The 144179-nt window shown below is 35.4% G+C and overlaps 1 protein-coding gene across 1 annotated transcript; it reads left to right on the forward strand.

The window, feature by feature from the left end:
• Positions 1-23837: 23837 nt before the first annotated feature.
• On the forward strand, positions 23838-84955 carry LOC138705721 (kinesin-like protein KIF23; the record flags this gene model as incomplete). Its single annotated transcript, XM_069834292.1, has 13 exons — positions 23838-24082; positions 25337-25522; positions 26088-26286; positions 29583-29721; positions 31693-31892; positions 39226-39333; positions 52229-52296; positions 52691-52821; positions 64126-64229; positions 66508-66612; positions 68321-68467; positions 72595-72801; positions 82635-84955. Coding segments are annotated over 13 exons (1932 nt in total), but the record flags the coding sequence as incomplete, so codon positions are not given.
• Between the last annotated feature and the right edge of the window lie 59224 nt (positions 84956-144179).

The following is a 144179-nucleotide window of genomic DNA, read 5'->3' on the forward strand; positions in this document are numbered from 1 at the left end:
ACGTGCTACATGCCCTGCCCATCTCAAAGTCTGGATTTAATATAAAATACATAGCAAATATGAATAACAACAATATGGAAAACAATGAAATAATAATAATAATAATAATAATAATAATAATAATAATAATGATGATGATGATGATGATGATGATGACAATAAGAACAAAATGTAGATGTGTTTTGTTACAAGTAATTCTAAGAGTTAAACAGTTACAATTTAGAGTTAAATAATACAATTTGGACCAAAGGAATGATTAACATAATGAAGAAAAATTGTTAGGCTATATTAAAAATAAAAATCATATTCTATAAAAGTAATATTTCAAGACAGATCATATTCTAGAAACGAAAGCACTCTTTTTGACAATCAGCTTTTAATGTAGTCATGTCTGACGGCTTCTTTACACTTTATAAACTAGAATAAGCTATTTTTATATTTACATTATCATAAAGAATGTAGGCTTACATCAATTGAATATATTTACATTATTATATACTATTTACAAAATAAGTAGGCTATAGTATTATGAAATAAAATACCTTGCATTAAAATAAGCAACACTGCACATGAGCGTAATACTGTAAATCATGTTGATCAATGTCGATCTACAATCTTCATTACAGTATAAATAGTAAAAATAGCGTATTTTAGTGTACATAGTGTAAATATTAGTGTAACTATTAAAATGGTCCACGTTTTGTTCTGCCCAACTTCACCAAACAGAAATGCGATAAGCAATCAGTCAAACACTTCGCTTGCGAGATTCACTCTCGTCGTCGACTTAAGGTATCTGCACACCTTCACATACAAACAATTTTGTTTTGCATAATTTTGCTCGGTAAAATTTTTATGCAATTGAGAATGGTACCAGAAAGAGAATGAAGTGAACAGATCCCTTGAAATTGTATCTAAATTGTTTATAAAAATTATTTTGTTCATAATTTTGATATGCAACTTGAAACATGATAGCTCATGCAGTTTTTCAGATAGAGACATTTTTTCACTGTTTTATAGCTAAAACTATTCTTTAGTGCCTGACATAGAGCTATTTTTTATTTTCATTTACATTAATTAAATATTACCATATATGTAACTTATACTAATATATTATTTTATGTTGCATAAATCATGTAAAAAATCCATAGATAATTATTAACTAATATTAACGTTATTTTACTCATTGTCAGGCACTAGGGGACATTTCAAGCTTCAAAATGACACCAATATCTTCTTGGTATCACCATATTTGGCTGAGATATCATGTTTGAAAGAATTAAATATTCTAAAATTACTATTTACAGGAAATGAGCCACAAACTTTCAGAGCCTAGAAGACTCCATTATCATAAATGTCACCCCTTAAGCAGCTTCATGTCGGTCCAGTTTCAGCTTCTTTCTGCCTCTCAAATACCTCCGCCTTGTTTTACCTTCAGGTGATAAATGTTTTTTTGGCATTTTTGTCCTTATTTTTCATTGATACAACAAATCCTGCGATGGTGCTTGTCCCAGGGTTTATGTCCATCCTCCTCAGAATTTTAATTTCTACTTTTGGACTCTTATTAAAATGACGTACAACATCACTGACACACACATTTACAGTTTTGTGACTAACAGTGAAAGATTATAAATTACTTCATTATGTAAAAACGTGTTTTCAATCTAATGATCATGCCCTGATATCTAATGCATCTATTTTGGGACTAGAAAGAAGTTTATTTTACAAGCAATGCTGGACGAGGGGATTGACAGTTACGAGGATCACTCCAAAAGTAATCCACAATATTTATTTAAAAATTACATTTTTATCCTATAGATTTGCTATTTTCATAGAATGTAGATACATCCTTCAGGAAGAATACGTCACTTTTCCACATAATCCCGGCACCACTCATCTGCCTTACGCCACCTTGGAATGAGGTCCTGTATACCTGCACGATAAAAGTCTGGACCAACACATCTGAGCCACTCTTTAGTAGCGTGCACGAGGGAACGACTTAAATTTGAATACAAGGGGGAAGAATGTATCTATGACCTCCATAAATTGCAAAGATTTAGAATAAAAAATTAAATTTAAAAAAATGTTGTACATTACTTTTGGAGTGATCTTCGTGTAAGTGACCGTGGCTGATGACGCAGAATTTTTGAAAATGGGACTTATATGAAAAACCATAAGGCATAAATCGAAAATTCTTATGTCAAATTAAAGAGGAGAAAATTCTCTATCAAAATAGTTATATTTTGAAAATTCTAATTTTTCACCATTTTTTGCGTTTTGTGGGTGTACTTCAGTAATACTTAATCTTGTAGCTCTGTGGAAAAAAGTACAGTCCCTAGTAATAACTATGAATTAGCTTATTTTATCGTCCTATTGTGCCCCCTCCAAGGAAATCGTTCCATCTCCGCCTATGGCAGCGGTGACCAAAACCCGAGCTGCAGTGATTACATGCGACAGACAACCTATTAAGTAAGGAGACGAAGCTAAGGTACTTGGCATGAAAACTACAATCAGTGGTGGTTCCTTTACTAACATTTTGATCAATCCCGCGGATAAAAATCTCAAGCTTTGCTGTATCAGTAATGTCACTGCTGTCATCAAGAGCCAGTGAATAATATACGATTTTTCTTGCTCCTCTTGAATATAATCAGGAATTTTCTAAATTCTTCTCTCGATACTTGGTCGAGAAATTCGTAGTTTTTCAAAATTAAAAGCTTCCTATGGTCAGGTCATTTAAGCTATTGTAATCATTACTCTTTTGAGAAATTCTGTTCTATTAAAAGCCTTTAGTGCACGAGATATTTCAAACCCCGTTAGGTAGCTGATTTCCTCACATTTATTTATCTCATCTTTCTCTTCCTGGCTATGATTTAAGACGTGTCAATTCCTGGCGTTTAACAGTTCGTTGGCACATAATACTGAATCAGTTTTTCTACAATATTATTATTAAATGAACAACTAATAAATAGTTACCCTCATCTAAAGATTAAGAAGATTAAAATTGATATAAAACTTAATAATTTTATCCTTCTAGGGAAAAGATCTAAGTACACCCGCTTTGGTCACCGCTAGCCTACGGCGAGTGATTTCTACAGCTGCGACGTACACTCTCTGTGTAACCTACCAGAGACCTTGCAGCGTCGCCTCGGACCGATTCGTCCTGACAGATTTGTGCGAGGCTTCTTTAAATAGTTTTTTATCTCAAAGATAAAGAAACAATGATGCATTGTAAAGAAGAGGTGTAGATTAGACTTTTTTTCCATTGTTCCATTTTAAATGAATTCACAACGTTTCGAAGATTTGGTTCTATCTCCGTCTTCAGGTGAGAAAAAGACGGGGTGACAAGTACAGCCTACTCGTTGGGGTCGTTACAAACAGCTATTCTACTTGACTGTTCAACGATAGATTGCGGAGAACGGAATATAATATACGCAAAGTATTGGAGGTCAATATAAGGGTTCACAAGAACAGATTATGAAGAAAATAATAAAGTATTCAGGATAATAAAAAAAAACAGAATTTAAATACGTGGAGTAGCAAAGACGATCTACTGGTCGTAAATAACCTTGCATCTAGCAGTAAAACAGTAACCATACATTCATTATTTTCTGTCCAAGAGCAGGCCTTTCACTGCAAACATAGCATTCTCCAATTTTGTCTAATTTCTTCTTCATCATTAGCTTCCTCTTCCAAAAGTAGCAAACAGACGGCGAGATCCATTGGTCACAACATGCGTTCAGCTACTGATGCACAAGAATTCGCAGCGTGTGAACCCATAAGCCTCTTCTCCCACTGCGGTGGATGAGTAGTCAGATCTTCAGCCTGTTACGCAGGCGGTCCGGGTTCGAGTCCCAGTCAGATCTGGAATGACCTGCTCGAAACCTGGATACGCAGCGAACCTTAGTGTAGTCAGCCGGTGTGGGTTTGAGAGTGCACCAAAGCGTGAGGGTTAGCACAATAGATCGTGAAAGGTAGCAGTGCTGGATCATAGTGCCCCCCTCTCGAAAATTTCATTCCCTATCATAAGCCTCGCTACGTCATTGCGAAGCTGGTACGCAGCCTAGGCCGGTTTACATTATGATAGTAAGTGGTAGATTACACTAGCCTACTTTTTCTCCAGACAACTCTACTCTACCACTTTTGTTAGTGGTTTGGGAGGGAGATTAACAATGAACGTTGCACGCTGTCGAACAGTCCAAGCAGCTAGCCGGCCAAAATCATATTTCACAATCCTGTCTTTAATGCTCAGTTCTTGGATAGGCGTGTTTATAACACTCTACAAAATATAATATCGAAGTGGTAAATTACTTTTTCGGAGAAATGCAACCTTCGTTCTCTTGTGAGGGTCCTATATCAAATGTAAACATATGTCTACACTTGTACAGGGACATCATTTTATTTTTACTAACATTTCTAATATTAACCTGGCTATACCTTTGGATCAACGATTAAGAACCGGAAACACCGTTTGCTACCCCCTTCCACGACTGGAGTTCGATGATACTGGCGTAATATACAAACAAAGTAGTTCATCCATTTACGTAAACTAGGAAATATCGCGATTTTGAGTTTGATAATTTTTATTAGGTTTTGTTTAATCAAAATACAGTGCAGTATTAACAATGTGTTTTTACTCACGAACTGAGCTTTTCATGTGGACGTATTCATTATGCAGTGTATATTATACTGTCTACAGCACATTAGCGTACACTATAGAGAATGAAGTTAAATTGAAAAATAATCATAATATGGATATTTAAACACAATTTTGAAAATGGTGGCCCTTCATTTCGATACAGACTTTAGTTCTAATGTGCATATTATCGCGCTATAGACTATTGTACCTAATTCCAATTACCAGGTTCGTACTTCGTATCAGTAACTCATGTTGAAATAATTCTGTACCTACTCTATAAAAGAGTACCTTACGTACTGTAAATTCAATCTTCACTTCTGCTCGATCCGAAAAGATAAAATTACTCAGACATGCTATCTACTGTCCGTCCAAGTAGTTACGTCGCAGCATCGTAGAAAGGGAGGAAATCACGTGACAGTTAATTACTTAACGAGGCCCTTTTATGTAAGTTATTTTAAACAATTGTATGGATATAATATTACGTAGACGTCCAATTCCTAACAGAAATTAATGTTCTCAGTAAAGAGCTAAGACAGCCCAGCCACTATCATTTACAGAGAGGCGAATAGAAGCAGGTGGGGGAAACCGGGATGCGACGTAGGCAAATGGAGAGTGATGCAATATTGAAAGCTCTTTCGTCACAGGAAAACGCGAATATATTTTTGGAACGTACTGTTTACTATGACCGTAAGGCTACTATGACTGTTTATGCGGTCTTGGATCTGTGTGGAGGACGGTTAAACTTCTTTAGTAGAAGGGGTGGGAGTGAAGTACAGGGACATCATTTTATTTTTACTTGAATTTTTATTGTACCTGCATTTCTGAATGTACTTCACTCTCACCCCTTCACTAATGTCCTTGCTCCCGTCAGACACACAAACTTACGGCCGCTGTTGCAGTCGAAGTCTTCAAGCAGTGGAGTAAACACTGCAGTGTATAGTGTGTTTCAGAAATATGGTTGCGTTTTCTATAGAAGAAAGAACCTATATTAATAATATCGTACTAAAAAATTATATTCAAGAAACGATAAATTCAATTTCAGAGAATATGCTTCAAAATGTTTTTAATAATATGCGTACTGAATTGAAGCCTGCATTGTAATGAACGGCAACCATTTTCAGCAACTTGTTCAAAAATTCAGATTAGCCTTTTTTGAATTGAGGTGGCTAGAAGCAAAGGAATGCTAGTGACATTTGTAATAACATGAGTTAAGTGCATCCAGTGTAAGCTAAAGTATCTAAAATTTTATTGGCAAAGGGATATTTTAATCGCATCACACATTAAAATTTAAATAAAAAATTTCACCGATTATACGAAAGCTTAAATATTTAAACCCCATTTTCTCAAAAGTAACTTAAGTGCACTTACAGCCCTTTACTTATGACCCCCTCAATTTAAATGCACTCTCTATATTGTATGATAACATCAATAATTAATATGCTAAATAAAGTAGATATTACACAACGAACATAGCAGCCTGAAAAGTTGAGTTTTTGAAAAAAAAAATGTTACTACTCTACTGTATTTTGATAAATTCCGTAAAAGTGATGATCAAACTGAAAATCGTAATATCGTATTTCCCTACAACATAAATGGATACACTACTTTTCTCTCCTCCTATACCTAGTAAAATTATTTGTTTACATATTGCACTAGTAACATCAAAATTCCTGTAATGGAAGGGGGTAACAGTGTTTCCGAGTATAGCCAGGTTAATGTTAAAAATGTTGGTAAACATAAAGTGATGTCCCTGTACATTAAAAAACTCAAGTACAATAAAAATTGAAGTAAAAATAAAATGATGTCCCTGTACAAATGCTATCATATTCATGCAACCCTTCACAAACTCTTGCCTTATGGAGAGAAGATCATAGGACACTCTATTATACCTATTGGTCAACTACATATTATCTGAGGAAGCCCAGAAGACGAGAAAGAATAATAATACACGTTTCAGAGAAGTCTTCACGAGAAAACATCAAGAAAGACACAAATACCGATATTTTCCATAGGCTACTTATTTCTTCGGACCCTTATATCACACTTATGGAAATTAAGGAGAGAAAATCGCGGTCGATTTCAAGAGGAGCAACACTCTCCGAGCCTACATTACCCGGTGTTGTCGAACGAGAAACTGACAGCGAGGATTCAGATTCAGATTGTGATGGCGACGCATGTTACTTCTGAACGAGTATGGTAGCCTAGATAGGAAGATTCCTTCCTCTTACTCTTTCAATTTTAGGTGCATATCACATTATGAATATTAATTTACTTTTTCATTCAAATCGAAAAAAAAAATATTCTTTTACAATAATTGCTATTTTTTATAGAATTAATTGTTATTTTGTTTAAAAACTTTACTCACTGTCATTAATTGAAGCTGCATACCAAATTTTATGAAAATTGAGCAGTTAGTTTTCGAGAAATGACTTTTGGCCAGCTAGACTATCTAAATACACTGTACATAGTCGTATTGCTGTATTGTCCTGACTATTAACCGGCGATTATACTTTTTTCCCCATAAAACGAGTCCCTCGGTGCAAACCACTATATGCTGGGAGCGTACACAATAGCCGAATCACTCCCAGACTTATTGGATGCCCCCCCCCCATTTTTAAAACCTCTTGGTTATAAGTGCACCTCATTTTTTTATTTATATTTCAGTTCAACAACACTAAAGTCTTTTTTGTCATCTTTTAACGTGAAACGTTTTATGTACTTGACATTCGAGAAATCTGGTCACACCACAGTATAATTTCTTTCTTTGAAGTTATTTAAAGTCCAGAGTGTATCAGAATAAACCATAGGCGGAGTTATGGGGGGCATAGGGGGGTACTGCCGCCCAAAACTTGTCTGAACTCTTTTGTTTTCTATAAAATATTGAATGCAAAAGATTTTTCTTGCTTTTCTTTATAATTATGTTTCTGTTGTTTTCAGATCATGTGTCTGGACTGTAATAGGCCTACTGTATTTAGTTTAAATTTCTGAATGTGTAAGAATTTCTATACTCATTTGAGAAATGGAAGCATTGCAATTTTTTTTTTGTAACAGCCTATAATCAAATGTTAGAAGTCTGCAGATGTTCAGGCCGCCACTTGGAGAAATATGAATGACATACTGCAGAACAATGCAGAAAAAAGAAAAGTAATCCTGGTATAATGTGTAAACTTAAAAACGAGAGATTAAGTAAAATAATTAGAGATTACAATAAGCTTCAGATAAAAAAGTTTCTGTTAGCACCGTTACGTAGTGTTATTGATGTAGCTATACATGTGTTTGTGTATGAGAGAGAAAAATAGGGAGATTGTTTTAAATGATACTCTATTAAAATTTGTAGTAGATCTATAGTTCAAGCCCTATACAACTCGGTCCAAAACATCGCGGATATGGATGTAACACTGTAAGAGATATGCCCCTCGAAATAGTACATTATGCAACGAGGCTATAATGGTAGTAATTAAGACGCGAGTATGTTTGTTTATGAAACGAGCGCAAGCGAGTTTCATAATTTTTATACGAGCGTCTTAATTATCATTATAGGCAAGTTTCATACGACATTTTATGCTCGACCATATTTCTAACTTGAAATTATTCATAAGTATTCATGTTATGGTTATCGAAGTGAGGAGCGTAACTGACCTTCTAAATTGTGAGATGTTCGCAGACGCGAAAGTATTGATTTTTTCCGAGGAACGAATGTCATTGACCTTGATATAAACTAGAGAATAACATGAACATTAATCTTGATATAACCTGGAAATTGATTTAGAATTGAAAAACGAGATGACAAATTAAATTTATTTGAATATTATTTACAATTAACGCTAATTATTATAGTAACAGAACATAACCTTCTGCGACAGTATTGGATTTCCAGCCTCCGTGACGTTTCGCTAGTTGTCTTTCGTTTGCATATCCGAGAATAATCGATACTTGCGGTTTTATAATGCTACAATGATGATTTCTCATTGGCTGAACAACTGAACTATAATGAATAGGTGTACTTTAATAAGGTGCATTAAAGGGCTACTTCCAGGTGTATAATTACTACATTTCGGCATGATCGAGCATACATACCTTTATTAAATGATTATATTCCGATATATTCTACCACGGCCAAGGTATAACGGGGAGAGAAGGTAAATAATGTCCCCCATAACCTTGTTATATCGGGATTCTATGGTTTTGGTTCTCCCCCCCCCCCCAAGGAAACTATTCTCTCTTCGCCTATGGCAGGGGTCGTCAGCACAGAGCACGCTGGGGCTAGCCTCTCTTACCCGCGGAAAACAAGGTGCACTATAGTGCTCTCGTAGCTGCTAGCGGGTATGCTCTCTATCCCTCCCGTTGCACACAGGACGGCACCGCGTACCCATTGCACATTCCAGCGAGTGCTGACGACCACTGGCCTATGGGATAAACCGAAAAATACTGAAGACCTAAAGGAATAATTATAATATGAGATGGAACAGGTCAGTCATGTAACTGTGAGGAAGACAACGGACTGTTTTCGTGATAGACATTGTTTGGCTGTGAATGATTCTCATTTTCAGTATCTCTTGCAAAGTTTGGTTAATGATAGTGTTTTGTTTTTATGGTCTACTCAACATGATTTTGCATACTCAAATTTGTCTCAAGTTTGATGACCATGAAACAAGTAAATGAGTAAAATTTATACATATTCATACATAAAATTTAATGGAGATTCGTAATATGTAAATCTTAAAATAGAATACCATTTAAAAAAATAAAGTTTACTGTCACATTCTGTATGCCTGAATAACTTTTCTCGAACAGTAGTATCATATTGTATGGTTTATCTTCAACAGCTTTTGTATAACAAATAAAATTTAAAAAGTTATGAGTGATATTCCATACTTAATGAACACGCTGTATAAAAATGATATTCTTTATGAAATTCATTAATACGAGTAGCCATTCTCCTCTTTGTATAGCGAAAAAAATATAAACTATTCTTTCTTTCTGCAAACATAATATCTATGTCAGGTTCTAAATATTAAAGTCAGTATAAATTTTGTTCTTGACCGGCGCGACAGCAGATATTTCATATCAATAAATGCAACAGACGATAATTATATCAAATTAATCCTCATGCAGTCGACTCAAACTCGACACCGCTATAATGTCGGCGCGTTGTAAAAGACTTCCATTGTTGAACATACTTTGATGTAACCGCGGTGTACATAAAACCTATAGCTCAAGATGATAAATTATGACTTACATGGTAAGTGTACTCACGATATAGATTTTCAAAGCATCTTTTTCCCCTTTAAAAATATGTTTCTTTCATATTGTAAGCCAACGACATGAACGAAAAATAAACCTAGCCTAAATGGAACGAATTAACCGTTAATTTTATTTTAATTTTAGACCAACATTATTCTTTCTTTCTTTCTTTCCCTTAGTTTAACCTCTCCCTTTTATAGTCGCGACGCTGTTATTCCCGTCGTGACTCCTCCTCTTTGCTTACGTCTTAGGAAGTGAAGGCTCTATAAAGTCTAGGTAGGTAGTATCGTTCGCCATTTTTGTTCTTTCGTTGCTGAGCTACCATACGACGAATCTATTTGCCACACCGTTAAACATTATCATGTCGTAGCTCCTATGATAATAAATCAAATGCACTGTAATTGAGCAAATAAATTGAGCGGCAAATAACGTCCTCGTGTGCTTTCTGCGAACGCCAAAGAAAGAGCCAAAATGTCGGGCGATTATATTAAGTATTTATCGAGCCTTAACCCATTTGATCCCAAGACACTTTCAATGATTGGAATATAAATATTTCAGAATTGCCCAAATTATTTATGCCCAAATTATTTTTTATTAAAAATGTTGGTGTTTCTTATATATTCCTACTTATTGACACATAAGAAACAAAATAAGATGATTATTGGTCCTCTCAAATCATTTACGCCGTAAATAATGCATGTTCCCATTTGGGAACAGTGGGAGTAAAGGGGTTAAGAAATGAATAACGTCTTCATAAGCGAATCACAAGACGCACACGTTTAAATGTAGCCGACCTGCAACGCGATTGGCTGCCGGAAATTAGAGCGACGGGACTATAGGTTCATTTACACGACCCACGCCACACGGGCCTTACAGGGCCGCGACCTACCGGGAGAGGAATTAATCTATTGGATCACATACATACTTTTTTGACCACACAAGGACATGGAGGGCCTCCCTGGATGAGGGATCAGTTCAATGCCAGGGCCACCTCCGATACAACACAAACATTTAAGACATAACACATCATTCACTCATACATATGAAAGGATTAAGGGAAGGATCGGCGTCCATGGCCGGACTTTCAAGAGGTACAATCCCGGCATTTGTCTGGAAATAACTGAGGAAACCATGAAAAACCTCAGGATTATCGGCCACTGGGATCGAACTCCGGACCTCCCGAATGCAAGGCCAGCCCTCTACCACACCGCTAGCCCGCTCGGTGACCAACATTATAAGTTCCAAAATAATATCTTCCATAGGCGCTGATTTGAGAGGACAAGGCACTTTCTGTCCCCTCAACTTTCATAAAACCAGGGGCGTTGCCCCCATTGACATTAATAGTGGGGTCTCGCCCCTCAAAATAATAATTGGAAGAGAGAGATTCTTCATTTAAAAAATAATTAACTTGTTTGAAAGATAAACTAATACATAAGCCAAAAATGGTTATTTAAAATCCATAGAGAGGGCCAGCCATCGCTGCGAACATGTTAGTGACGAAACTCACATTGCTCCTTCCTTTCTTTCTTCTTGCATTTGGATAAGCTAAATGCTAAATGCTATGTTTTATTTAACGACGCTCGCAACTGCAGAGGTTATATCAGCGTCGCAGGATGTATCGGAATTTTGTCCCTCAGGAGTTATTTTACATGCCAGTAAATCTACTGACATGAGCCTGTCGCATTTAAGCACATTTAAATACCGTCGACCTAGCCCGGGATCGAACCCGCAACCTTGGGCATAGAAGGCCAGCGCTATACCAACTCGCCAACCAGGTCGATTGCATTTGGATAAGCGAATCCCCACACGATGCAATGGTGCCTTCATTTCTTTTTCTATGATTATCATTTTTTCAGTTCAATTAAAGTTTATCAACTATTGCGTACCTCTGATTGAGGTTCTGGCTGATATGTAGGCCTACCTACTATCAGGCAATACATCTCACTTGACGATAGGCTATGTGTTAGATGAAGAACAATAATTGTTTGTACACATCTGAAGTCTGATTACTGGAATAATGTTACTAGTCAGCGATGTATGCAATGGAAAGGAAAGGAACTGGCCACCATACTTCATTATCTCCTGGTTTAGTTGCCTCATTAGTAAAGCCCAATATTTGGTCACATTAAACAAAACTTAGGTATGCAGTGACTATACCTATGCTCAAGACTACGGAAAGAAGTGCTAGGTACTTCCGTTTCTCTGGTGTATCTTATATGGAGGTACAATAAATAAAATTGTGTACAACTGCAAACAATTCTTTCAGTAAATGTTTGACATACGAAATAATTCTACATAATATAGTCTAGGCCTATACAACAGAGTATTATTGTAACAAAAGAGCTCCAAAAATTATATGACAACAAAAACTTAAAAACAGAATTTAAAACAAACACAAAATTCTATGGAATTACAGTAGACCTTTATATTTTGGTTTTTATGTAATATACATTTGATGATCACGTTGTAGTGTTTCCAATTAAACATTTCTCCCCTTCATTAGAAAATGCTTGTATATAGAAAAACTCCTATCAACCTCAAAAATTAGCTAGTACAAACTGAAAATGTGACATATCAGGTATGTCTACATCCTTATACTATTATATGGCAATGTTCCGCGGTAACATGACCTACGAATCTCCCAGTTACATCTGTTGTTTCGTATGGCGAAACGAACCTTAGTTATCACTTGACGATATGTGTCAGAGGAAGAACAATAGTTGTTTGTATACATCTGAAGTCTGATTAGTGTAATATGTAGCTAGTCGGCGATGTATGCAATGAAGGGGAACGAAACTGACCACCCTACCCCATTATCTCCTGGCCTAGTTGCCTCATAAGTGGTCTCTTCTTGGTATCACTTGTGAGATTCAGACCTGTCTTCGGACAGTTCACTAAACAACTATAGTTCAATAATATTAACAAATTATTTGACTGTAATAACAAATTATTATTGTTGTTTAGTCAACTGTCTGAAGACAGGTTTGAACCTCATAAGTGACACCAAAAGGTCTGCACGCACACGCACACACACACACACACACACACACACACACGCACACACACGCACGCACGCACACACAGTATGATCAGTAGGGCTATGAAAAGGGAGCAGTTAAAGCTAGTGATGGTACCGAGTATAGTTGCGGCTGGTGGAATGGGGTCACCCGCCGCAGCTATACTCGGTATCATCATTAGCTTTAACTGTAACCTTTTCATTGCCCTAATGATCAGGCAGCTCATGTTCATCATCGCTGCAAGGATCAACGAAGGATAAAAGTGAAAGGGAAAAAGTGTCGTAGTTTTCAACTAGTTATCTTGGGTTAAGCAATTTCCACGGATATTACATAAAAAATCATACGATGTTATTTTCTGTAAAATATATAAGGACATTTTTTTTGTGGCGCGTCCGTTCGGCTACCCAATAATTCACAGAATAGGAGTGGTAAACACAATAAGCCTCAGGCTACAGTGTAAGCCTTCGGGCCCCTTCGGACCACTGTTGATCTGATCCGATCTCAAATCAGATGTCGAGGAGTCTCTTCAATGGTCTTCCTTGGTATCTTTGTGCCTGATGGGGTGTAGTGTTTAAGTAATCTAGGCAGTCTATTGCGTGGCATGTCAATAATAATTGAATGTGATTGCATTCAATTATTATTGAAGAACTCTTGTTATATTTTTTTCTACTGGTTTAACTATTTGTTATTCATTTCGTTTATTTTATTATACTTTATGTGGCGAGTTTATTGCGTTTTTTTATAATTTTAATTACTTTTTCTGTATTTAATTATAAATGGATTTCTTTCAGTAAATAGTTGTATAAAATTGCGTGGAGTTCGGTCGAACCTCATACGATCATGTACGTGTGGCAAGCCTGATTTTGCTACAATGTAAAAAACTCTCTCACTCCTGGTCTGCTGTAAGCTGCTCTGCCGACAACAAATTCGGCCCCCTATTGGATGTTAGGAGAGCTTAATTATTGAATACTTCTTAGTCCATTTTGAAACGGATACTTTAGATGCGCAATGGCGATAGCGGGAATTATTCTGCTTCTCAGTCGTTGTGTGGAATACATCGGGTAATAAGCCAGTAATGACAGCAATGATGCAAGTAAGAACAATAGTGCAACATATTATTTTGACTGTACAGTTTTCAGATATAAATCTTATGGACATAATTTCTGTTGGCTAATTCTGAACATCTTCCTGAGTTTCGGAAGGTTATTAAATAAAGAGTAAAACTTTTACGTCTAAATGTTTACATTAGTAGGCCTACTTGTCCATAGTGAATTTCAAAATCCTAATACAGTAATAACCATCCTATTGATGTGTTATTAGTAAGCTTATTTTTTCAATACATTTATAAAATGATTCAAATAAATTTAACAAATTCTTATTTAATAAACATTGCAATAAAACAATATTAATACGAACATTATTAAAAAAAAAACCTCGAACGCATGCATTGGATTGAAAGAAACTGAAGCAAGTCTATAATAAAATGGACGTTTTAAAAGTGGCTTAGTTTCGTTTTGAATAAGTATTTATTGTATTTAATGTGTGTTATATACATCAATAGGTCTGTTGTGGAAAGTTTCGCAATGCTAATTTTATAAATGTACTATGTTTAATTTTCTCTCATCTTCTTTGATATCCTGCATCTGCTCGCAGAATTTTTAAGAGTAGGCTAGGCCTACATTTACTCACATGCGTCCGGATTTTTAGACATTAAGATTTACTACGTTTTCATGCAGTATTCAGTTCGATCTAAATACGATCCCTGTTTTCATGCAATTTTCGATACGTATTAAAAACGATCTGAATACGGAAGCTGAAGTTTCGAAAGTAGTTATGTTGGTTAACTTATCGACATATTAGCGTGTTGGTCACCCTGTAGACATTAGCTATAAACAATGTTGTGTTTTCCAAATGAGGCGCATGAAAACTTAATAATCTGGCTGTTGATGAATAATGATAATATTGACTTTTAGGAAAACACGAAATATTATGTTTTACAACACTCTTTTTCAACATACATAATGTCCCTCGCTGTTGGTTAAACAGCTGACACATCAAACAAATGACGATCGATCACGCGCTTAGCGTATTGAATACGATCCGATCCCACTTTTTAGGTGTCTCGACCTTGAGACTCAGATCGAACTGAATCTCCGTTTTCATGAAGATTTCAATACGGTAAAGTGATTAAATGTGAAGCACAGGAACGCCATTTCATAATTTCAATTAAGAAACATGCCCAATGAATTATCTTTGCACCAAAAAGCGGATGCTCCCTGGACCAAAAATACACAAATTCAATCTTCTAACACGATTTTTTTGTTTGAATACTTTCGTTTTATAGTTTATTTCAGTGATTTTGAAAAGGTAAGAAGTGGCGTTCTTGTAATTCACAATTACCAAATGAAATACAGCTACACTAAAAATGCGTATGCTGGCCTCACGCCCACATGCCGAAGCAGAGGTGGACGATCATCCAACCAGAATGGAGGTATCGTGATGTTAGCACGATGATCCCCCCCCCCCAGCCGTTATAGCTGGTATTCGCAACCGGATTTCGCTACCTATCGTAGCTCCCCAAGTGCATCACGATGCTGGGTGGGCACCGGTCCCATACACTGGCCGAAATTTCATGAAAAAATTTCTTCCCCCATGAGGACTCGAACCAGCGCGCATTCCGTAGGCCTAACGCGAGTCCTAGGCGGGATGCCTTAGACCGCGACGCCACGGTACTTACTACAACAATTTATGAAACCCTGGGTTGAAAAGCGAAGGCATGTATGTGAGAATATTGCGTGCACGTGTCCTATGTGGTAGGTGTAATTTTTTAAAATGAAGTAAGACTGTGTTCAGTTTTAAAAAATAGGGTAATTCGGTAGAAAACTTAGGGTGAATGTTACTTATGTCCCGCCCACTATAGGAGACATAGCCCAGTTTTACACTAATCCTAAACATTTAGTAAGTTATAAATTGTTGCTTGTGCAGGCAGTCTTTTACATTAGATTTGCGAAAATTGGTTTATAGCGCAACATTGGCAGTGATAAAAGTGTGAAATATTCGTTCAGTGGGCGGTGGATACTCTACATTGACCAAACTTAGTCAATATGACATCAATGGCATCGAGGATCAGTGACAGGTTAGGTCAGGTTAGGTTGGTTTGTTGAGGTTTTTTTTGTTTGCATTGCATATTATGCCTATTACGTTTTTTGGTAGGCGTGCCAAAAACCTGAACAAACCAAATCTAACATATCACGGATTCTCGATGTCCGTCATACATATAGGCGGAGTTATGGGGACACTGCCTCCCCAAACGTGGCCGAATTCTCTTTTTTTTTTTCTATTAACGTTACAAAATATTGAATTCAAAAGATTTTTCTTGCTTTTGTTTATGATTAAGTTTCTGTGCTCAAATTGATGATCATATGCCTGGACTATAATATTTATTTTAAATTTCTGAAAGTATAAGAATTTCTATACCTCATCTGAGGAATGGAATCACTATAATGTTTCTTTTGTAACAGCCTGTACTGATGTGTTAGAACTCTGCAGGTGTTCAGGCCGTCTCTTGGAGAATATGAATAACATACTCCACAACAATGCAGAAAAAAGAAAAGCAATCCCGGTATAATGTGTAAACTTAAAGACGAGATTAAATAAAATAATTAGAATTTACATTTCGTAGGAAATCTTGCTAATAAATAAATAAATAAATAAATAAATAAATAACTTATTGGCCCACCGCTGTGGAGTATTGGTTAGCACGTCTGGTCATGAAAAGAGTGGGCTCATGTTCAAATCCTGGTTGGGACAAGTTACTCGGTTGGGGTTTTCCTCAACCAATTGCAGCAGGATTGCTGGGTAATTTTCGGTGTTGGACCTCATTTCGCCATCATTAATTCACATCCATACAAAAGCCTGGGTTAAGTTCACGATGCGGCGTACTGTACTTGTACAAGAGCACGGCCGTTCGGCTACCCAATCATTCACAGAATAGCAGTAGTAAGCACAATAAGCCTCAGTGCAAGCCTTCAAGGGGGGGGGGAAGTAAAATGGTCTAGGTATATTTTGTTACAATTTTACTTTATTTTACAATATCTTTATTAAATGATCATATTCCGATATACTGTACCAAGGTCAAGGTATAACGGGGGGAGAAGATAAATGATGTCCCACATAATCTCGTTATATCGGAATTCTATAGATTTGCTTTGCCCCCCCCCCTCCCCAAGGAAACGGTTCTCTCTCCGCCAATGCCGCCATATTAACCAACGTTTTCTACCGAATTTCCAAAAATAGCTCTCAAAATGTGAAACAAAACCGTACGTCAGAATCAATGATTTGAGTTACTTAGAAATAACTGTTTGACATTTTAGATAAATATTCTAATGTTTTGATCCACCGTCAATTTAGGTCACTAGTTCCCAAGCTAACAACTCTGTTAAAAATATAAAATCGATGTGTTGGACTTCAGTAAAAATGTGTAACAATTTCGTAGCTATTTACCTGAGCACATTTTTAAAGAAAATGTGGGGTAGTTCTTAAGTGAAAAGAAGGTAAAATGTAAATGATTCAGTTACAAAGAGACAAACTTAATTTTATTAACTTCTATTACAAACTAACAAAATGTGGCTTGTCCAGCACTCACACCATCTAAATGTGAAGGGAGAAATTATAATATCTCTTTTTGTCCCGAACAATCACTTTCGTCGTATTCAGTTCAGTTTGTCTCCAATCTGGATCAACGTCGAATCAATTCCTTCATATAAATAATTTTAAGAATATTAATATATTCACAAGATATTTTGGAATAGATGTATGATAAGAGTTTCTTGTGTTAATTCTAACGTACCTTGTTTACATGTTTCGATCTATTTATGGGTCATCTTCAGAACTGGTCGTTGTTCGTCTTGGCGCCTCTTGTTCCCTCTGTGAGGGTGCGTTCGTGTGGTATAGTGTAGATTCAAAGAGTGTGTGTGTTTTGAAATTGAGTTATGTGTTGAGAATTTCGTTGAATGTGTTTTCGTGTGTCTCTACATTTCATTTCACAGGATACAGAACAAGAGGCGCCAAGATCAACAACGACCAGTTCTGAAGATGATCCATAAATACGTCGAAACATGTAAACAATGTACGTTAGAATTTAACACAAGAAAGTCTTATCACACATATTCCGAAGTCATACAGTGTTAAAAGTTGTGTAATCAAGAAGTCACAAGGTATGTTAAATAACAGGACCCTACAGGTTTCAAGACTTTTACACAAAATGTCATTCAGGAAAAACTTTAATTCAAAATTAGTCTAGTGTACAGTACATTATTTTTAAAATGTTTTATTCCTCACTACGTTCATTTATGGCTAAATAGGTTAACTTTTCAACTTTCCTGTTAGTCCATGATAGAATGAGCATTGATATTGCGAATAAAGCCAGCTCGTTAAACGGGGGTTTTCCTCATGTGTTTACTTCTATGTTAGTTATTGTTCCATTTAGTGACAATATTTATTGCATTGCAGTTGAATGGAATCTGTCGAAGTACCCATAATCCAACAATGGTATCAGATGTTCTTTCATTCGGTTCAGATTGTGTTTCACAGACATAAGAAAAAATAACTTATTTCTACAGTGTCTGGTCTGACGCGTGGCAGTGGTTGTTTCAATAAATTTCATTATCGGTAATGCTGTTATGAAATTAACATTGGGTTTCCTGATCAGCTGATCTTTGTTGTCTTTTCCTGATTATGTTTAACATGCAGCCGTAATTGTTCAACAATTTTTCGAAGATGTGTGGGTTTAGAATCTAAATTGTGTTTATAATCTATTAGCCTACATTATCTTTAAATCTGTATCTACGGAATAGGCCTACCAATAATAAAACTGTAACCAAAATTTTTCTGATAATTTTCGCTCTTTTAAAAGTAATTGATGTTAACATGTATAATATATTGACTATCCTGAGACCGAAAATAATTGTTGAAATCTTTGTTTGTTTGTCTGTCAGTCTATGTTTATTACCTTTTCACGCGATAATGGCTGAACAGATTTCTGTGAAATTGGTATGTAAATTAAGTTAGGTCCCACTTAGAATTTAGGCTATATGGCATTTAAAATACTTACTTTAAAGGGAGGTTATCAGGGGGCCTGAATCGAGCGAGATGGTTCATACGTTCCGCATGGGACTCGCATTCGGCAAGTTCGTGGTTCGATTCCCAGACCGACCAATTTGATTGTGATTTTTTCGTGGTTTTGACAGTTGCTTAGGCAAATGCCGGGTTGGAATTTTCATTGTCATGGTCCATTTCCCTTCCCCTCCCGTTTAGGAAAAGAATTTAGATTTCATATCATTTGTCTCTTCATCTCATTCCATAGACATATTCAGGTAAAGACGCATGTCTTCGTCTGCTTACGGGGAGGGCGTACTGTCCGCAACCGTCCCTGGGTTCCTAGCCTTCAGCAATATCTCTGCCAGGATTCATTCCTCAAGAGCACTTCCAAGAGCGCTTCGACACCTTGGAAGGGCCGTTGGAATGGATTCCTGTGCTGTTTGGTCACTTTGGCGGTATGAACACAGTACGGGGGGAAGGTAGGGGGCCCTCATTGGGTGAGGGGTCACATGCGGCCGATTTGCTGGTACAACTCATCCTCATTCAGTCCATAAATTCGGGGTGCACATTCCGGCACACCGGCGACGGTGATATAGCCTCGGCAGTTGCGAACGTCGTTAAATAAACCATAATTTAATTTTTAATAGGCCTCAGTATGGCGGACGTGTAAAGGGTCGTCCCTAACGCGCCCCTAGCCACCGTTACCTAACCTAACCTAACCTAACGGGTCTGAATTAAATAAATCGAAATTTATCAATATTTTATTGTATTACAAATGTAAGTCAGAATTAAAAACTGGAACTGTACTGAATGGAAATCAGCTGTATACTAATGCTCTAAGCTTGACGTTTCTTCAGCTTATTTCTACACTGCGCAACACTTTCTATGCTCGATGCAGGAGAAATGTACAAATTACCGATATTTCTTCAGCAGTATAACGGTAAAAGACCGATGGAATTTACCAGAAAGGAAACCTATTTCCTGGTAAAAGTTCTATTATATAAATCTGACCTTAAATTGGTTTTCAGCACCAACAGTTATGAATGTAACTGTTTAAACTTTTTAGTTTACTATAAAAACTTTTCAAAAGTCTGTTACGAAATGCACAGGGTGTTCTACTTAAGCCGTTCATTTTTGCTTGGGCATCCCAAATCACAGTCGAGACATGTGGGAGGTATTTAATGATTTCGTGGGCGGAATCAGGGGTGGGTATAACGTTTACCGACATCACCACGTGAATGTTACGAATATTAGTCTTTGTATGATAATTTTATGTTAAACACGTGCTATCAATCTGTTATGTTAATTTTATTTTTCCTTTCCAACGTTTATTCCTGTCTTGGATAATGTTTTATCGAGTCATTTGCTCTCCTATGGTTCCAATATTATTATTTTCTTATACTCTAGTTATATCCAATCCTTCAAATTAATTTTTGTTTCATTCGGAATAAGCAACGTATCTTTAATGAATAGCAGCGCAGAATTTTAACATGATTTATTAATTTATTTGAATATATATTGAATGTCACGGCTAGTGGCACTACCATGAGAACGTCGAAACCTGGGTAAAAAACCTGCGGGAAAAAGTTTCAGATTGGTCTAAGACATACGAGATCGATAACAACCGCATTTAGATGGACGTTGTCGACGTAATTTGCTTGCTGGAACATCTTATAATTTTTAATTATTTTTTCGCTTCTTTCACTTTTGCTGTTACGAGCTTTAGATATTCAAACCGTGAATGATTACCGACGGTAGAATTCGAGCTTTTATAGCTACTGCTGTTGAACATTCTGGTTCATATAATATTGCGATGGATTGCATATTTCCATTTTGAAGTAGTATTAATTAGAATATTATAGAACCACTTGGGATCGAAGTTCGAAATTAAAAAGTACAAAAGGAAGAACCGGATATCGAACCCTCTCAAGCAGAAGAAACATTCATACGAACATATCACTCTAGCTAAGGGCCATCAACTACCCTCGAGAGATCCGCGTGTTATAAATCTTTGTTTCTTTACTCAGACACATCGTATGAATTAATGTATTAGCCCACCGAACCTATGTCTGTTTATTATTTTACCTATTCTCAATCGTTACTTAAACTTAAATACAAGCGCTGCGAGTTACAGAATTTCAACGACGAAAAGTATAGTGCCCAACCCTAGTCGTGTTGTGCATGATGCCTAAAACATTATTTATGAACGGCTTGAGTCAGACACACTGTATGTACTGTACGAACAAAATACTTAATATGATCAATAGGCTCCGTATTCCAGCTACGTATAAACTGGAATGAAGTTGCCTGATTCAAAGTATATGTGACGTCACAGCGCAGATACAAGTACGTTCGTATACAAAATAGTTACGTATCCTCTGCCCTTTTCCTCTAGAAAGTCGAAATCGGGACGCAGTTATAGTGAGTAGTCTTATCGATCACTGCCCTTACTAATCGTATTAGGGCTATTTAAGTAACTACACCTTTGTGGCTGATTGAAGGTTCATTGCAGAGCGTGTAATATTGCGGGGCATAGTTGAGGATATTTGAACTAATATTTTTACTGTCAATATAGAGAATAAAGGCTCCCCCAAACAGACGCGATATGGAATGCGTTACGATTTCGTTATAACGCAATATCGCACTATCGCGAAGAGGTGCCCAAACTGGCGCGTCCGCAATATACGATATCGTAACGTCCCCAGCCAATCAGATTGCCATAGAGGGTGACACATCCGCGGATTGTTGTTTTCCAACCACAGCCGCAGAGAACAGTTATCTTTAGCAGGCGTACATCACTTGTGCTTACAGATTGATTTCTTTTGCTTGAAAATGAACGTGGAACTTCTGATTGATTTCATAAAGGAAAATCCGTGCCTTTATGATTATCGGTATGCTGCTTCGTTATGTCTCCCCTTACTTTACCCAGAATCTCGTCAAAGCACTGAATTGTCATCCGAAAGTATATATAAAACGTTTTTCATCTCTAATTAATTGTGGTACTAAGGTATAAAATTCGCCTTGTTCTTCCCTTTTGGTATTTATGTTGTGAATCCACAACCTCCTGCAATAAAATGAGCAAATTAAAAACAAAAATTATAATGGACTAATTTTTTTCAAGTTCTTGGCAAAAAAAGCTCAAATCATAACTTTATACTTTTTATATCGTTTATCTTAACCATACATGACTACCATGGACTTACCTGCGTCTGCGACGATTTTCTTCCTCATCCTCAGCTAGCGCGACTAGAAGCAGAAGCTCCTCCTCCCCTGAAGATGAATCCATGACAGACACACTTCAACCCAGCATCAAAATAAACGCGTGGCGTTCGCGCGATCTACATCCCCGAGAGAATAGATCGCAAAATCGTCGCGTTCTACTTGCTGCGATAATAACGCATATTGCGATAATCGCGCGTGTGTGAACACAAACATTGAACGCAATGAAAACGTTTATCGCAAAATCGTAACGCTATCGTAACGCATTCCGTATCGCGTCTGTTTGGGGAGGCCTTAATTGTCCACACCTGTGGAGTAACGGTCAGCGCGTCTGGCTGCGAAACCAGATGGCCCGGGTTCGAATCCGGTCGGGGAAAGTTACCCGGTCAAGGTTTTTTCCGGGGTTTTCCCTCAACCAAATACGAGCAAATGCTGGGTAACTTTCGGTACTGGGCCCCGGACTCATTTCACCGGCATTATCACCTTCATATCATTCAGACGCTAAATAACCTAGATGTTGATACAGCGTCGTAAATAACCCAATAAAATAAAAATAAATAATGGGGAATAATTGTGTAAAATAAACGTAAAAGTGACAAAAAACAGTGCATTGAAAGACACTGAAATACCAGAAGTGTTAGAAAGTGTGTTGAACGTAATAAAAAAGAACCAGCACCATAAAAATCTAAAAAATTATGAAGATATTAACTCGACGTTTAGCATGGATTTGTGTAGCCTACCACGATGTTCAATGAAAACATCTCAATTAATAAATTAAATAATCTCCATTTTAGGGAATTTCTAGAAAAGTACATAGAAAATTCAGCGATGAGCGAGATGCAATATCCTAATGAAACACGGAAAAATATCATACAATAGGAATATCTTGTACTACATCATGCACCAATAACGTCAGGTGCTATCGAAAGAATTTCTTGCGATACAAAATTATTTCAAGTAACATCCGCATATGTTCAAGTTCCGTAACTTACGAATGCACGTTATTAGGCCTATTCACTGTAAAGATCACGACGAAAATGAACATCACAGCTCAAGCATGTATTTACTAGTATAGCTTCAGAATGTCGGGAGTTGACTGTACCTCACGAACACGCAGCGACGACCTGTTTGTTTATATCCTTATTCGTTGGATCATCTGTGTCCCGCGTACTATATACCCAATGTGTCTTCAACTTCAGTCTTTAGGTAGCTGGCATACGAAGCCTAATGATCAAGTTAGGGTACTGCATTACTCGGTATTACTCATGGGAATATACAATATCCATCACAAATACTTTTGCTTAAGCAATATTCTAAGCTCTAGCTTCTAACTTAGAGCAACCTTATTTCATGCCTGCATGCAATAAAACAGAATATAATGAATTGTAGATTATGAACTATGTGTTAGCAGTACAATACACATGATCATAGACAAACTTTAAAGGTTAGTAAAAAAAATGCTTCATGCAAGCAATAGAACAAACCTAATACACATTTCAATTTATTCCAGTAGAAAGACTCCTGACATGAAAAATGTTGAACATCTCAGACAAGCAGAAGAGAAAGATGTGGTGAAAGTGTTTTGTCGAATTACATCACCACAAGATGAAAATTAAACTTCTTGTCTAAGAATTTTATCTGACAAAGAAGTTTCTCTTACATCACATAATGCTGCTAGTTCCCGAGCAGGACCCAAGGAATTACACTGTACTTTTCAACAAGTGTTCAAAGGAGATGACAGCCAGCAGACTGTTTTCAAACAAGTGGCTCTACCTCTCATCAAGAATCTCTTCAGCGGTAGGAATGGTCTTCTGTTTGCATACGGAATTACTGGAAGTGGGAAGACCTACACTATGACAGGGGATTCCAGGCAGATAAATATGTTTTCAAGCCTGACAAAATGAATGGATTTGAGATACAGAGTGATAGAGACGCCTCGAAGGACCGTCACCGTGAGTTACAAACATATTTGAAATCTGCCAGACCACAAAAAACTCCGAAGAAGTGAGTATTAGAAGATCATATTAGTTTCTTGTTAAATTTTCAGTTTGGGTAATAAAAAAATTATAGGACAGAATACATTTTGCCATCTGTTTTAGTAAATCTCACCACTGTGCGCGCGCACACAGGTTTTGTGTGTGTTTGTGTATGTGTGTGTTTGTGTATGTGTGTGTTTGTGTATATAATAATAATAATGATTTATTTAACCTGGCAGAGTTAAGGCCATACGGCCTTCTCTAACACTCAACCAGGAGTAAAAACTGCGTTATAGAAACACTACAAATTTACAAAGTACACACAAAACTGAATAAGATAATAATAATAATAATAATAATAAAATGTAAACAACAAGTAAGAAGAAATCAGACATAATATATAACATACAGAAAGAAAGAAAAAAGCATAATAAAATGTGAACAGCAGGTCAAAAATAAATGAGGCCTACAAAGTATAAAAAAATAAGAATTATTGATAATAATAATAATAATAATAATAATAATAATAATAATAATAATAATAAATAAGAATAGTAATGATAATAATAATGATAATAATAATATTAATAATAATAATAAATAAAATATTAATAATAACAGGCCTAATAGCAATAATAATACTAATAGTAGTAATACAATAGTGCAGTACAAAGCATACAATGAATACAATATGTTTAAGTATACACAGTAAGGAAAATTACGTTTATATGTAGCTCAACTTATCACATTAGAGATATACCATTATCGGAAAATATGAAAACAAAAATATAAAATAAGTTAAATATCACTAGAACATAAAAAAAAAATGTGAATACGTGGAAACATGCAATACAACACTTGTCATAATAGTAAGTTAGTTTGGCAACTCGTCATAAGATAATTTTCTAACTTGGATTTGAAAAATTTCAATGTTCGGCAGCCCTTGACTTCAGGCGGCAGAGAGTTCCAGTGACGAGAGGTAGCAACAGTGAAAGATGAGGAATACAGAGATGATGTGTGAAGTGGAATTTCAAGCGTGTTATCGCGTTGTGATCGAGTATTAATATTATGATAGCGAGAGAGAGTATGAAAACGAGCGAATAAATAATGTAATATATGTGTGTGTATATGTGTGTGTGTGTGTGTGCGTACGCATATTGTTTTTGTTTCAGGAAGGATGATATAGATGAATTCAAGAATATTCCAGAATACATACAGCTCGAAGATGTGGATGAAGACAACAGTTACGCAGTTTTTGTCAGTTACATAGAAATTTACAAGAATACCGTCTATGACTTGTTGGATAGTAACATAGATGATGCAGGCAGATCTAGGTGAGGGAGCAATATTTACATCGTAGGACAGTAGCCCGTAACATTTCTCCCTGTACTCTAATAATGAAGTTCAGTTATGAACTGGACGAAGTTTGCACAAAACTATTTTTGTATGAAATTAATCCATGGTTTGTTGGCGATGTGTAGGGAACAGGTGTTGATCAAATGTCATTATTTTTCTTTTAACTTTTCAACGGTGCCCTTGAATGCAGTACCAGTAATTCATTTTATAATATTACAAAACAAATACATTATTGTATAGCCTAATGAGCGACTGATATAGCTCATGCGGTAGTGTGTTTTCTCACTAACGTGGCACTGCACATTGACATGGGTTCGAATCCCGCTTGGACTGATTACCTTATTGGCTATTTTCCGAGGTTTTTCCCAATTGTAAGACAAATTTCAGGTAATCCCATGGTGATTTCTTCAATCATCTCGCAAAATATAATTTTGATATCAACTCCAAACAACTACGCAGCTGATACAGTGTAGTTAAAGAACATTAGAAATTGAAAAAAAAATCCCCTTTTTTAATTGGTACATAAGTAATTTTTGCTTACAGAAACCTACAGGCAAAAATAGTTCGGGAGGATAGCGCTCACAACATGTACGTCCACGGAGTGGTGGAGGTTGAGGTGAAGTCTAGTAAGGAAGCATGTGAGGTGTTATGCAGTGGCATGCGCAGGAAGCGCGTTCCAGTTACCTTGCTCAATTCTGGCTCCAGTCGCGGACATGCAGTCTTTACCATTCGTCTCGTTCAGGTTGGTGAGGAATTTCATTCCCCTTAAAATTACTTTTTTTAAGTGTAAATGAAGTTTGTTGACTTATCTTTATACTTGTAGATTTTTTAAAGATATATGTGCAAAGGGATGGACAAATCCTGGCCGCCAGGTTGCCATGGCGCCCAAGTTTTTTACAGAGTCAGAATTGTTTAAGTCTTTAAGACTTCGATTCCTTTTATGTTGCTGCGACTGATGTCATATGTTTACAAAAGTGATCGCAGGAAGAAGTTCGAGTGTGCTTTTTAGATTAATAAGTTGTTATATTTTCTTGCGCATCTCAAGATAATTGTCACTATATACCTTCAGTGAAGAGCACAGAGTGTCTCTGAGAGCGTGGTTTGCATTACATAACAATATATTTAATATTGTTTAATATACAGTATTTCAGTAAATAGAATGATAAAGTCCTAAACCACACAGACAAAATTTCACAGGAGAGCATATTAAAGGTGTGGGGTCGTATTCATAGACATTTTTAGCGCGGGTTTCCGGTGGATGATCAGCGTTTTTCGTATTCATAAACCAGTGTTAGCGATAGGATGTGATTTGAATTCTGTACAAGTAACCAGTCGATAGCCGGGGCTAGCTTAGTACGCTCGTAGCGCGTGCTGCGAAATGTCTATGAATAGCACCCTTAGAGTCCAATGCTATTAGGTGCAGTATTATTAATTTCTTTGGCGTATACTTACGTCATTGAGTAATTTTTATAATATTTTATTAATAGTTTCCCATATGTGTAAGAAATTAACTCTCACAAAAAACCATTTTTGTTGAAATTGGGGCTTTGGACTATCTCATTCTTATCCCTTTTTATATTTATCTTAGGTCAAATATTTTCTCATTGCATGTGTGGGTAAAATATGCTGACTCCTGAATATTTTGGAGTTTCGTCTGTCCCTGTCTCTAATCCCTTTATTTATTATTTATTTTAGGTCGAATATATTCTCATTGCATGCGTTGGTAAAATTTGCTGACTCCTGAATATTTTGGAGTTTCGTCTATCCCTGTCGTCTTTGTAGTGTACAATCGTCTTATGAATATAAATATCATGAACTATATCGTTTTCATGAAAATAGTTCCTTATTTTATGGACACCCTGTATAAAATTGTGTTGTGAAGGCGGTGATGACGTCAATTGCTAGATACCTAACCTTTTCTGGCACCAGTGCCAGAATTGGGCCAATTTTGCACGATTTATATTGTCATAACAAGCGGTTTTTAATGCTAGGATTGTATAAAATGTATTTTCAAATACAATGTGTGTCTTGTATTTGAAATTACCGTACTATTAATTGTGTAGATATTAAAATGATGTATTATTAGGTGTGCAGCTTCTGAAACATTTAAAATAATTGTTTTAATAAATAAAGCCTCCTGAAAGAAACAAAGTTTTCGAAACATAATAGCACAACATGCTATTATAAGTAAGAATAACAATTATAATGAACTATGTACAGGATGACCAACTTTTTATTACACTGTAGTAGCGAAACCGATCAGGTTAAGTGACCCATTCCACCGCTTAAATGTACCGTGTTCCATACCATTAAAAGCACAAAAGAAGCTGTCATTTGATTTTACTTTATTGTGTTCTTGGTATGATCCAAAACGTTTAATGTAATCAGAAAAAGTAGTGTAAATGTTAAAATATTAACCATGGCCATAAGACTGTGTACGATCGAATAGGAATTGCTGCTCGAATGGAGGTGTGGCAGTCCCCAATTATGGTGCAGAGATGGTGGAGAATGGTGAAAAGAAGAAATGCGACATTGGACTACAAGACCATCAAGAGACTTCACGCCAACTTGATTCGCACTGGCTCAATTACGCAATAGAAGGGTGCTGGACGACCAAAAACAGTGATCACAGAGGGGGTCAAAGCAGCCGCTACTAAGACCTTTCAGAGAAGTCCTAAGAAATCCATTCGACAGTATCAGCGGGAATCTGGTGTATCCCATGGGTCCGTGCTGAAGGAAATGAATTGGCCATGGTTTATGCAAGCTCTGTCATATGAGGACTGTGACATCAGAATGGAGTTTGTGGAGTCTCTACTAGCATGGATTCAAGAGTAACCTAACCTTTTGCAACACATTCTATGGTCAGGTGACCGGATGCCAAATGAAATGCTTGAGAGCAGTACAGAACATTCAGCCATGTCTGGAAAAATGTGCAGCAAATGCTGATGCTTACATCGAATTTTAATATTGGTGAAATTTTAAGCAATCCTAATGACTGGACTATTAGTTCATGCTACTTTGATCCTGTTATGTTAATTCAATTACTTGTGATAAACGAATAAAAAGTTGGACATAAATATGGGTAAGTTATATACAGGATGTTTCCGAGGTGTTACAAACTTTCAGGGATGATGGCGAAGGGCACATGGAACCATGATCCAGAAATGACTGAGTCGAAAGTTATAAGCAAAAATAGTTGTGTGGAAATGGAATTGTAATTTGGCACCACGTGCCCTTCTTCCCTTAACTTTTGGAACAGTCGTGGGAAAATGGTACGGGCCGGATGTCTCCTACGTGGGTACTTAGCCTAATATAATCTGTGAGCTTGTCTACTGTTCCCATTGGCTCATCCGGATTCGAAAATCAGGTCTGCTTGTTCAGCTCTCATGTACCCCTCCATTTCACAAGGACTGATCGACTGGACACTGCAACTTGTACACATACACTGCTGTCTACAGACGTGCATATCAGGACCGACCATGTCTGTTACACATTACACTATCTGCATTGCTTTAGTGTAGTTTCCTGTCCCCATCCGTCAGACAGCGCACTGAATGGAATACTGTAGGTAGACAACGTAAACAACGTCAAATGAATACAGTATATGCAAGATGTACAGACAAATACACATAAACAAGATGTACAGAGGAATAAAATTATTTCATTTCCACAGAACTATTTTTGCTTGTAACTTTAGACTCTTTCATTTCCAGACCAGGGTTCCTTATCTCAAATTGATACATGTGCCCTTCGCCATCATCCCTGAAAGTTTGTAACACAAACTCGGAAACACTCTGTATAGATTGAAATTATATAACTAATTGGAAATAAGAGATTACAGTGTGAGTGAAGTATAGCTAGATTGAAATTATACAAAAAAAAATTGGTAACAACAAAGATTGTAAACAAGAAATTACTCGTGGAATGAAATTATACAAAAAATTGATAACAGAGATTACAGTAACCATTAAAATTCACCTACTAAATATATCAAATTGTAAGAAATAATCCAATTAAATTAAACATATTCAATTGCAGGCCCCATTGGATCGATATGGAGAGTTTCCGTTTCAAGATAAACAAATTATTCACGTAAGTCAGCTTTGCTTGGTTGACTTGGCAGGCAGTGAGAGATCTAACCGCACTAAGAATTGTGGGCAGAGACTAATGGAGTCAGGTAATTTTGTGTAAGAAAAGTGAAAATGTTTGGATGTTGGCTGCTATCTTCACATATTGCAAAGATCAAACTAGTATGGAATACCGATATATTTACTTTAAATTATCTTACTATCATCTCACAGTAATAAATTCTATTTAGGTTCCTAAATATTCTCTCACACCTTTCCTATTGCAAATATCCAAATATATTGTTCTTTACTTTATCAATTATAAATAAGATTTTTTTTCCTTTGATATATATATATGTATATATTTTTCTTTATTTAGTAGCAAGGTTCATTTCATAACTCGGTAACATCTCGCACACTAAATCAATTTTTCACTTTTCATTTCTTATTGCTATTTATTGTTACAACTACTATTAAAATCCACCTACTATAGAGCTATCTATTCGTACATCAAATTGTAAGAAATAATTCAATTAGATTAAACAAATACAAGTAGTGATAAAATTTAATTTCATCTTTTTTTTAAGTAGGTAGGTTAGTTTATGGTTTCTCGCCAATAGGACTGTCACTTGAGCGTCTATACATGAGACTTGTTACTGAACAAAAGTGATTGCAAGCAAGATTTTTTTTCTAATAATTCGCCTTCCATTGCTACTTTTATTCTGTCATAGCACTATAAACCTCACATTACCTTAAAGGGTTATTAAAAATAGATATACTTGATAGCCGTCCCAACCAGGGTTTATAATAGGCCTTCTAATCAATTCTCAATGAATATTTTACATTTGAGTTCTTTTTTGTGCTTTTTTTGTTTTGAAAACAATAGAAACCCTAGTCAGGTAGGCTATCATTGAAAAAATTATTAAAAATGCAACAGACAGTTTACGATACAAGTTATATTTTATAATGAACATAAATGATGGTTAATTATGGAAATTTGAATACTATCTATAAAAAAATAGTTTTCAGCTTTTTCTATTAAAAACGATAAAATTCTTCTATCAGAAAATGGTATCAATTTACCTGACCTATTTTTTTAAGTGCCTTGACGGACATTTTTAAAATATATGCGCATTGTATTTAAAGATTTGTCTCCTTCACTATTTTCTCTATTTCGAAATGTTTCAGAATTTCAATGTGTTTTAAATGCTCTTTACAACAGTTATTATCCAGGTCAGGTGAAAATGTCTAAGAATGTTTCACTAGAAATATAAGTATTAAAACTTTCTACAGATTCTCATGTCCATTGAGTTTTATTATAAATTTTCGTAGGTTGAATTACAGTAAATAATGTAATATCAAAATAATAAAAAGAAAAGTTTACAAATTTGTGGACAATAAAATATACATAAGATATTAAAAGTCGAATACTTTATTTACATAAGTGTAAGGTATATTTTAGCTGACCTAGGACTGAGGTATTTCTCTTCTTACTCCGCTAATACACCTTGCATTATATGAATCTGTAACAAGTTAGGTTTGGTTAGTTTAGAAATTTTTGTTATGCCTTGCATATACGATCAACTGCATCTCCACAAAAAATTCCTTAAAAATTCAACGATTTTATTTCTGAAATCACCGGAAGTAACTCAGCGCTAGTTTGTTTCTTAAAGATTTTAGCTCAGTCCTATTAAAACTGTTACAAAGGGAATTTTTGTATCAACACATACGGTAATTAAAAGTAATAAATGCTAATAACTTCAGAACTAATGAATCCACATAATCCAAATTCCGTACAACATATAGGCCCTATTGATAAATACATGAACTTGTAGTAGATATCATAATAACTTCAAAGCAGTAAAAGTTTAAACATTCAGTTATGAGTCATGCTCTCCAATGAACCAGTAACTCTGTGATATATCTATTTATTTAGCTATTTGGGGAGAAAAGCAACTTTATTTTTCAGTTGTAAAGGGAGTTACGAATAAATTTTTAGCTACCATAATGCTAAATTGTTTGCTTGCATTTTAAAATTATGTGGTTAGCAGTAATTGTAACAATTTCTTTTTTTCCTCCAGGAAATATCAACAACTCTCTAATGACACTGAAATCCTGTCTAGAAATACTACGGGAAAACCAGTTACAAGGAACAAGGAAATTAGTACCTTACCGTGACTCAAAACTTACTTATCTTCTGAAAAACTACTTCGAAGGAAAGAGTCAAATTCATGCTCTTATTTGCGTGAATCCTACTGCTGATGATTTTGATGAGACAATAGTAAGTACTGTACATATTCTTATCATTTTTTTAATGGAGGAGGACCTGAGGCTTGTTTATCACTCCGATTTGTGAGAATGATTGTTTAAGTCTGAATAGTCACTTTCCTGCAGGTATCGTGAATCAGTTATGTGATGCCATGGGTTAAGTTTAGCCATGTAGACTCAGGGTCGAGTGAAGTCCCTCTAAGCGTCCCAAGTAGAGTACTATGCCTCGTCAGTCGACGGCATCTGTATACTAACGACAATACTAGATGCTATTGAAAGGATTATTTATTTTTTTTATTTATTTAGTTAGTTATTTATTTAGTTATTTAGTTATTTATTTAGTTATTTAGTTATTTATTTAGTTATTTATTTATTTAGTTATTTATTTATTTAATTATTTATTTATTTAATTATTTATTTATTTATTTGTTTATTTATTTATTTAGTTACTAGCCATACCCGTGCGCTCTGCTGCACCCATTAGAAATAAATATAAAGTAATCACATAATTGAAAAAGGAAGTTTGATCCAGGGAACATTCCTGTTTGATAGAAGGATAATATGTTACTTAATTTAAATTGTATTTAAATAATTAAAATGCGGTCATTTTGGTACAGAGAGCACTCGTTTGGTGCAATGACAATTCCTTGAACATGTTTCTTATTTGTTATTACATGTAACCATAGTTTAATGAAGATTGACATATCATTTAGTTTTAATGTGTAAGCTTTATGTTACTTGCTATATGTTTCCATGGAATTATGGTAATAACTTAATTTTAACCCTTGTTTTCTACGTATTCAGTAAATGGCGCTTGGCCCTCTATGGTTCTGAACCCTTCAAATAACTTAGTGATACAGCATATATAGTGATATGTAATTATATTTCTTTCTTTCGAAAATGTAAGAATTCACGATCTCCTATGTACCATTGCCATGGAATGAATAAATGTGTTTTTTCTTCCTACTCAAAAATTTTATATTTTGCATATAGGAGTTACTGCAGGAACAACAACACTATAATCTGAGGCGGTGGTGAAAATGTATTATATTGTTATTTTAAAAGTTTTGTATATCCTTAAATATCAGTCCAATCAAAATTTTTCATAGAGTAAAACTTATCGGAAATAATTTTTAAAGAAACTTTTGTTATGTAACATTTTTCACAAAAAGCAATAATAAGCGAGATATTTCGATTTATTTAATTCAGGCCCCCTTATAACCCCCCTTTTAAATAAAATATTTTGAATGCCATATAGCCTAAATTCTAAGATACAACGAGCTTAATTTATATTCCAATTTTCATATAAATCGGTTCAGCCATTATCGCGTGAAAAGGTAACAAACATCCAGAGAGACAGACATACAAACAAAAATTTCAAAAAAGCGATTTTCGGTTTCAGGGTGGTTAATTATATATGTTAGGACCAATTATTTTTGGAAAATCGAAAATTACCAGAAAAATTTCGGCTACAGATTTATTATTAGTATAGATTTATTTATGTCTATAACAAGGCAAAGCCCCAATTACAATAGACAGTACAGATATTTGTTTAAAAAACATAGAATTGCATATACATAACATGAAAAAAGAGATAAAACAGATACAAGGTGTAATTACAAATTAAAAATGGAAAAAAAAACAAATAGATACTACCTAAATAAAAGACATAGATATAGATATAAATGAAAAATACCAAATAAAAATAAATGAAAAATAGTTAAGTATAGATGAAGGGTACACGGGAATAACGAACAATGTCCATCAAAAATCGAAATTGAGTTAATAGTGCCATCTGATAGTAGAGGGGGAGTACTTTCATGTGGCTGCATTGGTTTTATGTAAGAACGAGAATTGTCCTCAGTATTCTGCGTTAAAGTTTCTGTATACTTTGGAAGAATGAACAATGTCACATCCATCCCAAGAAAGAACGAACAATGTCCATTTTAAACACAGAAACTAATGCAGACAGCTGTTACAAACTTGATCTTAGAGTCATAGCACATTGCTGGTTAGTTTTTTTTTTTTTTACATATGCCAATACGATCTGTATTATACAATAATAATATTATTAAATGACTGTATGATGTTTAGCTGTTATTCCATGTGACAATAAATTCTATTAATTTTCATTAGAACTACTTGTGAGCATAATACAAACAGCTGTACTATTCCAGTGTTCAGATGTCTGTGGTAGGGTGTTGATTATTTCCTTTATTATACTTTTATGGTACATATTGTAGTGTTTGTGGTTACTGCAATTTATTTTTATAATATCTGACGTTAGAGAAAATGAATTATCCGGATCCATTCCATGTTCTGTAAATTCAAGGAAGAGAAAATTTACAGGACGTGTTACAGATGCATAAAAAATTCGTGCTGTGAGTCATATTATGGGAGAAGACTGTAAATGTTCTCGTTTTCCGTGTTTTCAGAAAATAAGCCAAAGTGAAAGAAGCGATCTTATTAAACATTTCAATGAATTAGCATCGTATGACACTCAAAATGCTCACCTTTCAGGACTAATTTCAGTACTTCGTGTGCAAAGAAGAAGATCCAGAAAAACACAAGCCGAAGCTGATTTTCGTAATTTTTCTTATATATATAAAATGCGAATAAACAAAGATGGGCAAAATACTGATGTTCCCGTTTATAAAGCAATTGTTCTACATGGAGTAACAGGCAGATGTTTAGTCACTTTGAAAACGTCATTGGCTACTACTGGAAAAGCCCATACAGAAACAAGAGTTAAACATGGAAACAGGGCTCACCAAATGAAAGGAGAGATTTTATCTAAAATTTGTCAGCACATTCAGTCACTTAGAGGTCAGAAAGTCCACTAATCTCGTCACGATAGCCGAAGGTAGTATCTTCCAGAGGACTTTAATATTTCTAAGCTGCTTAAGTTACACTTAGAAAATTTTCTTGCGAACTCTGTGTCTTACGAGCAATACAGAGTAATTTTTGTCACTAAATACAACATTAGCTTACATTTCACACATTAAATCAGAAATTTCCAATGAAAAAGATGCAAGTAAATTAGATAATTTTGAGAAGGAGAAACAAAATTTGATTTGAAAGAATGAATTGCACAAGAGAAAAGGATATAAGTTCTATGAAGTAAAACAGGCTGCACGTCTAAAATCCAGGAAGTCAGAGTATAAAGAGGCTATCTGCATGGATTTCCAAAAGAATTATCAGTTCCAAACTTTTCAACTATTGAGGGCTATTATCGTCGACAGCTGCCCTTTTATTCTTGTAACATACATACGCTGTCAACAGGAAGACATGTATGAGCAAAATATTTAAAGTAAAGGCTCTGAGGAAGTTTGCTCTATGTTATAGCACCACTGTATGAATATTGTACCAAGCTGCGTTGGTGAACTCCGTATCTTCTACGATTCTTGTTCCGGACAAAATAGGAACTTTACGGTATTTAGATTTTGTCATTATGTAGTACATATTAAGAAGAGGTTTGATGCTCAGTGGATCACATTTCCCACTCGAGGCCACTCGTACATGGAATGTGACAAAAACATGGGACTTATCAATCAGAGAGCAAGGTGTGAAGTACCCGATGACAGAAGGCAAGAGATTGCGAATTCTAGGAGGAAACCAAACCATTCATCATTGTAAACTGTAAACAGCTACAAGGCAATGTACAAGGAATTACAAATTTTGAAAAATGTTTGTTCTCCAACTGCTAGAGAATATTTCAGTCTTTCTCCCACCAATGACGAGTCACAAGAAGTCAATAACAGTGAATGAGACGATTTTATAGTTCAATCTATTCATTCACAATGGAAAATTCAGTGCAATTAGATTAGTTTGTAGATTTGTTTTTCAATAATTGTTTGGAACAATGAACACTCAAAGATAAAAATATTTATAATGGGTCAACAATATTTATAACCTTTAAAAAGGATACCCTACACGAAAGTAACATGTGCTACATTGTTTGAAAATATTGTGCCTGATTCTATTCCCAACAAATATTCAATTAAATTGTGACATTGTTCGTTCTTCCCGTTTATAAAACGTAGCAAAGTAGACTTTTTGCAGTTTTGCATTGTTGTAATTCATAAAATCAAAACAATACTTTGTCACATATTTGCTTTATAATGGTACATTCTTGTGTGATAAAAAATAACAGTAAGTTAACAATAAACTATACGTTTCAAGTCCTCAAACTTTAAATTTCATTTATCTCAAAATTATTCTGAATGGACATTGTTCGTTATTCCCGTGTACCCTTCAGATATCATAGCCAAAAATGTAAAATGTAGCTATAATTGCCAAATTACAGAGTAAATATAACTCTATGTTAATAAATTCAATATACAGTATTATATAGTAGGCCTAATGGACAGTGACAGTGGAGTTATGGAAATGGGAGAGCCCCGAGAAAAGCACTTAGGAATTTTGGCTTTGTTTATCATAAATACGACTCTGCATATGCCGGGATTTGTACTTGGGTCTGTAGTCATCGTAAGTCAAGGCTCTGCCAATGCTCCATAGATTTAAATGCATTTCACATTTGATCTATCTCCTAAGACAGAGTGTCCATTTAGTGTAGTGGCTAATGGTGACATTTTTCAGGGGGGACCAGCAGTAATGGAACTGTCATGACACTGTTTAACAATAAACAGGAGAAATACAAAAAATATGTTAGCTAGTACGTATTACAATGAAAATAAGGCTTATCAGTTACCACCTTCATCTCTACATCAATGGAATCCACCTCCTTTTCGGGGAGAATTTTTCTATGACAACATTGTAAAAATGTCTTTGGCTTTGAATTTTGTTCAATGGAGCCTTTTCGATTGATAACAGTGAAAGTCACAAAAGCCTGTCTTCACACTGAGTGTTTCGTACATAACTCTTTACGCGTTTTAAACAGGAAAAAGTACTTTCCACTGTGGAGGTGTTCACTGGAATTGTAGCTTTTAGGCAGCATATTTTATAAACTTCTGGAAATGCTTCTTCTGCTAACTCGGTGTCTTTAAAAAACTTTGCTATCTCAGTCACTGTCCTGCCTGAAAAGTCTGACAACCTATAAACAGCCACTAACTCACTTCGCAAATTCTCGAAATGAAACCAATTTTTGTAGCCTGATTTTAGGGACGTAAACAAAATTTCGAGAAATCTGGTTTTGAAAGATTCAAAACTTTTTCGAATCAATTAGTTTGATAAATTTTAGTTCTTCTAAGTCATGAAATCTGTTTTCCATTTAGCTAACTATCGTGTCAATTATCTCGTTGTAAAGACGCAAATATCTCATTCTGGGATCGTCCAATTCACCTTAGCAGAGTAATTAATATTTTTTAAAATAAAGGAAATCTTAGGCCTCATAGAATGCTTTAAAAACTTCAAATTGCAGGTCATTCCACTTTGCAAGTAGTTACAGGGATTCTACGTGTGTTGGACAACCAGGACTTCCAATTTTGGCTACCATTTTTCCATAATTTTACTGTGATGTACCGAAGTACATAAAAATATGATGTTTCCGTGCAGGAATTTTTCATTACCATATGGTAAAGAATAGGTAGAACGGAGAAAAATTCTCCCGGCACTGGGATTCGAACCTGGGTTTTCAGCTCTACGTAGGCCTACTGACGCTTTATCCACTAAGCCACACTGGATTCAAACTCCAATGCCGGATTGAATCCGTCTCAGTTTAAGTTCTACCTCTCTGTTCCCATTTGGTGGCCTACCCTCATGTACTGTGTCACAGAATATCAGATCATGTCTCGTTTGGATATTTTAGACAACCAGCAGCAGCATCGTAATGCCAACTCCACTAGTGTCTACATTTCTTGAGGGAGATCGGGAAAGAATGAAACACTTTCTTTCATCAACCATCAACATGAATTTTCCTCTTGTGAAGAAAATGAAAGGAGACTTGCAGTGTCTTAAATTTACAAAGTAGGAGTGTATATCATTAACAGGCAGAAGTAGCTTTCAGTACACATGTCTGCAGCAGAATTGTTTGTATAGTGTAGCCATTTTCAACCGTGTGCCGCCAATGATCCTCTGGTGTGCTGGCAGAGGATGAAATAGTGATGGTTGTCATAGTAAAAATTAGAAAATAAAAGTGAAAAGAATAGTAAGTAAAAGTGAGCCAACAAGAGTTAGCTTTCTGTGAACGTGACACAGTCAACATTCAGTACACAGAGTAGGTGTGCACGCGGCAAAGATGAGAATGATTGACGTGCAGCCAGGATTGCCAGATCAATAATGTTAGAATATCATACCAACCTTGAATTGAATTTTAATTTAAGGGAGGGGGTACTACGATCCATTGCTGCAATCTGATTAAATCTATTGAGTTGATCCTCAAGCTATGTGTATTTCCAACCCCCACCAGCTGACCACACTAAGGTTTGCTGCTTATCCAGGTTTCGAGCAGGCAACCCCATTCTTCCCTAGGCCACTCCCCTCCTTACGTCACAGCCGGCATTTGGGGAATTATGACAATGGAGAGATGTTGACGGAATGATATAGATGCCTAATATGGGGAAATAGGAGAACCCCGAGAAAAACCCAAACTGCAGCCTTTCCACCGTGAGATCACTATGAACCAACTTAAAAAATATCGTATTTTACATGTTTTTATGAACCATTCATGTTTAGATTTATGGGCTTGCTGCGGAATTTTAAATTACAACTTTAGTGTACCACGTGTTGAAAGAGGTTGAAAAATGCTGGTATAGCGTTTCTTAACTTTAGTATAAAAATATATATAATCTTCAACAGTATCAGCACAAACAAAAACTGCACCAAAGATTCGTTATAGTTTTAACTTCAATAGAGGTAAATTGCTCTGTGATATTTGATAATAATTTTATAGACTGAAATTTCTAGTCCAGCCCTACCAAACAAAAATCTTAAGAGCAGCAGCTACTGATTGGGATTCTGATCCAAAGCTCACATAAGCTAGAAGACTTTATTTTTGGGTTGCCTTCCTGTAGACTAGTTTCTTCATTATCAGTATTACTTCAGTCCAAACTCAAATAAGGATTTTGACGGGTACAGGCAGCCAAGTCTGCTGAGACTGGAATTCTTCATAAAATGAGTTCATCAGCTCATCCTCTTCCTCCCTGGAACCATGTAGACCTGTGATTTATCCTTTCATTTCATATTAATTCAAGTTACTAGCTCGATCTCTTAGTCTCTGTGTTGGCTTTAATAGAAAATGCCTGTAAACATAAGCATTCGGGAATTATTGCTGTAGTTCTATAACTAACTTTTAAATAAATTTTAATTGCATTTTTTATATTTTTATACTGACTCTGATCTACTGGAAATACTTTCATTGTTTTTAAGATATCGGTGGTTGGTTTCAGCATGTCATGAAGTTTGCAGATGTAACCAAAGAAGTGCAAGTTACACAGCAGGTGGACTCTGCAAAGCATAACCTGAATTTGCCAGTGGGCAGAAGGAAAGATAATCAAGTAAGCCATTTTTTTTGTTAATTTCTCATAACAATGTGCTGTCTCTAAAGCAACCATGCGTACAATTTTTCTTGATATTATTCTGTCCTATAATTAAGGAATATACATTTAAATAATTGATTAAATGGCGATCTTACTCGTGTTAATTATGTAAGCATGTGTGACTTACTGCTGTTTTGGTGTTACCTGACACCATCCTCAGAGCTTACTAGATCTCAGTGCTATCTCAACTTCGCTGCCTGTTGTGTGGGTGCGTTCGTGTGATGAAGAGTTGTGTCAAATAGTGTGTGTGTTCTGAAATTGATCTGTGTGTTGAGAATTTGATTAGGATCGCATCTTCATTCAGAAAACAAATACAACATAGCATACAGAACAGAAAACGCACTACAAAGACATCTCAACACGCAAACAACACAAATAAATACAACCACACAGGCATATACAAACTCACATGCAATACGGTAGTTGCGACAGTTTCTACATTGGACAGACAGGCAGATCATTCCAAACTCTATACAAAGAACACATTAAAGCAATAACCACACATACAATAACATAAATACAGACATGGAAATTCTGCACATACAACCCAAAAACCAAAAACTCAACACACTAGAACAATATGAAATATACAGACACACTAAAACACATCCTGATCAAATTCTCAACACACAGATCAATTTCAGAACACACACACTATTTGACACAACTCTTCATCACACGAACGCACCCTCACAACAGGCAGCGAAGTTGAGATAGCACCGAGATCTAGTAGGCTCTGAGGATGGTGTCAAGTAACACCGAAATAGCGGTAAGCCACACATGCTTACATAATTAACACGAGTAAGATCACCATTTAATCAATTATTTATATTCAAGTGTTAAACGAAAGATTCAACATGATTATACATTTTGCGTAAACTTTACTAACCAACCAAAATAGTCTCAGATTATACAAGGTCTTTCATAATTCTACCGAAGAAATTTAGGGGATTGTGGAGGGGTCCTAGGCAAGTATTTTGAGATAGGAAACCAGGGTCTGCCGGTTCGAACTTGCATGTAATGGCGTGAAGTATTTTTTGGGGTAGTATGCCACTGATTGAATCTGCATGTGGCATGGCGGTAGATTTGGAAATGTGTTGGATACAATATTGCTATGTCCCTGTGGCACAATCGGTGAACACTGTAAATTGTTTCTGAGGCCGAACGTTCAAACTTCAGCACGTACTTTTTTTTTTTTTTTTTTTACTTAAGGTATGTAACTTAAAACTTGTATCGTAACATTAAAATGCCCTCTATAGTTATTTTGTAATGTAATGACAATAATTTTGTTTAGAAGAGTAAAGAAAGAATGTAGTTAGAGAAATTCATATCCATTACACTAGACAAGTTTCAGTATGTTTATCAATTAACTTGTAATTGTGCATAACAGTATCAGTTACAAGTTTAATAGAAAATATAACAACAAAATGGATAAACGAGAAAAGAAAAAAATGTCTCTTTTCGTCTTTCTTAGAGGAAGTAAGCAATGAAATACTGGTAAGAGGTTGTTGTTGTTGTTGTTTAGTCAACTGTCCGCAGACAGGTTTGAACCTTATAAGTAACACCAATAAGGCATCATCATGAGGAAACTAGGCCAGGAGGTAATGGGGTAAGGTGGCCAGTTCCTTTCCCCTTGGAAAGAGGTATTGGGATTAAAAGAAAACTATACTATGACGGTGGGACTAGAACATACTACGGTACCTTTTGGTCTGAGAACAGACTCTTTATCCATATACCACAGCTTCACGCCGATAATTCTCTTTAAAATAGGCACAGTAACGAAAGTAAATGAGGGTGAAACAAAAAACAGTGCAGTGGTGTACCGGTATTGTCCCATTATTTACCTGCAGTTTTACAGATTCTGTAAAAGCTTAATTTGGAAACATGGTTAGTTAGTTCTTAACAGTTGGTCTTCATCTAATTCCTAATAAATTCCGAAGCCATTCCATATTCCTATTTCATTATAATATGTACTGGATTATGATTTTTAAAATATGTTGTTGTTTGTTGTTTTCTAATGCCAGGCATTTGACAATAAAGTCATTTGACCTCTTGCACTCCAATATTTTTCAAAGATATTATCATGACTAGCCACTGAAGCACAGATTTTGAGGTGTTCCGAATGCATTTCTTGGTTTGAGTTGCACAATGGGCAGTTAGGGGACTGATATACTCCAATTCTATGCAGGTGTTTGGCCAAACAATCATGGCATGTTGCCAATCTAAATGCAGCTACACACGATTTTCGTGGTAAATCGGGAATTAACTGTGGATTTTGATGCAGAGAGTTCCATTTTTTCCCTTGGGATTGAGTTATCAAATTTTGTTTGTTGAAGTCTAAGTATGTAGATTTTAATAAATCTCTTCACAGAGTAATACGTAGATTTAGTAACAGGTCTGTAAGTAGTAGTGCTGCCCTTCTTTGCTAAAGCATCAGCATTCTCGTTTCCCAGGATTCCACAATGGGATGGTATCCATTGGAATACAACTCTTTCATTGAGTGATAATAATTGAGAGAGCATTTTAGTTATTTCTGCTGTTTGAGATGAAGGTGTGTGTTTAGAGACGATTGATAGAATAGCTGCTTTGGAGTCCGACAATATAACTGCATTCCTAAATTTATTGATGTGGCATAGAAGATTCCTGAGACATTCACTTATTGCAATGATTTCACCATCAAAACTTGTTGTTCCATATCCAAGAGATCTATAAAGTGAGAAGAGACAGCACGTAACACCTGCACCGGCACCTTGTTCTCTGGAGATCAAGGATCCGTCGGTGTATAAATGAAGCCAGTTTTGTGGAGGGTACTTAATATTAATTGTCTCTAAAGACAATTGTTTCAGCATTTCAGTGTTTACTTCTGATTTCAGTATTTCTTCTGTTAAATTGAGATTATATTCTATATTTAATAGAGTTAAAGGGTTTGGTTTAATTTGTAAGTTTTCTTTTAAATTCGGGATATTGATTTTCTGTTTTAATTCTTGAACAATGGATATGAAACTTTTTTGAGTTTTCAATCTACAAAGAGGACTGTATGAATGCCAATTGTTACCTGGTAATCTGATAAGTTTATCATACTGAATCAGTGCTTTTTCTCCTATTGTCATTTTGATGCTCTTAATATTAGTGAGGAATCTCATAGAATCTATTGGCGTTGTTTTGATTCCACCAGTAATGAGCCTGAGAGCTTGGTTTTGAACATATTCTATGTCGTTTATGAAAGGTGAAGTAATTAAAATTTCTCCGCAGTATGTCAGCACTGGCTGTATAAACATTTTGTATGTAGTGTTCAAAGTATTCCTAGAGTATCCCCATTTCTTTCCTGCTAGTCTTTTTAGAAGGGAGAATCTTTTACGAGCTTTTTCAGAAATGTATTTCAAATGGTTGCTCCATGTTAACTTACTATTTTAAAATATGTAAAGTACTTTAACAGCTGGTAATTTGATAACTCGGAAATTTTTCGTCGGAGACTCTGGATTTCCTACCTCAAATTGCTTGTCTATAACCCCTCTTATAACGAGATAAATTTCTTCAGTTGAATTCTGAAACATCCCATATATATGTATATATATATATATATATATATATATATATATATATATATATATATATATATATATATATATGTGTGTGTGTGTGTGTGTGTGTGTATCTCAGACAAGTATCTATAAAAAAATAAGATCCCAACCAGTCACAATTGGAAGCATGATGACACTCAAATGGGCCAGTTCCAATGAAGTACAGGGATATTGATTATAAGTAGTTATAAAAGACTGATTCCTTATTGGGTTGGCTTCCTATTCATTGCAGTGGGATGATAGTTGAAATTTTAAATGTCACTGCGACATGCGTTCTGTAGATCTGCTTCACTATTTCTAATATGTGGTCTAACGAAAGAAAGCTTTAAAAATCAATTTAAGGTATATGTACACCCATAAAACGCAAAAAAATGATGAAAAATTAGAATTTTCAAAATATAACTATTTTAATAGAGAATTTTCTCCCCTTTAATTTGATATAATAATTTTCTATTTATGCCTTATGGTTTCCCATTTTCCAAAATTCTGAGTCATCAGGCACAGTCACTTCCATGAAGATCACTCCAAAAGCAATGCACGTTTTTTTTTAATTTATTTTTTATTCTAAACCTTTACAATTTATGGAGGTCATTTGAAAGGTGCGGGAATTATGTGGAAAAGTGACATTGTTTCTGAAGGATGTATCTACATTCTATGAAAATAGCAAAGCTGTAGGATAGAAATGTAATTTTTAAATAAATATTGTGGATTACTTTTGGAGTGATCCTCGTAGCTGTCAATCCCCTCGTCCAGCATTGCTTGTAAAATGAACTTCTTTCTAGTTCCAAAATAGATGTACAGATATCAGGGCATGATCATTAGATTGAAAACACGTTTTTACATAATGAAGTAATTTATAATCTTTTACTGTTAGTCATAAAACTGTAAATTTGTGTGTCAGTGATGTTTTACGTCATTTTAATAAGAGTCCAAAAGTATAAATTAAAATTCTGAGGAGAATGGGCATAAACCCTGGGACAAACACCATCGCAGGGTTTGTTGCATCAATGGAAAATAAGGACAAAAACGCAAAAAAAAATATTCAACACTTGAAGTTAAAACAAGGAGGAGGTATTTGAGAGACAGAAAGAAGCTGAAACTGGACCGACATGAAGCTGCTTAAGGGGTGACATTTATGATGATGGAGTCTTCTAGGCTCTGAAAGTTTGTGGCTCATTTCTTGCAAATAGTAATTTTAGAATATTTAATTCTTTTAAACATGATATCTCAGCCAAATATGGTGATATCAAGAAGATATTGGTGTCATTTTGAAGTTTGAAATGTCCCCCTAGTGCCTGACAATGAGTAAAATAACATTAATATAGTTAATAATTATCTATGGATTTTTACATGATTTATGCAACATAAAATATTAGTATAAGTTACATATATGGTAATATTTAATTAATGTAAATGAAAATAAAAAATAGTTATATGTCAGGCTCTAAAGAATAGTTTTAGCTATAAAACTGTGAAGAAACTGTGGCTCTATCTTAAAAACTATATGAGCTATCATGTTTCAAGTTGTATGTCAAAATTATGAACAAAATAATTTTTATAAACAATTTAGACATAATTTCAAGGGATCTGTTTACTTCATCCTCTTTCTGGTACCATTCTCAATTGTATAAACATTTTACAGACCAAAATTAGGCAAAACAAAATTTTTTTGTATGCAAAGGTGTACATATACCTTAAGGTAGAATAAAAGATAAAAAACCTAGAGAAGGCCTAAAATGCAAGGTCTGTGGACAGTCGGTCACTGTCGTTCTCACAGGTCCCTTCATAACAGTGTTTAAAGGGACAGTCAAGAGGGTTGTAAATCTGTGACATCACCACGGGAACACTATACTCATTTTCAATCCTCTGCTTGCACTTTCTAGCGATAACCAAGTGATTTAAACATCTATATTTATATATCTGTTAGGGCCACATACACACTGGAGAAGTAAAGGCTTAGGGGTATAACTCCCACTACAATATCTCATTTTTTTAAATTCAATGATGGTTTACTTTCCAAATTCTTAGCAGTATAAAAACTATTATGAATGCTTCATTGTACTTGCTTTTCTATCTCTAACCTTTGTAGAATATTTCAGTCCAATTTTAAAGAAAGTTATTGACGAATACGCATTGTACAATATATTTAATTTATTTTACACTTAAATTTCTGTTTCCGAGCCTCAAAATATTAGTTAGGTCTATATTAAAGTAGTATTCAGTAAATAAAAACTACACATGTGAACGACAGAATTTACATTACGCATGCAAAATGTATTAAATTTCCCTTAATAACACTGGAGTAGAGTGTGCACTAAAACTAATTAATAATAATTAATTTTATACAGAATTGTAAATAAATATTTTGTAAATTAACCCTTTCAGTGAAGTGGTTGAGGAGGGATTTCAATACCAGCGGGGAATGAAAATATCCCAATTTTAACACTGATTTTACAAATAGAACAATTTCTTTCAAGAATGTTTCACAAAATTTAAACTGACTGACCTAGTCTCGTGAAGGACGCGATGTCCTGTTTCCTTCTATTTAGGTAACGAATTCTAAAAAATGTTCATGCTCTACTGATTAACTTCAATAATTCCGGATCTTCATTTAGAAGCTTTTTCCTCATAAGTCTAATAAACGGCCTATTACATTCTTTTTTCTTTTGACTGATTTTTTATGAAATTTTCTAATTATAACTTTACACTCTTCAATAAAATTGTTGCCATCCACTGAGAAGAGGGATAAACTAGCCCACCACCTAAAACGATCTCTATCCATCCTGTTATTATTACTCCACCTGAATCTTCTACTGGGGTACTTGTAGGGTGGGGAAGGCGACATCGTAATATTAATAGGCGCAAGCGATTTTTCACTTCGACGTGCAGAGGGTTATTATAAAAAGTCCTATCCCACGAATTTGGAAAAACAGGTTTTCCAGGGCGTCCTGGTCATTATGTAATCAATTCCTTTTTCTTTTAAATCGCTATAGACCTAGAACACTTTAAAGCTCTTGCTAGAGGTAAGGAAGCCATTCTGAAAAGGTAGAAGAGTATTTTTGCTTCTGACTCTCAGTTCTTTTATTGTTTCCTCCATTCTATCTAATATCTCTACTTGTTCCTTGTGGTTAATCCCGAAGACACATTTCAGTTTATTGTGTATAGGATCTTTCGGAATTCCCGAGTTCATTACATCTGTGAAGTCATTTATGAGTTGAAAAAATTCATCTACTTCTTCACATTCGGGTATCAAATATTTAATCAGAGCAGCAGTGTAATGTGAAAAAAATTCCATGGCAGGTGCAACTCTTTGGCTATCATTCTCTTGCACAGTAATGTGACCCCAATGTAACTTCGGGAATAGTTGCAACTCTGAAGAATTGGATTTAATAATCCGTCCAATTACATTTTTTCTACTACATTGCCATTTGCCATTCAATTGAAACTCACTGTTAATAAAATGGTTCCTTAACAACTTAATCAGGAGGGGCAAATCTGCAAAAACCCAAATATTTTTGTCTCAAGCAGGATTTGAAAAGCAGGTTTGATTTACATTTATTTGTAACTTATTCCACAGTCTTCCATTGCCGCCACCCAGATCAGAAAATTGCTCTGAAAACTGACGCTTCAATTTCTGATATAATATCGAACAATAGCTCTATGTTCATTGTTTTATCGAAATCATAATAGATGGGCTGCTTCCACTCACCTGTCAATCCTCGGATCATTACAATTTAAGCACTTCTGTGAGGACCCTCACGATTGTAACAAATGACACCATTGACATTCATCTCATCAAACAGTAACATTGATAACTTATCCATTTCACTCAAAGACAACCCCTGTTCTTTTAAAATTTTCAGTAACTGTGTAAGAATACCGGGAGAAAAGGGCAATTTTTTTGTCCAACACTTTAGGGTAGCAACGCTTGGTAGAGGATTGTAAGGCTAATGCAGGGATCATGTATTGTTCTTCCCATCTTTGCTTCTTTTTCCCACTAATAAGCATTTTTATTTGCCTTGGAGTGAACACTTTAGCTAATAAATGTTTTACTTTTCCATTTACTAAGTGATTTAAACACTTTCTTTGTCAAATTATGTTTCTAATTTAGACTCTAACTTTTCAATGTCTAATTTAAGTTTTTCATTTTCTTTACTTAGTTCTTCATTTTCTTCTTTTGAGATTCAGCTCCTCATTTTCTAATGAACAGATGAAATATAACACACCCAATGGATCGTCCTGACGCACTATTGTCTTTGCATCTAATTATTGTTCACTTACCTCAGACAAAACCTTTTTCTGCAAGTTCTCTCTTCTACACGTTTACTTCCAGCACTGTTTATCTCACTGTTTTTCACATAGCACACTCGTAAAATCAGCGACGGTTGGGCATTTAAATTCATTTCTTTCTTTGCTGGTATGTTCAAAAGCTCGGCATTCAAATCACGCTCATAGAAATCAGATGTGAAATGTTCGGAACAACTATGTGCAGTTTCAAGATTAAATTTGTCCTTTCGGTAACACTTAATCTCTAAATCTTTCGCAGCTTTGGATCAGAGGGAAACTTATGATAAATAACACTCGAGCCTTTAATTTTCCTGACACTCGCTCACCACACAATTTGGCATTTTTCATGCTATAATAGTAACAATATAGGCCTATTATAAGCAGCACACTAGCAAAGTCTATACCAAAATCACAAACACACTCCACGTTTTCTAAATTCTAGCAATTACTAATAAAAGCAGCACAAGCCAAGGGGATGAGAGTGGAGTGTGTTCCCGTGGTGACGTCACAGATTTACAGCACCTTCACTTCCTCTTTAAGGCTGTTACGAAGGGACCTGTGAGAGCGATAGCGACAGACCGTCCACTGACCTTGCCTAAAATGAAACTGTTCTTGTGTTTGTTGTGCATTGGTCATTATTAGAGGGCGGATCTGTGTGCGGTTAGAAAAGAAACAATGAATGAATGAATGAATGAATGAATTAAGGAAGTGCATTTATTGATACACAATTATACAAACTCATGTACACAAGATCCTTTGCACGAGCCTATATGGCCATTCGTGCTGTAACTATGCACAGTTTGCATTTTCAAGGAAAACAAAAGGATATTACTAATAATAAAATAGTAAAAAAAAAGTTATTGTTATTATTTCTATTGTTACCATTAATTATCACAATTATAACTGACCTAATTTCATACCAAATTTCACAAAAATAATAAAACTAAAATAAATATAAAAACTAAACAGGTTAGACGTGTCGCGATCAGTAGCAACACAGTCCATCCATACTCAACTTCAGGGACAACGCACACAGATCCGCCCTCTAGTCATGATTGTCTTTTCTCCTAATTCCATTGTATTTAAATTTTTTTACCTATACAAACTGTTCTGTTTGCGATTAATACAACACAGCGACCACTCTTCTGCTTAATTCTTAAGAGTAAATCATTGTGCGAACGAAACAGAGCAAGTGAATATTTATTTTCACATTATTTTCTCTTCAGAATTGAAGTACCAGTATTATGCACTTGTGTTTGAGCTGTAACAATGTCAGGTTTCTTACCCTGCATTCGAAATAATGTCCCTCTTTTAGTAAAAGAAACGCTACTACTTTTCACTGGTGATTTCTCAGAATTATTGAAATCTCTACATTAATAAGGATATTACAAATATGTTATATTACCGGTTGTTCTGTATGGTTGTGAAACTTGGATTCTCACTGTGAGAGAGGAACAGAGATTAAGGGTGTTTGAGAATAAGGTTCTTAGGAAAATATTTGGGGCTAAGAGGGATGAAGTTACAGGAGAATGGAGAAAGTTACACAACGCAGAGCTGCACGCATTGTATTCTTCACCTGACATAATTAGGAACATAAAATCCAGACGTTTGAGATGGGCAGGACATGTAGCACGTATGGGCGTATCCAGAAATGCATATAGAGTGTTAGTTGGGAGGCCGGAGGGAAAAAGACCTTTGGGGAGGCCGAGAAGTAGGTGGGAAGATAATATTAAAATGGATTTGAGGGAGGTGGGATATGATGGTAGAGACTGGATTAATCTTGCTCAGGATAGGGACCAGTGGCGGGCTTATGTGAGGGCGGCAATGAACCTTCGGGTTCCTTAAAAGCCAGCCAGTAAGTAAGTATTACAAATATGTAATTACCACAGAGATTTTGTTCTGTGGAATATCAATACGATTATCGATACTTGAAATATGAAAATCTCCATTCACGATGTGTGTTGATGTCCATTGTAATATACAAGTCAGCAGGAACATCGCCAGCTTCCAAGGTGAGAGTGGGGCAGATTAAGATTTTAAAGAGCTTACAGGAAAAGATGCAGACATAATAAACTATAAACATTTGTATTGATAAGAAAATAATTGATATTTAATTAATTTTTATTTTATTAATAGAATAGGAAATACAATACAATATTAAACGAAAAATTCACTATATGGAAGAGTTGCAAATAATTTATAATTATTGAAAAAGTAATTTTGTTGGGTTCATGGCAAATTTTTTCAACTATTATTTGAATAGAGTAATCGTAGTTTTCAAACACAAATTTGTAAATACACTCATCACAGCCAGTCCATTTAATTGGTCCTCTCCCATAGTGCTTCGTAGCCATGTCTTGATTCTTCACAGACTGCTGAAAGAACGGTCTACTGTACTGGTGGTATATGACTGGGCGAGAATATCATCAGAGCCTTTTTCGTCGCCAGAAAGAAAGGCCGTCTCCTTTAAGACTTGGGAGATGACAAGGTCTTTTAGTTCTTCACTATTCAGTTTCCTTGTCTTTCTATATTTTGTACAAAAGTTCCAATTCTGCTTCTAGGCCTTCCAAATGGTAAAAGCTATAGAATGAAGCTATCTTTTCATGAGTAACATGTGTGAAGGATGGATATATATATATATATGTCGGTGCAAAGGCAGGTGTATTGTCAGTAGAAAACCGTAATTCTAAAGAAGAAATAATAGAATTCATGTTGCTGCGGTGCTGCTGCCTACCGAAAATTCGTGGTATATTCAGATCAAGTCCCAGTTGCTCGACGATTTGATTGCATTCTTTTAACTCTTCATTGGCGATTTTCTTCTTGATCCTCGCGATAGTGCCTAACAATTTCCACAATGCGTCGAATGTGCTGCAGGTTTTGACGATATCCAAGGTCTTGGATTGGAAAGTATTCACTACTAGTTCTAACACTGTAGAGTACTTCGCGATCAAAATGACAGCCATGATGAATAACGACTTACAAGCCACTGAATGTAACTGAAAGGCGCTTTTTCTTGTGGCGGCATTTTCTTCGATGGAAAGGGTTTCTAACGCCTGCATTATTTGTACCAAGTGCTTCTTAAACACTCTGATGCCAGTGGCGACTGATTGGCTGAGGCAAGTGAGGCCGGGCCTCAGCCACTTTGCTTCCTTAAACTCAAAATTTTAGTGGTGTTTAGTCGTATATAACATATTATATTAGTTATTTCACTGAAGCATATAGAGTTATAGAAGTAGAAAACTTTGTGATGTATATAAACCTGTCTTGCAGTAAAATTTGTTCCTGAGACCAGAATCGCTCATGCCGGGTCTGACTTCTGCATTTTGTATGTTTCCACAGGTTTTAAGGTTACACTCGGAAAGCTGAAACTGAGGCACATTTCTTGTGGCCTCGTGGCCTAGCAGATATTCCCCCACCCATCAGCCTTCACTTTTCCCATTCAGAACCCGGTCTTTTATCAATGCTGGTCTCAAGTGTCGGTTGGGATGAGAATAACAGTGGTGAATCGTCGTGTGATCCACTGTGGTTATGTGTTTCGAGAAAAGAGAAATCGAAAGATATGCGAGAAATAATGATTATAATTGTAATAAATTCATTGTTAGAGTATTGTTATTGATAAGAAATAATATTGAAAAAAGGAAAGTTTTAAATTAAGACAGACCTACGCCATCACTGACAATTTTTCAGAAAGATAATCTTAAAACGCGAGCTTTTAATGCATCCTGGTGTGAGTAACATAAATGGGTCTTTGGTAATGTGGTGAGAAATAAACTTTTCTGTTGGTCGTGCTTGTTGCTGTCAAAAAACAAAACGAAAACAAACAAAAAAAGAGAGAACAATGTGTGTACTGATACTTCAGCAATCTGAAAAATATTTTCAGGGAAATTTCAACACATACTTCTTTAGTTGAGCATAATATTCGTTGCTTTATAAAAATTAAATAGTTAAGCCTACTGAAATCAACTCACAGCATAGCCACTTATTTGAAGATTGACATATTATTTTTCAATAATGATGATGATGATGATGATGATAATATAGTAATAATGTCAATCATAATAGTGTCATCCATAATAAACATTTTATACAGAAGGCAGCCTGCTTGAACTACTTACTACAGGCCTCTCCGAGGATTTCGGTCACCAGCCGCTACTGTCTGAATGCACTTGTTTTTCAAACAATCTGGTCCTGCATAGGTGTGTGATGTTTGGTATCAATTTTCTTCTCAATACCGACTCGCGGAAAACGTAATAATGTCCTTTATGGTTCCTACAGTATTGCAGATTTCCGGTATTGTGTTCAGATCATTTACGACCAGATTTAGTTTGTGTGAAGAGCAATGAAAGAACAATGAGTTTTAATAGTTTTCCCGCAATATTGTTGGACCCCCACATTCTTTGCCATACATCGTAGAACAGCCATCAAAACCCGAGCCCACGCATTTCTCGGGATCCAGTTCTTAGTTTGTGACAAATTGTTTTTGCGTCAAGCACTTCCAGTTCAAGAAAGCCAACAAATTCCTCTTTGATTTCATCAGCCTCTTTGTCAAAATATCGCAACCCTACGGATAATTGCTTCTTTCCCGAAATATCTGCGGTTTCATCTGCTAATAAGCTATACATACACACATATTTCATCTTAATGACGATGATCTCTCCTTCATAGTAGTACCACATAAAGGAACGATTTCATTCTGAATCTGAAGTGGCATTTTTCTTCCCATGTTAAACATGTTTTTTTTCAGTGATTGGTCTCCCGTACCTATTCGTGAATGGCATGCATTTTTCAGCATTCTCTCGTCATTATGCTTATCCTGAAGCAGTAAATCATTCTCCATTTTTGTTTTTCCTTTTTTTTTTATCATTAAATTGTCTAGGAGGACAGCTGCCCCTTGCCGGTCCCTTCTCCCTGTTGACACCCTTGCGAGTCAATTCAGATAAATTTGCTAATGTTGCAATTGATGCAAATAGTTTGTAATATTTCAGTTGCATGTGGAGGAATTGCGAAAGGTAAATCAACACATACAAGAAAGGAGCACTGATGAAGAGTGCAGGTACATTTTCAAACACTGTTTATTACAATAGAGGAATAAATTTAACGTAAATGATTATAAAATTAATGAAGACTAGCTTAGTACAGTATTAAGCACATATCAGAAGATACGAGTATTACAGTCATTGCAAAGAAAATGTTTTAAGGGTACAAATTGTACCTATATGTTTTTTTCCTCTTTAAAAGGAGGACTTAAATGAGTTGCTTTTTCTTTAAACATGTTATTGACGATATTGTTAACTGACTCGATTCTTATATCAATTTCTGCTTAAGAAGGAATCAATAACTTCGAAAATTATATAACAATGACTACAATAAAACCACTATGATCACTTCAAATCATCAATTTGTGTTGTTTCATTAAGTCCTGTAATTTAATTTTTTGTACATTTCAGTGTGGATGCAGTCTTCCCTTCTTTAGAAATGGAAGATCCAGCAAATAATAATTTGATTCCTGATTTGTTAAATTTTCTGGAATTAAGGAGAACTCAGTATCAATCGGTGAAGAACAACTCTGAATCCAAAGGTAAAGATTATTGAATTATTTTATATGATGTTTTATCTAATTCTGACTTCATAAAATATTTTAAGCAATGCTGCATTGAATGTGACCATTTTTAAAACTTAAAGTTTTTTATACTTAATTAAGCTTATATGTTCATCTTAAAATTAACTGATGAGTGCAATGGAGTACGGTATCTTACATTTGTTTACAGCAATACTTGAGGTCCATATTGGATAATTGTTTATAGCAATACTTGAAGTCCATATTGGTTAACAAATGGGATTAAAATTACTCCTGTACCTAATAGTTCGAAAGTTTTGAACGGTCACTTTTCTTGTTTCTATTTCATATTGACACTCTACTACAGTAATTCTTAGAGGAATATGTCATAAATATCTCGAAGGTGCTAATTTTTATGCTAAATTTCTTAAAATACTAAAAATACACACTATTACGAATTCTTTCAACAAGCAGAAAAATGTATTATATAAAATTATAAAATACAACTATCAAGTTACATTTTTGTATACAGTATATTAAATATGATGAAACATTAAAATTCCTTAAAGTAACAACTTTCAAGGCTTACATACCGTACAGTGTTAGTTGTTGAAGCTTATGAAGTTGAGTCCCTGGGTTAATATATGCAAGTGAAATAAGTGAAAACATTCGATATCTCACTTTTAATTTTACTCAATTAATACCGATAAAATGACATGCTGTAATTTAAAAAAAAAAAAGCTGTATAATGACAACAATTTAAAATATTTTATTTTTAACTACGACATAGTAAAAATAATGTGGTGTAATATTTTTATCCATTTTGAATCTTGCGTACACTACTTTTAACACGTGAATATAATTAATTGATTAGCTAGTGCACTTACTCGTGTTAATTATGTAAGATTTGTGCGGCTTACAGCTGTTTCAGTGCTTCACGCACCATCTTCAGAGCCTACTAGATCTCGGCGTCATCTCGAACTTCCCTGCCTGTTATGTGGGTGTGTTTGATTGTTGAAAGGTGTTGAAGAGTGGAGTCAAATAGTGTGTGTATACTGAAATTAATCTGTGTGTTGAGAATTTGATCGGGGTGTGTTTTAGTGTGTTTGTATACTTCGTATTGTTCTAGTGTGTTGAGTTTTTGGTTCTTAGGTTGTATGTGTAGGATTTCCATGTCCGCATTTATGTTATTGTATGTATGGTTAGCATTGGTTATGTGATCGGCGTATGTAGACGACATACCGGTACTCATACTATACAAAGGAAACAAAAGACAAATACACAAACTACACCAATACATAAACAAATTACACCCAAAACTTCAATACACACTAGAACTTGAAAACAAACAACTCCATAAATTTCCTAGACATCATCATAACAAAAATTGACAACAAACACACCTACAAAATATACAGAAAACCAACAACCACCACCACCACCACACACATACACAACACATCTAACCACCCCATACAACACAAACATGCTGCATTAAGGAGAATGGTACACAAATTACTCAACATACCCATGAGCCATTAACACTACAATGAAGAAGTGAACACAATCAAAGACATAGCACAAGAAAACGGATACAATCCAAACATAATAGACAACATCATAAGAAAGACAAAACAAAAACTTAACACAAAAACACGCAAAACACAACACAAACACAAGAACACAAGAAATACATCACACTAACATATGAAAACAAAAGCACACATAAGATCGCATCTTCATTCAGAAATCAGAAATACAACATAACATACAGAACAGAAACACACTACAAAGACATCTCAACACACAAAAAACACAAACAAATAAATACGACCACATAGGTGTATACAAACTCACATGTAATAGTTGCGATAAGTTCTACATAGGACAGACAGGCAGATCATTCCAAACACGCTACAAAGAACACATTAAAGCAATAACCAGAGGACATAATACATCTGCATACGCCGATCACATAACCAATGCTAACCATATACATACAATAACATGTTGTTGTTTTCTAATGCCAGGCATTTGACAATAAAGTCATTTGACCTCTTGCACTCCAATATTTTTCAAAGATATTATCATGACTAGGCACTGAAGCAGAGATTTTGAGGTGTTCCGAATCCATTTCTTGGTTGGAGTTGCACAAGGGGCAGTTGATATTGATATTATTTATTAATAGTTCAAAAGTACATAAACTTAATCTTAAAACTGATACATTCACAAATAATGATAATACACAATATTTACACAATTTAATAACAAATTTTCTATCATATAATTATTCAACTTATGTTGGTTTAACTTACACTTCTGGTTTTAGTGCAAGTTTTCACCCTATCGCATTTATTTTTTACACATTCAAAACTTGTTTACATGCTAAGATAGAAATTCTCATTTTTTTTTCTATAATAAACAAGTGTATATAAATCGTCCTTGCTGCTATATTCATCTAATTATCTTTTACCACAGTCATATTTATATTTAAATTTCAGTTCCTCGTTTACACAATACTTAACTATTTCATGTAATAAATATCGCATAGAGGTTAGCAGATGCAGACAATATGTGAACAAACAGAATAGCTGAATCAGAACATTCTATGTGAATATGTAGGGCAGTGTCTAACCTCGTGCTTACGCTTGTCAGCAAAATCCTCGACGTAACCTCATTACAGCTGTCAGCTTACTTGTTTAAACACATTATTTGTCAAACTAATTACATGATAACATAAATTCCACTTTAATCAATTCAATCGCATGCACTCATTTACATTCATTGCTATTATGTTTCTAAACATTTATAACTTAGTACCATCCTGTCAAATTAAAGAATAATATTTACCAAATTATAACGTCTTAATCTTTTTATCACTTTTATCATCTATAATAATTTACACCATTATTACTTAATGAATTCATAAAAGTATTAGTTTCAATTTTATTTATTAAAACTTCGACACTAATAAATCTTATTTATTTTTTTTAAATATGTCTACCATTCTTACTTAATTAATTATTAATTTTTCTAATAGCAGGAAAGTTTATTCGTTGTTGCTGCCTATCTCTTAGCGAGTAAATTCTTTCATTAACTATATCCTTGTTCGAATTAGATTGTTCATATCTATTTCTATTAAAGTTCCTATGTGTCATTTTACCTCTGAGCAAATGTTCGTCACCTGCATCGACCTCATTGTTTGCTCCAGCAACGCTTCTCCTTACAGTAGACGTTTCACTTCCTCTCAAGCACCACGAACTTCCACCAGACTGTGTCACCAGATCTTCACTTGCACTGACCTCATTAGTTGCTCCAAAACCGCTCCTTCTTGCTATACATCCACTCGAGCTCCTCGGACTACCCTCCCTGGTAGCCTGTGGTACACTTCCCCTAACAGCATCCTCTCTAGTTCCTGTAACTTCTTCCAAACTAGGTTTTACAAGGGGCAGTTAGGGGACTGATATATTCCAATTCTATGCAGGTGTTTGGCCAAACAATCATGGCCTGTTGCCAATCTAAATGCAGCTACACACGATTTTCGTGGTAAATCGGGAATTAACTGTGGATTTTGATGCAGAGAGTTCCATTTTTTCCCTTGGGATTGAGTTATCAAATTTTGTTTGTTGAAGTCTAAGTATGTAGATTTAATAAATCTCTTCACAGAGTAATACGTAGATTTAGTAACAGGTCTGTAAGTAGCAGTGCTGCCCTTCTTTGCTAAAGCATCCGCATTCTCGTTTCCCAGGATTCCACAATGGGATGGTATCCATTGGAATACAATTCTTTTATTGAGTGATATTAATTGAGAGAGCATTTTAGTTATTTCTGCTGTTTGAGATGAAGGTGTGTGTTTAGAGACGATTGATAGAATAGCTGCTTTGGAGTCTGACAATATAACTCCATTCTTAAAGTTATTGATGTGGCATAGAAGATTCCTGAGACTTTCACTTATTGCAATGATTTCACCATCAAAACTTGTTCCATATCCAAGAGATCTATAAAGTGAGAAGAGACAGCACGTAACACCTGCACCGGCACCTTGTTCTCTGGAGATCAAGGATCCGTCAGTATATAAATGAAGCCAGTTTTGTGGAGGGTACCTAATATTAATTGTCTCTAAAGACAATTGTTTCAGCTTTTCAGTGTTTACTTCTGATTTCAGTATTTCTTCTGTCAAATTTAGATTATATTCTATATTTAATAGAGTTAAAGGGTTTGGTTTAATTTGTAAGTTTTCTTTTAAATTCGGGATATTGATTTTCTGTTTTAATTCTTGAACAATGGATATGAAACTTTTTTTAGTTTTCAATCTACAAAGAGGACTGTATGAATGCCAATTGTTACCTGGTAATCTGATAAGTTTTTCATACTGAATCAGTGCTTTTTCTCCTATTGTCATTTTGATGCTGTTAATATTAGTGAGGAATCTCATAGAATCTATTGGCGTTGTTTTGATTCCACCAGTAATGAGCCTGAGAGCTTGGTTTTGAACATATTCTATGTCGTTTATGAAAGGTGAAGTAATTAAAATTTCTCCGCAGTATGTCAGCACTGGCTGTATAAACATTTTGTATGTAGTGTTCAAAGTATTCCTAGAGCATCCCCATTTCTTTTCTGCTAGTCTTTTTAGAAGGGAGAATCTTTTACGAGCTTTTTCAGAAATGTATTTCAAATGGTTGCTCCATGTTAACTTACTATCGAAAATAACTCCGAAGATATTTGGATTCATAAGTCCTAGGAAGGTGTTGGCCATTGTATTGGATATTGAATTCTCTTTCTTTTTTACCGAGTGAAAATATTTGGTAGTTACTTTTGCTTAAATTGAGTGTCATCAAATTTGATGTATTCCATTCATGTAGTTGATTTAGAGCTTTAAGAGCAGAATTTTGAATTTTGTCTCTATGTCTGTAAGATCCGGAAGTCCACAAAACTATATCATCTGCAAATAGTGCTGTTTTCATGTTTGATTCCTCTAATAGGGAGTGTAAGTCATTTATATAAATATTGAATAAAGTTGTGCTGAGGACAGCGCCCTGTGGTAGACCTTAATATGTTTGTCTGTAACTAGAAAGTGAGTTATTGAATTTAGTGGCAATGAATCTTTGACTAAGGAATTCTGATATCCATCTGAACATATTGCTGGAGATACCTAATTTCTGGAGTTTTAGTAATAATTTATTTCTCCAAACAGAGTCATATGCTAACTGAAAGTCAATAAATATTGCCAAGGTATCTTCTTTCTTGTTAAAACTGTCTTTTATTTCTTGGCCGAGGTGTATGACTTGTTCATTGGTAGAGTGTAGTTGTCGAAAACCGGCTTGTCTTGGTGATAAAAGATTTTGGGATTCTAAATACCAAGTTAATCTGTTGGAGATCATGGACTCCATGGTTTTTGCTATCATGCTTAATAGTGCTATTGGTCGATAACTATTATCATGAGCAGGTTTCCCTTTTTTGTGAATTGGTACAATGATTGCTTTTTCTAAGCTGCAGGAATTGAGGTGTTCCATGATAAATTGAAAATGGATAAAAGTACAGACTTGGCTTTTTCCCCCAGATGTTTCAAAAATTCGGAATGGATGTTGTCGGGGCCAGGAGATTTCTTGGTTTTTAAATTTTGTATAGCTAGAGTTAATTCTTTGGAAGTAAAATTTTTATGAAATATTTCGGGTTTTGTACTAGTAATATTGTTTTTATTATTTTTATGTAATTCTCTTTTGATAAATTTGTCAGTTTTTTTGATATTGGGATGTAATCTGTGAGAGTTTGAGAAGTGTTTATTAAATGCGTTTGCTATATCTCTACTATCTGTTAGTGTTTTGTTATTATGAATAATAGGTTGGCTAGTATTTTCCTGTGTATTGGAAATATTCTTCAGAAATTTATATGTTTTAGCGCTATCAGTTCTGTAATTAATATTTTCAATAAATTTATTGAAACTGTTCTTTTTTGCTGTTATGATTGCTTTTTTTAAGAATGGCAGTCTTCTTCCTCCAATCTTGAGTATCTTCTGGTGTTTTGCTATGTTCTGCTTTGGTTCTTGCTTTATCTCTATCTTGTTTCAATAAATTCAGGTTTTCTGTCCAGAATGGGGTGTATTTTTTTTGGTTTGCCTCGTGGAATGTGCTTTTTTGCAATTTTAAGAACAGATTCACAGAAATATTTGTTCAATCTATCTGAGTTTGTATTTTCCATTAGTGGTGTGGTGACCTTGAGGTGTTCGTCGAGTTCTGTTGTAAATAGTTTCCAATTCGCTTTCTTAAAGTTCCATGTTGTTTTGTTATTGTAGGGTGCCTGTCTTCGGTTTTGGTGGAGATGGATAGAAGCAATTATGACAGATTCAGGGTCTTCAATTATTTTTTTCTTGGTTTCGTGATGGATATCTGATGTTACTAGTAATAAGTCTGGATTTGTACTAGAACCAGAATAATGAATGAAAGTAGGGGGATCTTCTTTTCAGTAGACAAGTTCTGCGGTTGTAGTATTTAGGAGGTCCATGATCATTATTCCAGGTTGGTTTACATTATCGTAGCCCCAAACATACAATAACATAAAACATAAATGCGGACATTGAAATCCTACACATACAACCCAAGAACCAAAAACTCAACACACTAGAAAATACGAAATATACAAACACACTAAAACACACCCTGATCAAATTCTCAGCACACAGATCAATTTCAGTACACACACACTATTTGACCACCTTTAAACAATCAAACACACCCACATAACAGGCAGAGAAGTTCGAGATGACGCCGAGATCTAGTAGGCTCTGAAGATGGTGCGTGAAGCACTGAAACAGCTGTAAGCCGCACAAATCTTACATAATTAACACGAGTAAGTCCGCTAGCTAATCAATTAATTATATTTTTATGTATAAAAAACTATAAAGACATATTTTAATTATAAAGAAACACAGTATCAAGAACAGTTTTTTTAATGATATGTCATTTAGGATGAGTTCCCCTGGAAGCAGGACTCAGCGGAGACATTCTTGTTTTACTCGTGGTTTGTTTACTACCATATTCCCCCTCTTTAGTCCATTGTCTATACTTATTCTAGCATATTTTGGTAAAAGACTTTGGCTTGCTTCATCATGTAGCTAGGAAATCCACTATTTATCATTATTGACCACAACTTTTTACATAGTACTTCATTAAATGTCTTTTCGGAATCCACAAATAACATGAAAATATGTATGTTTAGTCGAGAGTCTGAAGACTGGTTGTAACCTTATAGTTACAAGTTAAGGTCACAAGTGACACCATCGACTGTTGAATAATGAATATACTGTACAACCATAACAAGAATAACCTCTTCTGAACTCGTGTTCTAATATTTGTTTAATATATGTTCGCTAATACTGTAATATATAATCTTCGCGGACAATCAATTAAATCCCACAACACTAATTAAAATGGATTTGAGGGAGGTGGAATATGATGTTAGGGACTGGATTAATCTTGCTCAGGATAGGGACCGATGATGGGCTTATGTGAGGGCGACAATGAACCTCCTGGTTCCTTAAAAAACATTTGTAACTAAGTATGAGGATTTGAGTATATTCACATCCGCAAATCACTTAACTAAGAATAATCCCTATTGAGAAAGCATGTTCAATTGTCAACGGAATAAAGTAAAAGAAACTTTTGTCTATATAGGTTTATGACAGGTGATTTATGGTAGATCATTTCAAACTTACAGATAGTGGAGCTTTTGAGATTGCCAGGAGAGTGGTGACACCCATATTTTTGTGTTCAAACCAAAACAAAAATGCAAATAACAGATGTTGCAGGCAAACATTTTCACTTCGCAGCAGAAATGTTTTTGTTTAAGAATCTTCATACTTGTACATCTTACGACCTTATAGACAATGTTCTTTCATATGTTTAATACTATCAAAAAAATGCCGGTAAAATGCACTATATCTTTTTATTTTAGATCCAGTCAGTGGGACCTTACTGGGGAGGAATTCCATATCTGAATTTGTTAATAATTACAAACTTCCCTATAAAAGCACGCACTAGTCTTTGCTGACAATGGACGCGAGCAATTTACTATTTGGTATTTACTCACTGATTCATAATAGTATATTTTATATATGCAATCACGAAGATAAGATTCAGTAATTTTAATTATTTTTTGATCATTCAATTTATGTCCAAATAATCAATAATTTAAAATTTGAAAGTCTACTTTAATCTCCACCATTATAAAGTAAATGTCTTCTGATTATAACAGCTGCTAGATTGGAAACGGTGATGTTTAGTTGGGATTTTAATTTTGTGTAGTGCAGGTTTTGCGTCTTACTTCGTCTTAGAATACTTAAAATTGTTGACTCGTGATTTGGAACATTTCGATTACCGGTACCCCTTTCCAAGTATAGGGTATACCGGTACATTATTCGTCATATTCATTCTACTGGTAGCTATATTGCATGTCTACCAGCATATTTATGTTTATTACTTTCAGGAATCTTTAATTTTATTTCTACAATGTTTGCTTACTTTATTATTCACTTTCTGATACAGTAATGTGTACATTGATTTTGTCATTGTCCTCAAAAATTAAAAAGAACTAAATCAATTATAATTAATGTCATAGCAAATTAGATTAATTACAATTAATATTGGAGAACTGAAGCTAATTATAATTCATATTAGAACTAAATCTAATTTTGTTTACATTAGAACTACTGTATATTAATTTCTTAGTCATCAGCATCATCATCGTCCTTGCATGTATTGGGCCTAGGCCCATTTCAGTCTCTTGCCAACGCTTGAATGGTCTGCCCAAGGATCTCTTGCCTACAGGATGGTAATTTAAAATTTGGCGTGGAATTCTAGAACAAGGCATTCAGATGACATGTGATTTCTAGTTTTGACTGTATTTCTGTAGGTATTCCGTAATCAGTTCAATCTGCAGTTCTTTCATAATGTCAAAATTTTTAATGTGATCCATTCTCGTGTATCCCGCTGTACGATGCATAAATCTCATTTCTGCCGCCGTTAATCTTTGTGAACCAATATTACGAATCATCCAAGCTTCACTACCAAAACAGTGGCCAATGTTTTATAAATTCTGGTGCACATGTGTTTTTGTACTAAGGTTGGTTTGAATATCTGATTAATTATCCCCATTGCTCTGTTGAATTTAATAATTTTCTCATTCAAATCCTTTTCTTCTTCATATGAAATCTGGTAACCGAGATAACTAAAATTTTTGACTTGTTCGATCTTATTATTGATGCATATTTTGCTACAGACTGGTTACTTTCCTAAAAAAGCCATCACTTTAGATTTGTCAGTTGAAATTTCCATATTGAGACTTTCTGCCATTTGATTAAAGTTGTAAACCAAACGTTGTAAATTATCTTCTGAAGTTGCCATAAACACAATATCATCAGCAAATAATAAAGTATCTATTTGGGACAAACGACTTATCAGTATACTTCCATGTGGTTTCAATCGCCATTCCTTAATAATGTGATTCATGTATATTATAAATAATAGAGGAGATAAACTACAACCCTGTCTCACTCCTTGATTTATTCGTTTCCATTCTGAATATTTGTTTTCAATCCTAACCTGTATATGATTATTATTATAAATATTGTAAATAGCTGTTATTAATTGATTTGGAATACCATCATGTGCTAAAATATGCAATAATTTGTTTCTATCTACTCTGTCGAAGTCTTTCTTCATATCAATAAATGCCAGGTGGGTTTCAATATTAAATTCTCTGTTTTTCGATCAAAAGCTTCAGTGTAAAATATCCATCTGCACATGATCTGCCTTTTCGGAATCCATTTTGTGCTTCATCCAGTGTAGTGTCATAAAATTGGTTCAATTTAATTTTTAGTAATTTGGTATAAATTTTGTAGCTAGAATTGAGAAGGCTTATTCCTCTAAAGTTATCACAGTTGCTTATAACACCTTTTTTGTGTACTGGAATTACTATTGCTCTTTGCCAACTTTCTGGTGGAGGATTCTCATCATTAAATATTCTGTTCAAGAAAAGTAAAAATCTATTATTAAAAGCATCTCCTGCATACTTGAATAATTCCAAATTGATACCATCTTCCCCAGGTGCCTTATTATTTTTATATTGTGATAGCATTATTTGTAGTTCATTCAAAGTAAAATTTTCCATGTCATCATTATAAGAATTTGAAGAGCATAAAATTGCATTCTTTTGCTGCCATAAATCTTGAAAATAATGAGCCCATGCCTCCAAATGGATTGTATTAATTTTAACTCTTTCTTGTACCTCTCCATTCAATTGTTTCAAAATTTTAAATGTTTTTGGGTCTGGTCTAGTAATATCTGTTTCCAACTGAACAACAAAGTCATTCCAACATTTTCCATGATTTTTCCTAACTTCCCTCTTTGCTAATGCTCTTTTCTTCCTATATTCCATTTCATCAACAAGTGTACCAGTTGATAGAAATTTTTTTAATTCTTCCCTCTTATCAGTAATAATTTTGGCTACATTATCGTCCCATTTCCTTAAACCACGTTTCTGTTCCATTTCTTTTTAGTTCCTAGAATTTCCTTTGCCGCTGTAGTTATAATAGACTTCAAATTACTCCATTCTTCCTCAATATTACTTCCTATTTCTGTACTTAGCAAATTAACTATTCTCTTCTCATAGAGCCACCGAATACTTGGGTCATTAAGTAGTGAAATCTTAAAACAACATGTAGGTTGTTTAATAATTTGTTTATTATTATACCACCTTGGAGGTGGTATTACAACAAAGATAGATCGATAATAATAAATAATAAAATAATAACAATAATAAAAAGTAAACATGAATTCGTCTACAAAATCTGGTATGTGATGCAACAACAACAACTTAATGACTGTTTTTCAAATGTTTTAGTTTACTGCTTATAATGGAGCTTGGAATTTTATTATGCTTTAAGACTTGTCGTAATTCTGTGAGTGGACAAATGGCAATTATGTGATGTTCTTGTTTGATACGTGTGGTACTGGTAGTTTAAATTGAATTTGAATTTTGATTTATTTTTGAGTGAAATACACTGTTTCTATAATGTATATAGAAGACGTGGGTAAAATTTTTAATTCTTCAAAAGTTGTTTTACTCTGTCCTCATCAGTAACTGTTTAATATAATTTTTACGATTGTCTTTCATAGCTTACAAATTTCCGTAATTTTTGCTTGTTGCACCTTTTGAGGGTAGGATTGGGCACTGTTATATTAACAAATTTGCTGTATTTTAAAATGTAGAATAATTTTAAATGAATCGGTAAATAATATATTTATGGTCCTTCCATTAATCTAATTGCAGAGAAAGAATTCAGTGATCGGTTGAAGTTGTTAATGGAAGAAAACACTTTAATTCTGCAAGAGAGTGCCAATTTGAAAGATACTTATTACCATGAAAAGAAAAAGGTAATTTTTATTTCCACTTTTCTTTTTTTTCTCTAATTACGTGTGTGAAGGTGGTTGATGAAAGTAAGGCGCTTGAAACCAAGTGTTGTCTAAATGTTAACCTATATGAGCAATGAACTCATGTTTAATTATTGGAATGAAACATGGATGTTGCACAAAAAGAAATAGAAATAAGTGCATATAGACAGGGCTGGGCAATATTTGAAATACATTTGTATTTTGTAATTTGTAAAGATTTTCGAAAGTATTTTGTGTTTAAATACCTACATAAATTTGATGTATTTTGTATTTAAAATACTAAAAATACTTTCTTTTTCTTCTTGTCCTTCAAGTTTTGGATTTGGATTTTAAGAATGAACTTTAGTCTTATTTGCCTACCCATTTCAGATGTGCTAGCCATACACTTAGTTTTCTTGCTACAACTGATTTCCTTAATACCCTAAAGAGATCTCTAACAGCATCAAGGATCCATCATCCAATTGCTAAATGTTCAGCATTATGGAATGCGTTAGGATACCCAAATCCTCAGAAATTATATCAGCTGTCTTGAAATATTCATTAAAGTTTCCTTGCCCAACTCGATGGAATTCTCTTTGACTCAATCTCTCAAATATTGCAATTCAGCAGTGTACCAGTATGTGAAAAACCGGGATTGCCAACCTTCAAAGATGTTGAGTTTCAGTACCTTGAAGAATATTGTGCAGTTCTGAAACCCATTGCCATAGCCCTTGATTTAATGCAAAATGAGAAGACGTGCTATTATGGCCAACTTTCCTCCACATTAATTTTCCTCAAAAACAGATTACATATTCTGTTCTTCTATCCAAAGTAACTCCAATCCTAAAGTTCGCTTTCATCAAGATTTGAAGTGATGTTTGATCTGACCCCAGAAGCAAATTGAGCTATTTTGGCAGCTTGCTTCCACCCATCATTCAAGATGAAATGGCTACCTGACACTACCTCACCAAATGATAAGAAGAGGATACAGAATATGTGTGTGAAATCAGCTGAGCAGTTCTTTGCTACACTTTTGGTCAGTTCAGATGATGAAGACGATGAAAACAATTTTTATGTTTTCAACTCAAGTACAACAGACTTTGAAAATAAAAAAGAAAAGAACTTTTCTACTACGGAGTATGAGCTCACACAATTCTTCAATGGCAAAGGGACAACTCTGTGCACTCTTGCTTTTATAAAGTACCGTATAATACAAGTTTGTGTTCCTCTGTAGAAAGACTGTTCTATTTTGCAGGATTTATTCATTCACCGGCAAGGGGATCCTTAACTGATGAAGGTTTTGAGAAACTGTTTTTTTTTTTTAAAGGGAGCAGTAATTATTCATATGTAGCATAATTTGATTGCTGACTGGGAAAAGGAAGAATGTTCAGTTACAGTGAATAATTTCGAGGGAATTGTTCCGAAGCCGGGTATCGAACCCGGGACCTTTGGTTTAACGTACCAACGCTCTACCACTGAGCTACTCGGGAACTCTAACCGACACCGATCCAATTTTTCCCTCTATATCCACAGACCTCAAAGTGGGCTGACAACCGTCAAGCAACCAACTTCGAGTGCACACTAACTCCGTGTGACTTAAATTGTGGTTTTCTGTTAACGAACAGTGACGTGTATTATGCAAATCAAGATTTCAGGTATAACTCCCTGTAAAGTTGATTTGAATAATTTTGAGGGAAAAATTATTCCGGAGCCGGGTATCGAACCCGGGACCTTTGGTTTAACGTACCAACGCTCTACCACTGAGCTACCCGGGAACTCTAACCAACACTGATCCAATTTTTCCCTCTATATCCACAGACCTCAAAGTGGGCTGACAACCGTCAAGCAACCAACTTCGAGTGCACACTAACTCCGTGTGACTTAAATTGTGGTTTTCTGTTAACGAATTCTGTTAATTTCCCTCGAAATTATTCAAATCAACTTTACAGGGAGTTATACCTGAAATCTTGATTTTCAGTTACAGTGTTTATAAAACTTCGAGATAAAAATACTTCTAATGTTAATATAATATAAGTTATTTTGTATTTGTAATTCAAATGCTATTCTTTGAAGTATTTTGTATTTGTATTTGAAATACTTGGATGTCAGTATTTTGCCCAACCCTGCATATAGAATGATTGTGACATTCGTTCAGATCTTGTTTTTAGTAGACATAAATGGAATAGCATTAAACAACGCTTTATTCTTAATTCTTATAAATTATGATAGCGAGACTGTAGGTACGTTAAGTGCAGCTGGTGATTGAGATATGTGTTTCTAGAGGATTAATCTGGAATTGAAACTGAGCAGAATGGATTCACGCATTCAGGAGCTGCAGCAGACCATCAAAGAACAGAACGAGGATATAAAAGCTACGGAACAAAAGGTAAGGCTTCTCTCTGTGTACACAAAGGAAAATGTGGAATGATTTGTAAAGAATGGATTGAAAACTGCAAGTAAGGCTTCTTGAACACAGATACACGCACAAATAAGTAATATATCGTTATTTATAACTTCTTCTAAATGCTTCATATTACAAGATTTGTACACTAGTCGACGGCATTTTGGAAGGCGGTCGGCTGCTATGTGAGCCATAGTATTTCTGGTATGTGACGTCACAAGCTTGTACAGTATAACCTATCGGAATCAATCTAACAAGTACTTTCCAAGTTCGTTTGTTCACGTGTGAGTGTTTCAGTACATTGAATCATTAAAACTAACATTTACTGAGTGTGTGTAAGATAAAATGGAAGAAGAAACTGTAAAAAGACAAGTATTGCAAAGACAGGTGCGGGAAATAGTGTTTAAAGTGTATAATTATTTTAAAAACATTGACGAGCAGAACACTGCCTGCCATAATGATGATGGCTGCAATGTTGCCAACGTGCAACAAACGACTGCAGAACCGTGTGGTGTGGAATTGAGAATTGTGCAAAGAATATTGTTAGTGAAAGAGGATTTTTTTGGTGTCATGCTTACAGTAATCAATGGCTAAGGTCATTATTGTCTTTCGATAATTTAAATTCTTTCCTGCACTATTTTATTGCACATGCACGTGAAGTACGATGTGGCAATGTTGTACACTGCCTTGCTCTCGCTGTCTGTCTCTCTCAATGCAAACGCTAGCAGACGACCGTCTTCCAAATTGCTGTCAACTCTAGTCGCCTGGAATCTGAAAGCATTGCAGCTGTTAGCTTCGTATGTAAAACAGAGAGTACGCATGCTCGAGCATATACCTATAGTACTGCTTCTACCCATCGCATGACGTCACTCGTGCTTGCAGATCCCAGGCAGGAAGTGTACTGCTCTTATTAATTTGTCGTTCATAGCAAAATAATACTCTTCATTCAATGCCAGCACATTCACTTTCACATTTTTGTACACACATGATCGAACACTAATGCATGTTCTATAAAAGGGACATGACACTCTTAATTTTATTCCATAGTAGGAAACAGTCCAAACATGTCTAAACGATATTGTTATTTCCATTGTTAAGGGTAGACATCGTTGGTTCGTTCATACGAATTTCGAGATTATTTAAGTTGTCTTTGTTTTTAATTACATCATTAGATCAAACTCGTATTGATGATATAAACGCTAACTGCAGGATACTATAAATGGTAAAGTTTATACTACTTTCCTTCAGAGTTGTCAGGTCCCTAAGTTTTGTTTTTTCTCCAGATTTTACCGTACGGCTTATATTTTTCATTTTTACTAAAATAATTTATTTCGTTTCACATCCGTTCATAAAAACATTTAAACTCGTGACTTTGATGAAAGATAAAGTCGAACAAAGAATAACAGATTATTTCTTCGGAAATGCAGACAAACAAATTTTAAAATCTGTCACAACTCTCATAATAAAATGAATGAATTTTGCCAATTTTACTCTGTCTGTTAGTCAAATTCCAAGAGCTAGTCTCTAGGACTGGATACCAAACATACGTAATACAGCTCCCAATTTCATTGCGTCCCCTGAAATTTGTGCCAGAAATACACCCTAGCTCTGAAACGTTGAGTTCCATAATGTATCATACAGAGTAAAACTCCAAAAACTTCACATTACACTTGTACCTTGTTTGCTATTTCAGCTTGCAGAAATAAATATGCAAATAAATCAGCAGCAGTTGGATACCAAAGTATTAACACAAAAATACAAGAAGAAGTTTCTAGCGGAGGTAGAAAAGGGTGAACGCGAAATGAAATATATGTTACATAAGCAAAAGGCTGAACTGAAGGTTAGTACATACCTGTAATATCTCCACTTATCACAAAAAGAATATAAAAGATGGAGAGTTCTTATACATGTATACATTTCTATTTGTAACGAACAACATAGTTTTCAAAGAAGAGATTAAACAGCTTTTTTGTGTGATAGCTGTCTGAAATATACGATGGAAACATCCAATTTAATAACAATTTGTAGCTTCAGAGTCATTGAAACCTCAAACTTTCACTAGGTGCCGTACCTAAGTCTGGATTTTGAATCCTTCAGAAATGAATTTTTTTTTAACATTGCAGTTACTTGTTAGGTTGGTAATATTAAATCATTTCTTAAAAATGAATCAGGAGTAACTTATTTTATAATTAACATTATAGGGAATGTAAAACACTTGGAAATATTTCTTCATTTTTAATACTTTCAATAATTCTTTAGCATTATTTCCATAATACTCGAGACAGATAATTAACATTCTCATTAATTATGCTTTCATTAGTTTGTCAACAAGGTGATGCTAGATTTAACATCATTAAGAATATGTTTGTAAATGAGTCAAGAAACTGAATAAAGCAAGTCATCGTAGATTATTTTCTAAAATCGTAATGAATTATTCCTGAACAGCTGAAGCTTAGTCTTGCTAAAATTTATTATGATTAAGAAATTGGACAGGTGATCTGAACGTATTTAGATATCCCACAATATATTCATTTAACTATTGCTCCATTATCTCCATTTTGTTCTAACAGCATGGGAGTAGCATCTACTTTCTTACAATGAAAACAATACTTAAGAGATGCATTGGGCAATAGTAGTTAGTGATATAAAAAAGAAAAAGACCAACGTCACAATGGCGAGATAGGCTAATCGTGTATTATTGTCAATGCAGTGTTTAGTCTGTAGTGTTGTCAACTGTATCTTGCACTCATTTTTCGCGATATTGGTTTGAAATAATCCTTGTTGTAAGGATTAATTTTACCTCTTTTAGGCAAAAAAGGCATAAGCTTCACTCACGCCTTTCCTGCATTCACCTCAATCATCATGCAAGAACTCCTACTACCGTTACAAAAAAAAATTACACTGATGAAAGAGCATAGGATTTAATTAGAATTGACGTTTACTGTATGAACGATATGGTGGTTATAGATATACGTATAGAAATGACACATTTACTATGTAACTGTACAGGAAAAATGCACGCTTAATTCCATTTTAATATAATTATTATATCGAAAGACAGCATTAAAAAAAAGTTCTTGATGAAGTGGGGTCAATTTTTCGTTTTCCTTGAATCCATAATTGTGCATTGTTCCCTCTAGACTCTAGATTCCCTCTAGACTCTAGAGTGATTATGTAATAGGCTACGAAAGTTTTTTTTTTGTCTGAATAAATGCCATAATCTTCTGAAACGTCGAAAATAAAATTATTATTGTTGATATATAATCTTCTGAAACGTCGAAAATAAGATTATTATTAATAATAGATTAAATGGCGATCTTACTCGTGTTAATTATGTAAGCATGTGTGGCAATATGAAATATACAGACACACTAAAACACACCCTAATCAAATTCTTAACACACAGATCAATTTCAGAACACACACACTATTTGACACAACAGGCAGCGAAGTTGAGATAGCACAGTGATCTATAATAGTAGGCTGTGAGGATGGTGTCAAGTAGCACCGAAACAGCTGTAAGCCACACATGCTTATATAATTAAAACGAGTAAGATCGCCATTTAATCAATTATTTATATTAAAGTGTTAATAGTAGTGTACGAAAGATTCAACATGGATTATCAAGATTATTATTGTTGATAATATGTTAATGTTGTTACATTAATATCATTTTTATTGTTATTGTCATCATTATTTTTTATCATCATTATCATCATCATCATCCTTAATAGCAGAGTTGCAAAGTATAAAAAGAATATAGGCCTACACTTCAGGGGATCCCCCCACACTGTGGAATTGAGGGGAGTGAATTAGCTGATCAACTAGCAAAAAGGGTGTTCAGATAATAGCTACACCTAAGCAGCCCCAAGCATTCCACAATGTGAAGCTGCTTATCAATAGAAAATTTAAAGAGGTGCATCAAGATCTTATTAACCGAAGCAAAGACACTATTGCCAACCAAACAAGGAAGGAATCTGTAGCAGCATTCCGCATAGGAACAGTCTACGATCTTCTAGCAGAGCATCTTCATTGACTCTCTGTTCTTTCCTCACAAACATGTGTTCTGTGTAAAGATTCCAACAGTGGCATGAGCTGGGATCATACAGGGTTGTTTCCGATCTCTGATAACGAATTTGAATGACATGTGCATCAGGAATCACACTGACACCTGAATTGTGACGAGAGATGACAGACCAGTACCGGTAGTGAGTGATTTGATAACATAATTAGAGTGCACAGTGTATCACAGTAGCAATGCCCAAGAAAATCAAGTTTTTTTGAGAGGGGTACATAACAACTCTTTCCGATACATACAGTTACGTGAAAATCATATGAGCCTATAAAAAACGTGATTCCGTTATTTCCAAGAAAGGCATCTTGTGTGTACCAAATAAGACTGGCAAAGCTCGGGTGGGATTAATTCCAGAGTGGAAAAAGCAAGCAAATCCACCCCCTGTCACAAGTCACCGCACCCCAAGAGATGATACAAATTAATAAAATTGCATTCGAGCTTTACCAATCTTATTAAGGACACGATGCCTTTCTTGGAAATAACGAAACCTCGGTTATTGCAGGCAGTGGCGGTGCGCCAATAAGAGCACAAGAGCACGTGAACACCTTGTTTCCATTAATGCACGACTAGTTCTATTACTTAATACTGTATTGAAATAGTGGGAATGTATAATATCAGAATCGAGTATTTTAAACTTCCTGCAGTTTGAATAAACTTCTTATGTAAACTTGGCAACATCCGTTCACGTACAAGCCGTGCTCTTTCCAAGAAGGTTACAGGAATTTCACGCATGCGCAGGAGAAAATTGCCTTTCGCTCGCTTATGACTCGTCAAGAGCACAAAGTGTTAAGTGAACAGTGAATCTATCCTACAGATGTCAGGTGCATCGATGCTGTTGTTCACGTGCTATATCTCGAGGAAGAAATTTAATAGTATGTATTCTAGCCGGTTGGTGTCAGCATGTCACTGTCGGAACGTTTACTTTATGTGGATGTGTGTACAGTGCTGCTGCGAGAGTGTAGTTTGTGAATTACTATACTTCAGTGTCAGCATAATAGCATAGTTTAGCTTTCAAACACGTGTTGACTGAATGTACTGGTGGTATGAATTTAAGTACCTGTATGGTAGTGTATAATATTTAAGAATAATATTTACGAATAATATTTACTGGCATGTATTTATAATAATCAATCTATGCGAATGGGATTACAGTACTGGTATAGGCTATAGTGTATCAGTGTGTTGTGAACCAAAATATATTACTGAACACACGCTTTTGTAAATAACAGCATTGTGGTATGTATTCATTTTTAACAAACGTAAACAATGAACTCTGTTCAAGTAATTTTGAGCAGTAAAGAACTGGGTAAACTGGCTTACCAGAAAAAATTGGAAATAAAAAGACTGGGTTTCATCATCACCATCATCATTATAATTATTATTATTATTATTATTATTATTATTATTATTATTATTATTATTATTATTATTATTATATGTTCTTTTGAATTTATATACGGTTTTTTCGATAGTCAAACATTGGAAGCATGACATTTTATATTAGGCTAAACGTACAATTTTAAATTCTCTTCGATTTTGGAACACAAAATTGTGAACACACATAATATTTTATCACGAGCCGCCACTGATTGCAGGCTTCTTTTATTTTCACTTAACTGTACTTGGCATTGGAAAGGGTCGTAATGTACCGCTTCCAAAATTTCTGCTGTGAGTTGCCGTGCACTCTATGATATAACTCACTACTGGTCTGTCATCTTGCGCCACAGTTCAGCTGTCGTGTGACTCCTGACGCACATGTCATTCAAATTCGTTATCAGAGATCGGAAACAACCCTTATAATTTATTATTATTATTCATTATTATTATTATTATTATTATTATTATTATTATTATTATTGTTGTTTACATCATCTGATACTAACTGCTTTCAGGAATCGGCAAAAGAGACTTCGAAAACGCTTTCAAAGTTGAAATGCATTCTAAATAATGGGTCTGCATTCTCTTCTACAAGCTCATCTGATAGTGACTTGTACCAACATGGTCAAGGATCAGTTATTCGGCCACCTTACATATCTCCTCGAGCCCTTTCCACATTATTCGATCAGTCTTCTTCTTCTTCTGAAGAAGAATTACTGAAGGTAAATTTGTGATACAAGTTTTTGCATGAACATTATATTGCATGAATAAGCCAATTACTCACTATTGTCTATATCAGTTTGTCTTCCGCATACTTCCAGTTGTTGGTGCAGAATTGAAGTTGTGCAGAATTACATTTAAAATAAATTACTGATAAATCAAACTAACTTATTAATTCATAAGTTTTAAATGACAACTGATCTAAATGACATTGAAATTGAAGACCTGAGAATGAAAAGTGGATAAAGACCATTTTTTATGAAATTGAGATTTTAATGCCAAACGCAACTACTGGGTGTTCAGTTCAAAGTGTGTCATGGCTCGCTGTATGCCGTCATCTGGCTAGTCGATGAGCCTAGAGAATTCAATCTTCCTACACTTCCGCAGAGGTGTATAACCTATGTGTCAGAGAAGTTACCTAGCAAGTACGGCGTTCATTCTGAAGAATATGTGCGGTAACGCTGGTAGTGGCAGGAATGTGAACTGTTTGGAAACATGTACTGAGGTGGGTTTTTTCTTACTGTCGAGATATGGGGAGAGAGTTAAGACGATTAGGGTACATACACGTTGGAGCAATAATAAACGATAAAAGACACTACATAGTGGCTCTTTGGTATTATCAAAGAATCAAATGTTCATATAAGAGCAACGAGGACGCGGGAAGCAAACATTTTGATTTATCAATAGAAAATATTCTATGCATCCACTTAATGAAAGAAGATTATAGGAAATACCAGCTGCTAAGTTCAAGGTTAATATAACTTAAATACGTACAAAATTAAATCCGTTTCTCATCTCAAATATAGTATAAATTCGTTGTGTTGTGATTGGTTCTTGTGATCACATAACATATGACGAATAAATACACAACTGATCAATTTGCCAATATCTACAATAATTAATTTAATATGCCGAAATAATAATAAATCTATTAATATTCGGATATATTGATAACTACCGGTAATTATACAGATTAATATTATCTTAATCATAGATCATATGAACGACAAGAGCGAAGAAAATTAAACTTTTCTTTTTCGTCGCTTTTATCATGTATCTTCGCTTTTATTGTTACTCCAATATGCACACCTCAATGACAATGCATGCTTCAATTCTCTCTGATATAGCAGCGCTGCTTCTTTTATCTTTTATCGTCGCTCCAACGTGTACGTACCCTTACTTACTTATTTGTTGACATTAACTTCGACGGACCACATGGACACTGAGCATTTGATTTGTGTTGTGGAATGTTGCCGTACGCAACCGATGATAACAAATACCCTGCGTACGACTTGCCCGCGCAAAACACAGTTCGAAAGAGATTATGGTAACACAGAGACCGTACAGACCGCCATCTGTTGCTACGACGTTCAAGTTATACCGTACACGTTCTCAAGTTCAGATTGAACGCCTTGATTAATAAGCAACTTCTCTGACATAAAAGCTGAAACTCGGTTCAGATCGCTGACTCACAACAGTGACGTCATGACACACTTTGAAATGAACACCCAGTATACCCCTTACTCCATCTACTGGCGTGAAATGATTGTCAAATACTTTGACAAAGAGAACTACATGGCTCTGAATGTTATCATTTTCTAGATTTCTACTTTTGTTGAGAAGGAGAAGTGGACAAAGACCAGACTTATCCTGTTCTCACTCTCAATGTGACAGCAGAGTAGCGTGATATGTACAACAGGCATGTCTAATGTATGGCAATTTCTCTGAAATTTCGTGATTTTTCGTATGACCTTGTTGATGATCCAAGTTATGTTGTGACAGACTCAAGTGATAATGATAATGTTGTTCAGGAATCTCTTGTAAAGTTCAAGAAGCGATCTAAAACTATGGAAAATGGAAAATTAAAGGAAAACTTAACATCAATAGTGGACAAGCATGCATGTCCACCAGTGGAAAATTAGTTCCAAAACGTAACTCTGAGGACTGCTGCAAATGCAAGTGGTAATGTACACAGAAGTTTCCTGTAGATATAAAGAAGAGTATTCTTGACAGTTTTAATGACAAAATGTACAAGATGCATACTTGTTAGGTATGAGTTCAATGCTAGGGCAAGGTATGATATAATGTTATGCACTTCTACTATCTGAGTCGGCCTGGATGGTGCTGGCCTTCTGTGCCCGAGGTTGCGGGTTCGATCCCGGCCCAGATTTATGGCATTTAAGTGTGCTTAAATGCGACAGGCTCCTGTCACTAGATTTACTGGCATGTAAAAGAAGTCCTGCAGGACAAAATTCAGACACATCGGCAATGCTGATATAACCACGGCAGTTACGAACGTCGTTAAATAAAATATAATTTACAATTTTTTCTACTATTTGAGTTTAGAATATGTAAAATCTTTGTATATTCAGGTGAAAATATTGCAGTGTTTGAGACACAACATGCTCGTATCCGATACTTATTTTGCTATGAAGAAATGAGTGCATGTGGATGAAATTAATTTAGATTTAGCTGGAAATCTGTACGAATCGTCATTACCAAGAAATCAGAAAAAAAAAATGCATGATATTTTGAAGCTTGAGAAGTTCATTTCTTCAGTGTATAAATTATGGTATAATATTCGTGAGTAGGTGTGGATATTAATAAAAAGGACATAGATATGGACACAGTCAAAATACTAGCATATAAATATATGTTTCCTATTCTTTGAACCAACTGCAGACATTATTATTTTGGCAAATAGTATTTACATTTACATACACATTTTGTCTTGAAATAATTTGAATTCTTCCTTGGAGTATGAGAACTGGATACGTTTATTCTTATATTTGTTGAAAATAATATAAAGGGAATTATTTTATTTTTACTATAATGGCATAAAATGATTACTCTTATAATGTTAAAACATACTTTAAGTGGAGTTATTCATGTAGCTAGTGTTTAATTTCGCATTTTTGTCATTTTGTATTGAAAGAAATTCAGAATTCTCATTGAGAGGAGAACTGGATAACTCCATCGTCCTTCTTTTTTTATTAATTGTTCATTGGAGATTAAATTAATGTTTACTTTAATGGTATAAAATGTTAAAAGATGTCCGAAACTTTTCAGTGACTATTAAAACATTTATTGAATGTTGAAAAAATTGTGAAAATGGTTTTTCTCGATTATTTCAAAACTACTGTCTTGGTCTTTATCCACTTATCATTCTCAGGTCTTCAGTTAAAACTATCATTTCATTCGTTCATGGTGAGTTATTTTTACTGTCACATGGTGTTAGTGCAGGTATTTGTACTGGATCACTGCTGTATAAATTTGTCGAATTTTTTGTATCTTTTTTTATTCCAATTAGCATCTTTCTCTTTGCTTTTTTTTTAAGAATCTGTGGCACATCAAAATGTGGCTTAGATTTTACTTATTATAATATCAAATACTGGCACGACTGTAAAAATGAACTGCTCTATTGCTCTCTTGTTTCTGAAAGAATTCACCACTTACACTTAAAACTCATGGTGAATTAATAAATACATACTTTCCTGTTACATAAGCCTACCAGTCATTTACATCCGGTGTGCCGCGAGAAAATAAAAATAGTAATGGTCAGTGGTGTAGCATGAAATTTTGAGCAGGGGAAGCTAATTCAAGTTGTCTTTCATGTAGTATGAGAAAACGTATTACAAAAATATAGTCTTAAAGTAAATAGGCCTAGTAGTCAATGTCAAGTCAGCAGCCAAAGATTGGTTGGAACCTCGTAAGTAACACCAATAAGGCATGACCTCAAATGGTACGTAGTAAAATATGATTCACGGTTTACACATCAAATAGACATGTATAGTATAACACTAGCTCACTCCCTGTCATAGTTAGAGAAATCACAATATTAATGGTCAATAGATACAGTATTAGTATCATTACGTAAATATGCATCTGTCTTTTGGTTGTGTCCTTCATTGACAGCAAGGGAGTCGGTCATTTGTTTTTTAAATAGCACTTTTGTTCATAAGTCAGTCTTGATAATAGAATTGTCCTAAGAAATTCAAGTAAATTGGTGTCAGGAACTGTTATTTCACTCATTTATTATATCAGCCACAATGCACACTAACACTTCAACTGAACACAACTCACGAAAGGGATAACTCGGAAACTACTTATTTTCAATGTAAAAGCTAGCTTCTTGCTACCCTTGCGACCAGGATAGTTTAGTTAGAAAGGGATGGAAAATCTGCGGGGTGGGATAGACAGAAGAATGAGTGTGAGAAACCAGTCTGCTTGGAAGCTGGTGTGTGCAGGCTTCTAGTTTGCTGCTGCATCACAAATCATCCTGAGCTGCCACATCACAATATTTAACGCGTAATTATAAATTCTATTAAAATTAATAAATAATTTTGTCCATAGACTGCAGGTTTATTATGAAATTATTATTAACTGGGGAAGCTGAGCTTTTTAGCTTACATTGACACTACGCCACTGGTAAAGGTAGTTATAGCAAAAATTGGAAAAGTAAAAAGTGAAAAGAGCAGTAAAAAAAAAAAAAAGGCAGTCCACAAAAGTTAACTTTCAATGAACATGGCACAAGTAAACATTGACTACACGTAGTGTATGTTTGCGATCGGCAGAGAAGAGAATGACTGACGCACTACCAGGGTTTCCAGTTCAGTCAAGTTAGAATATCGTACCAACCTTGAATTGAATTTGAATTTGAGGGAAGAGGCACTATGATTCACCACAGCGACCTTATTAGATCTATTGTGCTGATCCTCAAGCTAAGCACATTCCCAAACACACACTGGTTGACCACCCTAAGGTTCGCTGTGTGCCCAGGTTCTGAGCAGGCAACCCCACTCGTCCCTAGGCTAGCCCCCCCCCCCCCCATGCGTCGCCAGCCGGCATTCGGGAAATTCTATGAATGACGACGGAATGGAGAAATGTTGATGGAATGATGTAGAATAGGGTGTATCGATTTTTTTTTTTTTTTTTCGAAAAGTAAAAGTGGCTATTGCAGAAAAGTTGCAACCTGTGACAGAAAGACCGCAGAAAAAAAGAAAATAATAATTCGACAATATCCTGTGTCTCCGCATCAGCTCTAAAGTTTCGCGAGCCTAATGCTCTATGTGTGTTTTCAGTTTTTTTTTTTTTTTTTTTTTTTTTTGCAGCTCTTCATTTTTATCTTTAAATTTACACTCAGAAATAACCCAATGCTCACCACGAGGAGGTGACTGCACTCAGTGTTGCCATACCTACTGATTTAGCAGGAGATTTCCTGTTTTTCCATTGAATCTACTGCTCTACTGATTTTTTTGTCAAAAGTCCGAATTTTTCCTGCTCTTTTGGCAAGCTGCAGTCACCTAGTTCTATGCCCGGATTTTCAGTTCATTAGTTTAGTACAAATATAATTATTATGTCACCATGTCTTATTTTTGCATCTTATACACAAGTCAAACAATGTTTGCATTTGTCTCCCTGCTCCTAACTCGTTAGCGTCGCCACAATGATGCTTACAAGAAGCAAGGTGTCGCTTCTCGGTTGGAGTCAAGCAGCAGATTATATCACCACACAGCACACTGCAGATAAAAACCATGTTTTATATACTTGGCTCAGAGTTATGTCCCTCGCCAATCCACTCGATAGTTTAAACATAATTACAAAATGATATTAGAGAATGAATGTTTGAAACCTTACCACGAAAGGATGCACACCCTCCTCCAAACACACACACTCGGGTATATAATCTTCATGTAACATAAGCATGTGATATAAGTTATTTCATTATTGTTTTGGGTACCCGGGAAACAGAGGAAAAAAGAAACTTATTCAGTAGTGAAATTTGTTTCTGATTGTGTGCACGTGAAACGGTGAGAGAGTGAAGTGTAGGTAATTGTGTTACATATCTTGCACAGTGATCTTTTAAAATGAGTGAAAGTGTCCCAGTAAGAAAGAAAAGTAAATACTCCCAGAATATTATAAATCAGAGTGGGAAAATGATGAACAGTTTAAAGGGTAGTTATGCAAAAGCAAGAAAAGGGATAATTTCTTGTCTGTTACAGTTGCAGCTAATGCAATACTGTATTTAATATCACCATTAAAATAAATCTTGTTCTATCGAAAATCGTTTGTGAATATACGAAAACCTCCTGATTCATACATTTTAATGCGAAACATTGTCAATAAGACATTGCTACGTAAAAACAAAATAGCATACGCTGAGTAGAGATGACAGTAATTAGGCCTTTATTTAGCAAAATTGTTCCATTTCATTGGTTAGGGATGTGCTATATAGTAACACAACATATCATCTTTCTTACAGTACACGGTTTTGTAATTAATAATATAATACAAAGAGGAAATTCATGTTTATTAATCTACTGTAATCTCCTGTTTTTTTTCGATGATTTTTTCCTGATTTTCGTGAGTAGGTCGTGGCAACACTGGCTGCACTTCCAGCTCCATTCCTTCCACCCACCCTTAGTAGTTTACTGCAGTGTAAAATGTTAATTTCATACTGCATAGTCAGATTTCGTTTCGAAGCATGGAATTTCTTTTCTTGACCGCAGTCTTGCTCGAGTGTAGCGATCTGTAGCTTCTTGTCCAAACACCGATTTACTTGCATCAGTTACCACTTTTACAAATCTTTCAACGACCTGAGTGTGACATGACAGATCTGTAACTTCTGCCCCAGGTATTTCGACTTTTGCAATTAAAGCCACGTTTCTCCTCAACACGCCTGTCCTGAAGGTAATTTTGATAAAGACAAGTGAGCCTAAGCAGCAGAAGTCTTCGCTTTGAAGTCAGAATCCGCACTGCTTCACTGCTGTTCCGAGTGGCCGAAGGTGAAGACTCAGAGCTTGTAACTGACATCTGTTTTTCTCTTCCTCAGAATCGAAGTCGCATTTCTTCAGATCGTTGGCGAATGAGCCTCTTCCCTTTTCTTTCTTTCCTTTTAAGTAGTGTCTTGGTGGCCATAATGTTGATATTGCCAATCATCATATTTTATACATCTTGATTACACAACTTTTAACACTGTATCACTTCAGAATATGTATGATAACTAACATACGAAAACAAAAACACACATAAAATTGCAACCTCGTTCAAGAAATTAAATTACAACATCGCATACAGAACAAATAACACCCTACAAAAACATCTCAACACACAAACAACACAAACAAACGAATACAACCACACAGGCTTATACAAACTCAAATGTAACACCTGCAACAACTTCTACATAGGACAGACAGGCAGATCATTTCAAACACGTTACAAAGAACACATCACAGCCATAACAAAATTACAAAACACCTCCACATATGCAGAACACATCACAAATGCCAACCACACCTACAGAGTCATCAACACAGACATGGAAATACTGCACATCCAACCAAAAAGCCAGAAACTCAACACACTAGAACAATACGAAATATACAGATACATGAAAACACACCCCAACGATATTCTCAACACACAACTCAATTTCAAAACACATACACTCTTTGACTCTACACTACGAACGCACCCACACAGGAAACAAGAGGCGCCAACATCAACAACGACCAGTTTTGAAGATGACCAAAAAAAAAAAAAGGTCGAAACATGTTAACAAGGTACGTTAAAATTTAACACAAGAAAGACTTATCATCAAAGCCCGGGACTTCAGCAGGTAAACAGTTCTTACAAGTTAAGTATGAAAGGAGGTTTATTGAACCCTGACACTTGTTACACACAGTGAGTATTCGATACGTACACGGGTGTTTTAGTACAGACTACAACAAAAACAACTCCTCGCCCAAACTTTAGCGTAAAACAAAAGGATTACGTTATGTTTGACAAAGTGAACTGCAAAATAGTACAGGAATAACCTTTTCCCCGTGTTATGTGGATTGAGTATGCCAACAACATTTACTATCACTGGTTTCATCTACAGAAACCCAAATGTTATCAGATATTTCTTCTCGAATGCTATGCAGAACATTTTCGTAACATGACATTAAATATCCTTTACGTAGAGTTGTTTCAGATAGGGCAATTCTACCTGTACAACTTTCTATAAAATTCTTAAAGTGGGAGTTTTCCAACTTGTTAAAAGGAATGTTGGCGCTCACCATCATTTCACACAAATCCTGGAAAAAATCATTGTCTCTATCAGAATTTGAAACAAGGCGAGCTTGCTTCCTTCTTGTTACGTATGAATAATTGTAAATGAGCTTCATGTCTTTGAGTTTTGATATGCTCTTCTATATATTTGGAACTCTCGCCCCTTATTACAGTGTGGCACACGTTACATTTCATATTAATATTATCTGTACAAAAGTACTTACTTCCGTATAGTTCCACAAGTTACTTTAATTTATCTTCTTTTTCAGTGAAACTTTCGGCATAGTAATTGTGCACAGTAGACTTGTACTCGCCTGTACTCTTGGAATGCTAGCTATCAACAACCAGACAACCGATCACTAGTATGAAGTTGAATGGGTAGTCTTTCGGGACTAGGTGGAAGACGTTTCTTTACAAACACAACCAGCAATACATACTTTGTGTATTATTAACCTGTCTTTAAACTACTGAACTCCCTAGGCTTGCTTATCATACATATTCCGACATCATATTTTGTTCATTTCTCTGGTCTATTAAAAAGGATAGTTCTCTCGATAGAACTTTCCTACTTCACCCACATTCACAGAGGCTTTCCGGGTCTGAATACTTACAAGTGCATATATCAAACAGATTTCGAGCTTTATTAATAAAATCCTGCTCATGCGCCATTGGGGTTGACCCACTTCGTTTGTGCGATTTGAGAATATTCAATATTTACTATGGTGTAATTTTATCATTTCCACTACTCTACGCTTGCTGATGGCAGGAAGACAAGCTACTTTCCAAACCTCGGTAAGTTTGACGGCAATTGCATGAGCGATGTCTTTTACTGAAGGGTGTTTTCCACCTGGTTCATTTGTCTTTAACTCTCTGATCCAAAGAAAATGTGTTATCATATCTTTATAGATTGGTAGTTGTGACTATCTTATCGGTCCTGGTGTAGCGAACAAAGTACTCTCATGAACACAGCGGGTACAGAATTAACGTGGGCATAAAAGCTATTACATCTACACTAAACCACTGATATGACACATGATTTCACAGGAACAGCGATACAAACCTGGCCAGTATAGCTTACCAAATACGACTACTGGGCAGACGCAACCCTGACTGCCAGCATCCCTCTCTTCTCTCACTTAACCCTATTGGCAGCAAGAACATACTGGGCCAGATGCTTCCCTTCTGTACTCTATTAGCTTACTTTTAAAAGATCTGGCTGATGGGGTTAGCTGTATAGGTATGCAGACTGTCGTAATAAGTTTTACAAGTGTGCATTATAAATTCGAATCTTCAATATTGATGCAGAGACATAAGATATTGACTAAATTTAATTTTCTTTCTCCTGCAGTCTTCCTGCCACAAGTCGCAACTTTTCCGCACTAGCCACCTTCAGTTAAAAACAAAATTCGATACTACGTTAATGTAGAAACCTAATATGGGGAAAATGGAGAATCCCAAGATAAACCCCAACCTTTTTCGCCACAAAGACCAAGCTTAAAAATGTGATTTTACTTTTTTATGATTATAAATCTCTAGTTAGGAATAACTGGTTTAGATTGTTCCACGGGATTTTAAATTACAACTTTAGTGTGCCACATGTTGAGAAAGGTTGGAAAAAGGCTGCTATATACAGTAAATGCTACTTTTGTTGTTATTGGTACTACTACTTATTATTAGTATTATCTGTATTATTATTATTATTATTATTATTATTATCAGTGTTATTATTATTATTGTTATTATTATTATTATTATTATTATTATTGTTATTACTTTGCAGGCTGAAACTCATCGTTCGCCAGCACAGCAACAGTCACTGAAGTCTCCAAAACTTCTGCCCCAAAGAGGTAGTACAACAAATGCTGTAGCTTAAATAATTCTGTGGTAAATATAACTGAAAGTCATTCGTTAATTTCTCCTCCATTAATGAATCTGTTAGAAAATACATTACAAATACTGGAATCGGTACTTGATTGATAGTAAGTTGCCGTAAATTGGGGTGAATAGGACAGCATTCCTATTGACCCATTTTATGGCAACCTACTATTTTAAGTAATGCTATTTTTATTGTGAATACAACTTAGTAAATTTTAAAAATACTTAAAACTACTATTTCTAATAATGTTTGGTTTTTGCAACGAAGTTTTTATGAACAACCTATAAGTTTGAAGACGTCATAGACACTTCAATTTTTCATTGGATTTTTATACAGGGTGAATCATAAGTATGTTTGGAAAACGTGTGAGCGTGCTCCTGGATAAAAAAATAAGAATTTCTTATATGAAAATTTGACAGAAAATGCTTATTTATTGAAGAAATGTTTTGTTCCCTTATTGTTGTGTCACAAGTACATGTTTGGAAACGTGTCATTTAACGTTTACAAAAGGTGCTCAATGTGTCCCCCTCTGCTGTTTACACATGCCTGAGTGCGATGTACATATGACAGGCGAGTTTGCTCAAACACCATGTTGTCATCACGGATCAATTGGCATGCATTTTCAACACGTTGCAATAGCTCTTCTGCATCATTTACTGGTGTAGCATAGACGACAGCCTTCAAGTTACTCCAAAGGTAAAAATCTAATGAGGTGAGGTCGGGTGATCTGGGTGGCCAAGGCACTGGACCACTGCGACCAATCAAAACAAAAACACAGTAATATGGTACAAAATCAAAACAAAAGCAATACAATAATGTGAACAGATACTTATGAAAACAAAAGCCATTATTACTATGTTTTCCAATAAATGAGCATTCTCCATCAAATTTTCATATAAGGAATTGTTCTTATTTTTGATCCAGGAGCACTCTCACGCGTTTTTCAAACACTCTTATGACTTATTCTGTATACTGGTACCAATAATTTGGAAGTATACACAGAAAATGGCACACAGTGTACTTTAAAGTTTTCAGTTTTTTTTTTAAATTCAAAGTTCTTAATTGTTATGAACAATTTTAATTTCAAATTATTGACATTTTAAGTTACATCTTTTCATATATTGGTAGCTTAATTTCAGTAATTTAACTCAGTGATTCAGTATTCAAATTATTTATTGTACCGCTAATTCACATCTTAAAATTCCCACATAATAAAGATTGCAACAGACGTGCTGGACGCAGTGCGTTTATTGCCAAGAAATGTATAGAGATCTATGAACCAAGTGTAACAAATTCAAGTTTAAAAAAGATTGAAATGCTGGAAACACTTTAATAAAACTTGTAGAAATTCGTACTATACTGGTACCAGTACATATTGGTACTGTAATGTTTGTGAGATGTTTCGTGCAGCTGTTCTCTGAATTGACCTTTGTATAATCACAGTCAAAGGTACTGGTATCTGTAATAAATTTGTCATATTTTATCACAACTTACAGCTTTGTTTATTTATAATCCATTATATCACCTGGAAAATAAATTAAACTTGCTTACATAAGAATTTAACATTCATTATTACAGTTTTCTTACACTGTGTAATATTCGCAATGAAGCTACATTTGCTTATTGTATTTATACAAAATGTTTTGATATTAGAAACAATGTTAGTTTCACCCTAGATCATATATGTAACAGATTGCTCATCCCTATGTTAAAATCGGCAGCACTTTGAAGAGAACAACTGCCAGGATCGCCACCTGTCCGACGTAAATGAACACGAGATGGCAGTACAGTCGCTAATGCAATTCAAAAGTTGAGTTTTAAGATGTTTTTTATTAAAAGTACCAGATCTCTTGGACCCTGGCCTTTTACAAAAATATGATTATACAAATTGAAATATAAATAGATAATTAAAGAAAATTGATTAATAAGACCGTCAAAGACGGAGGTATTTGTTTGAATTTGTTATGTCTCTTAGTAATGCAATTCAAATGGGAGTTATGACGTGACTCCTATGTAACAATTAGATGGCAGAATAGTAAACCTGACAAAAGTTATTACCGTCGAAGGCTATAAGGCTGAGCAATCTGGATATATATGATCTAGGGTTTCACAGAGGTAGATCTGTATAATGTAAAATGTTAAAATGTGTTACACGTCTGTTGATACAATTTTGTACTAGTTTTAAAAATATGCACTATGTATAATATAAGGGTATAATTTACTAATACATTTTGTTCTGTTTTTATTTGTAAATGTCTATCAACATAATTTTGACTATTAATTCAATCCTTAGATTATGTAAAGCAGTACACATTATCGGGTACCTGCTTAAAAATTATATGAAATAAATCGTAAGTTATATTGCAACAGACCTCCATGGTCTAATTGTAGAATAAAAAAGAAGAGAGAATCTTCGGTTCATACTTGGGACTAGGAACGTAGTAGTCGAGAAGACATAATGCAGAGATTCCTTGTTCCAAAATTTTCGGAGAAAAATGTTGAGTTTTTAATTTGCGTAGGTGTCTGCTAGTTTGGCAGTGTTCAAATTCGTTTCTGAGATGGGGACAAGCATAAGGTGAAATTCTGTGGTCTTAGTGATATGATAAATGATATCGTTGGTCCAATGCCAAAACCACGAATGTGCAAAATTTTGCATTTTCACCTAAGTGCACTTTCTGAGTCTGTGTGGTGTGTAGATTCTTATGCCAAAGTCACATAAGTGAATGATCATTCAATTCCGAGTTATTCGCAATTCTTAAAACACTTATGTACTTCCAGATCAAAATGTACAATGCCAAAGCAGCGAATGTGGCGCATTCGTGATTTTGGCACTGGACACCATAACAAACTAATAAGACAGCATTAACGAATGTGCTACATTCGTGATTTTGGCATTGGACTTGTAACAATGGAGCACACACATTCATTTATTTATTTTTACATTTTATTAATATCAGAAACAATGTGTGTGGTGCTATGTTGATTCCGTAATTATGTCATTAGTATTGTTGCACGTATTTCCAACAAATATACCATTATTTTTTACATTTTAGTACAAGTCGTTTGACTAATAAGGCTCAAAATGGAGTTAAGGAGAGATGCAAAATGTGTGATTTAGACCTTCGTTGGTATTAAGAAATACAGTCAGGTTATCAATGATTACAATGTTACTCTATCTTTTAAAAAAATACATGTATAATGTCGATTATAAATTTCACATGGAAAAAGGAACTCTGCACAAGACGCTAGGAATGAATACAAGGCATTATCTTGTCTAGATCGGAAATACTGTTCTTCAATTTTGAACTACAAACAGTCTTACATACACCAAAGGGACAGGCAGATCCAATATTTTACCCCCATAAATTGCCTGTTTATAATCTGGGGATATACAATTTGGAAATCACGGTACAAAGTGTTACATCAAGGATAAGACTCAACGTAAAAGTGGGACAGTAGAAATTTCTCCCTGTGTTTATAACTATGTGATGTCTCACACAGTAATCATGATGTCAGACAGTCATAGGAAACAACAAAATAATTCTATCTTCATTGGTATGTGCATTCTTTTCCTGAACTAGCACTCTCCTTTACAAACCAAAGATCACAGATTTTTTCAGATGGATATATCGAAATTGAATGTGATTCTATACATTCCAAGATAGATAAGAAATCAAACAAGTTCCAGTTTAGTCCTGTCCTAAAGGATGGGCAAAATTGATTTGTATTATCCAAAAAAACCTTCACCGTTTCTTCTTCTTCTTCTTCTTCTTCTTCTTGATGACTTTGATAGCTTAGTCATTTTCGTAAGAAAGACTTTAAAACAACATTCTATGAAGAAATGTTCGTTGGTTGCAGTATCTAAGAACGGAACCAAGACAAATATTTTTTAAAGATAAATCCAGATCTGATTTCCATCAAGTCAATCTGAAGAGACCAAGAGGCAGGCCAAGTGAGGGTCCACTCCCAAAAAGTCTACAGTGCAGATCTGTCCATTGCTGAAGCCAAATTCCAGGATCTCAAAATAATGTGTGAGAATCTTGCCTATACTGAGGGAGTACCATGGATCTTGCAACTCATTGAAATACAACAGAAACATTCGTGATGATTTACCTGAACTTTATGCAGATGAGGACTCTAAGTATGAATAGTGATTGTGTTCTCTCATATTTCTCAATATTTTCAGTACTATGAGTTTGTCTCTTTACAAGAAGAATATTATCGTATTTAATAATGATTTATATTTTCTTGAACAAATGAGTATTTTCCGGTGTATGTAGCAATAACAGAATTCTTTAGAAAGTAAGAATGAAGAGAAAAATTTCTATAAAATTAATTTTGTAATCATAAATAAGTCCTCCCATTATCCTTGAAAATACTTGAAAACCATTAATTTCACAATTGTTGTTGTTGTTATCTAATGCCGGGCTTTGGCAACGAAGCCATTAGCGTTCTTGCTCTCCAATATTTCTCTGTGGTGGATCCATCAGGTAGAACTTCACAGGTTATGAGATGATCTTCAGTCATTTCTTCTTCTTTGTTGCATAGAGGGCAATTTGGATTTGTGTAAATTCCTATTTTATTCAAGTGTTTGGCCAAATAATCGTGTTCTGTAAGCAGTCTGAATTTTGCTACTGCAGATTTACGTGGGATTTCTGGAATAATTTCTGGTTTTTTTATTAAAATGCTCCAATTTTTATCTTTGGCTTTGGTACATAGTGCTTGGTTTTGCTTGATTTTATATTTATTTTTAATTAGTCTTTTGATGGATGTAAAAGGGAGGCTTGTATTTGTATTCTGAATTAAATTGGATCCTTTTTTGGCAAGAAAGTCAGCAGTTTCATTTCCAGCAATTCCGCAATGTGCAGGTATCCATTGCAATTGAATTATTTTCTGTAGTTTTTGAAGTTGTTGGATAATTTTGTGACATTCTTTAATTTGGATTGACATAATTTTATATGAATTTATTGCATATAATGCTGCTTTAGAATCAGAGAGAATGACAGGATTTTGAAATTTATCTATTCTGTATAGTAGGTGTTGGAGTGAGATATGAATAGCCATTATTTCCGCATCAAAATTTGTTGTATGATATCCTGCTGGTTGATAAAATGAGAATAACGCACACGTAATTCCTGATCCTGAGTTGTTATCGATAGTAGACCCATCTGTGTAGATATGTAACCATTCTTCTGGTGGGTATCTATTGTTCACAGCTTCTAATGCCAGCGCTTTTAGTACAGGTTTGGAAGTTTCAGATTTTGTTAATTTCACAATTAGTTTATTACGTCTGCAAACAGCACTTGAAACATTCTGAAATTCTGCCATGCGAAGAAAAAACTAATACGAACAATTATTTAAGGGGTTAAGTACAGCTTACAGCAGTAAAATGTTTGGAAATATTCAACATTTTTTTCCTCCATTACTGTATCTTGTACAATAATGAAAATTGGTATGTGTAAAACACTGTCCTTCTGTTACATGAAAAAAAAAAATTACGATTTAAAAAAATTATTTATATATTTTTTTTTTCAAAATTCAAAATGGTGACAGTTTACTGTGCAGTGATGAAGAGTTTCCCTCATAACTCATAAATTTGTAACTTTTCCATATCCTTGGCGCCAGAGCCCATGTATACTTAGACCGACCAGCCGGCTGCTGGCCTCACGCCCACATGCCAAAGCAGAAGTGGACGATCATCCAACCAGAATGGAGTTATCGTGTGGTTAGCACAATGATCCCCCAGCCGTTATAGCTGGCATTCACAACCGGATTTCGCTACCTATTGTAGCTCCCCAAGTGCATCACGATGCTGGGTGGGCACCGGTCCCATACACTGGCCGAAATTTCATGAAAAAATTTCTTCCCCCATGAGGACTCGAACCAGAGCGCATTCTGTAACGCGAGTCCTAGGCATCCTGCCTTAGACCGCGACGCCACAGTGCGGGACAACTTTTTCATATTTTCTCTCTTTTATTTTATTACTGAAACTCATGTTTACAATGTCATGCTCCTTCAACTACACTCCTTAATAAATAATATAACTTTTTTTGTTTTGTACTGATATTTGACCATTTTTTAAAATGAATTTATTTTTATCAGACAATCTATCAAAGGTAGAGAAGTGATCTTGCATCATATTGTAGATATGACATGCATAAATACACACAAAAAATTTATTACAGAATGTTGGATAGTTTTTTAGTTATGTGGGAAATGCTTCATCACTGCACAGTGAACTGAATTTTGAAAAAAAAAAAAAAAATGTAAATTTTTTTAAATCGTAAAAATATTTTTTTTTCATATAACAGAAGGACAGTGTTTTACACATACTAATTTTCAGTATTTTACAAAATACAGTAATGGAGGAGAAAAAAAACTGAATATTTCCAAAATTTTACTGCTGCAAGCTGTACCTAAACCCTTAAAATGTCCTTAACATATGAAACAAATGAGGTAATTTGTATGTCCTAAGAAATAGCATAACTAGTTACACATGTTGGCAGTGAAAACATAAATGTAACTATAAAACCTGATTTTTCCGAGCTCTTTGAATATTAAAATGCGTTTATCTCAAAAGTAAGATTTTGCACATTCGTGGTTTTGGCATTGGACCGACGATATGATATATATATATATATATATATATATATATATATATATATATATATATATACGAGATTTGATTCGATACGATACAATGTGATAGGCTAGGCTATGATAAGATATATGATTTATTGTCCCATAACATATTATTCGGTTCTGCTGGCCCTTCACATTATCGTATATGGGCCAGCATATCCTTTCATTACAGTACTTTAACATTTTTACACGTTACGTGACCAAAACTGCTCCTATTTTCTCTTATTCACAGACTAATCTACTATGTCCTCTCACTTTCATATCATTTCTTCTACCAGTCACCTTCTATATATTCTATGTCTCCATCATACTTTCACCTTCTTTTCCTACTCATGGTTTTCTTTCCTATCCATTTTATTCTCTATTTAATTCTTTCTCCATTTTCTATTTTATTTCTATCATTTACAATTACTAACTCTTAAATGATTTACTCTTCCTGTATATTTCAATTTATTATATTATTTCCCTGTCCCCCTCCCCTAGCCTTCTCCTTCTTATTCCTTGCTTCCTAATCATCATCAACCCTCATCTTGACTATTTCTGTCACTTCACTGTTTAAATATTATCTCAACATTATACAAATATTCTTCACCAGTCTTACAAGGGAACCACCCAGATCATGATGATTGAATTTAATGAAAATGCAAATTTAAGCTAATTTTCGTTCGTTAAAAAGCGTGGTGATATTCGGTTGTTTTGCTTTTTCCTCGTTTATGAAATATATTGACTTGAAAGTCGTTGTTACAAGTCGTTCTTGCGTCCACAACACTGTATCACAGCTCTCGCATGAATGCTCTAGTCAATTTTTGTCTCTTAATTCACATTAATGCAGTAGTAGTGCAATCCATGGCATGTTGCTCATTCGTACACAAGTATGCAGCTGGAAGTCTAGGAACACGACTGTACATATGCTTTTAAGAATTTGGACCTAAAGTAAAACAACTTTTAGAGACAAAGATAAGCCATTTGATGTCGTGGTCGATGCAAGTACTTCCTGTAAACTGACAAAAATCACGTGAGGAGATGGGTAAGAGATGTATTTCTTCTGGATGTTAAGAAAGACACACTACTACTTCTGAATTCCGGAGTGGTCAGATAAATGATATCACCATGCATTTTGAAACTGCAGTTGAACAACCCATAGCAGTAGATGAAGGAAAGACCATTTATGACCATACAATTGAATACTTTAGGGATTATTATCATATGCAAGGACAGATTGAAGTATTTGGGTTATTGTTCGAAGCAAGGGGAACAATTCCAAAATTCTCAGTTGAATGTTTTAAGTCTTTTGGAATTCCTTTAAAAATTGTGAAAATTATTGCTGTAGACGTAATGAAATATTCTTCGGAAAACGTATAATATGTCTTTCACGTGTTAAATTTTATTACCTGTTAACATGTTTAACATGTGAAAGACACATAAGTTTGCCGAAGTGATATAGTGTTAAAAGTTGTGTAATCAAGATGTATAATGAAGAAAAGACGAAATATTCTGTTCAGATTTTAAGCAATCATCTGTACACCTAAATTTCTTTATATTCTATCTGATTACTAATAACACTAGGGAACAAATGAGAACTTTTTTTTCTGCGGTATAAATATAAATATGCAACTTTTACTAATTTCGGCCTGCTGAATTCAAAAATGCATTTTGTTTTGCCGTACCACGTCAGGTTTTTTGGCAATGTAGCAAAACGTTATTTTGCCACAAAATAAAATTATAAGTTACAGCGTGTTCGTAGAAATTATATAATTATTTTATGTATCTGATTCGTTAACACGTTCATCTATTTTTTTCTACGATGTATAACAATAAAATAAACAGTTAAGAATTCACAGGAACATTAAGCCTATATACTGTACAAGCAAAACATTTTACTAAACTAAATTATAAGAGCAGAGAGCTCACCTTCAGAATGTAGCCTATGTTAGACGTCCTCGGTTTCGCTTTTTCTCTTTCCATGGAATCTTAGTGTGTGTGAAGTCCTCGAGTATTCTCTTCAATACTCCAACAGTAATCGGCAATCATATTTACATCTCAACGTCCCTGGTAGCGTTGCTCTACCTCTTTTAGGTCCTGTGGAAGCTTTCACCTTGCTCTTCACTGAGGGCTCCTAAATTCGCCTGAAAGTAATCTATATGGTCCATTAGAAAGTGGAGCTTTAGGTTCATGTTACAACCGAGCACTTTGAACTTGTCCAACATTTTTCAACAGTTTCTTTGTACCATGGATCCTTCACGTCACCAAGAAATGTCTTCACAACTTCTTTGAATGCGTTCCATGCACTTTCTTCTGTTTCTTTCATTGTAAGTACTGGTGAAATTATGGTCCATCATCAGTTTTCGAATTTGTGGGCCATCAAATATTCAATTCACTCCCTGATTTCAGCGTGTAACAATGAAGGAGAGTTCGTACATAAGTACTGGAAGCAAGAAAGTATTTTGTCTAGTGCCTTGACAAATTGCTTCATGACTCCGTTTTATATGTAAGTTAACTGGGGAAGTATTTATTTTCTTATGAGCAACGAGACTTACATTGCTAATATTTTTGTCTGCTGGCGTTAGTTGCTTTCTTTCAGGCCAGTATACAATGTTTCAATGTTTGTTCCTGGCCCTGTTATCTGCTCGCACAGGAAGCATGGAAATTTTGTGTATCCTCCCTGTTGTCCGAATAGTAAACCAACAACCTTCAGGTCACTGCATATTTGCCACTCATGTTCATGATATTTAATTTTTTTCGAGAACCAACCTTAATGTTTCATATGATTCCACTAGGACTGTAGAATGTGGAAATGGTATGGACGCTAATTTATTGCCATTAAGAAGCAATACTGCCTTAAGGCTACTTTTCGAAGAATCAATAAAACCCTCCAACTTTTGGGCTCATATACCTCCTCTCCCAACTGTTTTAGTAGATTTCTTAGAACTGTACAATATACCACTTATCTTCCTGTGTACAGTATTACCGGAAAAGTTTTTCACGATTCCTGTAACACGAAAATGTAACTCCAGGTGCCAACATGTTCTTCTCATGCAGTCTAGTGCCTAGTAATTCACTTTTCTTTTTGGTGAGTCCTAATTGCCTTACCAACTCATTCAGTTCAGGTTGGGTAAATTTTTTTGGTGAATTGTCAAATTCATCTGGATCAGAAGACATTTCAGTATCTGCATTCGTGGAACTGCTTTCAGATTCACTGTCATCCCAGTTTGCTGGTGGTGTAGGTACAGGTAAGTCCATGAGAAACAGGCCTCAAAGCTGACTGAAGATTTGGATACTTAATTGATTTCTTGTTTTCCTTGTTGTAACCAGTAACATTACACATACAAAAATAAGTTCTCATAGTGATTCCTCTGCTCATCCCATGCCATTGGTATAGCAAATGGCATTGCTTTCCATTTTCCTGCATACCAGCAACGCAATCCTTCTACACAATTGTTACAGGCACTTTGAGGTGCAAATGATTTATCATGTCACCAACTTTTACTTTGAAGTAAGCAAAATATAGCTTCTTTACAAACGAATCTATTTTACGAACTTTTCCATCGAACATATAACACCCACAAATATAGCAAAACTTCAAAGGATTTTGTATACACTGTCTCCTACGCAATCCTGATGTACTCGCCATATTCAATTTTTTAAATCACGCTTTTGCACTACGATTCTAGGGACTCCACTGTAACAAAATTCACACTTGTTCACAGAACTAAGCCAGCTGCTCAACTGACAAGATTTAAGAACTGTATATTAGGGTTTTCTGTAAAGAACAACTTCCCGGCAAAGTGAGAAAGGGGATGGGGTGATAGGGGATGGGATGATGAAACATCATTCTGAGATCAATATTAGAATAAAAATATTCAGTTGTGGAAATTTAGTGCCATCAGCTAGGGGGCACCTCGGCTTAATGTATAGTGAATATTGCGCGGCAATAAATATCGAAAAATTGAAATTGCGACAAAACTAGACGTGATACATAAAAAATGAAATCATTTTCGGACTCAGGGCATCGGTTTCCATATGAATTACCAACTTTCTTTTTTACTGCGGAACAGTTGTTCTCTAGTGTAATTATTGAATAAATGTACTTTCCCAAGGGTAGCTTCCATTTGAAAATAATAATCATAACACAAATGTTTACTTTTATTTTTATTTGTTTAGTATGCTGTGTCTTTTGGCAACCCTTACTGAAGGCAGCTACCCTTGTGGGATTTATATATGCTGATGAAGTGAATAATACTTTACATGGTAAGACAATTAAAACAAAAAATTCTCTCCAAAAACTACAAGATTTGTGCAGCCCTTGAATGTGTATTTTTTTAGACAATATAAAATTGTAATTCGAAGGGAAGATGAATATTTCAGACATAAAATTATCTATGAAAACATTAGAGACAAATTCCACGATAAGGGCTTCATAATGACATTACATTCCATTTTGTATTACCACTTTCATTCATCTGTTCTCAAAGACATGCTAATATACATGTGGCAGAGGTGTGGATATGTGATGGAGAAACACGTGAGGAAGTTTGATAACTTTCTTGCAACATTGTTGCATGTTGTAAACAATTTGTGTGTGTTACAGAAGAGTGTGAATGATGGATGTTGTTTGGAATACATTTTTCAGGAGAAGCAATTGAAAGTTTGAAATGCTTAGTGCTCAAAGCTTAACTGTGATTTTCCGATCATTACTGGACAATGACTATCAGTGTTAATGCCATATAATTCTCTATGTACCAGTGGTGGCTGATTGACTGAGGCAAGTGAGGCCGGGCCTCAGTCACTTGGCTTAACAGAAATCAAATTTTGTGTTTTTATATAACGTATTAGTTACTTGAATGAAGTATCGCTGTAGAAGCATTTTAAAACTTTGTGATGTATATAGACCTGTTTTGCAGTAAAATTTACTCCTGAGGCCAGAATTGCTCGTGCCGGGTCTGGTTGTGATGTATATAGACCTGTTTTGCAGTAAAATTTGTTCCTGAGGCCAGAATCGTTCGCGCCGGGTCTGTCTTCTGAATTTCCTGTATTTTCGCGGGGTTTGAGCTTGCGCTTAAAACGTTGTAGCTGAGGCACAATTCGTCTGGCCTCGTGGCCTGGTCAGGTTTCACTCCTCACATCCATGGGCCGGCCTCAAGGGTAGAGTGGGGTGGGAATAGCAATGGTGACTTGTCTTCCTAAATAGGCCATAAATAACACAAATTCCAGCTTTTTGGCAGGCAGAGACCCACACTATTCCCTCCCCTTATGTCTCACTTTATGACTTAAGCGAGGGTGTTGTACTATTGTAATTCGTAGTACAGTAGTGAATCTAGGCCAGTGTTGTTATATGTTTCGGGAAAATATAAACAGAAATAAATGCGAGAAATAATGCTGGTGTAGTTAATTCATTGTTAAAGTGTCCTTTTTTCAAGAAGAAATAATATTGAAAGAAAGGAAGTTTTAAATAAAGAGAGAGTCTACCGAGATACCTACGACATCGCTGACAATTTTTCTGACAGATAATCTTAAAACGCGAGTTTCTATTGCATCCTGGTATGGGCAACATAAATGGTTAAGTGGTAATGCGATGCAAAATAAACTTCTCTGTTGGCCTTGTTCGTTGCTGTCAAGGGAAAAAATAAAAAGAACAGAAAGGAGGGAATTTTCAACACATAATATGGGTTGCTTCATCACACTGAAACAATCACTGAAACTCACAGCATAACAGCTTATTTGGTGAGTGACATTATTTTTCATCAATAGTAGGCTAATAATAATAGACTAATAATAATAATAATAATAATAATAATAATAATAATAATACAGTAATCATGATATTAATAATATAACAATAATTAATATCATAAATAAACATTTCCTATCGGAGGCACTTAAACTAGTTGCATCTGGCCTCACCGAGGATTTCGATCACCGGCCGCTACTGCTATGTACATTCTATATGTCTTAAGCTATGCATTGACAGTCTTGGTTCATTTTTGACAAGAAAGTGACATCCATCATTCTTGCAGTGGACTCTTCATATTTAAGTTGAGTCACAAAATTAATACATATTAAAATCCAAATTGACTTTGTATTTCAGCAAGAGTACTGTATTAATGTAAGTTAAGAGATAAAGAAAATAAACTAGAGCATTAATACAAGAGCTGTGATACTGAGTCGCGGAATTACGTGGATTGGAATGTGCGCAAGATGCAGCACAAATAACATCGATTTTCAAGTCAATATATTTCGTAAACGAGAAAAAAGCGAAATGAAAGACTATCACCATGTTTCTTAACGAACGAAAATTAGCTTAAATATGCATTTTCATTGAAATAATTCAAGCACCATGACCTGGGACGGTTCCCTTGTTGGTGATATGGTGATAAACAAAGACTATTAGCACAGTTGAATTTTGATGTATGCTAAGAACAGACAGTAAATTGTCCGAAGTTCTCCCATTTGAGGACAGGATTATTGCAAAGGAAACAATGTTAAGAATTTCTATCAACAGTAATCTCAGTACCTAGAGGTTTTGATTTATCTAGAGAAAATCAAAACTGAAGTGGGATTTAATTGACTATTACACGATTAGAAGAAAATATATAAGATTATAAGACATAAAGTACTCTAATACAATAAAATAGGTATTAATTGACTCACCAAAATTCTATTTCACTCATGTTAGTTTCACCAAAATGTTTGAATGGAACCGCCATTTTCAGTTGACCTTTGCAGGAAACAAATGTCAATCACAAAGCATGTTTTATAGTCCCGTAAATAATTTGCAGTTTGAAATGGTGGCAAACAAAGAAATACTAGGGAAGTGATAAAATTGTAGCAATAAACAGCGATGATTGGTTGAAACCTGTCCTTTCGTAGAGCCCGATCACAAACTTGTGGCACCTGTGTGAAAGACGAACTGGCATCCACTTACATGGACTCGCCCAAGAGACTTGCTGGTGGGGTGTTTGAACAGTACGCTCTATGAGTAAGCAGTTGCCTGCGCACACAGAACCTCTCCCCCCCCCCCCCCCACTCTGAAGCCTCAGAAAGAAGCTGGTGAATGTTGGTGCCACGAGTTTGCGATCGGGCTTTACCGTTTTATTGGTCAAAAGTAGTATAACGTAGTAAAAGTGTAATAGTCATTTCAAAAATTGATAAGATATCGGTATTAAATACACGACTCACTGCAAATTAGTCCCAAATGTGAAGTTACCAAGACAAAAGATATTTGCAAATAAACTGATAGACTTTTAATATAAAAAAAGGAACTGTCCTGTGTTAACTGGACCATGGGCTTTCCCAACAGAAGTTATAAATCGAAGATTCACGAAAGATCGAATCCGTGTCCGCAGGAGATCAGTATTCTAGCCACTAGACCACCGTAGTGGCATTCACACGAAATTAATAAAGCATAATATAGTAATATATCGATAGCTACGAAGTGGTATCTCGTACCTGCAAAAAAAAGGTAATTTAGTTTAACTGCACTATTATTTATATGAACTACCGGTATTTATTGTTATGTTCACGAAATTGGACAGTTAACTAATATTTTGTCTTGCAAAACAGAAACATATGTAAAAATTTGATCTGTTTTTAGATAAAAATTAAAATGTTGTTTAATTCACCTGCAAATTTACAAACACGAGGTATCACTTCTTATCCATCGATATAATATATCAATAAATACAATATTAAGCGTTTAATTCTTATAAAAATCCTTGCATATAATCCGTCTCTTTCAAACAGAAATGTTAATCATAGACAAAAGTCGAGCTTGTGATGCGGTGTTCCTCGTGAAAGTTTCAATTCTTTCACAACTTCTGTTTCATCAATATACATACTGCAGGAATAGTCCCCACTACAAACAAGAACAACTCTGTACGATATAGTGCTCCAACTTATAAAAATTTCCCGCCTTTAACATTCATTTATTAATGGTCCTTTGAGCCTTCTCATAAGAAGTAATGTTAAAATATTCCGCGTTTAAGGCTTCCACTTTTGATTCTTTCCCACTTAAAGCATTCTATTTCTTCGATCCTGGACAAAGATTTTTGTTGTATGTAGGTAGCGCTCTTTGCCAACGAAATTTGCTGTTGTTTATGACTTCAATTAATGAGATTTAAATACGTAGCATCAAGAGTAGTGACTTCACTTCAAAAAGTGTCAATATCAGGAGAGAATGTTGCAGGAAAGTGTTGGCATCGACTTCAATGACTTCGTAGAAGTTGACGATGATCTCGTTACTATAGAACAACAGACATGATCTGACATTGCCAACCATACCGAAAGCCAGGAACAAAATGACTACAGCAATGACGATGTGCAACCATTACCAATGAATTCAAAGTTACCCTGGTTATCTGAGGATTCTTCTTTATGGTCTGTTAATGCTAAACCTTGTTTAATAAGAAAAAGTAATGTTTCAAACAAAATCTTGAGATACTTGCGCTTTTCTCACCTTTGTGGTGGAAAGTACTCCTTTCTGCTACCCTTCATTTATATTTTAAAACCTTTTTGCCAGCGTTGCAAGCATAGATGGAAGGAGAACAATTTCCTTGGGGGGGGGGGGGGCAAAGCTAAACCATAGAATCCCCATATAACGAAGTTATGGGGGACATCATTTATCTCCCCCCCCCCCTGTTATAGCTTGACCGTGGTACAGTATATCGGAAAATGATTAATTAATAAAGGTATTTTCGAGGGGATGTTTCTTACAGTGTTACATCCACATCCGCGATGTTTCAGACCGAGTTAGGCTTGAATTGTAGGTTTACTACAACTTATAATAGGGCATAACTTAAAACAATCTCCCTCTTTTTCTCTCTCGTACAGAAACACATACATACATCAATAAAACTATGTAACAGTGCTAACAGAAATTTTTTTATATAAAGTTTACCGTCCTGAAGATATCATAATTATGAAATTCAAACTCTAATTGAGGCGTTTAGTTGCAAAATCAGATACTTCACTAAAACATATCTTTTCAGTATGAAGGAAAAAGTTCACAAGGAACCAAGGATTTGCAACCAGTACTATTCTTTAATCATACAAATCCATGTGATGTATCTGGCTTTGGAGCATAACAGTACTATAGCAGTTGTAGAATCATATGAAGATATGAAATATAACATTAACTCATTTTCGAAAAAAAAGTGATGTAGGTATCTGATTTTGCAACTACATGCCTCAATTATTTTATTTAATCTCGTCTTTAAGTTTGCATTATTGTGCAGTATGTTATTCATATTTCTCCAAGTGGCTGAATGCCTGCAGACTTGTACAAGCTGTTACAAAAGAAACAATACAGTGCTTCCATTCCTCAAAATAGGTATAGAAATTTTTATATATTCAGAAATTTAAAATAAATATTATAGTCCAGACACATGATCTGAAGATATTAATTCATAAATTGAAGAACAGAAATTTAATCGTACACAAAAGCAAAAAAAAAATCTTTTGAATTCAATATTTTCTGATGTTAGTAGAAAATAAAATTCAGACAAGTTTGGGGGGGCAATGCTACCCCCCCTCAATAACTCCGCCTATGTATGACTTGAGGCTTTCCCGGCGTTTGATATAGAATAACTCTTCTCGGGTTCTCAGCCAGGTGAGTTGGAGATTAGCTTCCAAGCTTTCGACGGCAAGCTCTGCCATCTGCCTTCTTCTTCGTCCCTGAAGAAGATGGCAGAGCTAGCCATCGAAAGCTTGGAAGCTAATCTCCAACTCACCTGGCTGAGAAGCCGAGAAGAGTTATTCCAACTCCGCCTATGGTTGCAAGGAGCTCAGATGAGAGGAATGTTTATGTTCTTGAAAATGTTGAGTTGCTTTTTTCTAGTTTTCAAACCCGTTACTAATAAGTAGACCGCGGATTTTACATCCTAAAAATGTGTTTTAGGTACAAAAAATAAGCTCTTTCAGTATCTGATTTAGGCTTCATAAAACATAAAATAGGCCCTAAAAGTATAGGATAGAAAAACAGTATAGATATTAAAAAAATTAGTACTACCGGTATGTTACCAAATTAGCAGACTTATTAACAAAGACAAAGAAACCAATATTATACTTACACGTAAAGCTGTAAACTATAGGAAATAGTACCCGAGTGTCCAAACTGTGTATATGTAAGATTAAACTTTGTCAAAGGTGCCCGGTACTGTCATTTAAAATGATATGTAGGCCTACATACATTAATGCATTTAAAACTCCAAAACAATTGTTTCAACTGTTTATTTATTTATTTGTTTATTTGTTTGTTTGTTTGTTTATTTATTTATTTATTTGTTTATTTATTTATTTATTTTTTAACATAACAGGCAAAGCCAAATTTTATTACAGTGTTCAAGACTGACAAAGTAATTTATAAAACATAAACAAAGAAAAGGAAACATACTCTTATTTAGGCTTGAAACAAAATAGAAAAGAAAGAAAAAAAAATTGAAATTGAAAATAAGGTGTGAAAGTAGCTTGAAATTAATTAACAACAATATTCTGTAAAATATAACAAATAATTCTGTATTTAGAAAAGGTCATATTGAAAATATCAACATTCGAATGGGGATGTAATTTATTGTATAATTGTAACATTTGGAAAACTGGAGAATTTTTGTGCGATTAAGTATTTGCCCTTGGTATGAAAAATAAATTTCGAAATTTTGTATTAAGCTTAGGCGCGTATAATGTTATATAATAAAATAAACCAATGCAGTCCAACTTGTTGTTAATAATTTTACAAAGAACTTTTAAAGATTGACAATTTCGTCTAATTTGCAAGCTAGTAAAATGGAAATGTTGAAGCATTGTAGCATAACTCTCATAAGTAGGATAATATATTATTATAAATTCTATAATATATAATCCAAATCCTACCTATCCTGCATAGTGAAGTACGAACTGCCATCAATGAACTGAAAAAGGAAAAATGCCGGGGGGAGGACGGGATACAAAACGAAGTATTAAAAATAGCAGAACCACACATTACACCCATAATCTCCCATCTATTCACCAAAATCCTAGAGTCAGAGGATATCCCAGACCAATGGAACACAAGCACGATAATATTGCTCCACAAAAAAGGTACTAGGGATGACATAAATAACTACAGGCCTATAAGCCCTATGTCGAACCTATACAAACTGTTCACGAAAATAATTACCAGAAGATTGACAAAAGTGTTGGATTAAAAACAACCACCAGAACAGGCAGGCTTTCGCAGATGGTTCAGCACAGTAGACCACCTACAAACAATAACTCAATTGATCGAGAAAGCAGAAGAATTCAACATGAACATTTATCTTGCCTTTATTGACTATAGTAAAGCCTTTGATTCTGTGGAACATTCGAGCATAGTACAAGCACTAACAACACAAGGAATTGAAGCAAAATATGTGCGAATACTACAAAGGATCTACAACCAAAGCCGCGCCAAAGTCAAAACTGAAATAGAAGGAAAGCCATTCAAGCTGGAAAGGGGAGTTCGTCAAGGGGACCCAATATCACCCAAGTTGTTTACGAGCGTGATGGAACATAGATTCCAGAAACTGAACTGGAACGAAGACATAAAAGGAAGCTATCTAACAAACTTACGATTCGCTGATGATGTGGTCCTATTCAGTAAAACTCCAGGAGAATTACAAACAATGCTCGAACAACTACATGAACAAAGTAAAAAGCCGGTCTCACACTAAACAAAACAAAAACCAAACTAATGTCAAATGGTCCACAAACAGCCATACTAATAGATGGAGAGACACTAGCATATGTAAACGAATATACATATCTGGGGCAACTGATTTCATTTCAAGACAAAATGGAAAAGGAGCTGAGACGGAGAATCTGCCTAGCCTGGAAAGCGTTCTGGGGCCTCAAGTTCATACTCCTAGACAGAAAGATAAGCCGGAAAATAAAATTTCACACCCTAGAAACATGTGTATATCCTGTGCTATTATACGGATGTCAAACATGGTCGCTAAGATCACAGCAAAAGAACAAACTTCAAATATGTCAACGTAAAATGCAGCGCAAAATCTTAGGAATGTCCCTGCGAGACAGGATACCAAACACCACAATCCAACAACTAGCACAGACAACAGACGTCGCACAAACAGCCACACAAAGCAAATGGAAGTGGGGAGGACACATTGCCAGACTACAAGACAACAGATGGACCTACAAAAGTACTGTTTGGGACACACGGATTGGGCAAAGGACGCAAGGCAGACCAAGACGCAGATGGGAGGACATCTTCAAAGATCACGCAGGGCACCAATGGACATGGATAGCAAGGGACAGAGAAGAGTGGAAGTCGCTAGGCAGACAACTGAGCAACGACTAGAACAGCAACATGCAAGCATCATTGTTTGAGGGAAGTTTAATAGTGAACGGTGAAAAGTGTAGTGCCAAACAACATTATACCTAACGCCAAGTTAGGAAAACTGAGCTAACCCTACCCAAGGGTAGGAGGCCTTTGCCCTTCATGGGACATATTGGGCTATTTCATTTCATTTCATTTCATAATATATTCATTTTAGAAATTTATTTTGAATTTCTTCTAGTAACAATATATTTATTAGTAACTGGGTTCCAGATAACCGCAGTATACTCTAATTTAGATCGAACAATGGAATTATACAAAATTATTAAAGTTTTGAGTTTAAATTTAAAAGAATTTTTCATAACAAAATCTAAACTTTTATAGGACAAATTTATAATATTATTAATATGACTATGAAAGTAAAATTACTGCTAAATAATATACCTAAATCTTTTTCATTTTCTGCTGGTAAAAACTTTGCCTCTATTTTATATAAAATTTAATTTTATTTTTCAATCTAGAAAAGGTCATATATATACAATTATTAATATTAGATAACAATTTATTATTCGTCGTCTTCCTAACAAGTATTAGGCCAAGTGGCCTGTTATGGTCTCAAACTAGAATTTTCAGTCCATCTCTTCGGACGACCTAGAGATCTTTTGCCATGCAGATGGTAATGAAACAGTGTTTTGGAATTCTGCAACGATCCATTCGTTCGAGATGACCCTTCCACTGAAGTTGATATTTGCTGATGAACTGCATAATGTGTTCTATTTGAAGTTCTTGTATTATGTCCTCATTTTTTTATGATCCCAGCGAGTATATCCAGCTGTTGCTCTCATGAACCTCATCTCACTTGCTGTTATTCTACTGACATCTTTATTCTTCACAGTCCATGCTTCACTACCATAGCTTAATACTGGCTGTACAATTTATTATTAATACTCCAAATATGTAAGTTTGTAATATCTTTTTTAAGTAGCTTACAATCTGATATAGTTTTGATTTCTTTATACAATTTAATATCATTTGTCAGTAATATGTACAAATCATAGTTGGCTTCGCAATAAATCACTAAAACCTTCTCTAAGTTTTTTAGAGAAAAATTTTAGTGCTTGTCGGTGTAAATCTGTTTATAAGCAGAAAAAAAAATGTTGTACATCAACAGACATGATGGAGGCATACTTCAATTTCAGCATATGTTCAAGTGGAATGTTACAATCAACATTAACATACAGTGTATATAGTGTGCATGTATATGAACTGAATCTCACATCCCAAACCCAGCGTGGATGACTTGACAGCAGACAAAAGTGATGTAAGTGTGACATATGTTGCTTGCAGTGGATACAGAAAGTGGTTGTAACTGTTGATTTGAAAAACTACGTAAAGACTCTTTCTCTTTGTTACCTTTCGAACAAAAATTGAAAATTTAAAAAAATGGCCCACCAAAGCCAATTCTTTGTCTAAAAACAAAAACCAAATCATTTACTCGACATTTTAACGAGCGCATTTGTGACTCTATGCCAGTGCTTATTTCTTAATCAGTTGCAAACAATCAAATAAATCAGGCATGCCAAAACCCTGCATATTGTGCAGTTGTCTCTGTGCAATGAGCAGTTCCTATTCCCCTACCTGGAGGGAGTGAATCAGGTTGGAGGGGTGCGCGTCAGGGCTATACAGTATCTGCAACAGCAGACCAGCTTTTGTTTCAGTAACACAGATCAGTATGGGTGCTGATTGAACTGTGACTGTGAATGCGTTATGAAAAATAAAGTGAGGAGTCCACAGATATAACGAAGAAGAGGAATCACGAATCATATAACATAATTGTTATGTTTTCCTCAGCCAGCAATAATTATTTTAAAATGAAAGGCTTTCATCAGCCCATGTCGAGATAAGAGCCTTGTGACTGTTTAGATCAGATGAGTAAAGTTCTCAAAATATGATATTGCCAGTGCTTATTTCTTAATCAGTACTCTCACGGCAAAACTTACTTGACAATGGCGTTGTTTTGGAGTCTGTACTAACACAGCCATCAAAGGTTAGACAACTTACGACTTTCATTTCATAAGCTGCTAAGTGATGAGAATATAGTGAGGAATACATGTGAGGCTCTTGAGGTTGTAAGGAGCGAAGAAAGCAACTATTTGCAAGGCGGAAAAATTTTCTGGAAAAATATATAATGACAAATTTTCCATCTATATTATGTTAATATACTTAACATTAATAAATCTTTAAACCTGACATAAAGGGAATGTCATCGCGTCACAGCTTGTGAACTACACTTTTAATTTCTTTCAGTAATGCTTCCAACTTGTGAATTTAAATTCTAAGCTTAATTTATATTATTTATTAATATTATTGTTAATTTATATTGACATACAGCAAGGAAATGATTTCAGTGTCAAAACTTCACAATGTTCTACTGCATGTAATTAATTGGAAGTATAATATGTTCTTCAACATGTGTGTACCAATGGTCCCAAAAAATAATAAAGCTTGAGGAACAATGAAAGAGTATGGTCTGTTACTTTAAAATAATTAGTACCTACTACGTAAAATGAAATACTTGTTCTTTTTTGTATCTAAATTACTGCAATATTTTTTTTCTTCAAATACTATATAAAAATCATGTTAATAAATTATGCTTTACAAACCACTACTTTATAAAGTATAATTGAGTAAGCCTACTTGTATTACAAGTATCAAATGTAGACACTGATAATAACTGTTTTTTTTTTCCTTCTGCTAAGTGTGTTTATGATGTCCAAATGCCTATTTAATCCAACACTAGAAGTGCCGAATAGATTATTGTACTACATCCAGCTAAGAACGGGTAAGAGCAATGCCTGAATGATGCAGTCCACACAGACCAGTGATCAGCGCACATAAATGCACAATCAATGCCTCATTTCTGGCATGCCTGAAATGAATTGATTGTATTGCTGGCGCTGTATCTTATTTTCTAAAAAAAAAAAAAAAAAAAAAAAAAAAAGAACACGTGGAACATTCATGGATATGATGACTTACATAATATTTATAAAGCAGACAAACGACATAGAAGTGTTCCTTCAATCATATTGTTTGTCTACAATAGCTCCAGTTGTTTGGTAAAAACAGACTAGGCCTAATTGAGTTTTAATATTAGAGGAGAAAAATTCGCTCTGGCGCCAGGGATCGAACTCGGGTCCTTGGTTCTACGTACCAAGCACTCTAACCATTGAGCTACGCCGAAGTTCAATCCACAGCACCGGGTCGAATCCCTCTCCAGTGTTTTTCTCTTTTTGGCCTGGCTCCAAGTTCGACATGCATGTTGACATTTTTATATTAAGTCAACTGCCATTATACAAGGAGCGCACTCAGTTGAGTGACTTTGTGGCCGGGATTACACAGTAATATGCACTGTTGGGCGAAGAATCTACGTAAAGATTAATTTTTTGGTCCTACAGAATACGTCTGTTACTGTAACAATATTAGAGGAGAAAAATTTGCTCCGGCCGAATTTGGAGTCGGGCCACAAAGGGAAAAACAGTGGAGGAGAGGGATTCGATCTGGTGCTGTGGATTGAACTTCGGCATAGGTCAATGGTTAGAGCGCTTGGTACGTAGAACCAAGGACCTGGTTCGATCCCCGGCACCAGAGCGAATTTTTCTCCTCTAATATTAATTGTTACAGTAACAGATGTATTCTGTAGGACCAAAAAATTAATATTTACGTAGCTAATTGAATTTTGTTTAAGTGAGCAGCATAAAATTGCGGTGAAAAAGTTCAGTGAAACTGTTAAACAGAACACAAATTATTATGTGTCACCTGATAACAGCAGTTTGCTTTTTATGCTCTCAGGGACTCTCTTTTAGGGGCCAGTATGAAAACAGTCTATTACACAATGATTTTGTTAAATAAATAATTTCGGGTGTTTCTTATGGATTGACATCTGCTGATTCCAAAAATGAAGTCAGAAATTTTCCATCACCCACCATTTTTTTTTAATTTTGAAAATAAATTTGTTCCTGTTTATTAGCATTTGTGGTGTATAACATGCTGATTGGAAGGCGTATTTTACATTTATATTTCATTACATTGTGACTTATAACGTTTGGTATTATTACCTGTGAATTCACGAATAATAACAATGACATTTCCCTCTCAAAACTGTGATTTTAAGGTAAATTTCCCAGATGAATAGAAGCTTTCTTTAAAGAAAGAAGCTAATCATGTGCTCTCTTCCGTTGTCAATTGAATTATGATAGAGGTATATAATACCGTACCTAATAGTGCATTGTAAGGAGTAGTGTATAAATATATAATGTAAAAGAAACATGTCTTGAAAATGTATTATTGATAGAAACAACTTCTGTTAAGTATGTGGTGAGCTCACTTTAAAATGACAGAGGCCAAATATTATTCCTCTAGTTAGAAGAGCTTATGGCTGTTATTTTAACAACAAAATTGACCAGAACAAGACATGGGCCCCGAAAATCTGTTATGCCAAATGTATGACACTATTAACTGGCTGGTTAAAAGGATCCCGTCATAAGCCTTTTGCATTCCCTATGATGTGGCGCGAACTAAGGATCATTTGACAGACTGTTATTTCTGCTTGACAAATATATCTGGAATAAATTCGAATTCCAGACACTGTTAAATATCAGTATTTAGTTTCTGCAATTCGGCCTTTGCTTCATAGGCCAGTACTTCCCATACCAACTCCACCAGATGACATAACATTGATTGAAGTAATTCAAAGTGTTCCTGATGTTCAGAATGAATTATAAAATGATCCAGATTTTGTGGAAGATGATACTATAAATGAACTTCACTTTCTAACACAGGAGGATTTAAATGATTTGGTTCGGGATCTTGGTTTAAGTAAAAGCAAGGCAGAATTACTTGCCTCAAGATTGAAAGGCTGGAAGCTGCTGCAGGTAACACCAAAGTAAGTTTCTTTTGCCAACGCCAAAAGGAATTTGAGCATTTGTTTTCTAAAGAGGAGGACCTAGTTATCTGCAGTGATGTTGAGAATTTGTTCGAGTCACTGGGTGTTGAGCATAAACCTGAGGATTGGTGTTTGTTCATAGACTCCTCGAAAACAGTTTGAAAGGAGCGTTGCTACATAATGGAAACAAATATCCATCCATTCCTTTAGCCCATGCAGTTGGTATGAAGGAAAATAATGAGAATGTGAAGCTCTTACCAACCACTATCAAGTGTGACAATTTTTCTTGGCAGATATGTGGGGATTTGAAAGTAATAGCTATCTTACTTGGGTTACAGCTTGGCTATACTTCTGCAAGTTGGATAGCAGAGTCAAAAGTAATCATTATATAAAAAAGAACTGGCCAATGAGAGAATCATTTTAATCCAGGACAAGATAATGTTCTTCACCAACCACTTGTAAGTTCTGAAAAAATCTTATTGCCTCCACTGCATATCAAACTAGGCTTGATTAAGAATTTTGAGAAAGCAATGGATCGTGATGGCAGTGCATTTCTCTTCCTGAAAAATAAGTTCCCAAGAATCACTGAAGCTAAATTGAAAGAAGGAATATTTGTTGATCTCAAATAAGGGAAGTGATGAAAGATACGCAATTTGAAAACCAGTTAAATATGCAAGAAGCAGCTGCATGGGTGTATTTCAAAAATGTTGTCACGAACTTTTTAGAAAACTTCAGTTCTGGGAACTATAGAGAACTTTCAGTGAGATAATTGAGAACTACAAGATCATGGGATGTAATATGTCTTAAAAAATACACTTTCTACATCCCATCTCGATTTCTTTCCTGAAAACCTAAGGGCTGTGAGCAACGAACATGGGAGTGTTTCCACCAGGAAATCGTGGAAATGGAAAGGCGCTACCATGGTAAATGGTGTCCAAATATGTTGGATACTGAAAACAGATGTTCCGCAAGCAAAGTACAGCCGAAAATATGCTTCACATACATTTTAGGTCAATAAATGTAATTTCAGCTAAGATATCGTAATACTAAAATGTATAGATACGAAAAATGTTTTTCATGTGATTACTCTAAAATCCTGGATGATGGAAAAGTTCTGTAAAAAGATTTGAAATCAGCACAAAAAAGTCATTTAGAATCACCCATTGTTTCCCATTTAACAGACAAAAGTTTAAATTTTGTTGACCAGTGTTATTGAACCGAGGTGATTATGTTGAGGTTTTGAACATGTTGGCACGTTATGATAATCAGCTTCGGACGCACTTGAAAACTCGACAATTTTTCATGGTTTTTCGCCTGATATACAGAATGACTTAATAGTCTGTGTCTCTGAGATGATGACCCGTGAAACAGAAATATCAGAAGCAAGATTTGTTGCCTTACTACTGGACGAAACTTCTGATATATCCAAGAACTGTAGATTATCTTCAGTTCTTAGTTATGTAAGTAAGACTGGTAACATATAGGAACGATTTTTCACTTCACAGATGTAAGTTCAGATAGATCAGCTAGTTCCCTCTATCAACATTCTGTTTCAATACCTACTGAATTACTTCAACTGTGGTTCCAAACTTGTAGTCAAGACTTATGATGGCGTTGCTGTTATAGCAGGAGAGCATGCAGGTCTTCAAGCAAAGATTTTTAGCCAGTACAAGCAAGCCATTTTTGTGCACAAACCAAATTTGGTTCTATCTCAGTCCGCCGGTTTTCATCAAACTAGTTAGTCGTTTTTGTTTCTCTGCCTGCTTTTGGAAATTTTTTTTTCCACAAAAAGAACTGAGGCTTTAGATTCACAGGTGAAAAGAAGTTTCCAATTGTTGCACTGACTAGATGGCAATATCAAAGCCGATTAGTAGAGATTGTTCATGCCGAAAAATCTGATATTCAGTGCCTTCTTGGTTCAATTATTGAAATGCTGGATGAGTGGGATGTAGACACAATTTCTTCTGCCTATGGCATTTATCCCATAGTTCAATTTCTTGCTTATCAATATTTCCTTTTTCCAATACCCATTTCGAAGTCTTAGCCAAATACTACAGATATTTGCTTCAGCAAAAAAAAAAAAAAAAAAAAAAAAAAAAAAAAAAAAAAAAATTGAATTTAAAGCTCAAAGGCAATTTAAGACCAGTTATGGTCTAAAGTAGAAGAGACGTCTACAGATTTTAGTTTCCGTATTGATTCAGTTACTGACGAAGATAGGAATTCCTTATATAGACGTCTGTTTTATGAAATTATAGACATTTCCATCAGATCCTGTAATATATAGAAACTTAAGTTTCTGAACCTTTTTGAAAGCAAATACTTCGTACAATATAGGGAAACATTTCCAGACTTGCCATTTTCTTGCTTGAAGGAAAACTACGATATGATGTAATCATAATTATGTCTAAATGGTGAACTGAATGTTGTTTACTCTGATCCAGACATGGAAAAGGAGAGTGTGTTTAGCCTGTACCAGTACATAAGGTCATTAGAATTAACAAATGTTTTCCCAGAAACTTATAAATTGTGTGAGCTAATGCTGACCATCCCAGCAACAAGTGCAGTGGAAGAACGCTCATTCTTGGCATTAAAGGTAATTAAAAATGATCTGCGAAACTCTTGGGACGAGATAGGCTTTCATCTCTTGCACTGTTAAACTTAAAGAAGTCACTCCTGCAGAAGCTGGGATATAAACCAATATCGGAGGAAGACATTATCGATAGTTTCGCCACCAAGAACCAGAGAATTGATCTAGTCTACAAGAAGTAGGGTAAGCTTGTGCATTAATAATTTTAAATTACTGTGTTAATTTTACGAATAATCATAAATTAGTCATAACTTGACAGCTTCTCTTAATAAAAAAAAAAAAACTCACGCTACGCCACACTATCAAAACTAATCAAGTAACTAAGACAAATTTTTCAGTATTCAGCACAAAGCTCCAGAAATGAATCGATGATAATTAAAAAAAATTTTTTTTTTCATTGTTACTTAGTTAATTGTTGTATATTTAGTTTCCCTTCATATTTAAAAACTATTTCGTAATTCGAGGCCTTAAGGCAACCACACACAGAAAGCTAAGCTACACAAGCTAAGGAAAAAAAAAAGTAACTCTATTGTACTCTTAGGTGTATGGAATGGCACGCACAGAGCGCTATGCTAAGTCAAGATAAGCTAAGCGAAGTTTCATAGATCGCCTAGGAGGCAATATTCGTAGTTGTAGCTAGCTTTGCGCATGCGCATAATCAGTTGTTGGAGGCATCTAGCAGACTGTCCCGTGTAAATTTTGCATAGGCCTACTTTAATAATTCTTTTATTGTTTCTGTTTACTAATTATCATGGAAGGCAGACCAAGGGAGGAAAGATTAAAGAAATACAAAAATATCCCTATCTATGACAACCTCAAATTTTATTATAGAGAGACAACCAGGAAAACCAACTGTTGGCAAGAAATAAGTGAAACTCTTGTGGGTATCATTAATTTATTCTTTTGCCTAATTATTATTTTACCCTATATTCCGGGCTGGTGTTACTAACTTTCAGGGATGATGGGGAAGGGCATATGTAACAATTTGAGATAAGGAACCCTGGTCCAGAAATGACTGTGTGGAAAGTTATAAGCAAAAATAGTTGTGTGGAAATAAAATAATTTTATTCCTCTGTACACCTTATTTATGTGTATTTATCTGTACATCTTACACATTCTCTATTCATCTGACGTTGTTTGGTGTTTACGTTGCCTGGGGCACATGAGCACGTGCCCCCCCTACCCCATTCGTTTTATTTTCCCACAAAAAAATAAAGTAATTTTTGTTTAAAATTATCTGTTCAAAACGTAATGACTTAAGAGGTAGAAACATACTGTGAAATGTGAATGATTTCACCTCTCGGGCTCCGTAGTTCTAGTGCCCATCCTTTGCACATGCGCACAAATAACTCGAGTTTCAAGTGCATGGAGAGCGATGTGATGCGATGGATGCGGGGCGAGAAGAAGAGAGGGGAAGCGTGGGCTAGGGCACAGAAATTCGCGTGGTCATTCTTTGCACATGCGCAAATGGTTTTAACAACGTGTAGAACGCTATGCGGACGAGAAGGAAGCTACCGTTACATAATATAGAAGTACAATGGTAACACTGCCATGGCCCGAAGAATCAATTGAGTTGCCATCTTAGCTATTCTGTAGCTAGATCTATCTTTTTTAGATTAGTTACTATAACTGCTATAGGCCTTCTTCATATCAGAGGCAATGCTTAACTATGTTTTCTGATTAATTTAGCTACTAAAATTAAATTGTTTAACATTGTTAAAATTGTAGTTTACCTATATTCCAAATTATGGTAGGCTGCTTTTTTATTAAGAGTGTTGGCAACATTGAAACCGTACGAAATACATGTCTCGATTACCGCGTTTGTATTCGTAGCGTCAATAATAACATTCTGAGTGGTGTTAATAATTCTCTTCCTTTTATTTTAAGTGTGAAGTAGTGAAGTTAGTTACATTAGTGTTCGTTTCAATATGAATAAAGTTAGTGAACTAATTTATTGGAAAACAATTAGATTTCGACAGCAGAGTTCGCGCCAAGAATTTAGGCACACCCCGGATCGATATGGTCATTATACAGCAGACTGAAGGCAAAAACAGAAATTTCAACAGAAAATTTAATAGCTCTATGTATGATAAAGCGAAATGGTTGTGTGGATGCGAAGAGAAGAACGCAACATCAGAAGGATTCGTTCTGATTTAGGAGAACATAATGATGACAATCCGGTCCCTACTAAACGAAATCGAAATGTCGATCAACATGAACGAGTCAGTGCATTAAAAACGTGTGATATTGTGTCGCAAGCAGAAGAACGATTTCGTTTCACAGGCCACTTGGCGGCTGCCAAACTTTTCCGTGTATCTAGTTTTCAAGAATATTGTAATCGGTTCCCAGAGAAATATTTTGCGGCAACTGTCAACACATATTCAAAAGTGAATAAATCTACGCTCAGAACCGAGCTTGAAGTGCTATATTCCAGGGTAGGCTTGCGTGCGGCCGAAGGAGCTACAGCACTTTTTTTTTTTTGTTTTTCATTGTTGGTAACTCTATAGCATCTATTAGATGCTTTATGGTTGTGCTAACAGATGGAGTTACTTGTCAACAATGTGACGCTGAAACGTGTGTTCAGGTTACTGCCCAGCGACAGTCTTGATGTTTTTTTTTTTTTTTTTTTTTTTGTGATGATTGGTTAATATTAACCGGGCACACTCACATTCATACAAATTTCCAGACTCTAGACACCCAGGGAATTATTCTTCTTCAAGAAAAATTCACCGAGAGTCGAGCCCGGGAATCGAACCCGGGACCTCCCGATCTGTAAGTCAGCATGCTGACCAACAGACCACGGAGGCAGTCTGCAGCACTTTTGCAACTCTTTTTGCGCAACAATATGCAAGAAACATTTCACGAGTGTGTTCGATTACTAAGCATCATTGTTACAATACCTATGTCAACTGTGAAAGTGAAAGGTGCTTCTCTACTTTAAGTCGAATAAAAACCTTCTTCAGGAACGCAATGAGCCAAGAAAGACTGACAGCATTAGCAGTGCTTTCAATTGAGGGTAAAATGGTGCGTTTGATACCCGACTTCAATCAGCGAGTTATCGAAGTATTTGTTCGAGCTAAGGATCGAAGAATGGACTTCATCTATAAATAGAAAGGTTAGTTTATAATGCATTCTTTATATTTACATTTTGCTATTAAAATTTTCAGCAATTATTCCGTATGGCAAGCCTATGTTCGTGTAGTGAGGAACCTATGGGTTCAGTTAATTCAATATTAGTTTTATAAGTTGTGCCCCACTAAATAATTTGGTCACGAGCCGCCACTGCGTTGTCTACCTACAGTATTCCGTTCAGTGCGCTGTCAGAGGTGGGGGCAGGAAACTACACTAAAGCAATGCAGATGGCGTAATGTGTAAAGGATATGGTCGGTCCTGATATGCACGGCTGTCGACAGCAGTGTGTGTGTGTTGCAGTGTCCAGTCGATCAGTCCTAGTGAAATGAAGGAGTACACGAGAGCGGAATATGCAGACATGTTTTTCGAATATGGATGAGCAATGGGAACAGTAAACAAGCTCGCAATTGTATCGGGCAAGTACCCACGTAGGGGACATCCGACCCATACCATCTTTCCACGGCTGTTCCAAGGGTTAAGGGAAAGAGGGCACATGGTGCCAAATTACAATTTCATTTCCACACAACTATTTTTGGTTATAACTTTCGACTCAGTCATTTCCGGACCAGGGTTCCTTATCTCAAATTGATACATGTGTCCTTCCCCATCATCCCTTAAAGTTAGTAACACCAGCCCGGAAACACCCGTATATCAGAATTTGAGTAAATAATGCTTATTACACCGAGGAACAAAAAATATTTTTTTTTGTCTCAGAAAGAAAAATATGTTATTCTCATAGTATTTTTCTCCTGAATTCAAATGTGATATCGGTTTTTCCCCATCACGCAAGGTTTCCGAGAGACAGGCGTTTATAATTTCAAACACTTCAATATTTTCTACATTCTTAACTATACAATATTATACATCTTGATTACACAACTTTTAACACTATATCATTTGGAAAACGTATTATATCTTTCACGTGTTAAATTTTATGTTACTTTGTTAACATGTTTCGGCCTGCTATTGGCCATCATCAGAACTGGTTGTTGCTGGTCTTGGCGCCTTTTGTTTTGTTCCCTGTGGGGGTGTGTTTATGTAGTGTAATGTAGATCAAAGAGTGTGTATGCTCTGAAATTGAGTTATGTGTTGAGAATTTCATTTGGATGTGTTTTTGTGTGTTTGTATATTTCGTATTATATTCAGTATATATTCAAACATTCTGACTCACCTCGAAAGTAAGAAATGAAGATTTTCTGCTATATTTCGCCTGTGGAGCATCCCTCTTGATGGTCCAACAATAATCGGCCAGCATATTAGGATTCCATTTGCCTTGATACCTTTTTTCTATAGCTGAAATCTCCTGATGAAAGTATTCCCAGTGCTAATCGCTCACTGCGCCACGATTTTCCGGGAAGAAATCTAGATGCGAATGCAGGAAGCGTAGGCACTTTTAAGGACATATTACAACCCAAATGTTTATAAGATCGTGGACAATATAACGGTAATTTCCTGCCTTTCGATTTCTCAATAAACTGTGAGTAACTTTTTCGAATGCTTGCCAAGCTGCTTTCTCCAGTGGATTCAATAGTTCCTCAAATCGCTATAGTGTCTATTGAACTATATTGGAGAGAGTGAGTAATATAGGTCATTTTTGCACGAAAATAAAACATTCCATAAGATCTGCTGCATGCATGAGGATACTGTGGGCCATAGTGGAGACATACGCATAAACAAAATGCTGAGGCAGGATCAAAATTATTATATAGGTATACATGTATTTGTATTTCGAGGAATTATCTAACACCATCAATCAATCTTTCATGTAACACATGGCCCTCGACCGAACATTCTATAGTTATTGGCACTCCAAATAAAGAAGTATGAGCGACCTGTATTCTAGAGTTTTGCAAGCCTCTATATCAGGGATGAGACGATATTAGCTCCCAATCACGGTAGAAGAGCTCGACCTTGATCACGGGCGCATAGCGCATCCACTGTAACGTAGACAACAGGGATGTACATGCACATGCAGCGAATAAAGGCAGCAATTATTACAATAACTTGCGTTACTAAATTTCTGGCTATGTAATAGGGCTAATTATTCAGTTATTTAATATACATGTACATATATAAACAAATCGCAATGGGAAGGGTGTTTTAGGAACAAAAAGAGAAATAGGAAAAGTTAATTGTATGTAAACCATTTTCTTGTTAAAAGCAATTATTTATTATGTAAATACTTCACTTCATTGGGTAGGAGAAACTAATAGAGTCTACCTGCTCGACGTGTACTTTTGAGTATTGTTGAAAAAATAATAACGACAATATTGATTGTATGATTGTGAAAATGTAGTCCTTACTCTCCAGTCGTGATTATGTAATGAGTTTTCTTAGAGTGATTTGTGAGATGCACGTAACACAAAAAAAAAAAAAAAAACAAACAAATTGATTAAATTAAGATATTGAGAGCCATCGTAATTTTTGGGGTCAATCATTTAAGGGGATATGTATGACTTAAAACTTCCACACTTTTCAGCCAAAAATTTGTGAAATTTAAACTATATAAACAGATCTATAATAATAACTGTACGGTACAAAATTTGGTGCAATTAGGTCTAATAGTTTTGAAATTATATTTTTAAGTATATTTTATATTGACGTTACTAAAAAAGCTCCTTGCATCAAAGTTTTCAAAATGTTTAGTTCATATTTGCTCAAAATCTTGAAAATAGTTATTGGAATAAAAGTGAATTGGCTTTTTGAGCTTAGTAATAGTATAAGTTAAAGTGCAATCAAAGATAAAATATTATTTCTAAATTAAAGAAACACGTAGTCTAATAAAAGTAAATATCCAGAAGGAAGCAACAAATAAAACATCAACAATACATTTAAAATAAAGAAATGAAAGGAATCTAGATACAATCTACTGACCCAAATGTAAATTAATTTATCTTCGATGTCAATTCCGAAATCAATTTATTTCTCTCTTCTCCTGAATAATGCCTATATTTTTTTTAATGTTGCGTCTCATAATGCCGTTTTATGTTGTTTTTTTTTTTGCAAATAATTTTTTTACACAAACACTGGACTTCATCACCATGTTCGAAGCATAAATATTGTATCTTCCACTCTTCCTTGAAACTTTATTGTATGAGTGCTTTTGTTCCGTCATGATGCGCTGTGTTGTAAGATCTGTACATCCTTTAGCAATGTTTACAGGTAAAAGAGCTCCGCGCGCGCGCTTCGGGCAGAAAATACCTCTCGCCCGCAAATATTAGTCACCATCGCAAGATTGCTCTATATCTACATTACTTTCCAACTTTCACCTCACTTTTATTCTAATTTATTTCTAACTATGATTTATATCAATTTTTTCTAATAATTACAATTGTTGCATCTTATTATACTCAGTGTCCTTGCACTGTGTCTAAGTGAGTAGTTGCAGTGTGTGAAATCGTCTACATACATTATACTTATAGGCCTATTGAAAAGTCCATGTTACTAGAATGAGTCTACAAGATATTATGACTTGTTAAAGGTTTATGTCTAAGTGTTCGCGGTCCGTCACATAGCGCGCGCGTACATAAACATTATTTATCTCCAAAACCCAACAGTGCTTTAAAAATAAGCATTTATTGTTTTAATTGGTTTCATTTACTTAAGGACCAGACTAAAGTATTTTCAATTGGATTTTTGTTACAAAAATCCCACTTAACGTAAAGGAACGATTCTGTCGCCGCCTTTTCGAAGAATATGGAAAAGACAAGTGGCAGAAATGTGTTGATCACGTTAAAATTAACTAAGAACAATATTTTTGTAGTGCTAATGTATTAGACAGTGAAACTGACAGAATAATTTCGTTAGAAGTTTAAGTGATAGCAGTGATGCATCAGATGACTTATCAATCAGTGCGACAGTGGTTCAGATTAATGGAGGAAGACTCCGCCTCCAACGCAGCGGTAAGGTTTAGTAACCTCCTACAACGGAGTTTTGGCAGTTGTTAACCTATAATATTGTTGGGTGAATCATTTTCATTTCTTCGTATAGAATATTATAATGGTACGAAGGGCGGAGTTGATAGTCTTGATAAAAAATGTGCAAATTATAGCTCATTCGGCGCACAAGAAGATGGCCAATGGCGATCTTTTTCGCTATTCTTGACATAAGTACTATAAATGCTTATGTACTATTCAAGAGCTATCGTGATTCTGTTAATAGTTACAAGCTATATGTACATTTAATGAAAATCATAGCAACGTCTCTGAGCACCACATGAAACAAAGACTAGCAAGTACCCTTACCTCTATAATTGAGACTAAATATAAGGATGATATTGAGGCTTCCTGATGAAAGAGAGGCAACGGATGCAGCTGAAGAAGCGGTTCTTAAGAAGAAGAACATGTGCGTTGTGCCCCCCCCCCCCAAATTGAAGAGGAAACAAAATATCCTTGCTACAAGAGGTAGCGTCCAATTTGTCTCCAATGTTTCTCAAAAAAGTATACAGAATTTGCGGTGAAAATGAGTGATTGTGTTTAAGCTACTCAAAAGAGACCAAGTGTTTAACCATAATTTTTCACATAACATTGTTCACCTTCTTTCATTATATTGTGTTTATAATGGTTCTATTAACAGTATAATAGTTGAGTCTATTTCTTATTGTGAAATTATAACTATATTGTTGTTAAGATAGGCCTACCGATACAGACCCCACTGTACCAATTATGTGATTTTTGTAATGTATCAGTTGAGGGTTATTATCATTAAATATCAACAATATTATCAACAATATTAAAGGAATATAGAAAATATTCCACATCAAATGAATTATGATAATAACAATAATAGTGATAAATAATAATGATAATAATAATAATAATAATAATAATAATAATAATAATAATAATAATAATAATAATAGTTCGTATTTAACCGTAGATTAAGGAGCTTTCGCTGTACCTTCTCCACAGACGCCTGAACAGTCTCAGCTAGTTTTGACAATGCCCGATTTTTGTAATAATTGTCCAACACATTCCACAAACAACTTTCCAATTAATATGCTTCAGTCAATCTCTTCGTCTCTTCCACACTACAGTTTCCAATAATTGTAATTGTATTCTTAATATTGTAGTTGTAATCCCCTGGTACAGGGGAAGAGAAGGCCTGATGGCCTTATCTCTACCAGGTGAAATAAATATATACTATTGTTTCTTGGCACCATTTCCACTACTTCTGTCGCGAGAGTTAATGAAAATCTTCAACTCAGGTGAATAATTTAGAGTAGCTATAATGAGAGTTGACAGTATATGCGGGTTCTCTGTCCAGGATGTTTACACGGCGAGAACAGTTTTCAAGGCCGCTCTATTTAGTCTTTCTATTTAGATATTAGAGTCAACGAGATATCTATTCTCAAAACCGATGATGATACGATGATACTCAACTATAATCTCTAGCTCTCTTCTCTAAACTCTCGCTGTGTAAACGTAGCACAATATTTATTCCGAGTGATTTTCCAAGAAACGCTTGAAGGTATTGAAAAGGACATGAAGGTAAGCAGGATATGAATTAATAATATTCGATATGCTATAGCTCGCGCAAGAAACGATTACCGAAAAGCAATGGTGGTGTTGCTGCCCGTTTTGACGTGTGTATGTAGGCACGCAGAGGGGGGAGAGGTGCGAGCCGATGGAAGTACTGTCTCTTCCAAGAAGATGAACAAATAAGGACATCGCTGTGGAAATAAAGAACGTAGCAAGAGAAAAATTCGAAGCTAATTAAACGCGCAACATCTGTTTACGAATGAAATAATAATACCGTGCGATACAAGATATGTATTCACATGCAATGGAACAAACTAAAGTCGTAATGTAACTATCACAACGCAAGACTGATTCTATCGATGTCATTTCTCTTCCGACTGTACTCTTAAATATCATTCAAGTTATCTCGTGACCTTTCCTGTCGCCCGCTCTTCCTTATCGCAGTGTTTGATTCGCATCCCTTCCGTCGGTATTCCGTGCTTGCGAGACCTATAATGATACAGTGCTAATTGCTGGTATAGTAATCCCCAACAACTTCTGAACCTTGTAGGAAAGCGTAGTAGAAATATGGGTTTAAACATTAAGACCAAGAAAACGAAATTCTCACTTATTACTAATGGACCAAACACACTTAAAAATTTAACATAATACCGTGTACTGATAAATTCAAGGCAGCAATTATATTCAAAGAAGGAAGTAAAAAAAATAGTCTTCAATTGTAACGCTGTATATTGACCCTTAATCCCCGCCTATAAATAGAACGTTAAACCTGGCGGGATTCTGTCGTAACAAACCCAAACAAATGTATATAACATGCTAAACATAAATGGTGACGTATTGACCTCACGGATGACTGTAATCCTCAATAAACCGCATTTAGCCGGTACTGTAACAGATGACGTTGCTAGATAACGAAACATTAAAATGTTTTTGCACCAGGAAATCATCTGGAATCCTTCTAAGAATAAAACTCGTTGAAATATTAGATTTTGTGGTGTGGTGTTATTTCAATGAAATTATTTATACACGCTTCAGAGCGCCACGGTGGCCTAGTGCAGTGATCGCCAAAAGCTGTGTCGCGTCACATGCCCCTGTCTCCACCCAAGCGTAACCATGGCATCATACCTCCACCCTCTGTTTACAGCCATCACTTCGTCATAAGTAAAGAAATTTATCTGCAGCGGACGTACACATGTAATATTACAAGTGTGTAGGATAATATGTTTGCATGTCTTTTCGAAAACAGATAGTAAAAACTTAATTTTAAGGAGCATGGAATTAAAAGTATTTATTTTGTGCAGATGGCAAAAATATGAGATACTTAATTTGTTGTAAAATTTTAAATGAAGTATAAAAGAACAATGTACGTTGTCATTATTTTTCTTGTTATGAAGACTACCACGCCCTTACCTGTAGCTTGAATAATAAACGAACAATAAAAAGTAACGGCTTCTATGTCTTAATCGGGGTAAAATACTTCTACGTTTTTTTTCGACGTATGTAGTGTAATTTGTATATTTCATTACTAAATAAACAATAAAAAGTATTGGCTTTTATGTTTTAATCGGTGTAAAATACTTCCACGTTTTTTTTACGTATGAGTGTAATTTGAATATTTAATTAATAAATAAACAGTAAAAAATATCGGCTTCTATGTCTTAATCGGAGTAAAATACTTCAACGTTTTTTTTTTGAAGTATGTAGCGTAATTTACAACTTCGTGACCAGCTTGGTACGTTTTTTCTAATTTCAAATTACTGCTGATGTAAAGTACACGTTCTTTCTATGTTAAATAAGGAAATAAATTTATGTTATTTTATTAATAATAAAAATAATTAATAGGAGGATAAAAAATTAACCTGGAAAAAAGTGTGTATATAGTTAATAAGTAGAATAATATTATATTGCTTTCGTTTTTCGGTTACAGTCCTTCTCTGCACTGTTATTCATTACCTGAGGAGATACCCACTCCATCCCTCTCTCTGCGATAGTGGTGTGCGGGTTGCACTTCTATTACGTCACAATTTCGTGGTGTTTGACAACCACTGGCCTAGTGGCTAGAGCACTGGGCTTATAATCCTTAGGACCCGAATTCGATCCTCGGTTTACCCCCCAATTTATAATTTGTATTGGGCACGCCCGCGATCCAGGTAACACGAGTTTCCTCCGGGAGCTCCGGTTTCCCTGTGGCATCCCAACAAATCTCCATCATCTTATCCCATTGCTGGTGTAGCGTAGACCAGCGTCCTATGGCGCATCCTGGGAAACGACTATATGGAAAATTGGTCTATAACTGGCTTCATATGGGTGAATGACGTAAGTCAAGGACCCGCCATTAGTAAAAAAGAAACATCTATGGTCATATCGCGTGGGTAGAATCTTTGGATAGGCCTATATCAGTAGGCCGTTGACTATTGTTGAATTTCTTTTCTATTGTCTTGTGTCATAGATGACTTGTGTTCATGTAACTGATTTATTTCGGAATAGGCCTATGTATGATAAGAACTTTCTTGTGTTAAATTTTACGTACCTTGTTAACATGTTTCGACCTATTTTGGGTCATCTTCAGAACTGGTCGTTGTTGGTGTTGGCGCCTCTTGTTTCCTGTGAGGGTGTGTTCGTAGTGTAGAGTCAAAAAGTGTATGTGTTTTGAAATTAAGTTGTGTGTTGAGAATATCGCTGGGGTATGTTTTCGTGTGTCTGTATATTTCATATTGTTCTAGTGTGTTTAGTTTCTGGCTTTTTGGTTGGATGTGCAGTATTTCCATGTCTGTGTTGATGTCTCTGTAGGTGTGGTTGGCATTTGTGATGTGTTCTGCATATGTGAGGTGTTTTGTAATTTTGTTATGGCTGTGTTGTAACGTGTTTGAAATGATCTGCCTGTCTGTCCTATGTAGAAGTTGTTGCAGGTGTTACATTTGAGTTTGTATACGCCTGTGTGGTTGTATTTGTTTGTTTGTGTGTTGAGATGTTTTTGTAGGGTGTTACTTGTTCTGTATGCGATGTTGTAATTTAATTTCTTGAATGAGGTTGGAATTTTATGTGTGTTTTTGTTTTCGTATGTTAGTGTGATGTATTTTTTGTGTTCTTGTGTTTGTGTTGTATTCTTCTGTTTTTTGTGGTTTTGTTTTGTCTTACGTATTATGTTGTCTATTATGTTGGGGTTGTATCCGTTTTCTTGTGCTATGTATTTGATTGTGTTTAGCTCTTCGTTGTAATCCTGTTGGTCCATTGGTATGTTGAGTAGTCTGTGTACCATTGTTGGGAATGCAGCTTGTTTGTGTTGTGTGGGGTGGTTGGATGTGTTGTGTATGTGTGTTGTTGTTGTTGTAATCAAGATGTATAACTGATTTATATTTTGCTTTAGTGCTTAAGATATTGGTAATTGAGGTGATGATAAATCATGATATATAAATTTACAATCCGATCATTTGCCTTTGTGACTGAAGGAAACCATGAAAATCTCTCTCAGATTAATGGCCACGGGGTTTCAACCCGGGAATGTCAAACGTACGGTCTGAGCCACCTCGCTCGTTTGGTAGTGTTTTGTTGGTGTTTAAGCTTATATCACAATCTAGTATATATAGTCACGAAGCTCAATACTTTCAGAATATGCATCCATAGATAGTTGCTAACCACTAGGATCGCTACTATCGCCTCATCACATACAATGTGAAATAGTACCGGCACAGTCTATTGTTCCTAGTACCCTCATCAACTCAAGCTTCGTGACTGTATATACTAGGTGTGCTTATATGTTGAAACACAGGATGATTCGTTTGGGAAAACAAAATAAAAACGCTATAACATGAGAACTGTTGCTATTTATTTTTCAGCAAATCTGTAAATACTAGTACATTCCAGAAAGGTAGCAGTTTGACCACATTTAGACCTCAACGAGCCACCATTGCATCGTAAAGATTATTTCTCCGAAATGTAATATCTCAGGGGTATTTTTTTTTTTTTCCAAAAGCTGAGACGATTTTTGCTTCGAGATATCTGAGTCGCTGTACATACACACACCATTCTTCACTAAATCCCAAACAAAGAAATCGCGTGGCGTCAGCTCTGGAGAAACTGGACGCTATGTAATTGACCACCACGACTCATTGTTGATGTTGAATATTGTTCACGAACTTCTTTTCCTCAACGAGGTGATGAGCCATCCTGTTGGAACATCACATCTATGTTGTTTTCTTGTGGTATGATAAGCAAATTTCATCCATGTCTGGAGATCCACACTGAGTAATGCTTGAACACGTTGCGTGGGGTAAAGGTAAAGTTCAGGTAACGTTAATGAGTTGTATATGGCATAGCTGTCTCTCCGGACAGTCGTTTAAGACTCTTCTTAGGACTTTCTGTCATACAGTGCTAACAACAACTTCGATTTCGAGAGCAAGCCTATGGCACCAGTGTACGAAGTGTTAACAGATCCACTTTCTTGTCCACACCTGTGGAGTAACGGTTAGCGCGTCTGGCCGCGAAAACAGGTGGCCCAGGTTTGAATCCCGGTTGGGACACGTTACCTGGTTGAGGTTTTTTCCGGGGTTTTCCCTCAACCCAATTTGAGCAAATGCTGGGTAACTTTCGGTGCTGGACCCCGGACTCATTTCACCGGCATTATCACCTTCACCTCATTCAGACGCTAAATAACCTGAGATGTTGAAACAGCGTCGTAAAATAACCTACTGAAATAAATAAATCCATTTTTTTTTCAGACATGCGGTGCCATAACCTTATCGTTTTGTAATTCAGAGCTCTCCGAACAACATGCTCATGTTTAAAACGACGTTGAACTGTTGTTACGCTTTCAAATTTTGCGAACCGCAACACACATTTTGCAAGTTGCCTTGCAGTAAACGGTATTTTGTTTATTTAGTCGTTGCTAAGTGACATGGGCTAAGTGAGTTAGCTAGCTCACGCCGTACTTTGTAAGTACGCCTTGGCTAGCTGCAAGTGGTAGCATAGCGAGAGAAGGAAGCTTCTCAGTCCACTTTCTTCTTCCCCTTACGCAAAAAGTAAGTTTAAAGAGAGAATGAATCGCCTACACCAGGCATGTCAATTGATGCCCACAGGAGCAAGCGCGCGCTTTAGAGACCAGGAGAGTCTGAGCGCTTTACAGCGGAAAGGAAAGAGACAGACGAAAGAGGTGGTATATGCTGCTTGGTCGAGCTATATTCAGGGATGGCCAGCACTGATTCAATAGATAAAGGGAAGAGAACTTATTAAAACTGTATCCATGTTAATTTTTAGATTTGCCTGAGAAGTATAAGTGCATTATAAGAATGTAAGTTTTAATTTTAATGCTCATTTTTCACAAGTTTGATTTTTTTATTCAAAAGAAATATTTCTTCAACTTTTCGTATAGAAAAGTGAAATTTTCAGGTATAGGCCTATTTATTTAGTAGCCGTACAGAATGTTTTCGTAAATCTAATATACTGTATATACGTATTACTGAAGATAGTGTATTGAAAATTTTGAAAATATTCGCATGGAAATTGTTTGTAAGGAAATGAATTAACAAAGCAACTACTGTTACATCATAAGCAAAAGATACGTGCCCATGTGCTATAAAAATGTCAGCTCTATAGCTTCAGCAGCTTTCGAGAAAATAATTTAATATTCTGATGATAGGAAGTTGCTCACAAATATCACCTTAAAAGCATAATGTGATAAGAGTTTTGTTATGTAATATTAGTTACACTTAAAACAGATACAGTACCTAGGTAACTTTGCTTTGTACTGTAATATTGTTTTGATTAGTTTATTGATTACTTTTGTAAGGCTAAAGATACCATCAATATAAATTCCAACTTATCATGTCATACTCAATCTCTTTCTTTGGAATATCACTTACTTTATGAATGACGTGTTTCATCCACTTAATACAGTATAATATTATACTACTATGGAATTTAAGTGAATATTCCTTCTTAACTCTCTATTATGTTATTAAGATTTAAAACACAAGTGCAATATTAAGAAATCAGTGTTAGTACTTTTGTTTTACAGACAATATAGATAATATTAAACAGAAAGAAGCCATATAAAAAACGACATAAAATTTCACATTCCGTTTGAAGTTTGTGCACCACTGTTTTCTTAATCCAGCAGGTTGCTTATTCATATACACAACCCTTCCTCTTTCCATACTTAGCGCTTGCTGCCCGCGCACGACTTCAAGGTCAGAAAAATGCGCTTGCTTTGACATCACTGGCCTACACTAACGTAACAAAGCTCTGGTGTATATGCAGGAATGTATACTAACGACATAGATTATAAATTAATTTCCCTGTATTAATCATTTCTTCTTTGCTGTTATTAGAAATCGGACGGAATGATGTTGATGCCTAATGTGGGAAACAAAAGAAACTAGGGAAAAATCCCAAATGCGTCCTTGTCTGCTAAAATTGAAGCGGTGAGATCAATAACCATTCAAGTTCATTTACACACGTTTCAAGAAAAATGCAAAAAAAAAAAAAAAAAACTTTTTATTTTAATTTCTTACCTAATTATTATTTTTTGCACAGAGCCTAATATTTCTGGTTGTTTTCGAGATCAAGACAAAGTAGTATACTAACTTTTAAAGTCGTAACACTTGTAGAAATATCCAAAATTTAATTTCAAATTTGCAAAAAATGAATGGCGTGAACTTGAATGCTTATTGATCTCACCGCTTGAATTATCACTATGGATTTTTCAATTAAAATTCCCAGAGTTGACTGGGACTCGAACTCGAACCCCTTGCGTGATAGGCCGAAGGTCTGGATCACTCAGCTACCGCAGACTAAGAGCATAGTTTAATATAATGTATCAATATTTAAGGGCGGTAATACAATCGTTGATCAGAATGATAACATATTGTGGTGGTTGAATTGACTGAAGATACTGAGTGTGAACAATGTACTGTAACGCATCCTATCAACGCCGGCCGTGAAAGCCTACATTCCAAGATTAATGTACTGTAAGTCCAACAATTTATGAGAAAAGACCAGGATGGACAGGTAGAAAACATCACTAAACAATCAGTACTAGACGTGTAGATATTGAAAACGAGCATTTTAATAAAAAAATATAAATTCATTCTTCCAGCATCACATTGTGAATAACAGCTATAACTCTACATTGTGAATAACTATAAATTAAAAAATAAGTAAAGCGAAAGCGAACTGTAAGTGTAACAGCGAATTTGAGCCAGAGAGATATGCAATACTGCACTTTCACTATAGGATGCATGTAACAACCATTAGCTATCATGGAGAAGATATCGTAATTAATCATCATTACGTCGTCACCGTCACTATTACCATCCCATCACTAATATAACAACCCTATTATAGAGCTGATGAATTTTGTTGCAGAAATGGCAGCTTGGTAGAGGTCTTCTCCTGGTGTTTAGTAGTAATTCTCGTCACTCTCTCTCCAATATAGCTCAATAGACACTATAGCGGTTTCAGACTAAGAAGGCATATGTCCTAAGCCAATAGAGTGCTGGGGGCAGTACAGTGTTGACACATGTTGCGTAAAACGTGAAAGATAAGAGACAGCAGATACGTGGGACAAAGACAGAAGTAAAAGAACCACAAAAACCAAAATATGAAATATATATTATTTTAATGTACCGAAGTACATATGATATTTCCATTTCCATTTCGTGATTTAAGACGGCGCTTATTCCGTCGGATCCCGGCCAACTAGTCACTCATAACGAGTGCACCTCAGCATATATGTGGACTTCAGCCCTACGTTTATAGACATCTATGACGTAGTGCAGAGGGCGGCCACTAGAGGGAACCCAAGAGTTGGAACTTAAACTGAGACGATTCTGTCCGACACCGGGATGGGTATCCGGTGTGGCTTAGTGGACAAAGCATCAGCACGTAGAGCTGAAAACCCGGGTTCAAATCCCGGTGCCGGAGAGAATTTTTTTCTGTTCCATTACTCTTTCATCGAAAATATGAAAGCTTAAATATAAGGCTGCAAAATATTTTACAAAGGTATGATGAATTCAAAGACGAAGGACGTGTCGTGGTGCCTGTGGTTATAACATTCAAATCTGAAGAAATCCATCCAAGACTCGATTTCTGCAATAAAATAGGCCTAAAGTTTTTCAGGAGATACGTAAACCAATCAAAACTTCGTTTCACCTAAATTATTGCATTATCAATAAAAGAAAATAAAAAATAAATACATGTGAATTTTCTTTGTTCTAATTTTCTCTTGGGTCCATTTATTTGGGTGCATTCTCCGATTCGTCAATCGTCCATGGGTCAAATTTAATTTGGGTGAATATTGTTTGTGTAAACTAGCACCGAACAGTTTAGGAAATAAGTGAACGTTTGAATAGAGGAATAGAGGAATTTTGAATTGAGAGTGAATATAATGTTAAAAGAAAAGGAAATTCTGCATGAAAACCAGAGATAAAGACAAGTCAGTTAATGGTATTGTAATGTAGTGAATTTATACTTTCATTATATTCAGGGTGGAAAGTAAGGTAGTATATTAATTGTAGGATGTGATTCCTTGAAATATAACTAACAAAAAGTATAATACCATATTGCTCGTTTTTTGCGAGGTTTTTGAAGAAATAATACTTTTATGCCGACATTTCGATCGCGATTTTTACGAATACTGTTTAATTTCTTGTATAACAACGAAGAGAAAGTTTATTATGTTCACGTTGCAGCAGTATTTTAATTAGAAAATTCACAGATTTCGAATTAATCGATTAAAGAAACATTGGAAACATTGATTGTCGGGTCACGTACACAATTTGGCATCGCTGTCCGGATGGCAGACAGTTCGCCTAGTACTCGCAATTGATCAGCTGTTGTGATGTTTACATTGCATTAGTGTTGCAGTTGGATGTACAGCGATACAGTTCAGTTTATTTCAAAACTACGAGATGCCAGAGTTTACAAATCGTGAGTGCTTAGACATGATCCAGACCGCGGAATAAATTCGGAACAGTGAAGAACTACTGGCCAGAGTTCGTCATAAATGAATTAGAAGATGTGAAATCTGCATGCACGCTGATGGTGGACATTTTGAACAGTACCTGTAAGATGTGAGTGGAATGTGGTTTACGGAGTTTATTACTCTTTATTTAATTATTAACGCCCAGAATTAGTGATTCGTAAAACAACAAACTGTAATGTTAATTACATCTTGTTCACAAAGTTATATCAGTTTTATTTTTTCATTAATTGTAACTGAAACTTCAATCCTACGTGTTTTCACTAATTTGGACATAATTTCCTGATTTTCACGTTATTTCTTGTTATTGCTGTACGTATTTCTTCCTTACATTAAAATTATTACGTCATACTTAGTATTGAATCGTTGTTAGTGTATGGCATTGTAAGTTGATAATTCTGCATTCATTGTTGAACTGCGCCCTACACGAGCTGTTTTGTTGATTCGGGTTATTAATTTACATTTTCTGACATTAAATTACACAAACTAAACAAATAACACTTACGTCCCTATCCGGAGTTTACGTAGGTCACTTTTGTGCGAAGATTTATCCCCAGATTAGTTCGTGAAGTATTGCTGCCGTCCTCCCCTCACCTGCTGCAAGATACACGGTGAAAAGTAGTTGAACTTAACCCACCCCCTTCAAGTCGCTGACCGCTTGGGGTGTGGGGTGCTACTTATGCGGCGTTGAGATTTCTTGCAATTGCCGTCAGCGCTTCCGAAACACTTTTAATTATCTCACTATCCGTAAGTGCTATATTTTTTTTTATTTGACAAAATTTACTCTAAATAATGAGTTCTATGGCTCCTGTCAATTAATGTACTATCTTACCTTCCACCCTGTATTTAAGAATGGAAGTAGGATCACAATGGAATGTAAATTGTGTTTGTATTTGTTATTGGGAATGATGGATTAAGAATTGGAATGCATCTAATCCGTCATAACCATATAAATTTTCGATATAAATAAATTGAATTAAATTATTATTATTATTATTATTATTATTATTATTATTATTATTACTGTTATTTGAATGTATTTTTTTACTGTTATGCCAGTACGAATTTTTTTTTATAATAAAATTATGTGTTATGATGTTATTAAGCTCACAATTGTGACCAAAAATAGCGATTCGCATACTATTCACCAATGTGATGTAAGAGTAGCTGCGAAATAAATTCACGAATTTGTAATTGAGAGAGAAGTGCATAGAATTACTGCATCTATTTTATTCATTATTTTAAATTAAGGTGATACCAACTTAACAAACCTTATATATTATTTCAATGTACCGAAGTACATCTGATATTTCCATGCAGATATTCTGCGTCATCATACGATGAAAGAGTAATGGAACGGGTATCCGTTATGGCTTAGTGGATAAAGCATCAGCACGTAGAGCTGAAAACCCGGATTCAAATCCCGGTGCCGGACAGAATTTTTCTCCGTTCCATTACTCTCTCATCGTATGATGACGCAGAATATCTGCATTACATTAAAATAATATATATGATATGCATAAATCACTTCGTGATTTAAGACGGCGCTTATTCCGACGGATCCCGGCCAACTAGTCACTCATAACGAGTGCACCTCAGCATATGTGTGGACTTCAGTCCTACGTTCATAGACTCTATGACGTAATGCAGAGGGCGGCCACTAGAGGGAACCCAAGAGTTGGAACTTAAGCTGAGACGATTCTGTCCGACACCGGGATGGGTATCCGGTGTGGCTTAGTGGATAAAGCATCAGCACGTAGAGCTTAAAACCCGGGTTCAAATCTCGGTGCCGGAGAAAATTTTTCGTCCATGTTGTGACTCTGTAAACAGCATCAAAATAAAAACCACTGTAGAGCACTAAAGAACTGTCAATGCATCTGGCCTTTCGTAAGAATCAACCGTTCTCCGTCAGTCATATAAACTTTAGTTTTCGAGTAAGTAGCCACGTGAAAATCAATTGATAAATACGTAAACCAATGACGAATTGAGGTCTATCGTCACTCGTCAGCTAATTCAAAATTCTTTAGGCGACTAACTTTGAAAGAGGATTGTCGTATGTCAGGAAAAGTGGATCCTTCACGCAGTTTAGACAAGAAAAAACAGTAGGTATACTCAATTACCAACAAGCGCAAGGCGTGATACGGTAAATCAGCTTTCGGAACAAGACTAACGTTGAACGCATGCATGTACTTCAACTCCGGATGCTTGAGTAGTTGTTGCCGAACCGTATTCTAGTGTTCACAGAATTTTGCATAATCGCTATCCGTCCGAAAGCGATATCTTTAGCAGCTTTACAACTCTCCAGCCTATCAACCACATTTTAAATAAGGCATTGAAGTTCTTCCGTATCCAGTTCATAGTCCACTTTTCGTGTACAGTTTATTTCCGTCTGTGTTTTATTTTCCGCCTGGACGATACAATTTTGATAAGGTCCAAATGTCATTCCAGCTGTTTCTAGTCTCCAAAGTAAAAAAAAAAAAAAAAAGAGTTCCGCCGTCAAATTATGCTATTGGCAGAATTGTGACAGATTGCTATCGAAAATAATGGAAGATGAAGATGATCTGTGCTTGTTATTCGCTGTTAATTAAGTTTTATTACATATTAAATCCTGAGAAGTTCTGATCAAACCATTGAGATACTGAAACTGTAATTTGTAATGTAATATTTGTCGAAATTTCCAGAACGCTATTATTACAATTTTGTAACAGCGAACTTGTCCTGCAGCTCCAGGCAAGTTCGTCAATAGAAATGGGGAAATCATAGAAAGAAAACAATATTATTGTTGAATCAATATTACAATTACACTGAGTAATGGAAAACAAACATTACAGTAGTAGTATGTTAAATATTTTATGATATATAGAGTGAACGGAAAGTAACTCCTTATTGTAAAATGCTTATAATGTTTGTAGTCTATATATTAATCTTTCTTTTATGAAACGTAGTACATAGTTTCTAGCAACAGTAACAATATAAATGATACTCGGGAGGAGATTGAACACAGAATAAATATTGGAAATGCCTGTTATTATTCGGTTGAGAAGCTTTTATCATCCAGTCTGCTGTCAAAAATTCTGAAAGTTAGAATTTATAAAACAGTTATATTACCGGTTGTTCTTTATGGTTGTGAAACTTGGATTCTCACTTTGAGAAAGGAACATAGGTTAAGGGTGTTTGAGAATAAGGTGCTTAGGAAAATATTTGGGACTAAAAGGGATGAAGTTACAGGAGAATGGAGAAAGTAACACAACACAGAACTGCAAGCATTGTATTTTTCACCTGACATAATTAGGAACATTAAATCTAGACTTTGAGATGGGCAGGGTATGTAGCACGTATGGGCGAATCCAGAAATGCATATAGTGTGTTAGTTGGGAGGGAAAAAGACCTTTGGGGAGGCCGAGACGTAGATGGGAAGATAATATTAAAGTGGATTTGAGGGAGGTGGGATATGATGATAGAGAATGGATTAATCTTGCTCAGGATAGGGACCAATGGCGGGCTTATGTGAGGGCGGTAATGAACCTCCGGGAACCTTAAAAGCCTGTAAGTAAGTAAGTAGGTCCTACGTAGTTTCTGTACAGGGGTAGAAAGTGATCCATAATGGCACTTCGCATGACACTGCAGGAAGAGACTCAGGTGGCAATCTGTTATGAAGTGTGGCTTCCGTTGTACTGGTGCAGAGATGGCGATGAATAGTCCACGGACCTCGCGCTTCATTGGGTCCCAAAACCATCAAGAATTGCCATTACAAACTCATAGACACAAGATTTGTAGTGGATATTCGCAGACGTGGTCGTCCTTCGACATTCGTGACAGAGGCAACATTGCAAATGGTGAGGGATATGTTCACCAGAAGGCCGCAAAAATCAACATAACGAGCAGCTCGTGAAAGTGGTCTTATCTGCTACACAATCCGAAATGGTTTGAAGTTCTTGTCGTTTAGTCAACAGTCCAGGGGCGGTTATTCAGGTGAAGTAGGTGAAGTGTCACTCCACGTATTTACATGTAAAACACATTTTTATCTCATAGTAATAATTAATTCCAGTTATTACCGATACCGTATTTCTAAAATAAGAAAACGTTTTCTTTTCTGTCGTTATAAACAGTGTTTAGTTGTATAAATAGTGCCTGTAACCCTCCGCTGAATAGAATAATGTCAACTGTTACGAGCGCCGAGCGGTGACTATTGGAACTTACAATACTGTACAGATGAAATTATTTGGCCTCCCATTCTCATACAGCACTTGGTTTCCATGGTAACGTGACGTCACGCAGTAAAGAAAGATTGTATGAGTGAAGTGCGTTTCTGAGTCTTTCAGTTACGGAGAACTGTCAGACTTATTGGTGGAGTAACCAGTTTGCAGATCTAACGGTACAAATAATAGAGAAGGGTTGCTACTCGTCTCCAAGGCCTGGGGCTATTGTTTAAGGGCTGTGAAATTTTACAGTATGTACTACCTGACTCAAAGACGTTTTATAGTTTAACCTAGACTCACTACGAACGCTGTTCCTCGACCAAAAATTGAACACTTTCGCGCATAGCCATCTTGGGGCAGAGAACCATGTGATTACAATATGTTTACATCACAATTCCGCTTAATTTGAAATAACATAGAAGGTTATTCAGTATTATTGAATGTGTTAGGAGTAAGTGCGTATTAATTTAATCAATAGTGTGTGTATATAGTGTTTATATAGTTTAAATGAATCGTTCTCCTGTGATATACGTGAAATCACAGTGTAGGCCTACTATTTTGCTACATTTGAGGCCTATACATATAGTGTTTATATAGTATTTTAATCATGTTATGAGTGAAACCATCGTGTGCTCTTGTGCTGCATACAACTGTACAAAGAGTGTTCTTTTATCGTTTATTTTCATCGTACTCCTATATAAATTCCGCAAGTGGAATCATGGTGTATAGTTGTGCTGCATACAACTGTATGAATCAACGTAAGAAGGATTCGGAAATTTCTTTTCACAAGTAAGTTAGTTACATATATTGTATTAGGATATTGTAAAATGACTGAGAACATTAGTACATATTTATTGTGTTAATAGAAGAGAATGTTTTATAGGAGTAAGCGCAAACTTTCTTTTTAGGTTTCCATTGCAAAAGCCTGAGCTTCTCAGTAAATGGTTATCTGCTGTTAAACGCGATAAATTTATACCATCAATTCACCACAGGCTTTGTTCAGTTCATTTCATAGAATCTTGTTTCTGGAAGACTAATGGTAATAAATTACTGAAACCTGACGCAGTTCCATCAGTTTTTAATTTTCCAGCCCATCTCACAAAGGTAATCACAAAATAAGTTTAAAAGGCCATAGCCTAGTTAGATTTTTGACCTTTAAAATAATGTTTTTTTTATGTTCATTTATTTGTAACTTATATTGAAGTACGGTACTGAAAGTTACTTATAACATAGATCCATGTCTATATTTTGCAAATCATAATTAAAATGCTCATAAGAGTCATAAGTTAATGTTTTTTATGTGTTGGAACACGTATGTCCACATTCAGAATTCTTACCACTTCTAAAATTTATTTCAGATTGAACAACCACCCCGTAGAGTATTAAAGAGATCATTAGAATCAAACATGAAACAAATGAAGAAAGTAACAGTGGTACTATTTTAATAAATACTGATCAGGTCGTAACAGAACACAACTATGCTCTTAGTCCCAGAAAAAAAAAAAAAAAAGTAAATTAATGGAAAAAGAGCTGGAAAGAAAGAATGAACAAATTGAAAATTTAAGATGTCTAAATTCCACATACAGAAAGAAAACTCACAAACAAGAGGGTTCAATCAACAAATTGAAAGTAGCAGTAAAAGAATTGAAAGGAAAAAATCTTGCCACTGAGCACACACTATCAGTCATGCAGGATAATTTTTCGGATGTGATGTTAGATATCATTTCTAGAGCAGCTGGTGAACAGAAGGGTGAATATTCTGATATACTTAAGAAGTTTGCCATAACAATGCACATTTATTCACCAGGTGCATATGAATATCTCAGGCAGAATCTAAATAATTCTTTACCACATGTCAATACCTTACGCACATGGTACAATACAGTAAGAGGGGATCCTGGTTTTACTCAGGAAGCTTTCCTTGCATTAGAGGAACGTGCTAAGCTTTCTTCTCATCAAATATGGGTTGTCCTCATGTTTGATGAGATGTCAATTAAAAAGTGCATTGAGTGGAATGGTAAGGAATTTGTTGGGTATGTTGATTTGGGAGATTACTTTTCGTCCGCTATTTTCACGACCGCAAGATGCACACAATGTGCAAGATTAAGTTAATGTTCTCACTCGGTTATTGAAATATATTTCAGGAAGCCCATCCTACGGATATGATGAATTATGTAAATATAAATACGCCCAATTCATAAAGACGACGAAGATTATTGACTGACAGTTGCAGGATTAATATCTTTGATTATTTGATGTTATACCACAAGAATGCAGGTAATTACGTTTTACTATTTATATTTGTCTTTATCCTCGTTACTCTTAGGCTCATGTTTGGTTGTTTTTATGTTGTATAGTAATAAATCTTAGTTTGTTTTACGATTGCGTTCTATCAGCATTGCTTTCCGTCCGCTATCGTCACGGCCCCAAGATGGCGGCGAGCGATCGCTTCAATTTGGGTCCAGTCCTATCTTCTGCGCAGCCGGCAGTGTGGGGACTTGACCTGACTCGAGAATAGTATCCTCATTTCTTGTTTCCAAGCATCCACTCCTGCAGTGGTAAATTAGCTGGCTCTATGTTATTTTATCAGGAATACACCACACATATATTCGCAAAGTTTAAAAGTAGTTTTCCGCCGTGTGTATTATTTTTTCTCATGAGCTCGTGATCTTGTCAGTTTTGTTCCAACTCTTGCATTTGAAAGTTTAACGCGCGCGTAAATATACGCATGTAGTTTAATATTGTGTACTTATATATTAACTTATTATTTAATATATTTAGAATATATTAGTGATAAGTGTACATAGTGTATTAATCCTACATCACAGTCCTATTACACAAATAATTAGGTACCAGTACATAGAAAATGTTGATTAATGAGTGCGAAATATGTATCCCGAAAATGACACGGTTTGTAATGTATTAGAAATGTCGTTTTGTAGACTTAAATATGAGGATAAAAAAGATGTTTTAAATTCTGGACGACCTACAGTTCCATTTGTTATTTGTTTTAAAAAGTGCTAAGAAAGTACAGAAGTTGTATAAAATAACTTTAAAAATTCTTCCGATGAAAGAAGCTTTTCTGTTTGAAAATATTGAAAATTTCACTCGGAATGCTACATCACAGGAGAGATTTTCCTCATTAGCCCCATAGCTTTGCATAGAGATATACTGTCCAGCCTCAGTTAAAGTCAGACATTTTATGAAGACATCATCGACAGGTTTGCTGCTTTAAAATGTAGGAGGATTGACTTGGTATGCAAGAAATTGGGTGAGTCCTGAAATAAATTAATTTTTCTATTTGCATGTGTTCTAGAACTATTAAAACTGTATGCAGTTTACGAAGAGTGGGCCCACTCATTATATTGGTAAAACTGTTCATGCATTTGTGTATGTGAACAGCACTTCACCTATTCTTTTTACGGCGAGCCGCTACTGCAACAGTCCGAAGACAGGTGTGAACCTCACAAGTGATACCAAGAAGGCACACGAATTAAATTTTCGTCCGTGGAAGCCGCATTACTGTCAAGATCTATCGGCGGAAAATTGTGACCATCGGAAGGAGTGTGGTGAGATCATGCTTGGTTGGTACGAAGACTGGCCCCATTTGTTCACCATCATCATTTGAAGCGACGAAGCCGTTTTTCATGTGGGAGGGTTTACAACTGTCACTACTTTGCACGAGAGAATCCGGGGGCCACGATTGAGAAGTCACAAAGTCGTCCAAAAGTTACAGTGTAGTGTGGCATAACAACCAGGTTTTGGGTCCATTCATTCTTCGAAACACCATGGACGCAGAACGGTACCTAGCCATGCTGTAAAATTAATTTGTCATATTTTGTCCACCTGGGATGACATCAATGACCTGATTTTCATGCAAGATGGTGCCCTCTCATTTTGTACTCGACGTCCGTGCCTGGCTTGATCAACATTTTCCAGGACGTTGGTTGGGTCGTTGTGGTCCGCATGAGTGACCAGCACGGAGTCCCGACCCTACTCCATGTGACTTCATCCTGTGGAGTTGGTCAAAGGAAGAGGTATACCGCACCAACCCAAGAACTTTGGATGAACTGGAGGCTCGCAATCGCCATGTCCTCACTAACGTACCACAACAGTTCCTGCTGAAATCAGTCGAAGTTATCTCCAAGAGATCAGAAACACTGGTGAAAAATGCTGGTATATGTAGAGTTTCAATTTTTATTGCAGATTATTTCTACCATTTTACACTCCACAACAGATCTTGTTTCATTACAATAGACACATTATTAAGAAAGTTATTAGTTATTTCTAATAAAGAGTTACTTTCCGCCCACTCTGTAAATATGCGAGTAGTAAGAGCCCTATCCAACTATGCATATCTGAGACAAATTACAAAATAACAATCAACTTAAATAGGGTAATTTATTATACCTAATTCAGAAGATAAATTATACTCTTAAAAACAGAAACAAATTTTGAACAGTGCTCTGAGAATAGCTTTTGAAATTTTTTTCTTAAAACAAACCATCCTCTTTGGACAAGCCTTAAGAAGTAAAACTGTAATAAGCAGTGGCGAAGCTACGTGGAGGCAATTGAGGCAATGCCTACCCAGAAAAAACCTCAAGATAAAGAATTACAAACAAGCCTACTAACATAAATTTCTCGACCGTAATAATTGTTGTGATTGAGAAAATCAGCAGTTTATACAGGATTCTTCGCTCATCGGCACATGTCAACTACAAAATCTGTTGTGCTCGGCCAGGGTGATGGGCATCTGCGAGTGAGACAATTTCCCGCTTGCCTCTTCTGCCACTTCAACAGGCTTTGGCTTTACGGCAGGGATTGGAGGTGACGGAAAAAGACGTGAGGTTGTTTGAATTACTAGCAACCCCCTCCACGTCGCAAGGAGGCATGTCTCACGACCAACCACACTGACCAACAAAGAATATTCAGACTTTTTCTCGCTTGCAGTTATAGTGTTGCCAATTTATGGTAGCTAGATCTAGCTATTTTTAACTAATTTTCAGCGGCAACATAGATGAAAGTTTTGTATTGTATTATTTTTTTGTTAATTTAGCGAGTTTTTAAAGCCCTCTTAGCGACAGGAGTACAAATTTTCTCCATTGATAGCATATTTATAGTGAATTTTTACTGCTGTTTAAGGACTTTATATCACAGACACTGTTGGCAACGCTGCTTTAGTGGGAAATGCTCCTTTTGATTTAGTCGGCGCAAAAGTTACTCAAGACCATTTTTGTTGTTAGAATTAAGTGTGAGTTTACTAGAATGTGCCCGAAATAATGAGTGAGTGAAGATCATTTTTGTATTATTTTCCCTTCAAAGACTTTTAGATTATATTGTCCTAAATGGCCTGGAAAGTGTATATGTGGAAGTGTTCAAATTAGTTCGTTTGTTTTTAATGTTTCCTGTGACCACAGTCTTCTGAAAGGAGTATGAGTACTTTGAAAAGAATAAAAACATACTTGCGTAATTTTGATCAATGAAAGACTCAGCTGTCTCAGTACCATTGCCATTGAGAAAAAGCTAGTGAAAGAACTGATGAGTGACCAGATGTTCAAGGATCGTGTCATTGACAATTTTGCCACCAAGAAAACTCGCCGTTTGGAACTATTGTACAGAAAATTTAAGGTAAGACTTTCTGCCTACCCACTCTTTAAAAACTGGCTTCGCCACTGGTAATAAGAATTCTTGGGAGAATAAACATGTTCAATTATTTAGAATGCCGGCTATGATGTGAAGTTGAAAGATATTGTCAGACGAAGGCATATAAATGTCAACAAATACAAGGCATTTAAAAAAATTAAATTTAAAAATATACAGCTAATACAAAGAAACTAACATAGTTGAAATTTATATAATTTATAAATAAATTCAGTAATAAAGATGATTTTTTACTTGCTTCTTTAACGACACTGTATCAACTACTGGACTATTTAGCGTCGATGGAATTAATGATAGTGACATGATATTTGAAAAGATTTGGTCGAGGATTCGCCGTAGATGACCCGACATTTGCCTTGTACGGTTGAGAGAACCTCGGAAAAAATCCAACCAGGTAATTAACCCAAACGTAAATCGAACCCACGCCCGAGCGCAACCTTGGATCGGCAGGCAATTGCCACAGCCAATCGAGCTGCGCTGGTGACTATAAAAATGGTATGGAAAGTGTCAAGAAAGGGATTTAGTTATTCCGTTCTAAAATGATTGCTTCCATTGTCATGATTAAGCTTAGTATTTCAGCTACGTCTAAGCTGGAATACAGTTGCCTATTCTCATACTGTACCTGACGTCACAGCCCAGGGATACGTCCCGTCTGATACAACATAGAACCGCATCTTACTCACGCTCATTCTAGTTTGTGTTGAAGCCGGAACACGGTCATAGCGAGTGCTTTAAACCAGCGAAATGTAAAAGTCGTATTATTTACTTAACGTAACATTTGTATTTGTGACGAGGCAAAATGCCGAAGACAAAAAGTTCGAAGTATGAAAGGCTGGAGGACTTAATTCAGGAGTTCGGAGCCAATAATAATTTACATTACATGTAAGTTGTGCAAAGTAGATATAAAAGTTACAAGAAAACAGTGCATTGAAAGTCACTGCAATACAAAAAGGCATAGAAATATGGTTGAACGTAACTCAAAACAAACAGTACCATCAAACTCTGAGAGAGAGTACGATAAGAAATCCATGTTTTGCAGGGATCTATGTGCCATGATGGTCAATGCCAATATACCGCTTAATAAATTGAACAATAAACACTTTAAAGAATTTCTAGAAAAGTACACGAAGGAACATATTTCAAGTGAGCCCCAACTCCGTCAGCACTTTGTACCCATACTTTATAAAGAAAAAATATTTGTTACGCAGGTAGGCCTTGGCCAACTTCGGGCTATTGCGCCGTTAGATTATAAAGTCAGTAGTTGCTCTACTTTTATTTCAGGTTGGATGTACTCTACGAACATGCAGTAAGAACATGTTTGTCTGTCTCTTTCTCTGCTGCATCACCTGTGTTCCACCTACCATTTACCCGCAACTTAGTCTTTTGGTAGCAGGAATACTAAGCTTAGTCATGATGCAAGAATGAAGCTTTGAAAAATTGATAAGAAGTATTAAGAAACTGGTTCAGTTCATGATAAAATGAAATCGGGAAGAGCAAGAATTACTGATATTCAGATTTCAGAGGTTCTCCATGAAAGGCAAAACCTATCAAGAGCAAACCCATCAGTTAGAAGTGCTAATGTGTTAAGAAAACGCTTGCAAGAGACGTACAGGGGTACAACACTGTTTGGAAAATGTTACTCACATTTTTGAAAAATATCTTACAAACTGCAAATGATGTTTGAATTGAATGGCGTTGATTATTAAAATGCATACAACTTTTTATTACGTGTATTAGCTCACAAGCAAACATTCTAATGGGGACAGATAAAAAAAAAGTTAATTTATTTCTTTCACCATGTTAATAATGTCAAAAGAAGTGCTTATGCAAATTTTGGCCACTCGAGGGCCATAAAAAATAAGTTCGCCAGGGGCCGTTAACAGAAAGAAAACACAATTTCATTGGAAAAATTTATTGGAACAGATACAACAATTGTTGAGCTATTTTTCAACATATTCCCCACCGGAATTGAGACATTTGTTAGGCCGTGGGATCGACAGAGAGGTGCAGATGACTGTCAAACTCTGGTTCCGATCCCAGGCGGCTGACTTCTACGACACAAGGATACAAAAGTTGATCCCATAGTATGACAAATGTCTCAATTCCAGTGGGGAATATGTTGACAGCGCAACAATTGCCGTATCTGTTTCAACATATCTTTCAATGCAATTGTGCCTTTTTTATAAACGGCCCCAGGGAAAATCACTTTCTGGACGGTCTCGTAATTGCGGTCGAGTAGCCAAAATTTGTATGAGCAATTCTTTGACATTTTAACATAGTGAAAAAATTAACCTTTTTATCTGCCCCCCCATCAGAATGTTTGCTTGTCAGATGGAAAGCGAACTAGAAAGATTACATCTAATACTGAGTATAAATGAGGCCCGCTTTGCTCTCTGTGGTGAAGTCAATACACACAATAGAAAATTGAACTTAAAAGATGTTGTAAGTGCCAATATCTTCGAAAATTAATATATATATATATATATATATATATATATATATATATATATATATATATATATATATATATATGTCCCTGGCTCAATTCAGTAAGAAAAGAGGATAAGTTCCATTGTAATTTTACTTAGAACTTAGCTTTTCCCATAGATGTACAAAATGTATGACACTATTAGTTGCACAAGATAGCCCTGTTTTCTAGGATTTTTCTCCTTGGCACTCATAGCCTTTTTTTTATTCAGACAACAGACTAAATCTATTCTTAACATATTGCAAAGCCGTTTAATAATCGATCTTATTACTCAATTTGTTTGGCAGTTAGACCTGCATTAATTTCAATGATATTTGTTACTTTTTAACAACTAGACGACTGGCTTGGGATACCTTTACGTAGAATAGGTTGATTCACAACGGAGCTTAGACATGTGACATTACTCTCGTAGGTACATTTTGTTAAGAACGCAAAATGACCTGTCAGCCGTCCCGTTGCGCGCTGTAGGAACCGAACCTAAGCCAGCAGAGTACTGTGCGCAGTCATAGTGAACAGTTGTTCGAGGTTGTTTGTCACAGTGTTTACGTGTACAGTAGAGCGTCTCGTTTAGGCACAATGAAAACGTAAACAAAGTGCAGGTAACGTGGGGGGAGGTCGAGCCGCACGATAAACACGAGGGATGCACAAGGATTTAGTTACAATTAATTATATTAACATTAACTGACATTATATTTTCCAAAAACACACAAAATAAAAGAACAGAAAATGCATAATATTATCAGAAGAGTGTTACATCTATGAAATTGTCGATTTTGAGATAACACCATTTTCGTATGCAGAAAAACGTATTCTACCATCTGAATTAACGTTGTAACTCTAGTTCGTCAAATAGGCGCTAGAAAGCGCATGTAACGCTCTTCGGTTTTTTATTGGGGAATTGACGGAAGAGCGACTAGGGTTACATTTCGGAATAACTCGATGCTTTGCTAGTTTTCATGGTTGTGAGGTGGTTAATAGTGTTACATGTAGAGTTACAACGGTCTTCGGTTTTGGATAAGTTCATTTTTATATTCCTTATCCCAGGTGACTGTTACATGAAGAGATACAACTGTCTTCCGCTGTAAAAGTCTATTCATGTTGCATTGATTGTTTAAAAGGAGTGTTACATGTTGAGATATAACAGTCTTCGAGTAATTAAATCTCACTTTGCCTTCATTGTAGTCTTCTTAAATTTGGTTATAAATAAACATGTAACTGTCATCACTTAAATAGTACTACGCGACCAAGGCGGGTCCCGTCGTGGCAGAATGAGGAACTCCGTGCTCGCTGCGTATGTTTACTGCTGGAGTGTCGTCACATCCAATACCTAGTGTTTCAATCTGGTCGTAATGCCGCATGTAGGGAGACGTGTGTTTCGTAGCCAAGCGCGGAGCGTTATTTATAATGCCATAAAGTTTTGTGATGAAGTTTATTCCTACCTCTATCGAAGACAACAGAGCGTGCTGCACCTAATGTGAAGTTAAATAAAGAAAAAATTAGTAGGATTAGAAAGGAAAGTAAAGAATGTAGAAATATCGACACCAAAAGTCGACCTGGTTGGCGAGTTAGTATAGCGCTGGCCTTCTATGCCCAAGGTTGCGGGTTCGATCCCGGGCCAGGTCGATAGCATTTAAGTGTGCTTAAATGCGACAGGCTCATGTCAGTAGATTTACTGGCATGTAAAAGAACTCCTGCGGGACAAAATTCCGGCACATCCGGCGACGCTGATATAACCTCTGCAGTTGCGAGCGTCGTTAAATAAAACATAACATTTTAACATCGACACCAAATAAAGTTAGATGACCTCCTGCAAATAAGGTTGAATTAGACGACATGGACAAATGTATCACAAGAGAAGTTCATAAATATTATAGTATCTACAAAGAGCTTCAAACATTAGGAAAGTTGCATAAATTTTGTAAGAGAGGGCTAGGTTTTAAAGGGTGCAAGAAAACTCATACTATCCATGGGTTTTGCATTCAAAAAATGTAAAGCTAAAAGGAAATATCTAATAGAACGCTCTGATGTAGCAGCCCGTTATTTACCTGGACGAAACATGGTTCCATACCCATTACATTGTCCACAAATGTTAGCAAGATGTAAACGTGTCATGAGTTTATACAAATAGCAGTGCAGGTCAACGACTTATAGTAGCCCGTGCTGGTGGTAGTGATGGTTTTATACCGGGTGCTTTCCTCATTATATGATGTCCGGAGTCCGGCCACTTTAAAATACTAAGGTAACAAATGTATATCAAATGAAATATTGTATAAAATATGGTACCTACTTTAGTTTACGTTACTTTCGATTCATGTTCCCTCCTTTACGAACACCGATCTTTTGGTGTTTTTTTCTGAATAGATTCCTATGTGTGTAAGCTTATGATAAAATAAAACTAAACAATAAAGTTAACGATACATACGAACATATAACACATAAGGCGTGTTAATAATAATGAAACAAGAGCGCAGTTCAGCATGTGCTTCATTTTGCATCTGATGCGGACTTTACAACACGGCCTGTGTTGCGAATCGCAGCGCTACCAAACAAAACGGTTCCCCCCTTGGTCGCGTAGTATGTACATTTCTTCAGTTGTAGGCCTAACAGCTTATGTTGTAACATATTTAATTACACATATAAGCAATGTCATAACCGTTTGCTCTTTATTTTATTTTCTAAAGGTAAATATTTTTTAGACTTAATCCTATGTATGATATCGGTGATAGAGAGCTCTCCAAATTACATTTCAGAATTTTTGAATGCTATAGTTTCTTATTTAATTTATATATTATTTAAATACCTCTCTAAAGGCGTATTTCATACTAATTAATTACTCTAAACTCACATGTTCAGACAATGGAAAGAGGTAAGCAGTTAGTAAAATGATCAATGGAACAACCAATAATCATAATAGCGAAAACTTAGGATATAAGCCATATGCAAAATGAATGATGAAAACAAAAATGAGGAACCTAAAATTTGTCGCAGAAGAATATTGGGAACCACTGCCTTTCGAATATGACTCTTACCTCCCATTTGTTGATAACCATATTTTGAAAGACATATTGAATAATTTTTCTTCTTTAGAGTTCCTAGATAAAAAGAGCTATTCGGAGTTGCTTTCCAGCAAGGAAAATCACCCCCGTAGAATTTTTCCAAAAGCTACTCAAAATCAATCGTACGATTTCATTTCTATTCGAAAGAAGCAAGATCTAAGTCTCTTTTGAGTTGTGAAAACATTACACAAGTTTATTACAGTTTTTACGCCTCTTTGTAATGCAGTATCACATAGACTGAAATAATATTTGTTTCAATGTTTGTTTTATTTTCTTAATTTATGTTACTATAGTCAATTGCTCGTAGATAAACATCAGTATTTGTATAATTTGTACCGAACTGTTAAAAAAAGAGAAAATAATAAATTTACCATGGTATCTCAGGGACTATGAACATGAAGAATGGCATTAAATTGATGATAAATAATCTAATGCAATAATTATTGTAATGAATGACTTTTATTATAAATAATTGTAATGCATAACTGTGATAAATTCCATTTCGGATGATAGATAATTATAATTGATCTACCTATATTACTACACACACTTCAGTGTGTCCTTTTTTTGAGAAAATAACTTAATGTTCATAGAAAAATTTGTTTTTCATTATTATTGCCTACAGTAATTCCTTAAATCATTATAAACAAATAAATATTTTCAATAACATAAATTTAAAATCATTATTTTAAAATGTCATTAGTGGTATTAACGTTACATCTCACGAAAATGCAAAGAAAGCCTTTCTCGCATATGGTTATATCGTGTGAAATTATATTTTAAAAAATGTTTAAAATCACAATACCTTCAAGAAAGTCAATTACTGTTATGATTGAACTCCCTTGTTGTGAGAAAGTTATAAATCATTGTCCACAGCAGTCGCCAGCACGATTCCAAAACTGACTAAATTTCAATCTCCATTTCCCGAAAGTAAGATGTTTTGAGATGTAACACTCTTCTAGTGGGGTGTGATATACACATTTTAACAAACAAGCAATTGTAATGTTGAAATAATTCAATATAACAAATCAAATTTTACTACTTAGTCTATATGATGTTGTTTTCAAGCAGCATTTTTACGGTCATGAATTTCATCCTCTGTATGACTAACATAATATCACCGTCTTCTGCACTGTACCTGAATAAATTGAACTTTGAGAAGGGATAATTATTATGTTTAGGAAATAGTGTTGTCACTTCAGACCAATATACTGCAGTTTTGTTAATTTGACCACAGAAGACGGTGATATTATGTTAGTCATACAGAAAATGAAATTTATGACCGTAAAATATGCTGCTTGAAAGCAACATCGTATAAGTAGCAAAATTTGATTTGTTATATTGAATTATTTCAACATTACAATTGCTTGTTTGTGCAATTTGTATTCTTTTGTTTTGTGTGTTTTTGGAAAATATAATTTCAATTAATGTTCCGCCATAAATGTAGTAACTAAAACCTTGTGCATCCCTCGTGTTTATCGTACGGCTCGTCCTCTCCCACACGTTACCTGCACTTTGTTTACGTTTTCACTGTGCCTAAACGAGACGCTCTACTGTATGTGGTAACGCGTACAAGTGCAATGTCGAAACACCAATCGTATTATTTGCATTCACCATTGACATCCTGTGATGTTGAACTGTCGTTCTCACAATATAAACCGAAGAAGACGGAACCTTGCATGTATAAGGTATGTATTTATGTACTTTATTTTCAATCATAACGACTGTACTACCTTTGTTTATGTCTGCAGTGTGTGCCCAGTACCGAGTGTGTAAAAGCTATAGTCAAAGCTTGCGTGTATTGATTGCTAAAGTAACCCCGTTCCACCCTCTAATAATAACTCTGTACAACCAAATTCGCAATCTAATAATTATATAGTATGAATTGTAAGTAATGTCATTAATTTCAGGGGGTTATTCTTTGAGATATTTCAAAGAAAAAAGTTTAATAGCATTTTGTTCGTTTTTTACTTTATTT

This window comes from Periplaneta americana, chromosome 9 (assembly GCF_040183065.1).
Source record: "Periplaneta americana isolate PAMFEO1 chromosome 9, P.americana_PAMFEO1_priV1, whole genome shotgun sequence".
Classification (NCBI taxonomy): Eukaryota; Metazoa; Arthropoda; class Insecta; order Blattodea; family Blattidae; genus Periplaneta; species Periplaneta americana.